At 39.2% G+C, this 144,179-nt stretch overlaps 5 protein-coding genes across 7 annotated transcripts; 3 read left to right on the top strand and 2 right to left on the bottom strand.

The window, feature by feature from the left end:
- Nucleotides 1-2,794: 2,794 nt before the first annotated feature.
- On the top strand, nucleotides 2,795-7,816 carry PROKR1 (prokineticin receptor 1; the record flags this gene model as incomplete). The annotated part of the gene is made up of 2 exons (XM_081319519.1): nucleotides 2,795-3,282; nucleotides 7,120-7,816. 2 exons carry the CDS (start codon nucleotides 2,795-2,797, stop codon nucleotides 7,814-7,816), a joined length of 1,185 nt encoding a protein of 394 aa, XP_081175645.1.
- Nucleotides 7,817-42,870: 35,054 nt separating this feature from the next.
- Nucleotides 42,871-78,325, bottom strand: APLF (aprataxin and PNKP like factor). The gene is made up of 11 exons (XM_081312613.1): nucleotides 78,187-78,325; nucleotides 74,826-74,897; nucleotides 73,780-73,946; nucleotides 70,636-70,807; nucleotides 67,723-67,834; nucleotides 65,740-65,819; nucleotides 61,064-61,458; nucleotides 57,050-57,172; nucleotides 50,658-50,704; nucleotides 48,084-48,125; nucleotides 42,871-43,557 (listed from the first exon to the last, which is right to left on the bottom strand). Exons 1-11 carry the CDS (start codon nucleotides 78,277-78,279, stop codon nucleotides 43,349-43,351), a joined length of 1,512 nt encoding a protein of 503 aa, XP_081168739.1. The 5' UTR covers nucleotides 78,280-78,325; the 3' UTR covers nucleotides 42,871-43,348.
- A 29-nt stretch (nucleotides 78,326-78,354) lies between these two features.
- FBXO48 (F-box protein 48) lies at nucleotides 78,355-85,161 on the top strand. Of its 3 annotated transcripts, none has more exons than XM_081312618.1 (3): nucleotides 78,355-78,665; nucleotides 80,809-81,165; nucleotides 84,575-85,161. In XM_081312618.1, the coding sequence occupies exons 2-3, from the start codon at nucleotides 80,839-80,841 to the stop codon at nucleotides 84,752-84,754; spliced, it is 507 nt and encodes a 168-aa protein (XP_081168744.1). In that variant the 5' UTR covers nucleotides 78,355-78,665; nucleotides 80,809-80,838; the 3' UTR covers nucleotides 84,755-85,161. The 3 variants fall into 3 exon arrangements, with proteins under 3 accessions (XP_081168744.1, XP_081168745.1, XP_081168743.1); XM_081312619.1 differs by having other exon boundaries at nucleotides 80,805-81,165; XM_081312617.1 differs by lacking the exon at nucleotides 78,355-78,665 and adding an exon at nucleotides 79,834-80,112.
- An 8,626-nt stretch (nucleotides 85,162-93,787) lies between these two features.
- PLEK (pleckstrin) lies at nucleotides 93,788-123,058 on the bottom strand. The gene is made up of 9 exons (XM_081313151.1): nucleotides 122,935-123,058; nucleotides 106,487-106,642; nucleotides 104,619-104,800; nucleotides 103,635-103,726; nucleotides 102,232-102,416; nucleotides 99,728-99,832; nucleotides 97,931-98,014; nucleotides 95,482-95,551; nucleotides 93,788-94,831 (listed from the first exon to the last, which is right to left on the bottom strand). Exons 1-9 carry the CDS (start codon nucleotides 122,992-122,994, stop codon nucleotides 94,692-94,694), a joined length of 1,074 nt encoding a protein of 357 aa, XP_081169277.1. The 5' UTR covers nucleotides 122,995-123,058; the 3' UTR covers nucleotides 93,788-94,691.
- Nucleotides 123,059-132,389: 9,331 nt separating this feature from the next.
- CNRIP1 (cannabinoid receptor interacting protein 1) lies at nucleotides 132,390-139,886 on the top strand. The gene is made up of 3 exons (XM_081319366.1): nucleotides 132,390-132,591; nucleotides 135,010-135,154; nucleotides 138,463-139,886. Exons 1-3 carry the CDS (start codon nucleotides 132,413-132,415, stop codon nucleotides 138,625-138,627), a joined length of 489 nt encoding a protein of 162 aa, XP_081175492.1. The 5' UTR covers nucleotides 132,390-132,412; the 3' UTR covers nucleotides 138,628-139,886.
- The last annotated feature ends 4,293 nt before the right edge of the window (nucleotides 139,887-144,179 follow it).

Below are 144,179 nucleotides of genomic sequence, written 5' to 3'. Positions count from 1 at the left end.
ATGTGTACTACTCATCTTTTATCCCAGTATTTATTTATTCAGTTAGAACTTGAGAAGTTGGGAAGGCAGCTTTCATGCAGGAAATTCAATCACACGAGGCTCCAGAGAATGACCAACCTCCATAAACCTTTGAAATGGCATTAGCTGCCTAAAACAATTTCAATAATTGAGACTTCTATCGAGAAAAGCACTTTGGAAAATCATAATTAGCAAAATGCACAATTCATTTTGGAGAGGAGAAGGAAAAAGAGAGGATCTCTGTGGCTTTCCAATGATTTAAGGAGATCACAAGGACAAGTGTTCTAAGATAATTTCCCTTGTCAAAGACAAAGATAAAAAAAATCCATTTTCTTGAAGACTGGGCAAAATACACACATGGATTCTTAAACATACATCACATGTGTATCAGAATATGACATACAGAGTACTGCCTCTTTAAAATTACATATGCATAAAGATGCCACCTACTGAGGATAGACTTTAGATGCAGACACAGAGAGAGTCGGACTTCTGTTCATGCTCAGCTCTAAAGAAGACCTGCATTCTGCAATTCCATCTCTAGAACCAGACAGCATTCTTCATTTCACTATCTGTGCAGCAATTTTCAAGACACTACAATTATTCTTGGGATTACAGCCTAGGAAGAAGTCAGAATTTGTCCTAAATACAAGCTCTAGAACAGGTACAGTCTGATTTATTTATTTAAAAAATAGCTTCGTTTTTATCAGCAATGTGATAACAGTACATACAATTTACTAGTTTGTTTGAATTATATCTTTCTTTATAGTCAAGGCATGCACTGATTTTAAGTTTGGATTTTTCTGCTTTTTTTTTCTGCCAGAGAGAGAATAGTTTGACATAACACCCTTCTCAGACATTGTAGCGATTAATCTTTAGAAATTTACACTTTAGTGCTAAGGCTATTTCTTCGGGATGGAATTGTAGGAAACACTGACATAGTCAGTGAAACTTATTTCTGATACACTTGGTGCTGTTAGACTTTTTTCTCTTAAATTTTACACACAAAAAAGTATGTGAATGTCAACTGAACAGTAACAAAGATTTGATCTGGCAACAGCCTAATGCTTCACAAAATTTCTAACAAGTCTGCAGTTTTTACTTTTCTTTAGATGGACTCAGATGAAAGGTTTTCCCTCTTCATTTGCATCACACATTTCTACCACAGATGAAACATGATAAGTAACTGAACTTTCCCAGATATATTTCTTATGGCAAAATCTAGCTGCTCGTTGCCCTGAGAATCCTGACGTAGTGTTAGGAAATTATGCTTAATTATTTGTTTAGTTATGTGATTGTTTATGGTGGAATTTATAGGCTGCTCCAATGTATGATGACTTGTGATTGATCACCATAAGCAGAATACTACCCAGACAAAATACCTGATGCTGTTTGACATCTCCACAATGCAAAATAGGTCCAACTGTTTTGCAGCATTTGGGATCCAATTGCTCCACTGGGTTTGGGTAGTTACATCATTACATGTAAAATATACAATCTGATCTTGCAAATTTAAATATCAGTCTTCCTTCCAGTAATGGAAGCATAAACACGAGACTACATAAGATAAGGTCACTTATGAACTGTTATATACAAGTCCTCTTGTTTTCAATCCCTCTTTCTTTTTCCTGGGGAGGTTTGCACAATTTCTAACCAAAACAAACAGATTGGATTTAGGACATTCTTTTCCATGGAGTCCAGAGGCTATTTAAGCAGCCATATAGCACTGCTGATTTTGTTGTAACCAACCAAAATTTTTGCATTTTGTATTTTTGCAAAGCATTTTTCATCCTATAAAAGGTCCAAAACTGTGGTGAAGTTTGAAATTCAGTTAGCTCTATGAATCCAGCTTATAGATTCACTCGAATGGTCCAATACAGAGGGCACAGTATACATTTGAGGGATGCAATATTGAAAATCCTCCTTACTCATGACAGGGGAAAGCCCTTCCTGACCAGAACTCCTATCAAGGAAGGCATCAGAGAACCTTACCCAAAACTTTGGGTGACCGCCCTTGATTTATATAAGCATAGTATCTCCAAGCATCTGAAGAATTTGGTTCCCTTGCCCCTACAGGATGGAATCATTGATTCCACTGCACAGTAAGATTCTCCAACTTCCCTTTACTTTTGTGCATTTGGATTTATTGAGCCTTCGAGGCTGGGGTAGTTTATTCCTGTCAGGAATCAATCAATCAATCTGTTTTGTTGACTTCAACAAAAGGTTGAGAAATTTAAACTGGTCCTGGAATTATCTGCTTGCAAAATAAAATCTTGCTGGCAGGAAACTGATCACACTCAATTTAATTACTTGGGTGGCTAAAATGCAAGGGTGGCAGTTTTGTTCCTCTAGGAGCCTTTCGCAGACTGCAAAAGGCTGAAGGAAATTTAACTTTATTTCTTCCCTCTCGTCGCTGTCCATCACCGAGCTCTGTCTTTGCATGGAAAATATTCCTACCTGAAAAAGCCCCTCGTGTGGATTTGAAAACTGACCTTGTTTTGTCTGAACGTAAAGAAGTGGGAAAGGATCTTAGAAAAAGATTTGTCCTTCCCAATCTTTGGCACGCCTCAGGATAAGCTTTTGGGGGAGAGAATGGTATGTTATCCTTTCTCTAAGTGGCTTTACTTCTTTCCAGTCTTGAAAGGTGAAGAGGGATACTGCTGCTGTTGAAGATGTTGAGAACATGACTTGCAGAACGGTGAGATTTCTCCCATGGATGGTGATGAAAAGATAGTTCAACACAGCGTCGCTGAAGAAAAGAGACAAGACCACCACCATGAAGCAGGAAGCACATCATCCCAATAACACATACCCACATACCAGCTTTGCTGCTATCTATGGCAACCACATTGGAGACTTCCCTGCTTACCAAAACTTCACTTTCAACTTCAGCTACAGTGACTATGATCTGCTCTTGGATGATGGTGACGATATGACCAAGACTCGCACTTTCTTTGCTGCCAAAATTGTCATTGGTGTGGCACTGGCTGGCATCATGTTGGTCTGTGGCATTGGCAACTTTATTTTCATTGCTGCTCTCATCCGTTATAAGAAGCTGCGGAATCTCACCAATCTTCTCATTGCAAACCTGGCTATCTCAGACTTCATTGTGGCCATTGTTTGCTGTCCATTTGAGATGGACTATTATGTGGTACGCCAGCTGTCCTGGGAACACGGCCATATCCTCTGTGCATCCATCAATTATTTGAGGACTGTCTCCCTCTATGTTTCAACTAATGCACTCTTGGCCATTGCTGTGGACAGGTAAGGGGGCTATTGGGAAGCTAGGGCTGACTGGACCCAGGAATTGCTGTATCTATTGTTTTTGCAATTAGGTTCCCTGTTCCTCTCTTCTTTTCTTTTCTTTAAAAAATTATATGATTTATTGGAAGCATTCTTCCATTTCAGAGCCCTTCGCCATCATTGCACTGAAAGATAAATCACAGTTATCGTTTGACATCCAAAGCTGAGAGTTGTAATCAAAAGCTGCTAGGGGAAACATCTGACAAAGGTTGCTAGATCTTGGCAGAGTTATGTGCAGATTGAAAGTGGGGCCATAGACCTGCAGTTTAGCAACTCCCACCAAATACCACCTCAGATCTGAGCAGAAGTCTTCCACTTATACTTCTGCTTGGGATAGTCTCTTCTGGCTTTCTGAGAGTGATATTGATGGCTTTTCTAAAGTTACTCACCTCTGGAATTCCAGTGATCCTAAGTTACTACATTATAATGAGAGGCAATGGATGTCTGCTCTTTAGAAGTGGTTATGAAGAAGGGAGGAACACTGTGGTTGCTGGAAATGGATCCAAAGTAATAAGCTTTTTATTTTCAAAAACCCAGCTCTTTGTTTGTTTCACATGCTGATGTTGTTGTCATTTGCAGAAGAAAGCAATTTGCAGAATTAAGGCAAAACATTTTTGAGAATTGTGTTTCCCCAAATGACTGCTAACCCAGTAGAAATAAGATTTGATTTTGTAGTTTTAGAACAGCATCTTGTACCCATCTCAGATATAAATCAAAATGCTTTTGCTTTGTTTGTCCTAGTGGGACTTGATCACCAAACCATTTACTGCATTTCAAACATCAGGTTTGGAAATATCTAGAAGAATTTAAACAGTGTTCAAATATGGAAGGCAGGCAAGGCTGAAAGGAATATCTTTTTGGTGTAATTATTAAGGAGGCTGCAATGAAACACTAATCATGAACAAAGATTGCCTAATTTCCCCTCCACAAGAGAAGCTATTGTTTCGGGCAACAATCCTACATTAAAGCAATTATGTAAATCTGCAGGCTTTTTAAAAAGATTTAAATAGAACCCCAAAGTAATTCACGGGATTCTTTTGCATTTGAAAATGGCAAAGTTTGGATAAAACAGGTATACATGCTCTATTAGCAGCAACTCTTAGTGTCAGTTAGATACTTGTACGAAAAATGTTCTTGGTGTTAGCTTCCCTACAAATTGCTAAACTACAGTCCCCATCTCCTTAACCAGTACAGGTAGCCCTCAATTTATGACCACAACTGAGCCCAAAATTTATGTTAAGTGTGAAATTTGCTAAGTGAGTTTTGCCCCATTTTACGACTTTCCTTGACACATTTGTTAATTGAATCCTTGCAGTTGTTAAGTTAGTAAGATGGTTGTTAAGTGAATCTGGCTCCCCCATTGACTTTGCTGGTCAGAAGGTTGCAAAAGGGGATTGTGGGACCCCAGGATGCTGCAACCATCATAAATATGAACCTGTTGTCAAACGTTCGAATGGAAATCACGTGACCATGGGGACGCTGCAATGGTCATAAGTGTGAAAAATGGTCATAAATCACTTTTTCCAGTGCTGCTCCAACTCATTTGGAGAGAATGCCAAATTGTGGAAGGCTTGCCCAGATGACCTCCTATAAAGATAGCAATCCTTTCTGTTCAAGCATTAATCTTGGAATGAGCTAAGAATGTTTATGACATCCACCTTCAGTGGCCTTTGACATATTCAACATCTGACAGCATGTTTGCAATATACATTGATACATTCCTCAGCACATGCTTTTATAGGCAATTATAGTCATGTGATAGCTTTGTAATATAGGCTAAAAATGTGGCAGAATTGGAATTTGTCATTCCCTTCTAAAATCTGGATCCACCCTAGAGATATCAATCTTATATTTGAAATTATAGGATGGTCCAACATGATTCTCTAAATATTTACATCTTTAAATGTGCCAGATTAATAGCAATGTGGAAATCTATAAATAAGTGTATACTCCATTCAGATAGTTTACTCTGTGGTGTATCAGAAATAATTTTTCTACAGTTATTTTATACTACCTGTACCACCATCTGAGATGTTGGATCTGATGTACAAATAATGGGATCCACTTGCTCAGCAAAGGTCAGATAGAAAATGTTGGAGAGCAGTGGCATGGAAAATATTATGCTACAGCAGAGAAGATTTGGCAACAAAGAAAAGACAAGATCAGATTTATTTTTTATTGTACTGCCTGACTTTGGAGAATGTCACTGTAATGTAGAGACAAATAATTCTCTAGGGCTATACAAAACTTCAGTCCAATCACCTAACTGAAGATGAACTATGACAACCTCCACCACCCTCCCATGTACACCCCCGCGCGCACACAAATATATTAAAAGTGAAGCGATCACATTATGGACTTACATCATTACTGACACCTTCCCTAACTATTCCAAATAGGAGCTGTGACTTTCCATTGTTGAAAGAATCTTGCTGCTCAGACTCAGAAGCCTCTTCAGACTATTAGAACTAAGAGGTCCTTGGTGCTCTCTGAGCTTGGTTGTTTTCTTGCAGATGTTTTATTACCCAAACTAGGTAAAATCATCAACCGAGTTCAGAGAGTACCAAGGACTCTGAACTACAAATATTTATTGTTACTATCAGAACTGCTGTCCAAGTGTTCAAGATGACACAGAGTGGCTCATCAAGCGAAACCACATTGGCTCTGAAACTCAATGAGGCAAGCTGAATCATCTCCCCAATGCAGATCCAGACCTCTTCAGGCAGGACCATAACTCTCACACTGTCAGTCATCCAAAGTGCACATCACACTAAGTCAGGGGTCTTCAAACCTGTCCTTTTATGACTTGTGGACTTCAACTCCCAGAATTCCTCAGACAGCCTGGCTGAGGGATTCTGGGAGTTGAAGTCCACAAGACATAAAAGGGCCAGGTTTGAAGACCCCTGCACTAAGCCATGGCACTATAAATAGTGGCTTGATCCACACATACATAAAACCATAAATTGTGTATTACAAACTTCAACATATGGATTTTTTATGTTGTACACAGCTGTAAAGTGTAAAGGGTTGTGGAAATAATCTTAGGAGTCAAGAGAAAGTGCCACAGCCTAAAATCCAAAGGACAAATGGGGAATAGAAAAAGTGTCTCAGAACTGACCTTCCATAATTCTCCAGAATTAAAGGCAGGGGCGGGCAGACAATGTGTATGATTGTGACCAGTGTCTGCAGGTTTATCTGAAATCTGAAGAAATTACAGAAAATTGATCTCAGATTCCATTGAACAAGTGGTATCTTGCTCACATATTTTTTTCTGGAGTTATCATGCCACTTCCTATGAATCTCTAGGGGGTGCTTTATTATTGGATGCTATGTACTGCAACATTAATGGAAGAGATCTTTTAATCAAATATTAGGGCAACATCTTCTATCTTGGTGGCCTGCAGATGTTGCTAAACTATAGTTAACCACACTGTATTGTGTCGAGGAATGGTGGGTGTAGTAGCTCAAAAGACTGGGGTATGCAAAGTAGGGAAAGCTATATTTGAACTCTACAGAGCAATGATGTTGATGGGAGCTGTGTTCCCCACTTGAAATAAAAATTATACTACAGCTTTGAATGCAGGATAATGTTTTTTTGCCAATTGCTCAGAATTAGTAGCATTATATCAATGATACAGTGTCTACAATTCCATTTCTTAAATATTGGAATAAGAGCAGCACAACAACCAATAAAACAAATTGCCATTTCTATTAATTATACTATAAGCTACTTTGAAGCAAGCAAAACAACAAGTGGCTCTTTTCTAATACAAATTTGGAAACTTCTGTGTTTTGCAGGTACCTTGCCATTGTTCACCCATTGAAACCTCGGATGAATTACCAAACAGCAACCTGTCTAATTGCTTTGGTGTGGATCGTCTCCCTAATCATTGCAATACCATCGGCCTATTTTGCAACGGAGACCGAACTATTCATGATCAAAAATCAAAAGAAATTTTTCTGTGGACAGATTTGGCCAGTCGATCAGCAGATGTATTACAAATCCTATTTTCTGTTCATCTTTGGGGTTGAATTTGTTGGACCAGTCTTCACTATGACTCTCTGCTATGCCAGGATCTCACAGGAGCTTTGGTTTAAAACTGTGCCAGGCTTCCAGACAGAGCAGATCAGAAAAAGGCTTCGTTGCAGAAGGAAAACTGTGCTGGTGCTCATGTGCATCCTAACTGCCTATGTTCTCTGCTGGGCACCCTACTATGGCTTCACAATTGTCCGTGACTTCTTCCCCACTGTCTTTGTGAAGGAAAAGCATTACTTGACAGCCTTCTACATAGTGGAGTGCATCGCCATGAGCAATAGCATGATAAATACTATGTGTTTTGTGACAGTCAAGAACAACACCATGAAATACTTCAAGAAGATTATGTTGCTTAGGTGGAGGTCCACCTACTATGGATCCAAGGCTAGTGTAGATATGGACATCAGAACCAGTGCAATGCCCATCACTGAGGTGGTGGACTGCATTAGACTAAAATGAAGTCTGGAGAAATATTGTCTAACAGCCAAGGTTCCCTAGCTTCATTCACTCACTACTTTGCTTTCTTTTCTTCTTTTTTAATATGTCAAAATTTACCAAGGAAGTTGCTGTCCAGCAGAGCACAGACTAAACAAGATCTTTGAAATGCTCCAGAAAGCAGAACACTAGGCACAACCAGCTTTATCACTTTGTTGTAACTCATTTTCTCTGGTGTGAAATTATATTTACTCTATATCTAGACTGGAAATCAGCTTTTGATAAAAAAAATGGGATTATTCCAAAATCTAAGATTCTTTCTTGACTCTCATCAAAATCCCCATTACTTCATCTTGGGACAGAAGCAAGCAATATGCCAACTCACTCCATATGTAAGACAGAAAGGCAAGGACCCTTTTATGATCAACCAGTGATTATGGATCAATGAGCTTCAAAATGTTTTATATTATCAGAACCTACACATGCAATTCCAGTAGTGTGGTAAGGTCCCTTACGATAGACACTAGAATGGCTGGAATTAGTTGCAGTGTCTGTAAAACGTCTGCTCTTTTCTTTGTAATAGTATCCGTTTATAGTATCAGTAATATCCCTTTCTTGCAGAAATCTTGTAGGCTATTGATGTTTATAGATGTATGGGTGAGATGTTTTTATTCCTACCGCAGGCTTGATAGAGCTGCTATATTTTCTTTCAGTCTCAAATCTATTTAACTTAAATGTACACTAGGGAAAAAGAAAACAGACCCCTATATTTGTAAAACACAATGTTTTTTCATTGTTATACTCATCTTTTTATTTTTATTTATTTATTTATTTAAATTTATAGGCTGCCCAACATTATTCTAATTTTGAAGCGATTGCCTGTTGTTTACAGCTGTCTAATAACAAGCTGCATAGGTGAATAAGGATCCATTTGTTTTTAAAGTTCTTCAGAATATAATGAATTTGCCCTCTGAACCATAGTTTTTTAAAATGCCCTATCTTTTCCCAGAACTTTCTAAAATCTGAAGCTGACTTGGTTCAAAACAGCTAAAAAGGGAAGGCCTTTCTGCCTCCCTGTAATTCAAGTGCTGAGTAGAAGGTGTCAAGTATGCTTGTGGTACCCAGATAGAACAAAAAGCTATAGAGATCAGTTAGCCCACATACGCATAATTAGGAGAACTGAAAATATATTCCTGGATAGATATAATCCACAGAACAAACTGGGAAAGCTGAGAGGTAGAAGAAGCCCAAAGTTTGTGTATTTTATGTAAGGTGCATGTACTCATCTGTACTTTCTTACAAATACTGTATTGACCATGACTTGAAAAATGCAAAGTACACATTGCAGATCTGAAAGACAGAACAAATGTTGTCCGATAAAAAAAAAACATCTCTACTATTCTCCTGAAACCAAAATGGCTTTCCTCTCCCCCAAAATAATGCAGTCAAGAAAATCAGGGAACTTACCAAATAGTATGAACCGGCTTTGCTGAATATGACTAACCTCCTGATGGGTAGACTTTGAGTTGCAGAATTCCCCAGATAGCCGTAAGTATCCATGGGTTCAAGGTGACAAGTGGCAAATACATCCTGCCCACTGAGTATGATGTTACAATGCATGTATGATGAATCAGTGCTTGCATCATAATGCTTGAAATGATACTTCTGCCTTTAGCATGGCCATTGCTGAGCATTTGGGGAGTTGAAATCCCATCCATTTGGAGGGAGCCCCAGATTGGGTAAAAGGGTTTGGGCCTCATCCCCACTGTCTGCAATACAAAAAAGGGTTACCCCACTTGGTAAGAGGAATCATGACAGACTACACACTCTTGAGATTTCTCCAGGACATTTTATAAGGCATGAACAACTTCTTCAACTAAGAAGCTTATTTGAAAGAGCCAGTAACTTCAGATGCCCTGAAAAGAATCAGGTTTGTAATTGAATAGTTGGGGAGTTCTAATTATTGTAACATTTCTACTCTTCCCTCCAAATAACATCATCCTAGGCTAACACCTGGAGTGTGAGAAGAGATGGTCAGTTCTAGATTATGATCTTTGTTAGTGTGGTCATCTTTTTCTTTACAGCCAAATATATGGAGGTTTACTCAAAATTATCCCATCAAACCTACTGGGACCTGCTCCAGAATAAAGTAGGAATAACCAACTAGGAGCTAATTGTAGACTCAATTGGCTCTAATTATTACATGCTTTGACCACACTGTTGTGCAACCCACACTGACAAATTCTCCATAAACTTCCATAAAACCGATGCCATTGGTTCATCATACTCCTTTGTGAGGAATCCACATTTTTGAAACAACAGCAATCAATGAGGCCCTCATTGCCAATCAGGATAGTTGGCTTCATTTGTTATGATCTGAGAATTTCATATTGTACTGCTACAGACATTGGTCATTTTGTAAAACTAGTTTTGATGTCAAGTGGAGCTTTTGTACCTTGGTCTTGTGCATTAATGAATCAATGTGGGAGAGGAGGTTCACAATAAAATGTTATGATGTGACAACCTGCAAGAGGTCTATCAATAGGTTTTAAGGGCAGCAGGGCTCATTTGAAAGGGATTTATCTCAAATACATGCATTTTCCACATTTTATTTATTCTTGCACCCTGAACTAGTGGTAATAGCAATCTCTTGATGAAATTGGTCCCCCTCAGTTCTAATATTATCTCAAGTGGGGAAAGGGGAACAAGTCATCTCCACTTGGTTCTATGAGTACACCAACAGAGATGTAGTATATCACATCTTCATATAGTCATCTTCATCTAGTAATGTGCAAGAGCTTGGTCATCTCAACCACACTGCAAAAGGAATAATGCAATATCTTTCTGCTCTCTCTCCCCATCCCCACCCTGGAGAATATCAGAAAAACTATCTTCCTTCTTCAACTATCTTTCTTTTTCAAATTCCACTTGCAGTCCTACTTTGAAGAAGAGTAGCTATGCTATTTGGCAATAGAAAAGGCACAAGGCACAAGAAAAGAGTTTTGTGTTACCTTAAGAGAAAGGAGCCTTGAGCTAGGTTTCAGATTTATTGAGCTTTATTATGAGAATTATTCAAGGCACAAAGTACTTGCCTCAAGATGGTGTGCATGTGTTTGTGTAAAGAGAGAGAGAGAGAGAGAGAGAGAGAGAGAGAGAGAGAGAGAGAGAGAGAGAGAGAGAGAGAGAGAGAGAGAGAGAGAGAAGATTCAAAAACATATTCTATGACAATAAATATGTAGAAGTTAAACACAATAATTATAGGCATCTAAAGGAGAGGGCAAGGAAAACTGGTAACAAAACTTTCACCACAGCAACATAACACAAATACTATAACTTATATATATACATTAGATGTCAGGATTCAAGGATAAGGTATATGCCATCCTTTTTCTACCATCATGACTTATTGCAGAGGCATATAGCTGTGGCTATCCTTAAAAATACTTATGCCAGTGATGACACTAACTTTCTAGCTTTACTGGATTCATTTAGCAGTGGCAGAGATAACAGAAACAATGGTTCAATTAAAATCTATTTAATTAATGATTCAGCCATGGAACTAATTACACAGAGAATTAGATGCATTCAAGTAGAAACTGCATAGCATCTATCATGGTGTAGGGGTTAATTTAAACACTTATTCTTCCTTATTACTCATCATCTGTAGTCTTGCCCCAAATCCCCAACTCAGGAATTAACTGTGAGTGCTGTGTGCGTATTTTGAATGTTGATGTATCAAACATAACACACAAACACAGCTAAACAATACAAATAACTCTATGAAAGCTGACAAACAATATGATAAAATTATTCTTAAGCCAAAGTCTTATGCTTCATGCATGATGATACAGTTTCTTGTTAGAAACAAATTAAAAAAATAAAGGTATTAAAAAGTTTCTTCCAGTCACAGCTTTAGACCATAGTGATAAGCCCTGGAGATCTATTAATACTTCACCCAAAAATCCATCTCCCAACAGTGCATACAACATGTACTGATAAGATCTCTGAAATGCAGCCTTTTCCCTTTGCTCATGCATAGCAAACACAGATGGCATACCATGGTGTATCCATAACCACCATCACTACTGCATTCTGGATTAATTGAAGCATCTGGATGGTTCAAGAGCAGTCCCATGTAAAAAGTATTATAATAGCCCAAACAGGAGGTTACCAAGGCATGAGTAACCATAGGCAAGACCTCCTGACCTTTGAACTGGTACAATGAGTTCATGGCCATGGCTTCCACTTGCTCTTTCAACAAGAGTGAGAGTCTAAAAAACCTCTAAACTGTGCATCTTTTTTATCCAGGGGAATTCAACCCCATCCAAATTTAAAGATTGAGAGTCTCCAAACTGGGAGGATTCCAAAACCCATAGTTACTCTGTTTTGCTTGGGTTAAGTCCAATTTAAGCATAGAACTAGTTAGTATAGAAAGTTGAAGAAATCCCACTCTCAAGGTCAAGAGTGACAAACCAACCCTGCTCCTATGTTGTGATCTACAGTACAATCTCCATCCTCCCTGAGTGTGACTGACAGGAGCAGATGTTCAGCAACCTGCGGATGCTACAAGCTCTCTACCCTTCGTCTTGATGAAATACACTGTAGGGTGTAACACTCTTGTTTTATCCCTTTAATCTAGTGGGTATTTCTTTAATTGAAACATAACCATTCAAAGTAGGTATGTTTCATTCTTTAAGGTAAAGGTAAAGGTTCCCCCACACATGTGTGCTAGTCGTTTTTGACTCTAGGGGCTGGTGCTCATCTCTGTTTCAAAGCCCAAGAGCCAGTGCTTGTCCGAGGATGACTGCGTGGTCATGTGGCCGGCATGACTAGATGCCAAAGGCGCACGGAATACTATTACAACCTTCCCACCGTAGTGGTCCCTATTTTTCTACTTGCATTTTTACGTGCTTTCGAACTGCTAGGTTGGCAGAAGCTGGGATGAGTAACAGGCGCTCACTCTGTTACACAGCACTTGGGATTCGACCCGCCAAACTGCCGACCTTGTGATCAACAAGCTCAGCGTCCTAACCCACTGAGCCACCACGTCCCTTTCCATTCTTTACTCAACCACTTCCCTGTCTAAATCATATTCTTCAAGATATTTACTTCATAGAAAACAGTTTTCTATGTACTTCCGAAGAGAAAGATGTCTCTAGTGGGGAAACAATGGATTGGGACATTAATCTGATGTGCTTCCTCCTGCTTGGTTCTATTATCATCACCACTGGAAAAGCTGGTCCTGATCTCCAGGTTTGAAGAGAAAATCAGGGCTGGTTGGTGCATTCTTTTTGTAGCCAAAAATGGCCTTTTAGCATAGTCGTCCTTTAAAAAAAATATGCATGCCTAACTAATGCCTTATTGATACCCAGATTATCTGGATAAACCATGATAACATTTTTCTTGTATTTTGCTTGTATTTTGAAGAATGTGCCTATAGACAAAACCAGGATTGACATTCCAATGCAGTTGCCTGTTATGAGCATTTATCAGGGCATTTGTCTATTTGGGGATCTATATAGACATCATATGAAGACCATTATGCATTGACCAGACCTTTAAAAAAAGCAATTTATTCCCTTTGAATATTAGTCCTGCACCATCTTCCAGTTTTGTTTACTAACACAATCTGGGATGATTCATAAAAAACCAAAAACTCTCTTCAAGGGGAATATTCATTTCCTCATAATTAGCCAACCTGTCAGCACCAGGTTATTTACCATGGACAGAAATTTTGTCTGCTGTTGTAGCACTTGAATGCTCCAACATCAGCCCAAAGGAGCATTTAGTAGCTTTTATTAGGAAGAAGTGCTTATTAAAAAAAATTGCTGAATGAATGTCTGCGAGAAAAAGAGCGAGAACATGAATATGCATTTGAGCTTGTGTTGTATAATTACCACCAGTTGCTTATAAGCTGCCTCGAAAAACATTTGATTGCAAAAAGAGCAAAATACTTCAACACGTCAATATTTTGACATTCAAAGCACTCCTTCTACCAGAAACGTTACCAGACATATCATTGGATCCCAAAAATATATATATACTCCAATGAGTATAAAGATATAGAGAAATTGAAACTAAGCTGGTTTAGAAACATTTTTCCTGGGGAAAAAAATGGCAATAAATCTTCCAAAAGTAAGACAGGTTCTTCAGTTGCCATTTTTCTTGATTATTTTCACCACAATAATTCAGAACTCAATACTGGGCATGTTGACATTACTGCACTGTGTACCTGATAGCCCAGGCTGGTTTTGTTCGGTTTTGTCTTGTTTTTGTTTTGCAAGAATTGCAGAAACAATCAGCAGATTCTAGGAAAGAGTACAAAAATGTTTTAAATTTTCTTTCCCTTCATCTACTATAATTACCGGTTATTAAAAAAAATGAAGTTTCATATTATGCTCAATTCTTGGTGACTTCATAGACATATCCATGTGTTTCTCTCCCCACCCCGAGCTGCATCAAAATGTTTTTATTGCTTTTTCCAGGGTCATATTTCAACTTTCCAGTCTACTTGGGACTTTTAGGTGGTCTCCCATCTGAGTAGTATCATTTCTGATCCTGCTTAGTTTTTCAAAATCAGCCAAGGTCAACTAGCTGCTGGCATCTTCTGAACATAAGTGGTTGTTTGCCAAATCAACTCTTTTGATTCCCATTTTGTTGGGAAAAAAGAGAATCTATAAAAGGGCGGGTGCTGATTTTTTGCTTGCGGCTAACTTCACAAAGAAACAGTAGTCAAGTTTAAGTTTATTGAAGTTTGAAGGACAAAAAGAGAATTGAGAAAATTGTTTCTCATCCCTCCCCACCCCACAAATCTAAATAATCATTGCTTTCCACAATTTCTGGGCAATCTCCTTTTCAATCATACATGAATGAGACCCACTCCAAAGAAGCACATACATTCAGACTTAACTTCTAGCCTTTGGTATTTAAAGGATAAATTACTATCCATTCACAATGCATTTGGGTTAAACATGCTCATTGATGCAATAAATACCACCCCCCAAAGAAACTTCTAATATTTTTAAAGCTGGGCCCTAAGAAATTAAAATATGTTTAGGATTTTTGCTATAGTCCTGAGCTCATTCATATTGCCCTTCGACAGCCCAGCTGTATGCAGTGGCAAAAATCAAGAGGGAAAATCATATACCTGCTGGAAATAAATAATGCATTTATAATGTAAAATAATAATATGGCCAAAATAGTTTATAGTTTATAGTTTATAGTTTATTTGATTTATATACCGCCCTTCTCCTTGGTAGGGACTCAGGGCGGTTCACAGGGCATATATAAAAAAGACAATACAAAAATTAAAAAAGGATTAAACCCATGCCCAATTAAAACAGTAATACAAATTTAAAAAACAATTAAAAACCCATAATCCCCCATCAGGCCAGACCAGCTATTTCAAACAGGTGGGTCTTCAGGCTGGGAAATCATTATGTTTAGGCCCATCATCATTTATTAATGGTGTCAAGAAAAAGACACAAATCATTCTGAAATATATTGTTGTAGATTATCATAAATTATGCCGGTATACTGTATATCATATGGTTAGCCTGCTTAAGAAATGTCCTACCATCTTTTGTGCCAGGGTGATGTTTATTATATCTACCATTCTTTTATTTATATCTTTTATTTAAAACATTTTAAATAGCCACTCATTTTTTAATTGAACTCTGGGTATCTTCCAATCAATAATGAAAACGTCAGCAATGAAACAAAATAATGCACATATCTATTTATACCATAAATATTTAAAAAAAAACTTGTCAGCAAAGTTAAGCTTCCACATGCAGTCCATTGTTAAATTCTCCTCCTCACCTCACCCTATCCCATTCTTGATGCTTCTTCCTGTTTTCACAGAACCTGGCTGGGTATAACACGAATTGGTTAACATTGTTATATATCCACAATGTCAGATCTTCAGAGCAGAAACAGTATAATACTTTATTATACAGGGATGAGTAAGGAAATGTTACAGTGTATGAATGTCATTTTATGCCAGCAAATGTTTGACTACACCTCTGGGGTTGGAGGTTAAATTACAGAGCTGGAAAAAATCTTTGAAGATTGCCAAACAGACTAGTTGCTCAGTGCAAGATCCACAAGGCAAGATGCATCTATACCATTCTGGAGATACCTCAGCCTTTATTTCCTTCCACTGAAGAGCTTATCACACAATAAGGGAGGAATTTTCTATACTTTATCTATTATATTAAATATACTTTATATATTTATATTAATTTTGCTTTCAGCCTCTTGCCTGCACTTTGTCATTTTGCCCTATCGCTACATCGTCGGACTGATCATAAATGACACTTTTATTGCAGCAAGATTATTATATGCACAAAGATGGAGGAAATATTAAAATATCCAGAATGGAGGAATGGATTGTGAAGATGACAGAATTAGCAGAAATGGCGAAACCTATATAGTCAGGGATAAAAGAGTACGAGAGCAAGGTTGATGTAGTGATTAAGGTACTAGGCTAGAAACTTAAGAAAGTGTGAGTTCTGGTCCCACCCCAGATGAGTGCGGAGGTCTAGAATTTTGATTTATGCATCATTTATACATTAATAAATAGGTTTCCACAAACAGAAGGCATCCCTTTTGTGCCTTACAATTCTTCTAAACATAGGAGGGAAAAGAAAAACAAGTGGCTGAAAATGGTAGCTGTGCCTGTTACTGCTAAGCTTGTAAGCCGCCCTGAGTCTTCGGAGAAGGGCGGGATATAAATGGAATTAAAATAAAAAAATAAAAATAAAAAAATAAAGGTGGTGGGAGAAGACATTCCAGATAGTCCAAGCCAAGGGATCTTGTAGTTTGTGTGTAGCCCAAGTTGCCCAGCTCTGCCCTAAGACATTTCTTCCCACGTTGAATGTCTCCTATCACTGAAAATCTTGTTCTAAAATCTAGCCCATTTCCCTGCCATTTCCACTGATTAATGCTAGCCCCCAAAACCAACCTGCTTCATCTTCTACATTACAGCAGTATAGCTCTATTAAAAAAAAACACTATAGGAATCCACTTCTCTTCTCCATCTACTGTTGACAAACAACTAAGCCTGTTTGTAAATTTGTAGCTAATATATCTACCTCCTGAATGGCAAAGTCAACAAAGGGAAGCAGAAGAACACACTGTCCTGATTTCTGTTTACAGCTTGAAACAAATTGTAATGCAAAGCCCCATCCTATGCAGAAGTGAGTTCAATCATTGATATAAGGCAGCCATGCTTTCTGTAAAGCATCATACAACTGATAAACAAGAGGACCTCCCATGAATAAATTCCTGTTCTAATATATAGTAGATACTATAAAAATAAACATCAAGTACGCTATTTTTCAAATATCTGTGCTTTTGCAGATGTTTGGCAATACAGTCTTTCTCCTGCTAATATCGATATATGTTTGGGAAAAGCTCAGTTATGCCTACTGTCTGTACATGGAGTGTCTTCCATGGAACTATGTATAGAAGCAAGTGCCTGCTAGACTCACCCACATTTCTATTAATCAAATCAAAGCTTGGAAAGGAAAGCAGGTCATTAACATTCAGAGAGAAACAAGTAACAGCTATGGATCTCTTGGGATGCCCGCTATTCAATGACCATCCAGCTAACTCTTCCATTCAAAGTATGTAGCCATTATATTGGCTACATAGTTGGTTTGGTTAAACCACAGGTGTCAAACTCGCCACATCATGTGACACGTCATGACGTATCATGACTCTTTTTGCATTGCCGGCAATGGGCTGGGCACAGCTTCGGTATGATGAAACCAGCCTGCAGTCCGGCAGTTTGAAACGCCTGGTTTAAACCCAGTCATCTAGCCAGAGGCTTTTTAAAAGTCTTCCTTCCCCAGAGTCCAGTCTCAAAACTCCTGCTTGTATTTTCTATTTTATTTTTACGTCTACAACTGTTGGTGATTTTGAATTCATCCAGTGGATTTTCTTTGGGAGCAAATTTTCTACTCATGTGCATTGCCCCCCTCCCATCTCCCACCCCCTTTTGTTTGCTTTAAGGATTGCTTGATAGGTCAGTGAAAATGTTATAATACATTTTCTTCACATTTTCTCCTGTATCTTCTGGCATCTAGCCCAATGATTCAAAGCTGTGGTCCACAGAGAACTATCATAGCTGAGCCATCATAGCTTCCTTCCCCAAATTCATAATTCTTCACAAAGAATTATCAGGGGCCAAGAAGAGGTTCATTGAAACATACCACCCAGTAGCCCTATAGGTAGAGCAGTATTGTATGCTTCATTACATTTCTTCAAGAAAGGAATGATGAATTCAACTGTCAGTACAAAGGGGGGAGGGAGCTAGCTAAAGGCTACAATATCATATTAGATGGAACAAATGAGATATAGACAATTTTCATTGTAGCCTTTTCATGATTGCCTGGAGGTTTGTAGCTCAGAATTACTAGTCCTAGATAGCAGTGATGTTCAGAAAGTTCAACTTGTTCTGAGGCTAATCTTTGCCTAGTGCTCAACATGCCCAATGTCAATCTTTCAGTGTTGATGTAGAAAATGCATATCACTGGGCTGATTGTGTAGGATCAAAATCTAAGCATTCGAACTTGATCTACCATGTGAATTGACAACTTACACTGTGATATTGTAGAACAATGTTCCTTTGTGGATCGTAGCCAAGCCATTTTCAAGTTCCACCTAACACAGCAAAGCTGAATTCAGGAAACTTCCCAGTACTGAGAGAAGTCTTCTATCTCTAATCTCTTAAGAGCTGTGTCATCACTGCTGCAGCTTGGAAAAGCACCATCGAAATATAACTATCTCTAGAGGTTAAAAATGTGAGTCCTAAATCTGTGTACATGTCTGGGCTAATTCTGTCACCTCCACTTTTCTGCCTGATGGTGAGATCTTCATGCTTTGAATCTAATGACTTTGAATATGAGATGCAGCCAGACTTAGAGCCCAGAATCTTCTATTATCTTTGGGCCTGCAAAATCTAGAAATTCAGCAAAAATTCTCACTTTCCTAAACCATTTCTGCCATGTTTACAAATATGTGTAGCACTAAGCACTCCAGAGTCAGAACTGCTCATATTGATGGTAGTATTGCCATGGACTATGTCGGCACAAACCTTTCCTTTCTAACACTGGCATAATCCTTTTCACAAATATCAGGGTACTGTACATAAACACATTAACTTGGTAAATTAATGAAATAATCCTTTACAATCCATGCTTACTTTTATCTGTTATATATCATACATACGCAGAAAGGCACACTTGTGTTTCTGTTAATCTGTTTAATCATTTAGAATTATAGGAATAATGACAAGGATCAGGATTTGGAATCTATTTATCTATTCTATTTTAATATGTTCAAGTTGGTATTCCAGTCTTTGTCTTTTCACTTAAGTTACAACATGTTCATGCAAAGTCACATACTGAGACAGCTTTACAAGGCTACACTGTAATCACATATGTTTCCTGCATAATAACTTTCTATTACACTCCAAGTAACCAATTAGTACTCAACTCTCGTTTGTGGAGTTCCTCAGGGGTCGGTCCTCTCACCTCTCCTGTTCAACATCTATATGAAGCCGCTGGGTGAGATCATTCATGGTTTTGGAGTTGGGTATCATCAGTATGCTGATGATACCCAGCTTTTCATTTCGACCCCAAACCACCCCAGTGATGCCCTCGACATGATGTCCCGTTGCCTGGAGGCGGTTCGGGTCTGGATGGGGAGGAACAGGCTTTGACTCAACCCTGACAAGACTGAGTGGCTGTGCGTACCGGCATCTCGGGATATTCAGAATATTCCATCTCTTCCTATGGGGGGTGAGTTATTACCCCCCGTAGATAGGGCTCGCAACTTGGGAGTCCTCCTAGATTCACAGCTTTCTTTAGAAGACAATATAGCAAATGTGACTAGGGGGGCCTTTGCCCAGGTTCGCCTGGTGCGCCAGTTGTGGCCCTATCTAGACCGGGAGGCCTTGCGCACGGTCACTCATGCACTCGTGACCTCTCGTTTGGACTACTGCAATGCTCTCTACATGGGGCTGCCCTTGAGGACCACTCGGAGGCTCCAACTGGTGCAGAATGCAGCCGCGCGAGTTGTGTTGGGAGCCTCCCGATACTCCCATGTTACACCTTTGCTCCACGAGCTGCATTGGCTGCCGGTTGCCCTCCGGGTGAGATTCAAGGTGCTGGTAATGACCTACAAAGCCCTACATGGCTTGGGTCCGGATTACCTACGGCAGCACCTGCGGCCGGCGTCAACTTCCCTCCGTCCAGTGCGCTCCCACAGAGAGGGCCTCCTCAGGGTGCCTCCAATCAGAGAATGTCAACTGGTGGCCCCCAGGGGGAGGGTGTTCTCTGTGGGCGTGCCAGACCTGTGGAACCGCTTGCCGGTTGAGCTCCGGATGGCCCCCGACCTTCGCTCCTTCCAGCGGGATCTAAAAACTTATTTATTTGAGCAATCCGGCCTGGTCTGATGGGTTTGGGGTTGGGTTTTTAATATGGTTTTAACTACTGTATAGATCGGGCATAAATTATTTAATTGTTTTTTAACTTTTGTACTTTGCTTTTTAATATTTATTGCCCTGTACACCGCCCTGAGTCCTTCGGGAGAAGGGCGGTATAAAAATTTAATAAATAATAATAACAATGTTGTATCTGAAGACAATTATTTATATCTATATCTATATCTATATCTATATCTATATCTATATCTATATCTATATCTATATCTATATCTATATCTATATCTATATCTATATCTATATCTATCTATCTATCTATTTATCTATCTATATATACAAGTTTTATTGATTTTTTAATATTTACATATACATGTATTTCTGAAACAATATGGTGGTTTGGTAGTTAAAATAAGAAATAACCAGTTGTAAACGGTTCAGGTTACATCAACAGAGATGCCCTCTCTAATTCCCTTAGTTATTACATAGTCAAAATAAGCAAGTTAGTACACTTCTAGTTGTAACCTAGTCAATTAATAAAATTCAAAATGTATTTTCACTAATACATATCAATATCCTGTTTTTAAATTTTATCTAATTGCAATAGGATATTCTAGAATAGCCTATAGTATATAGGAAAAAGCTTAATTTTGGGGTAACCCACAATTCCCTATTTCAATAAAGAATAATTCTTTTGTCTACAAAACGTATATTGTTCACTACAAAATATTCTTATGTTTTACCATTAAAGTCTAGTTTTCATCTTAGCAAATCCCCAGTTATTAGAAATATACTTTTTGTCTTAACCGTTCAACAATTATTAAAATACTATCTTTTATATATAAAATTCTAGATTCTGTAAAGGTAAAGGTAAAGGTTCCCCCGCACATGCGTGCTAGTCGTTTCCAACTCTAGGGGCCGGTGCTCATCTCTGTTTCAAAGCCGAAGAGCCAGCGCTTGTCCGAGGACATCTCCGTAGTCATGTGGCCGGCATGACTAGACGCCAAAGGCGCACGGAACGCTGTTACCTTCCCACCGTAGTGGTCCCTATTTTTCTACTTGCATTTTTACGTGCTTTCGAACTGCTAGGTGGGCAGAAGCTGGGACGAGCAACAGGCGCTCACTCTGTTACGCTATAGTTCAAAAGTAACCACTGAATATTCTATAAGTCATCTTGACCATACATCAATTATTAAAATACTATCTTTTGGTATGTCATTCCAAGTTCTATAATATAGTTCGGAGTTAAATTCTAAAAGCTTACTTTTGTTTTCCTTTACAGATCTAAAAGCTAAATGTAAAATCAGTTATATTTTTTAGAGATTCCCCTTAATCCATAGAAAGATACTTTTATAGTCTATCTTAAGGAATCCCAAAAGAGAAACAAGTTCAGTTTTTAAAATCTAATTCTTGCCTTCCTTTTGTGCCAATCATGCTTCCCTCTTGGCATCTTTAAATTCTCAAACGTATCTTCCTTTCTTCCTATAACCCTTATTTGAATCCAGGGAGCGTATCCAAATGTCAGTTTTTCAAGGAAGATGTCCCCTTTGTAACCATTGTATTTTTAGTGTGATAATTCAGTTTTTGATGGTTGATATAATATAGTTGTCATTCGATCAGTCAAATCTTTTTGTTCTTCCAATTCTATCTGGGTTAGGTAGAAAGTAGTAGCTGGAATTATGGTTGTCATTTGATTAATTGAATTCTCAATATAGTGTATTTGAAGGCCTTTAGTGTCTTCACTCTTGGTGTTGCTTTCTTCAGGTGCTGCTGCTTTTTGGATTGTAAGTTTTGTAGTTGCCATTAAAGCTTGGACTTTAAGGTTTTCTGCAGGTTGCTTTTGTTTTTCTTTGAAATCTATTTTAGTGTTAGTTTCCACTTCTTCTATTTGGTTTTGGATTATTTTTTCCTCATTTAAAGTGAAAATTTGATTTGGTGGCTTTATGTTGTCAGATTTTTCTTGCAGTTTGGCTTTAATTTGCTCTGTCATTGCCAAAATCGTGTCCAGTATCAGTTTATAATCAAGTGGTGGGATGTATTCATCCATTTCATTGTTGTTTGCAGTTAAATCTTCCATGGAGGCTTTTTTAATAATAGTCAAAGATTTTTCACCTCCTGAAGAGTTGTATTCAGTGCCAGGTGTTCCCACACTTATCTTTAAGCATAGTGTCAAGGACAGCTCTGTTATTCAGTCAGCTGTCACAACAGAAAAAGGAAATTTACTTGCTGTACCAGGTTTTGCCACAAGATGTCATCAATAACATATAACATGCAATGTAAAAATTTTCTTTTCTTTTTTCCCCCAAATCAATATAGAACTTTTGTAGGATTAGTCCATTTTTTCCCCTTAATTCACAACTTAGAGAAAAGATAGGATAGTGGATCCCCAGCAACAAATAGAAGCTTTTTAGTAAATGCAGATGAAATTGCTTAATTTCTTTGCTGAATTAATTGAGTTTCTTTTGTAGCTTTGAGGCTTTAAGATTTGTTCCCAAAGTAGATATTCACCGTTTTCTCAAAAAATGAGGAAGGAGATTTTCAGGAAGGTCCCACAGGAAAATGGTTAAGGGAATAGGAAAGGTAAAAGCTCACCCAGATCCTCCAGATTGCTTCTTAGTGCTAGGTAGTTCTTTTGGCTTTCGGCAGGGTGGCTTAGTGATCGGCCATCTTTATGGCCAGTCTCTTCTTCTTCAGGCCAAAGGAGATGATCCTGGATTCCAGCGGAGGGCTGCCACCCTTCTGCAATCTCAGGGAAGTCCTCCTCTTGGTAATTGCCCCTCCAGGCCGATTTTTGATCCGTTTTAGGGTCCTTCAAAAAAGAAAGAAATGGACAGCAGGAAGCAGACTGTTCCTGCACGTCCGTAAGCGCTGCACACGCGAACCGGAAGCCGACAATTATATACATCAATTGTATGCATCTGTACAGTATTTTTCAGGCTTAGGGTCTGTATAAAAATATCTTTGCTGCAATATAGTAGTCTTTAGTTAGAGGTCAGTCTTAATAGTAGAGGGATACAAAGAAAATAAAGTGGGGAAAATAAATCCTGTTTTTTTATAACATTTTTGCTGAGAATAATCTTAAGAGGACCTCTAGTTAAGCAGATGCAACTAACTGTATATCTGGAAAAACTGAGAAAAAATTATTGGGAAAAGCAAGAATTTTGCTTTTTCCAAAGTTTTTCCCCATATGAACTAAAAGGAAAAGAGTGTTTTACAAACATAACTCCATTGATATAGAGTAGAATCCATAAAATGTATTTGCATAGAACTTGCATGAGTGGAATCCAATTAGAACTTGTATAAGTGGAATCCAAATGACAAGGAACTGAAATTTCTACTAGTGCTGACATCAAAGTATGAAAGGAATTATACAGAAGTGTTAAGATTGCAACCTAGTAAATTAATTGCATTCTCAGCCATTGAGGATATTTTTTTTGTTTTTGTTTTTTATTACTAAGACTATCAACTAATGTTCAATAATGATTGAGAAAGAACTTCTAGAGGAACAAAAGGGATGGTCACAAAACAAGGTTAAGTATGGGGCTCCTTCACACAGCCCACACCATATGACAGTGCTTCAGACCCAATAAAACTTGCCCTGTACTTACTAGAACCGATCAAACCAGAGGTTATCTGGACGGTCTTCTCCAAAACTGCTTTCAGATAGATAATATTTTTACTATGACCCAATCCAATATGCACAAAATTATGCAATACTTTCAGGATCATCACATTATTTAAGTGGACAGGAAGCTACAAAAAGCAAAATGGGAGAACCAAGAGACAGAAAGAAGCCTGAATTGGAGAGACTTTATTCACAAATTGCACTAAGCTATTGCTTTAACCATTAGTATTGAAAAATCAGTGTATGCAAAGCAAAGCTGTGTTCATAAATTATCACCAGAACTGGCTGTTGTCTAATTTGCATAGCATCCTTGACCTTCTCCTTTCATCCCAGAGTGTAAGGCTATAAAATTGTGGTCTTAAATGACAGGGAAGGCATACTCCAGTTTAATATTAGGAGGAAAATGTTTCTAATTCTAAGAGCAGTTAGACAGTGAAACCAACTATCAAGAGAGGTATGACCTCCCTCTTTCTGAAGCTTAATCTCAGGCTGGGTAGTTTTAAGAGAGGCTTTAATGGGTTGAACAAGATTAAAGTTTGTGAATTGACTATTCCTTCCATCTCTCTGATTCTCTCTTTGCTTGGTATATTTCTGATTAGTACAATAATTTACCCACCTGCTCCCTTGAGTCAACCAAATACCCAATGCACATCTTTAAGCTTGGAGGCAATAAATACATTTATAAAGATTTTGGAAGACCAAAGCAAGCAAGATTTGCTACCACAATAATGGTAGTTGCCATATGTTGCAAAGAATCAATATTTCTGGCTGCAGCAGTCTTTACAGTATCATCAAATTATAAAAAACAGCCTTATCCAATTGCTCCCAATTGCACCACTAAGGAGAAAGAGCTAACTAAATCCTATTAATAGATGTAAACTCTATTGGTGGGACTTCATTAGCCACAGTTCAGCTGTTTCTCATACGGTAAAATTATACAGTCTACTGGAGCTAGAAATAGAAAATCCCTGCTAGGATTTATGAAATGATACTCTTTCTATCCCTTGCCTTTCAGATGTGTGATACTGTAACTCCCATAACCCCCAGTTGGATGCATAATCTACACTTTCTGATGGGTACCACATTAAGGAAGGTTATCGAGCATGCCAAATTTAAGCTGGGTTTTGAAGCATTTGCATCCAGAGAATCATTTGAAGCACAACACAGCGTTGAAAATGAGTAGTCCACTAAATAGTGCCTTGAAAGACCACAGGTGAAATAGTTCCTTTCTTGGGAACTGAATAAAGACATTAAGCTGCATTTGTATCCTAAAGCTTCACGCTTTTCTGAGACGTGTTTTTTTTCCAATCTTGTTTATCCAACAACTCTTCCTGCCCCACCACTGAGTCACCCATCATCTTTTTTACCCAATCCCTATATTTCTTCCTCTTTCCAACCATTAGATTGTTACTTGCCTTCCCCATTTGTCTTATTGTTCTATTTAAATATTCTCTGGCAAATAATTGATGATGTTGTCATTGGCAAAGAGGGTATCAAGTCTTTGAGTCTTTATACCTCCAAGATGAACTATGGCAAGTGGCTGGAGGACAGAGCTTCAATGTGAAGCACCCCAAGATGTCCACAAATGCAGTGAAATAATCCCAGATATCAAACAGCATTTTGCATGCACCTAGGGAAGTACTGTATCTCTGGATTGCTATCGCCAACTAAAATATTATAATTTTTCAGTAACTTAGGTAAGATATGGTTAGCTTGTTTGTTAAACAAAAGGAGGAAAATATCATAGAAAAAGCCTAGTATGAACCATGATAACCATGATAACCATGATAACCAAGAATGTGGAAAGTGTAATTTCACAATCAACATATTTCTTCATGAGTCATGGTATTGCATAGATGGGTTGGGAATCACAATATGCCTATAAGAAAATTTCTCTATTCCAGGACTTCCTCTTCCGGTGCTCAGCGAGTTAGATAGAGGCTTTGATCCTCCGGGTGAAATATATTTTTGTTGGGGACCCTAAGGGACCAGAATCCACCCTGGAGGGGTGGGCTGAAGGAAGGAAATTCCAGGGATCTAGGAGAAATGGCAATCTCTCCGAACAACCCAGGAGAACCCTCCCAAAAACCAACAGAAGAAAAGGCTGGCTAACGTCGTGTCCAGTCATAGCTGAAATACCAACAGGGGTCAAAGCAATTGAATAAGTGAATAACAAACAGCATGCTTGAATCTGGGTAATAATATCGATTTTCTTTATTCTACTTATGTTTCCTGAAGAAGAAATCCCCAAAGTTAAAATCTCCATAGAGATTTTGTTCTGGCGGCGCCTTTCTTATTCTTCCGGAGAAGGAACAAACAAAGGAACAAACAGAAAGACATGATAAATGAGTAAATGCTGACACCTGCTGGTGGATGAGGATCTCTTTTTTTTCCTTCTTTTCTTTTGTCTTTGAATTTTCAAGCTTTTAAACTGCACCTGTGTAAACAATAACATGGCTGAAGCAATGAGTACGTTACAAAAAGAAATATACGATGAGCAACAACATCAAAGGACAATGACTTTAAACTATATAGAGATGCAGAATAATTTTGAGAAGATGAATCAACTTATTCTCAACTTAATTTCACTTCAAGAAATTTCTGAAAACATAGAAGAAACGATCAAAATGCTTACTTTGCAAAAGATATATAACATGCAGCAAAGCTTCCAAAGAACAATGACTTTAAACTACAAGACAACACAGAAGAACCTTGAGAGTATGAACCAAGTTACTTTCAACTTAACTTCATCTCAAGAATTTCTTCAGGAGAAGACAGCAGAGATGATTAAATGCAACCCTGAGGAAAGAAACTGGAGGATGGAACTATATAAAATAAAAAACCATGATTTAATTCAAAAGGGAAATATTTTAATATGTTTAAACAAACTGGAATATAGGGGAAAGAAGGCACATATGTTTGAATTTGGCTGAATAATGGGAAAATCTTGAAATATGTTACTTTTAGAGGGACTTTTTCTTTTCTTTCTTTCCCTTTTGCTTTTTTGTTTTATTCTTTCATATTGGAATGATTTGAACAGGAATAAAATATAAAAGATATGTTTTAAATGAGTTTTAGCGGATTAGATGACTAGAAATATTAAAGGGAATGTTTAAAGTTTAAATAGATTAAATATATATTTTAGTATAGGTTGAAAGGAGTGGAAATTGAGGAAATGGACATATTTTGAACTGGAAGAAATGTATGTCTCTTCCTCTTTTTTCTCTTTTCTTTTCTTTTCTTTTCTTTTCTTTTCTTTCTTTTTTTTCTTTTTCTTTTTCCTTCTCTTTAATTTTGTATTTGCCTCTTTTGTCTCTTTATTAAGAAATATAAAAGTATATGCAGAATTAAATTCATAAAGGTAAATATAGCTGAATGTTGAAATGATTGTTATTTGTAAGAACATTTAGAATGTAAAGGGAGAAATAAGTTGTTCTTGTTCTTTGTTTTCTTTTTTTATTCCTTTTATTTTTATAGTGATTGGGAAATACAAAAGTATGAGAAGGTTTGTGTGAAGGGAGAAAAAAGAAAAAGATGAAACATAAATATAGTTGAGTGTTAGAAAAAGACTGTTATCTGTAAATGTTTTTTCTTTTATTGGGGGGAAAGTAAACTGAAATAGATATAGTGACAGGATTTAAGATAAGGCAACTAAAATGATATATAGGACTATTGAGACATATTTAACTGTTGTTAAACAAACAAAACTGCTTTAATCTAATGTTTTGCAAGGAAAGATACGCAAGGGATAGGGGAAATCAAATGAAATTAACAGATGTAATATAGATTATAGAAATTAATTGTTAAGGATTGTCCTATAAATGTCACTCAGACAACATGCTGTTTTATAATGATTTATGTCATGTTATATATATGTGTGTGTGTGTGTGTGTGTGTGTGTGTGTGTGTGTGTGTGTTTTCTGAGGTTTTCGCGGGTGTTTGTATGTGGATCTTTGGTCATTCGGGTTTTTCCCCACGTAGAATTGAAGGTGTAAAAGCAACGTTTTGACGTTTCGACTTTTACACCTTCAATTCTACGATATATATATATATATATATATATATATATATATATATATATATATATATATATATATATATATATATATATATACATATAAGGTAAAGGTAAAGGTTCCCCCGCACATGCGTGCTAGTCGTTTCCGACTCTAGGGGCCGGTGCTCATCTCCGTTTCATAGCCGAAGAGCCAGCGCTTGTCCGAGGACGTCTCCGTGGTCATGTGGCCGGCATGACTAGACGCCAAAGGCGCACGGAACGCTGTTACCTTCCCACCGGAGTGGTCCCTATTTTTCTACTTGCATTTTTTTTTTATGTGCTTTCGAACTGCTAGGTGGGCAGAAGCTGGGACGAGTAACAGGCGCTCACTCTGCTACACGGCACTCGGGATTCGACCCGCCAAACTGCCGACCTTCTGATCGACAAGCTCAGCGTTCTAACCCACTGAGCCACCGTGTCCCTGAATATATACATATATATATATATATATATATATATATATATATATATATATATATATATATATATATATATATATATATATATATATATATATATATATATATATATATATATATATATATATATATATATATATATATATATTCCAATTTTGTTTTGCATTCTCCTTTCCAAATTATGTTTGGATTTATGGAATAGGGGTGTTTGTAAATTGTGGTCAGGTGGTCACAAAACACTTGTTCTTCCAAACACAAAAACAGAATCTGACTTGAGACTTTAACTTCTGAAAATGTTTTAATAAAGTAGGAATATCCATTTATTTTGAAGAAAAAACAACAAGTCTATGGTTTTGAAAATACCAACTGTACATGTGCTTTAATTTATAGAACACAAAAAACAATACATTATCTAACAGTAGTACTCAGCAATTGTCAATATCTGTTGGACAATTGAACTACGGAATAAAGAGGGCAGAGGGAATGGCCTTGAGGGATAGGAGAAACAGCTGCTACCAAGGCAACAGTAAATTAAAAATGTGGCTGAGTTTGAATCATGAAAGTAACTTGAGAAAACATCTCAGGCAAATCCCTGCCTAAATCACATGAAGAAACAGGGAGGGGTGTGGGAAGCACACTTAGACCTGCAAGATTCTGTTACTGTGGTTGTTACAAGTAGTACTGACTAAAATGACATTGATTTCTTAATCTAGTTCACTTAATAGGGCTATTAAGCTGCATGCATCTAATACTGTAAATTGTAAATTACTGTAAACTAGTGTAAATGTTTAAATCTGCAAGATTGGCTTCCCATTTCTATTTAAATTAATAAAAATTGGTTAGTTAGAGCTGTCTAATACAGCAGAGATCACTGCTATACTTCTTTTATGAAAGAAGATAAGAACTTTGTAGTTCAAATGACAGGGAATCTTTAAATGTAATGGCTTTCCACCTGCCATAATATCTACTTATTGTATTCCATAAGGTTTTTAATAGCAAAGTTTTTCTGAATAACAGAAAAAAATCTTTTTTTATCTTCAAGATAAAGCTGACCAACATATTAACGAAACATAGTGCCCAAAATATGAGAATCATCTGCTCAGATCTTTTAAAAGAATTTTTGAGAATTTTACAGCCAATCGTGCATTGGAAATAATAAATTTGTGATAATATGATACTATGATCATTAATAAATAATGATACCTTTTTCCAGGCATGTGAAAGACTGTCACATATAAGACAGGACAGATGTGTTCAGAGTTATTCCATAGGATATAGCAAGAAACAATGGCTCTACGTTGTAATAAGTAAATTTTAGTTTGACATCAGAGAACATTTTCTAATATGTTTTTGACTAGGCATCACAACTTGGTCCATTCTCTTTCCTGGAAGTATTTAAACAAAGGGCTGGAAGCCATTTCTAAAGGATGCTGTAGAATAGGGGTCTCCAACCTCTGTGTTACAGACTGCACCAGGTTAGGAACAGGGCTGCACAGCTGGAGGTGACCAACGGGCAAGTGTGCAAAACCCAAACCATCCCGCTCCCCTGCCCCCGATCCATGGAAAAATTGTCTTCCACGAAACAAGTCCCTGGTGCCAAAAAGGTTGTGTCTGACGAGGAAGAAGCGATAGGTCTGGCCAATATTATATGGGAGGAGTTTGACCCTGTGACTCCGGATGAAGTGGACAGGATCATGGGTAGATTAAGTGCCGCCACATGTTTACTGGACCCGTGTCCCTCCTGGCTGGTTTATGCGACTCGGGAGGTTACACAAGGCTGGCTCCAGGCAGTGATCAATGCTTCTTTGAGTGAGGGGTGCTTCCCTGCCGCCTTGAAGGAGGCGGTGGTGAGGCCCCTCCTCAGGAAACCTGCTCTGGACCCAGCTATTTTAAATAATTTTCGTCCTGTCTCCAACCTTCACTTTCTTGTGAAGGTTGTTGAGAGCGTGGTGGCACGGCAGCTCCCATTGGTCCTGGAGGAAACTGAGTATCTGGATCCGTACCAATCGGGTTTCAGGCCCGGGTACAGCACGGAGACAGCATTGGTCGCGCTGGTGGATGATCTCTGGTGGGCTCGGGATAGGGGTTATTCCTCTATCCTGGTCCTATTAGATCTCTCAGTGGCTTTTGATACCATCGACCATGGTATCTTGCTGCGACGTCTCCAGGGGTTGGGATGGGAGGCACTGTCTTACGGTGGTTCTCCTCCTACCTCTCGGGCCATTCGCAGATGGTGTTGGCAGAATGACAAAGGTCAACCCCGAGGCCCCTTGATTGTGAGGTGCCTCAGGGGTTGGTCCTCTCTCCCCTCCTGTTCAACATCTACATGAAGCCACTGGGTGAGATCATACATGGTTTCAGAGTGAGGTATCATCAATATGCTGATGATACCCAGCTTTTCATCTCCACTCCGAACCAACCCAGTGATGCCCTTGATGTGATGTCCCGTTGCCTGGAAGCGGTGCGGATCTGGATGGGGAAGAAGAGGCTCCAACTCAACCCGGCCAAGACCGAGTGGCTCTACGTATCGGCATCTCGTGTTGTCCAAGATTCACCATCTTTGGTTATGGGGGGAGAGGTGTTGCCTCCCGTTTATAGGGTGCGCAACTTGGGCGTCCTCCTGGATGCACGACTCAATTTAGAAGACCATATAGGGGTCGTGGCTAGGGGGGCATTTGCCCAGGTTTGCCTGGTGCACCAGTTGCACCCCTATCTGGACTGTGATGCCTTATGTATGGTCACTCATGCACTCGTTACCTCCCATGTAGATTACTGCAACGCTCTCTACATGGGGCTGCCCTTGAAGACCACCCGGAGGCTTCAGCTGGTGCAGAATGTGGCCGAGCGGGTTGTGATGGGAGCATCCCGATCCTCCCATATTACACCCCTCCTGCATGAGCTGCATTGGTTGCCGGTTGCCCTCCGGGTGAGGTTCAAGGTGCTGGTTCTTACTTATAAAGCCCTACATGGCTTAGGTCCGGGATATTTGCAGGACCGTCTGCTGCCAGGAACGACTTCCCATCACCCTGTGCGCTCACACAGAGAGGGTCTTTTCAGGGTGCCGTCGGCCAGACAATGTTGGCTGGTGACCACCAGGGGGAGGGCCTTCTCTGTTGGGGCACCTGCCCTTTGGAATCAGCTCCCTCGACAACTTCGGATGGCCCCAGATCTCCGGTCCTTTCGTCGCAACCTAAAGACATACCTTTTCCAACTGGCCGACCTGGACTGATGTTGGGGGTTTTAATCATGTTTTTAATTTTTACAGGTTTTAGTGGGGCTTTGTAAAATTTAATCTCTTTTAATATTTGTATTCATTGCTTTTATTGTTGTTTTTATTGTTGTTAGCCGCCCTGAGTCCTTCGGGAGATAAGGCGGCATATAAGCCCCATAATTAAATTAAATTAAATTAAAGGTTGGGGACTGCTTCTTTAGAAGTTGATCCAAGCATTGGGAAGAAGCAAACAAGAAGACCAAACAAGAAGCAACAGATGGAAACTAATCAAGGAGAGAAGCAACCTAGAACTAAGGAGAAACTTCCTGACAGTTAGAACAATTAACCAGTGGAACAACCTGCCTCCAAAAGCAGTGAATGCTCCAACACTGGAAGTTTTTAAGAAGAGACTGGACAGCCATTTGTCCAAAATGGTTATAGGGTTTCCTTCCTGAGCAGGGGGTTGGACTAGATGACCTCGAAGGTCCCTTCCAACTTTATTATTATTATTATTATTATTATTATTATTATTATTATTATTATTATTATTATTATTATTATTATTATTATTATTATTATTATTATTATTATTATTATTATTGACTATTCCCTTCCAATGTCTACACTGTATGATTCCTATGACTCGGTATGCCAAATAGGTCTTTTTGCGTAACTCTGTAAAGGGCTTTTTGGATGTTTTTACAATTCATTAGCTAACCTTCCCCTCAACACAACACAATTAGGATATATAGAGTATATTATGAATAGACTCAAGATTTTGGTGAGCTGGAGTTGGAACACATTTGTACCTGATAGTTCACAATACTATTATATTAACAGAAATCTTCAGTGACTTTATTAATAGGAATGTTATTGACAAATGCTTTGTGAGTTTTTTTATTTTAAACAGTGTTCCCCATGGCATTTGTATAATTTCTGAATAGAGCCGATTCAAATGTAGCTATATATGAAATTAGAGTAGTGACTAATTAAGCAAAGGTTGCTTGATTCAAACCATTCATGATTTTATTGAAAGTCAAATAGCCTGCTTGTTCACTGGTCAGTCCTAAGATTTGATTACGGCAGTAATGAACAAAAGATTCTGTAATAGTTGGGACAGCTAAGATGAAAAAGGTGTCTGATGGTTTTCTATCCTATCTTCTATTTGGCGTTTTGAAAAGTTTCCCACTGACTTTGAAGTACTGGGCCTGGCATACATATGCCATGTTTGATCTCAAATTCAAAACTAATTGCCTGTCTTTTGTTCAAGTTGCAAAAAACAGCCTCTTTCTCTCCTTCATCTTTGAGATCTGCAGGTTCCAGAAAGCTAATTTCCAAGTCAACAAGCTGTATAAGCTTTTCTAGCCCCTCCATCCCCCCTTCAATTAAGATGTGTTGATAAATGCAGGATTACTTTTTAATGTGTCGATAACAAAAATGCATTAATAGATGCGTTGTAGTTGATTCAGTGGCAGTCATAGAACAATGAAGTTTCTTTTTAAAAATATCTGTAATTGAGAGAGAATCCTTTCAATCCCATTCAAGGGGAGCCTTGATAATTAATCATTTTAAGTGCCGGCACTAATCGTAGGAAGAGATCTAAAATAAGGAACTCATTGTGAGACTTTACTAAAATGACATTACTAAATATGTCAAAATATGACCACTACTTTAGCAGAATATACTGTAATGTGTTAACTTTATTATATAGATAGATATATCTGTCATAGTTTAGAACAGACTCAAACTCATCTCCTTACCTGGACTTTTCAGATTTTTTTTTACTGATTTTATACTGCTATATAAAGCTATAGGTGCTATACATGTCTGTGTCCATTTGTATAAGATACACATTTGTAAATTAAAAAAATGACACCTAATATTCACACTTTGTTTCCAGATGAAATTAGAGGAACTTGAATCTGCCATAAGTTTGTTCCTGGCTCCGCTTGGTGGAACATATAATAAATCCTACAAGATTTTTTTTAAAAAAAAAATTACAAAAATAAGGTAAAAATAAGATCCAATTATGTAACCATATATCTGTGGATATAAGTTTTAAAACAGGAATAGCCTATAACAGCTAGCTAATTGTTCTAATCATCAGAAGGTATGTGAAAACATTCACTTGATGATTAAAAATGAGAATGTTATTGGTTTACATATTTCCATAATTTTTTAACCGTGTGAGGTACAGCAACATAACATTGTATTCGTCGTATGGCAAGAGCTCATCTTTTAAGTGTTCAATCTGTTGAAACAATCCCCAGGATTGTCGACTATTATGCTTTCTCTTCTGGTTTTGAAAACGTGTTCTACTTCAGTGAACTGCTGAAGGTCATTGCTCTGTAGTTATAATTCTGCTGACCTCACCCCAAAGTTAACTGCAGTTCTAATCTTGTTTTGTCTGGTCAACAATTTATTTTACACAATGTAATTTGTGCACTCGGTAAGGTGAATGCAAGTGGACCAGCTGTTGCTGGAAAAGTAATAGTGCATTTAATTCTTTTGAAAAATTTTGCTTCCCAGAACTTCAAATGAAATACTTTCTGGAGCAGTCAATCAATTTTTCAAATGGATGCATATTTATCCAGTGGTGGGATTCAGCCAGTTTGTACCACTTTGGTAGAACTGGTAGCTAATTTTTTGTTGTCCAGGCCCAGAATGGACTTCCGGAAGCGGCATCCACGCAGAGAACCGGTTGTTCACATATTTGAATCCCACCACTGTATTTATCCCTCTAAAATATGGCAATGAATACCCCTGAAGGTTACAATCTGCACAGTGATGAACTGGATCCAGGTTGTTTATTTCGTGAATAGAAACGCCATTCCGCTCACCAAAAGCATATGGGGTCAATGGCAACGTCTTAATGGAAGGAGGAAGTACAAAGAAGTCATAGTGATGGTACATGGTTTCACATGCTGTATGTTTTCCAAAGGCACAGGGAATTGCAGGTGAAAGGAGACTTCATAACTTTTACCTCCCTCCTCCTTCTTTTGGGGCATTCCACAAACTCCAGTGCATATTTTACCAACCATTTTATTCTTTGTGGACATCAGGTAGTGTCAGACTATCCCTACCATTATCCTTTATCATTGGCCTTATTAAATAGGGAGGGATGATGGGAGCTGTAAACCAGTAACATCTAAAGAGTCACTTATTGCCTATCACTAGCATTACTCAGAAAATTCTGTTCCATTTTGCTCAGGTCATGTGTTTATTTTTCATCCCCTTCACTGCTTTTTCCTTGCATGTCGTTGCATTTCTTTTGTTCTTTAATTTATGAATGAGTAGACATTATATGGATTCCCTGTGGTCTCAGGAACTTTTGTTTGTTTATATTCTGTCTTTGTTATTTTTATAAATAACTCAAGTACACGAACATGTTCTGTCACTGCGTTTTTTAGTTTTTGTCAGTAAGCTCCTTGCAGTCTGTTTCTTTGCAAGTAGAATTGTTATCTTATCATTGTAATCATGGTGAGTGTCACATGTTCAGCCATGTATTTTGTTTGGTTTTATATTTATTACTGTGTACGCATGTCCAAAACACAAGTTACTTTCTCTTTCCTTCCTTTGTGCTCTCTGGGAGATAGACATGCAGTTGTGAGTCTTTCTGTGTTTTTACAAGTTTCTTTGTAATTAAAGGTTAATAGTAGAATATATGCTTCGGGGGTTTTTTTCTTTCACCTGCTGTTTATCATGCATCAAATGAACCATGGTTCATCGCCCTCTGATAGGGTTTGTTTACTCTTCTGACATATTCAACACACCTTCCTCCTCCTATTTTGCCCACCACAACCTCGTAAGGTGGGTTGGGCTGAGAGAGAGTGACTGGCCCAGTCACCCAGCTGACTTTCATGGCTAAGGTGGGACTTGAACACAGTCTCTTACTTTCTAGCCTGGTGCCTTAACTGCTAGACCAAACTGGCTCTCTTTTTCTTGAAAGGTAGACAATAATAGAAATAGACAGAATCATCAACAAGTAAAAAAAAGGATATAAGTATCACTGTCATCTAAGTTATTGATTTACTATATTAATACACATTCTGAAACATTCTCACACTGCTACTAGGGAATAATAGTGTTGCTTTCAAGATATTATTAAAAAATCCATTGCTAGTTTTTCATGGAAAAAAATTCCCTGTATATCACTCTTTATAAAAATGTGGAATGGGCCTCAGAGCATCTACAGGTAATCCATGACTAACAACTTTAATGGAGCTTGCCTATCAGAGAGAACACCTATCCAACCTTGATGAATATATATCACTGGGACCCGACAGACTACAACCCAGAGTTCTGAAGGAGCTGGCACATGTTTTCTCAGAACCATTGCAGCATATCTTTCAAAAAATCCTGGCGCACCGGGGAAGTACCTAAGGATTGGAAAAGGGCTGATGTGATTCCCATCTTCAAGAAAGGGGGGGAAAAACAGACCCAGGATTCTACAGACCAATCTGTTTAACATCAATACCTGGGAAGATCCTGGAAAAGATAATAAAAAAACAGATCTGGAAACAACTAGAAGCAAACAAAGTTATAACTAGCAGCCAGCACGGGTTTGTTAAAAACAGATCATGCCAAACCAATCTTTATTTCATTCTTTGATAAAGTGACTAAATTAGTAGATCAGCAAAATGCTGTGGATATATATGTTTAGATTTCAGCAAGGCATTTGACAAAGTAGACTACAACCTGCTGCTTAGTTAGCTAGAAAAAGGTGGGATAGACAACATCATCACCAGATGGATTTGTAACTGTTTGACAAACCGTATTCAACGAGTAGTCCTCAATGGCACTACATCCACATGGAGAGAAGCAGTGGGCTACCACAAAGCTCTGTCTTAGTTTAGTTTAGTTTAGTTTAGTTTATTATATTTGTATACCGCCCTTCTCCCGAAGGACTCAGGGCGGTGAACAGGGCACATATAAAATACAAAGTACAAAAGTTAAAAAGAGAATTAAATACAAAGCCCGAGCTAAAACAATAAATAATAATGTAAAAAACCACAATAAAAAACCCCAACACATTCCCCATCAGGCCAGGCCGGCTTGTTCAAATAAATAGGTCTTCAGATCGCGTCGGAAGGAGCAAAGGTCAGGAATAAAATAAACAAATGTAATATGTCTACAGGTAATCCTCGACGCCCAGTACTCTTCAATATCTTCATCAATGACTTAGATGAGAGATGGGGAACTCATCAAATCTGCAGATGACACTAAACTGGCAAAAGTATCCAACACCCCAGAAGACAAGCTCAGGATCCAAAAAGATCTTGACAAACTTGAACAATGGGCCCTATCCTACAAAATGAATTTAATATGGAGAAAAGCAAAGTTTTACCTGTAGGCAGGAAAAAATCAAAGTACAGATTAGGTGAGACCTGGCTCAAAAACAATAACTGTGAGAGGGTCCTTGGAGTCCTAGCGGATGACCACTTGAATATGAGCCAGCAGTGTGCAGTAGCAGCCAAAAAAGCCAATACAATCCTGGTTTGTATAAACAGAGGCATAGAATCAAGACCATATGAAGTATTAGTACCGCTTTATAAAACCCTAGTAAGACCACACCTGGAATACTGCAAAACCAATTTTGGTCACCATACTACACAAAAAAAAATGTTGAGATTTTGGGAAAAATTCAAAGAGCAACTAAAATGATCAAAGGCCTTGAGACTAAAATATAGGAAGAACGGCTGCAGGACCTGAGTTTGGCTAGTCTAAACAAAAGAAGAAACAGGGGCGACATGATAGCAGTATTCCAGTATTTGAGGGGCTGCCAAAAAGAAGAGGGGGTCAAATTATTCTCCAAAGCACCAGAGAGCAAGACAAGAAACGATGGGTGGAAACTGACCAAAGAGAGAAGCAACCACTGGAGGGTTTTAAGAAGAGACTGGACAGTCACTTCTGAAATGGTATAAGTTCTCCTGCTTCAGCAGGGGATTGGACTAGAAGACCTCCAAAGTCCCTTCCAACTCTATTCTATTCTATTCTATTCTATTCTATTCTATTCTATTCTATTCTATTCTACTCTACTCTACTCTACTCTACTCTACTCTACTCTACTCTACTCTACTCTACTCTACTCCACTCCACTCCACTCCACTCCACTCCATTCCATTATCGTTGTAAGACATGACAGTTGAAAATAAGATCACTCTCAGTTCACTATGGATTTCTTTTGCTGAAAACTGGAAGTAATTGCCACTTTTTGGCAAAACTGTTGTAAAACCAACCAGCTATAAATATGGGCTGCTTGCTGAGCACTGGACATGCAGTTATGTGATTTCAGGGGGGGGGGCAGTCATCAGAACTTTGGAACTGAATTGTAAATACCAACACAGAGGTCCGTTGTAACGAGGAATTGCTAAGCAACCAGCCATAAGTCAAGGGCTACCTGTAGTTAAGAGATGTAATGAAAAATTCAAAGCCAATGTATTTTCAAGTTCAAAGGCCAAGTTCTTGTTATGCATCACTTGATGCATTGAGAAAAAACATCAGATGCTCACAACAAACAGCATGATAAACCTGCTTTCATTCAAATCCCAATATCTGATATGTGTATTCAAAAGGAAGAAAGGATTGTAATTCTAAACAGAATCTTGAAAGTAGACAAAAACTTTTATCTTTGACAACAACTTCAAGTGAACTATGGCAAACCTTAAGAGCTCAATAGCATTGCACTCTATCTTTGATTCTGGTTATCCTGTTGAACAAAGACTGGCCAAGCCAGGGGAGGAGTCAAACAGGGAAATAATCTGGAATCCCTATGTGGGCACAAAAGTGTGAAGTCCAACCACCTCCCCTTTCAATGCCTTTAAACCTTATCTAGTCTTATCCAGGTGCAAACCATCAATCTGAGAAGATTCCTGTGTATAGGCTTGTGCAATGAACTGAACTTTTCATATATGGATCTGGTTGATCATACCTGACACATTCAAAAACTGCTGTTTCACTGTTCAGTTCCCCTTTCCTGTTAAGAATGGCTTTTTAAAAAATATTTGTAAACCACTTGGAAGGAAGGAATAAACATTTCCCTCTTTTTATTTGGAGAAGAAAGTGGGGAAGAACCACAGCTCTAAAACCTCATTTCTTGTGGCTGTACCTTTCAATTTTAACTTTTATAAAAGTCTCAACTTACTTCGTCTAATGGCTGTGTTCCTCAGTTGTTGCAAGGGTTGATTGAAAACTAATGCTTCCAACATTATAAGCCACCAACAGTGGGTGGGATGTTCTTGTAAAAAAAAGGCTGTGCTGCTATTATAATGAAACGGAAACTGGCAGTAAGCCCTCTAAGCAATATACTATGACTGACTAAGTCCCTACAATTGAAACTCTTTGGTAAATGCAGCTTGCTTATAGGGATGATGTGTTGACCTATGTACAGTGTGTTGCTGGACTAAAAAAACGCTAAAATATTAAATTGGGAAGAGCTGACTTAAATGATTAAAAGCCAAATAGATGGTCTTTGACAGCAATCAATGAGTTTCATATGAGAAATATTAACTGATTAAGGACAATGAGTACATTGCTCCGAGAAATTGTTGTCAAGCTTGGCAGCTTACAGAAATGTGTGGGTCACATTATTGAACGTCTCAATATCAGAAACTTTGTGCAAGATGGGTTCTTTGTATGTTGACAGTAGAAATAAAATCTTCAAAAGCTGATAATTTGCCAGCAATTGTTGTCATGCTACAAGAATGAAGATGGTGAATTGTGACAGTAGGGGAAACTTCAGCTCATCACTGTGAGCCAGAAAGAAAATGTTAGTTTACAGAATATAAGACCATCCAAGAGTTAATTACAAAGTTGGATCTCACTGTCTTACCCCATTGCTATAGAGTTTGGATTTGGCACCATGCAATTTCCACTTTTACCCCAAACTGAAGAAACATCTTTACGGAGCATCTATTTCACTTGAATGAAGTGGCAAAAAGTATTGTCAAGACCGGGTTGAAGAGACAAAATATGGGGCTCTTTATGACAGCTTTAAGAAATTCATCATCATCAAAAGTATGGAGAATTGTGATTAGGTAGAGAAATAAATACAGGTATCAGAAAAATTCATTCCATGGATTATTCCTGCTAAAATTTCTCTCTCTCTCTCTCTCTCTCTCTCTCTCTCTCTCTCTCACACACACACACACACACACACACTCAGGACAGCAAACATAAAGCTACATTTTTCTACTATTTTGTACAGCACAGGCAAAATGAGGCAAAACCAAGAAATCCAGCTCAAATGTAGAAAAAGGAAAAATATGTACAGGTTATGTAGTTTTAAGACACTAATATGGTTGCTTCAGCTCCCTTATTTCCCCCAAACTCTGCACATCTACCAGTGAGTAATTTCTTTTTTAAAAAAGTATGGAAGTTAGTTGAAGGCATCTTGACAGCTCACCCTATCCAATAACAAATTGGTAGTTGTGATTTGCTTCAGTAAAACTGATTATCACCAAATATGAAAATTGAGCACAGCAATTCTGTTGGTCACTTCTTTCCATGCTATAGAAATTCATGGAAAAGCACAGGAGGAAAGAGAGCACAGGGGGACATGGTTGCAAGCATCAGGAAATTCAGCTGCTATCAGCATTAATAAAAGTCAAGAGTGAGACCAGAGAAATCAATATTGCAAAACCAGACTTGCTCTTATCTGGGAAAAGAGAAAATGTGCTCTGTTGAAAAGTAATTGCCCCTTCTTCTCTTAATAAAAGAAATCACACCTTCTTGCAAAAGGACCCAAACAAAAAGTGCAACTGATAGCCAACACTCCTTAATACATGATGAATGTCGTGGGGCAGATGGGAGGGAAAATTAAAATTTATATACTATATTAGGTATAAAGTCAAGCTCCAGGCTTCACTGCAAAAGCATTGTAGCTCCCACAATATAATAAAGACTAACACTGCAATTAACAGCTGACAGGTAGCAATGTTATCTGTAGGAATATTAAGAGTCAAGTATATATTCCTTTCTCTTGGAATACTTTTGCTTAATTATATAAAACCAGGCAAGCAAGGAAGAGTTGATAGACATAATCTATAACCCATTCATCTGTGTGATATTGCCCTTTTTCTTTCAGATAAAACTCTTTCCCAAGACTGACACTCTCAGTATGAAGATGTTGAATTGGATATTAAGATATTAAAACTGCCAGATTAATTAAAATGGTGGAACACTTCTGACCATAAAGTTAATTCTCACCGTACTTCTTAAGTTCAGGGCACCTTTCCAAAAGTATAATAGCTGCATGTTTCCAGGGCATATGACATGTTCTTCTAATATAGAAGATAATACAGTCTGATATACACAGGCACTTATGTTTTATAACTGGAAAATTCCATCCTACCGGTAATTTATTTCATTATACAAATGACATCATTTTATCTTTTTTGGTAAATGGCAGTTAATCAGAGTTAATGTCAATAGTCTCAATAATAATATGAAATATTTTAGAGGTTTTAGGCTGAATTTTTATTCCTTTACCTTAGTATAAAAATTTCTAGGAAATATTCTCCAGTAAGAAAAATTGAACATAATCCCATTTGGCACCAATTAAACACAACCTAGATTTCCATTCTTAATTAATATAAGATGTGATGAGATTCACTTCAATTCACACTATTTTAATTCTTTTTTTATTCCTTCATATTACAAGTATGGTTCCTGCCAGATAACTTTATTTGGCAGAAGCAGCCTTTGATATTTCACTGTGTAAAATAAAACTGCTTATTGGAAAAGGCAGACTTTACTTTTCACATGTTTGGCCTACTTATTTACATATAAACACACACACAAAATTATTTTTCTTTCTGCTGAACCATCTGGTGCAGCCATACTGAACATTCCAAAATAACTTCTAGAAATTGCATATACCCTATACTCTGACCTTTATTCCAGTCACATGACATTGATAGTTTTTCTATTAGGTTTAAGAGCTGCATTTTTTCTTATAAATTCTGATTTTGCTATTAATTTCCTAGCTAAAAATCATTTTTTAAACATGTACTGCATTAAATTTACATATTTTCCACCTATCAATGCATTACTGTTCTATGTACGGTACCAAATTATATATTATTCAGAAATATTTCATGAGAAATTGAATGATTCTTCAAATGCCTATGGAACCACAGAAGAAATTTGCAATGAAGAGATCACAATGTACCTGGAACTTGTTATAAAAAGGGAATCCTCTAACAATAGATGATTAGATTAAAAATCTTGCTGAAATTCAAATTTACCTTAGTCCTAAATAATATTCAATAAGCTGATACAAACTAGGCAATTAATGCTGATTTGTCTCAGCCAGTTAAAATGGGTGACATACTCTAATACGTTGGAGCAATTTTAATTTTCTAATTGTGCTTCTTTGCATCTTATATTTCTGATTCCAATTTCATTTTAGGCTGTATTTTATCCCAATTTCATTTTATTTCAATTCCATTCTAAATTGTATTCTATCTTATTGCATTTTAAATTGCTTTTATCAAATTTTAGTAATAACTTGTTTCTGAAACTTTGCACTTTGATATGGCCCAACGGCTAATCAATAAATAAATAAGATTCAAATCTTATATTTCTGAACACCTTCCTTCCTATGCAAGACCACTGCATGTTTTATTTGTTCCTCTCCCATATTACTATAAACTTTTGGTTGTTTTTATTCTTTCAAGAGGCAGAAATGGAACTGTCCCCACCCTAATAATGCTTTAGAATTGGGAATGGGAGTAGGAAAATAGCCTATATTTTCTTTTATTACATGAGTTAAATAGAATAAATAATAAACTGTCCATACCTCTTAAAACCACTATTAAAAGCTCTGAAAATAAAGCTCAAATGGACTTGCAGTATTTTTTTTTTGCGACTTGGAAACAGTCCATGAAACACTGGCTAGATTCCCACATTACTCTAAGACACAAAGTCCATAAATGCTGGATTTGCACAACGTTGGGTGCCAAAAGTATACAAATTATACTATGGTTTAACACAAGATATGAAGAACTACTGACTCCCAGCTCTTAAGAGCTAAGATTCATAGCTGAGAATGTCTTGCAATACAGTTCTGGCATCTTGGAGTTTGGACGTTAGTGTCTGCCGGAGTTGACTGCTTTTGTCCAGGAGAATCACAGATGGAATCTTTTTTTTAAACATCAGATATTCATACTGGTTATCTGCATACAACAGATTCAAAGTGCAATTCAGACATTTTACGAGGTTCGAGCAACTAGGACTTGTTTCAGCTTCAGCCAACTGAATGTAATACTTCAAACATAGCTTAGAGAAATTAAAATATTGAAGAGAGACTGGGAACATTGTCTTTCAGAATAAATTGATATATTTTCTTCTCAAATAGAAATAATACTTGTAATGTTAAACAGCATATTTCAAGAAAATGCAGTTACTATTTACAGTTTTATTATCAGTCTGACAAAAAAAAATGAAATGAAATCCAAATTAGTGCCATTACCAATATGGATTTTTTTATCCATATGTGCAATTAAATGCATTAATACAAAGTTTAGGAAAGCATTATTTTAAATCACAAAGCCGTCACTACAAAGATGATATTAATCCAGCAATCTTAAGTGTACTCCCTAACACATAAGATCTTTTCACAAGCATTATCAGCTATGGAGTCATGAAATTTTGAAAATATAAATACATAATCCAATTTTATGAAGTAAAATTAACATTAAGTCACTATTTAAAAAGCGACATTACTACCTAATGAGATACATGTTTCATGTAGGTGAATGATACTTTATAAACTCTATCAAAATATTTGAATAGTTAGTTCTTGGTTTTAACAAAATTCTGTGCTTCTTTGAGAAGCATGTCCATATCTTCACCATCATTGTCTTGACAATCTGGTTCCCAGTCAGAATCTTCATCAGTAGGATCATACTCTTCTTCCTCTTCATCATCTATAAAACTGTCATTCAAGTTGTATTCATTTGGTTCACCATCATCATCACTCTCATCCGCAAGAACACTTCTTACTATATAAATTTCAACAATAAAAAATTAAAACCTTGGGTTTTAATGTCCAATGCAAAATGAGAGTAATATACCCTCTCTTATGAACTAAATTTTATAATTTCATACTTCATTTTCAAATAAATTTGTTTTTTCTACAAATAAACAAAATTTGAACAGGTGAGACAAAGTATTAGTCATTTATTAGAAACTGCATGAAAATATGCACATTAAGCTGATGGAGCCTTGCCTCTTCAATCTAATCAGTGAAATGAGAACGTCCACTGGTATCTCATCTTATTTGATAATGAGGTCACTCCAGCTTTAATGCTCTTCCATGCAAATCACTCAAATTTTGATTTGGAAAGTCTATTTGATCTTATCCCAATTTCTAAATAAATTTGAAAATCCATTTTTATGCACAAAAGATAATTGACTGTCACTATTCCAGACTGATGGTCACCAAATTCCTCTCTGATTTCTTGTGGCCAAGGATTACGAAAGGCAATAAATATTTAACTAATATCATTACATCAACTAAAACCTGTTTAAACTTTTTTTTTCTGAATCAAATATTCAAAGTCTTACCAGCCAGTATTTCTTGCTAGCATTCCCAATAAGATATAAACAAATTTTACTCTTCTGGAGAAGAAGTAACCTGCTAGTAGTGAGGACTTTTAGTACTGTTTTAGAGACTTAGCTTGCAATGATAATAATTACTGCTAGAAAATCTAGAGATTAATATTTTTAGCAATTATTGGCTTAAATAAATATTTTAATCTCAATGTCTTTGATTTCAAACTCCATTTTACAAATCAGAAATTTGCAAATGACTGAAACAAAATAACTTAGCACAGTACTGCTGATATTGAGACCTTACACATTCAACGTAATAGATGGGAGATTATCATCATATTTAGAAAACTCTCATTTGGATGAGAGGTTCCAAGATATGTATATACTATACTATCCTGGGTTAGTCAAAGCGGCTTTTAATTTTTTTGTCAGTTTAGTTTAATTTTCTTTCCTAAGGCTCCCCTGGGAAAAAAAAGAATTATTATACAGGTAGTCCTCAACTTACAGCAGTTCTTTAGAGATTGATCAATGTTGTAACGGCACTGAAAAAAAAGTGACTTATGACAGTTTTTCACACTTACAACCATTGCAGCATCCCCTTGGTCATGTGATCAAAATTCAGATCCTTGGCAACTGGTTTATATTTACGACGGATGCAGTGTCCCAGGGTCATACGATCAGCTTTTGCAACCTTCTGACAAGCAAAGTCAATGGGCAAGCCAGTTTCACTTAACAACGGTGTCGCTTAAACTGAACAACTACAATAATGCACTTAACAACTGTAGCAGGAAAGGTCATAAAATGGGGCAAAACTCAACTTGACAAAAGTCTCACTTAGCAATATAAATTTTGGGCTCAGTTGTAGTCGTTAAATCAAGGACTACCTGTATACAAAAATGATTCCATTTCCCGGGTGTATCAATATGAATTTGGGGTTGTTTGTTTTTTTTTCTCCTAAAGATGCCTTCAAGCCAGATATCCTGTTTGCAGCATTCCCAATTTCCTGTATCACGATATATAATGCAAAATTCCTGAGGCAGGACTGCAGAGAGACTTTAGCCAGGTCACACAGTTCTTCCAAGGATATTTGAAAATGACGGTGTGAAAGGCAAAACATCAGTTCTAGCTTTTGATAAGCTTTAACCTTCAGAAGAAAGGCTAGGAAACAACAGACAAGTAAGTGAGTGAGTTGATCACAATTCTGCCCCAGTAATCTGATTTTATTTTTCATTCATCATTTTGCCTGAAACGATATAGTTGGCAAGAACAGGCAAGCGGGGACAGAATGTGATTACATCTTCTACTATCTTAGAAAAGAGAACATCTTGTATGCTGGATGACGAAACTCCAAGCCCTCTTTGTTGCATTCTAATGTAATCAACACCTCTTTCACTCCCGTTATGTTTTCCGCCCTCTCTATCCTTTCATAAATCTGGCTGCCTCTCTCCTCACTACTGGATCATGGCTTCCTCTACAGTACCAGTATTAAACTGAACATAAAGAAGGATAATCTCCTTTCCTCTTCTTGCCTGCTTTTCAATTTCAAGAGCAACCGTCTCTGTCCTTCCCTCTGCAAAGTGAAACTATATATCTCATAAAGTCCATTTTGCCTCTTTGTACTTTTGAAAAACAAAATTAAGAAAACTCCATTTCCGTAAATCCTTTCATTTCATTTCCGTTGACCCAACATCTTCTAGGAACGCTCCTTCTTTGAGCAAAATGATCCAAAGTTACTTGCCTTGGGTATTTTTTCTACAGGGAACATGTTACTTAATGATGTCAACTTTGCAGCCTGGCATAACCTGAATTAAAGTTGCAGAATTCAAGTTGCTATTGGCTAATTATTTCTCTACTACAGCAGTAGTTGTCTTTCTAGAAATCACATCACTAAAAGCAAATTGTGCGATTATGTCATGGGTGCAGCTTTATAAAATTAACAGCAGCAAAAGTGCATTTATCTGATTATGTCACCACAACTTTTTCAACTGTCAGAGTATGCAAATTTCAAAACGTTTGTCCCACTTCTAGAAAACATTTGTTCATCATTACCCACCTAGAACTTTTAATTAATTCTTATCCTTTTCAGCCTCAGTCAAGTAAATAAATTTTACAAATTAATATTGTGTGTGGTGTCAATGCTAAAGATGTTGGGGGGGGGGAATACAAATTCTCATTCCTTTCCCAATAAATTTATGCAATGAAAATGCTACTAGTAATTTGGCTTCCAAATATATGAATGCATTATGAGGCCATTTCTATAGCCGATAAGATGTTCCACAGTTTAATCTACAAATCCACAAGAAACATATTTAAAAAGGTCACTATTTCACATTATTATTGTTCAAACTGCTTGCAAAATTAGCCAAATGTCAAATCCAGGCATTGTTGTTGTTGTTGTTGTTAGTTGCGAAGTCGTGTCCGACCCATCACAACCCTATGGACAATGTTCCTCCAGGCCTTCCTGTCCTCTACCATCTTCTGGAGTCCATTTAAGCTCACGCCTACTGCTTCAGTGACTCCATCCAGCCACCTCATTCTCTGTCGTCCCTTTCTTCTATTGCCCTCAATCTTTCCCAGCATTAGGCTCTTCTCCAGTGAGTCCTTCCTTCTCATTAGGTGGCCAAAGTATTTGAGTTTTAGCTTCAGGATCTGGCCTTCTAAAGAGCAGTCAGGGTTGATCTCCTCTAGGACTGACCGGTTTGATCGCCTTGCAGTCCAAGGGACTCGCAGGAGTCTTCTCCAGCACCATAGTTCAAAGGCCTCAATTCTTTGGCGCTCAGCCTTTCTTATGGTCCAGCTTTCACTGCCATACATTGCAACTGGGAAGACCATAGCCTTGACTATACGCACTTTTGTTGACAGGGTGATGTCTCTGCTTTTTAGTGTGCTGTCTAGAGTTGCCATGGCTTTCCTCCCCAGGAGCAAGTGTCTTTTAATTTCTTGGCTACAGTCCCCATCTGCAGTGATCTTAGAGCCCAGGAAAATAAAATCTGTCACTACCTCCATTTCTTCCCCATCTATTGGCCAGGAATTGAGAGGGCCAGATGCCATGATCTTGGTTTTCTTAATGTTTAGTTTCAACCCAAGTTTTGCACTCTCCTTCTTCACTCGCAACAAGAGGCTCTTTAGTTCCTCTTCACTTTCTGCCATTAGAGTGGTATCATCTGCGTATCTTAGGTTGTTGATGTCCAAGCATTACATTAAAATAAATTAATCCCTTTTTACCTAGGAGAGCTGGTATACTTACAGAAATGTTGATCTCCATGAACAGATTAAAATATGTCATTATTCCCATAAGGGGAACAGATACATTTATGAAGGAATTTCTTTAAGTGTATACAGGTTGGTTCTCAACGTATGACCACAATCAACCTCAAAATTTCCATTGCTAAGCAAGGCAGTTATTAAGTGAGTTTTGCCACGTTTTACAGTCTTTTTTGCCACAGTTAAGTGGATCACTACAGTTGTTAAGTGAATCATGTGGCTGTTAAATGAATGCCCCATTGACTTTGCTTTTCAGAAGCCAGCTGGGAAGGTTACAAATGGTAATTACATGTAAGTGTCATAAATACAGCCAGTTGCTAAGTGCCTGAAATTTGATCATGAGATCATGCAACAATGTTATGTGTGAAAAACGGTAATAAGTCACTTTTTTCAATGCCATTGTAACTTCAGTCACTAAACAAATAATTGTAAATTGAGGACTACCTGTACAAAGCAGATGTGCATAGCACATTCATATAAAGGATATTGAGAAAAATGAACTTACTTTGTAATTTTATAGGGCCTCTGAACAGTGTCACTACATAAACAAAGTAGGACTTCCCCTAGAAGCCATTTTTATTTTTGTTTTACAATGATGGATTTAGTAATTTTTTATACTACTTTAACTGGATAGGATGGTGACCAAACTAATTATTGAATCTGCCTATGGTTACAGGCCAGTACTATTTGAAAATGTACAACACCTCACCTTTTCTTGTAACTTTTGATCTTGTCTGCCTTCTTTCAGATTCTAGAGAAAGAAAAAGAAATGGCTACCAATAAAAGAACCAAAAGCACTATGAATTTTATTAAAACTGAAAACTGCAAGGGAACACCTGTTCAAATTCTCCTACTTATCTGCATCCCTTTGGAGGAATTCTAACCATTCTCATATCACCATCAAATCCCAGGAAGAGGCACTGTAACTTCTTTATGTATTTATTTTGGTTCACTGAACAGCCAAACATGTTCTGTATCAGGGCTCTTCCAGTTTTACTTCTTTTACCCAATAAACCAATCGCCTTAGGCCTCCAGAGTGATATTTAATCTTTATGAAAGATGCATCAGTAATTCTTGAAAATTTTATTCCTGACTCATACAATAGCCACCAGTTTGACACTCATTTTAAAAGCAATTAACTGTAAAGGAAAACACCTGTTTATGACAGATAGGTCCAAGCGTGCACTCCAAACTCTTTACAAAGAAGCAAACTGGGCGAAGGGCAAATTTCAGTCATGCAATATATGGAACACATGGGACTATAAAGTAAGAAGATGGAAATGGGATATAAAGATTGCTTTGTAATTGGCATACTGAAAGATAGCATTCAAACCATGGGGGGTGATGACAGCTCTTGGCCTGGATGAACTCTTGACTGTTCATACTTGAAAAGAAATATGTAAATACTTAAGTACTTAAAATTGAGACCAACACCACTGATTTTTACAGGAAACAGCAGATGATAGGACTTTGGGAGAAAACAATTGTTTTGTTTTTATCACAGTTGACAACCAGTTGTTTCTCTGTACTTTAGAGCAGAGGTCCCCAACCTTTTGGGCACCAGGGACCGGTTGCTGGCATGCCGCAGCCCAGTACCGGTCCACAGACTGGGGGTTGGGGACCCCTGCTTTAGAGAGTAAGAGCTTGAAGACTTTGTCTCATGCTAACTTAGGTTGTAAAGCAGATTGAAGTATTTTTAGAATGAAACAACCAAGGTACATCTTTTTGCCCCTTACTACTAGGGGACTGTATTACTCAAATTTTGTCAAGATTTGTGGCAAAAAGGAAAAGGGCTCAGTTTCATACTGTTTTTAATTGGGATTAAAGGTGTGACGTTCTCTACTGTGCCATGACAAATTTATACTTGATTACTTTCAAGCTATTTCCATGGACATCTATGGAGATTCTCAGTCATCCAGGTAGGGATGTCCCAAAGGTGCTTTTTTCAGGAGGCAACTGGACTTTCTTGTGTTTCTTTTGAATACATTTCACTTCTCATTTCTATGGACATGACTGAAATACAGCTTGCTAGAGACACCCACACAGGTGGGGAATAATAATAATAAAAAAGCATCTTGGCAATGAAAACTATGTAATCAAAGCCCCTCCCCCACCTACTTTTTCATGTATCTCATCCCATATTTTAAAAAAGGCAGTCATGCCCACCATCTTGATTTTTACCTTTCCCCCGCCTGCCAAAGTTGCCCCTGTATCTTTCTTACTATATACAGCAAGCTCCTTTTTAATATATTGATAATGCAATAGATTTACTCCATTCCGAAGTAGAATATAATCTGTATGTGTAATTATAGTTAATATATCAGTGATATTTTATATGGTGCAAATGTATTACCATCATAATTCAATTCTATTAAAGCTATCCAATTTATTTTTTTAAATCCCTGCTGCAAATTCCCTGATGAGTATCTAATTCTACATTAAGATTAGAATCTGTTCTAATTTCTGTAGGGTTTCACATACCACTTTGCTGCTTGAAACTTTGGCTCATATTAGTTTTCATTCACAATTGCCTGGGTTAACCTTGTGAATTTATGTCATTATGGAAGGCAGTTACTAATCTATAGCAGTTTTAAAATCTTACAGCTTAACAGCTGCCTCATTTGGTTCTAAGAAATTTTGATTAAACCTGAAGCAACAGGTCCTTGACAACAGTATTCAATATATTTTACATATATAATTCTCCACTTTTATCAAAACTGGCCAGCTTAGCCTTCTCCCTTACCAATTACTTAGTTAATATCTTCTGCCGACATACGGACAAATCCTTACATCTGCTTGATTTAATATTCTGCTGGATGGAAGAATTAACAATATTGCCATGAATTCTTTTTGTCTGGCTTAACCTTGGATTTAAAAATGCTTCTAGTAACTCAAATATATGGTAGCTCAGAAGAGAACTCTTTTCTTAGCTGGTAGGTAATCTGGGATTTCCAGAATGCTAATCAAACGTGGTTCAAATGGCATTTCTGTTCTATCTTTAATATCTGTTAATTTTACTAAGACATATTTTAATGTATTATGTTAGTGTACAGTCTTTAATAAGCAACATTGCTTTTATTGTTTAATTTATAGTAAAAAACCAAATCAAACTACCTGAACTATAATAAAAAAACTTCCAAAATCACATCAATTCCCATTATAGCACCATAAGCAACAACACTTCCACAGTACTACCTGGGCACAGTCTTTGGTATTTTACCTCCATATTAGTTACATTAAGAAAGATCTGTCCTTCATATACATTAGAATAAAAACACTTTACCTGGAGGAGCTGTGTGTTTATACTCCAACTTGTGCTGTGGATTTTTTCTGCAAAGAGACAGAATTGGACAAGATGAACCTGAGTGCTTTACTGCGTGTTTGGAAAAAGTATTATTATAAGTTGAATTATAAAATACCAATCTGGGGGATTCCTGGACACGCAATAGAGCAGGGGTGTCAAACTCAATTTCATTGAGGGCTATATCAGCATTGCGGTTGCCCTCAAGGGGCCGGGTGGGTGTGGCCAGGGTGGGCGTGGCCTACTGGGTGGGTGTGGCTAGAGTGCGTATGGCCTGCTGGGTGGGCATGGCCAGCTCTACATCGTTCGCATCAAGGGTGCCTATGGGGGCCTGGGCAGGAATGGGACAGGTCTGAGGGTCTCTGGCAGAAGGAGGGTCTCTGGGCCAGGGCCAAGGCAGCGGGGGCCATTCCCTCACTGTTTCCAGGATGGCTTCACGGGCCATATGAAACCACTTCATGGGCCGGATCCGGCCCCCGGGCCTTGTGTTTGACATGTCTGCAATAGAGGGTGTATCTATGGGTGTGAACTTGGATATGATTCCTTATAAGCAATTACTTAGATTGGTAGGGAATGATTGGCAATTAAGGTCGTTAGCTGAGTTAAAACAAGAAAATATTGTACAGTCTTGGTTCCAGTATACTCAACTGCAAGCTAGGTGGAAGTTAGATCAGAAGGTTGGTTTGACACTGATGGATGAAAATTTGGTAAAACAGATTAAAGATCAAACTCGAGCGCATATAAAGAGAATTTATAATGCTTTAATAGAATTGGATTCGGAAATGGAATTAGTGAAAGACTGCATGGTAAAGTGGGCTCAAAATATTCAAGAATATTGTAACTTTTATAAAACTTTTCAATAAAAAAAAAAAAGATGAACCTGAGTTTTCCATCTAATCATCTGAAATTTCGAACAAAAAGAAAAATAAAAGACAAAGCAAGTGATTCTTTATCTTTGTTTCAAGGGAAGCAAATAAATTATAATCATACTGGAAATATGATTTTCTCATTTTGAAAAAAATAACTTTTGATCTATTCATTTGTTAGGGGAGTGGCAGCTTTAGCCAGTTCCATTTTTACTGGTAAAGGCTGCAAATATTTCTCCATCTATCATAGGCTCCTATGCTTAAGATTCCTCCTTGAAGAGGTTTTTTTTTTTGGGGTGGGAGGATTGCAATATGTTAGTCTTCTTTGGGGTCTGCAACCAAAATAGTATGCCCAGAATGAAAGGTGAGTTACTGCTGTGCCTTGATTTTTGGCATTATTGGAGGCTCCACAAATAAAGCAATGGAGAAAAATAAGATTGCAGGGGGTGGGAGGGAAAGGTATGTGAGTTTGACTTGCTGTTCTGCAGCTTTGAGGGAACAATAGGTTTGCCCAGTGTGGATGATTGAATGCCATCTACTGAGGCTTGAACCATTAAACCCAACTCTGCTGAGGGTCACGAAAGAAGGTCAGCTATATGGCTTTTCTACTGAAATTACCATTTTGTGGAATCCAAAGCTGTTGAAGTCATGATAAGACTTATTTGCTATGTTGGGAATTAGGAGGAACAATCCATTCTGACCTTTATAGTGAGCTACTGGTAATGAGCAAAAGCCTTGGCTGTGTCTTTCTGCTAAATCAATGAAGCAAAATGAAGGTTCATTAGCGGTGGAAAATTTTCAGAAACCTCTTTCTAAAAGGCATTCTTGTTGCCATAGGCACCTCACTGTAACAAAATTTCCTCTGCAGGAAAGTCAATAAAAAGTTAATCTTCTAGAGATAAAAAAAATCAACACATTCTGCATAACAGCAAAAACAAAAATGGCAAGCAAAAAGAAGAACCCAGATAGTATAGTTGATATGGAAATCAAAAGAAAACTGAGGGGATAGACAAGAACTCTATTCAAGAAACACACGCTCTAAAGAGTGGGCTTTCAGCTAAAATATTCCAAAGCTTTAGAAATTTCCATCATTGTCTTGTAAAAGAGCATCATCCCAGACATGTCATACAGAAAAGCCACAATGTAAAATCAAGTTTTAAAAAGCTTTGAATGGGAGCTAATCAGCTGCTTATTAAAAAAAACCAAATAATGGAAAATTATTATTTGTAATAAGGTAAAGGTAAAGGTAAAGGTTCCCCCGCACATGCGTGCTAGTCGTTTCCGACTCTAGGGGCCGGTGCTCATCTCCGTTTCAAAGCCTAAGAGCCAGCGCTTGTCCGAGGACGTCTCCGTGGTCATGTGGCCGGCATGACTAGACGCCAAAGGCGCACGGAGCGCTGTCATTTGTAATACAAATTGCTAAAAATGTACCCTACGGAACTTATGCTTAAAATATGGCCCGCCAAGACCCTTTGTAAAATTTCTCGCTGAAAAATGTAATTAAAAGTAGGACTTAGAATCTTGAAGTATATAGCAAAGCTCTTCTTTGACAAGTCAGTAAAATTATTTTATCCAACAGGTGTGAAGAACAGTCCACACAGGGACCTTGCAGATGCTCCACCAATCCATCCTAACCCAGAAGGACTGGGTTGCTGTGAACAGGGCCACTGGCCAACACTTGGAAAACGCAATAAGGATGGAGAAATAAGCCTAATTGCCACAAAGTTAGGCTCCAACAAAGGCTCTCACTTGTGTCTAGTTGGATTCACTCACGCAGAATTTGACTGCAATTGTTATAATCTCTTCCACGAACAGGTTGGGTCAATGGTCTTCACTGCTTTTTGCTTTCGTACATAGTTTCTGTGTGATTTAAAATCTCGTATTTTGGATTTTATTTTTGGGGTTGGAGTGAACCTTTAATAACAGATGTGTAATGTTTATCCCCACTTCATGGATTACTGCCTTGTCGTGGCGAAGGGGCTTGCGTAATTCAATGAAGCTATGAGCTATGCCGTGCAGGGCCACCCAAGACGGACAGGTCATAGCAGAGAGTTCTGACAAAACGTGATCCACTAGAGAAGGAAATGGCAACCCACTCCAGTATCTTTGCCATGAAAACCCCATGGACAGTACCAAAAGGCAAAACGATATGACGCTGGAAGATGAGCCCCTCAGGTCGGAAGGCGTCCAATATGCTACTGGGGAAGAGCAGAGGGCTAGTACTAGTAGCGCCAGAAAGAATGAAGCGACTGGGCCAAAGCCAAAAGGACGCTCAGCTGTGGATGTCTGGTGGTGAAAGGAAAGTCCGATGCTGTAAAGATTTTTTCTCCATAGGAACCTGGAATGTAAGATCCATGAATCAAGGAAAGCTGGACGTGGTCAAACAAGAGATGACAAGACTGAACATTGACATCTTAGGAATCAGCGAACTAAAAATGGACAGGAATGGGTGAATTTAATTCAGATGACCATCAGGTATACTACTGCGGGCAAGAATCCCTCAGAAGAAATGGAGTAGCCTTCATAGTCAATAAAAGAGTAGGAAGAGCAATACTGGGATACAATCCCCAAAATGACAGAATGATCTCAGTTCGAATCCAAGGCAAACCATTCAATATCACAGTACTCCAACTCTATGCCCCAACCACCGGTGCTGAAGAGAATGAAATTGACCGGTTCTATGAAGCCCTACAGCACCTTATAGAACTAACACCAAAAAAATGATGTCCTTATCATCATGGGGGATTGGAATGCTAAAGTAGGAAGCCAAAAGATAACCAGAATAACAGACAAGTTTGGCCTTGGAGTACAAAATGAAGCAGGGCACAGGCTGATAGAATTTTGTCAAGAGAATACGACGGTCATCGCAAACACTCTTTTCCAACAACCCAAGAGACGGCTCTACACATGGACATCACCAGACGGTCAACACAGAAATCAGATTGACTATATGCTCTGCAGCCAAAGATGGAGAAGCTCTATACAGTCAGTAAAAACAAGACCAGGAGCTGACTGTGGCTCAGACCATGAGCTTCTTGTTGCAAAGTTTAGGCTTAAATTAAAGAAAGTAGGGAAAAGCGCTAGGCCACTCAGGTATGAACTAAATCATATCCCTGATGAATATACAGTAGAGGTGACAAATAGATTTAAGGAATTAGATCTCATAGACAGAGTGCCTGAAGAACTATGGATGGAGGTCCACAACATTGTACAAGAGGTAGCAACTAAAACCATCCCAAAGAAAAAGAAATAGAAGAAAGCAAAATGGCTGTCTGAGGAAGCTTTGCAAATAGCTGAGGAAAGGAGGGAAGCGAAAGGCAAGGGAGAAAGAGAAAAAGAAAGATACACCCAACTGAATGCAGAATTCCAGAGAACAGCTAGAAGAGATAAGAATGCCTTCTTAAATGAACAGTGCAAAGAAATAGAAGAAAACAATAGAATAGGGAGGACTAGAGATCTCTTCAAGAAAGTTGGAAAGATAAAGGGAACGTTTCATGCAAAAATGGGCATGATAAAGGACCAAAATGGCAGGGACCTAACAGAGGCAGAAGACATTAAGAAGAGGTGGAAAAATTACACAGAACTATACAAGAACGAGCTTAACATCCCTGATAACCACGATGAGGTGGTCACTGACCTCGAGCCAGACATCCTAGAATGTGAAGTGAAATGGGCCTTAGAAAAGCTGAGCAACAACAAAGCTAGTGGAGGTGACAGTATTCCAGCTGAGCTATTCAAAATCTTAGAAGACGATGTAGTAAAAGTGCTACACTCAATTTGCCAACAAATTTGGAAAACTAAACAGTGGCCACAGGATGGGAAAAGATCAGTTTACATTCCAATTCCAAAGAAAAGCAGTGCCAAAGAATGTTCAAACTATCGCACCATTGCACTCATTTCACATGCTAGTAAAGTTATGCTTAAAATCCTACAAGAGATGGGAGTACCAGACCATCTTATTTGTCTCTTGAGAAACCTATATGCGCGTCAAGAAACAACAGCGAGAACTGGACACGGAACCACTGATTGGCTCAAAATTGGGAACGGAGTCTGGCAAGGCTGTATACTGTTGCCCTGCCTGTTTAACTTATATGCAGAGCACATCATGAGAAAGGCAGGGGTAGATGAATCAAAAATTGGAATTAAGATTGCCAGGAGAAATATCAACAATCTAAGAAATGCAGACGATACCACTCTAATGGTAGAAAGTGAAGAGGAACTAAAGAGCCTCTTGTTGTGAGTGAAGGAGGAGAATGCAAAAGTTGGGTTGAAACTAAACATTAAGAAAACCAAGATCATGGCATCCAGCCCTCTCAATTCCTGGCAAATAGATGGGGAAGAAATGGAGGTAGTGACAGATTTTATTTTCCTGGGCTCCAAGATCACCGCAGATGGGGACAGCAGCCAAGAAATTAAAAGACGCTTGCTCCTGGGGAGGAAAGCCATGGCAAATCTAGACAGCACACTAAAAACGAGAGACATCACCCTGCCAACAAAAGTGCATATAGTCAAGGCTATGGTCTTCCCAGTGGCAATGTATAGCTGTGAAAGTTGGACCATAAGAAAGGCTGAGCACCAAAGAACTGAGGCCTTTGAACTATGGTGCTGGAGAAGACTCCTGCGAGTCCTTTGAACTGCAAGGGGATCAAACTGGTCAGTCCTAGAGGAGATCAAACCTGACTGCTCTTTAGAAGGCCAGATACTGAAGTTGAAACTCAAATATTTTGGCCACCTAATGAGAAAGGACTCACTGGAGAAGAGCCTAATGCTGGGAAAGGTTGAAGGCAAGAGAAGTGGACGACAGAGAATGAGGAGTGGAGTGGATGGAGTCACTGAAACAGTAGGCATGAGCCTAAATGGACTTCAGAAGATGGTAGAGGACAGGACGGCCTGGAGGAACGTTGTCCATGGGGTCGCGATGGGTTGGACACGACTTTGCAACTTAACAACATTTATCCAGGTAAAAAGTTGGGTCTACACAATTTCCATAAACACAGATAATTCTCATGACCACAACTGAGCCCAAAATTTCTGTTGTTAAGTGAGACATTTATTAAATGAATTTTGCCTCATTTTACTACCTTTCTTGCCACAGTTAATGGAATCACTGCAGTTGATAAGTTAGTAACCCGGTTGTTATGTGAACCTGGCTTCCCCACTGACTTTGCTTGTGAGGTGGTCACAAAAGGTGATCACATGACCTTGAAACACAGCAATGGTCGTAAATATGAACCAGTTGCCAAGCAGCTGAATTCTGATCACATGGCCATGGGGATGCTGCAAAGGGGTTAACTGTGAAAAGCGGTTATAAGTCACATTTTTCAGTGTTGCTGTAACTTTGAATGGTCTAAACTCTAAACTAACTGTTGTTACTCAAGGACTACCTTCTATATGTGCTATGTTTGAGTCAATCAGTAGAAAGAACATTTGGTAACACCCAATGACATACCATGCAAGTGAAATATTTATCATCCGAACTTTGAAATTATTCTAAATGATCATTCTTACCTGTAACAAGCTGTTCCATAAGGACATTCAGGCCTATCATCGTCAGCATGAGTTACAGCTTCTGAGTCATGATAATCACTGTCACCAGGGTGACTAAACTGCTGGAAATGTATAGGATTCTTTCTGTGAAATTTAGAAATACTACATCAACTATCAAAGACATATTTCAAATGTATACAACTGGGAGAAATACACCACCGTTAATTCGGTTAAACTAATGTGAATGAAATACAGTAATTAAAACCATTTTTAAAAAAAAAAACAGAATCAGTAAATATTACAAAAATAATTCAATTAAAATCAAAGAAAGCAAGTAGTTCTTTTTGAAACCTACCCTAATTTGGTTGGCCAAATAGGGCTGTATTCCAGTACGGGGAAATTTTATAGAACAAAGTTAACTGCCTGGAGTTGTTGTGTAAGTGAGCTAGATAGTCTTATATTTGATATATAAATAAATAAAATAAATTAAGAACTCCTTGTTTGTTTTCTGGAGGGGGAGAATCTATTGTCCCTCATAAAGCTTATGTTAGATAAGTATGAGGCAGTGAAAACTGAAAAGGCAGAAACGTTTTACAGAGTTATAAAGCTCTATATTGTATTATCTCTCTATCTGTAGCACACATCTGGCAATGCTAATCCTGGTGAACACATGAAGAACAGCAATATTGTGCATTTTAAAACTCAAGACAAATGTCTTTCTCCTTCCAGCTCTCCAAGCTCTGAAAGTACCTGATCACAGTGGATTTGCTATATTTACCTAGTGTACTGGAGATCAAACTTGATCAAAACACAGACGTATCAGTCAAGACATATACTTTTACCACAAGATGTAATATTAGCTACCATCTTGGCTGGCTTCAAAAAATAAAATAAAAAAGACTGGACTAATTCAAGGAACAAGGCTGTATACTGTCGCCTTGCCTATTTAACTTATATGCAGAGCACATCATGAGAAAGGCAGGGCTAGATGAATCAAAAGTTGGAATTAAGATTGCCGGAAGAAACATCAACAACCTAAGGTATGCAGATGATACCACTCTAATGGCAGAAACTGAAGAGGAACTAAAGAGCCTCTTGTTGCGAGTGAAGAAGGAGAGTGCAAAACTTGGGTTGAAACTAAACATTAAGAAAACCAAGATCATGGCATCTGGCCCTCTCAATTCCTGGCAAATAGATGGGGAAGAAATGGAGGTAGTGACAGATTTTATTTTCCTGGGCTCCAAGATCACTGCAGATGGGGACTGTAGCCAAGAAATTAAAAGATGCTTGCTCCTTGGGAGGAAAGCCATGACAAATCTAGACAGCACACTATAAAGCAGAGACATCACCCTGTCAACAAAAGTGCGTATAGTCAAGGCTGTGGTCTTCCCAGTTGCAATGTATGGCAGTGAAAGCTGGACCATAAGAAAGGCTGAGTGCCAAAGAATTGAGGCCTTTGAACTATGGTGCTGGAGAAGACTCCTGCGAGTCCCTTGGACTGCAAGGCGATCAAACCGGTCAGTCCTAGAGATCAACCCTGACTGCTCTTTAGAAGGCCAGATCCTGAAACTAAAACTCAAATACTTTGGCCACCTAATGAGAAGGAAGGACTCACTGGAGAAGAGCCTAATGCTGGGAAAGATTGAGGGCAATAGAAGAAGGGGACGACAGAGAATGAGGTGGCTGGGTGGAGTCACTGAAGCAGTAGGCATGAGCTTAAATGGACTCCAGAAGATGGTAGAGGACAGGAAAGCCTGGAGGAACGTTGTCCATAGGGTCGCGATGGGTGGGACACGACTTCGCAACTAACAACAACAATTCAAGGAAGTCATGGGGATCAATGGCTATTAGCCTTGATTGCAATATGTCTGCCTTTGAGGGCCATCTGCTGGGAGACTAGTAGGCTTCCTTGGCAGTTGGCTGGCCACTGAGAGAACCAACCGCTAGACAAGATACAACAGGTCTCTAATTTAACAGGATACTATTTATGTTCATCTATTCTTACATGGTATTAAAAGCATGCATAATAGATACATATGGGAACAATCCCAAAGGTACTTTTTCAAGAGGCATCTGGACTTTGTTTTTCTTTGAAGATGTTTTCCCTTCTCATCCAAGCAAAAAGAAAAAGAGAAAAAGAAAAAGCACTTTTGGGACAATCATGACCTGGATGACTGAGAATCTCCATAAACATTTAGATATGGGAACAAGGTGCTTCCTAGGTAATGGGGAAAAACTTAAAACAATGAAAACACAATCTGGTATTATGCACTTCTCCTAGCACGTGGTTTTGCTCAAGAGTAAACAGTTAATTGTCAAATGATTATTTTCTAATTGCTTCAGTCTACTTTTGGTGTGCAAAGCTATTCTCTTCAGAGGCATTCTGCCTTTTTCTCCCTCGCTATCGTTTATTCTAAAAGAATGAGAATCAACTTTGCCTTGAGAGAAGTGTTTTTACAGAACTATAGCATACACAAAAGGAAGCCTCTTAAGATGCAACCATGTATGACTAAACACTCTTCTTTTTAATTGTGCTATTGTTACAAAAAGACAAACTGTTTGGACAGAAAACTCAAAACAAACCTAGCACCCATAAACAAATACTAGGAACAGCCATACACATTTACCTGACAGTTATTGAAGAATTCAGAGACCTCTTTCTCAGCAATAGACTAATAGAAGACAGATCCAATAGTATAAAATATTTTGACAGGTGTACTAAATCAAATAAAATGGTTACAATACTAATTTGATGCATTCCATTTCCCTTTTAATATAGTAGTTCTTGACTTAACACCACACTTGGGACTGGAACTTTCATCGCTAATACAATTCCTGATGCAGCTGTTGAGTGAGTCATCACATGATCTTGGCCAACTTTACCACCTTTTTTGCCATTGTCATTAAGTGAATCCGGCTTCCCCCATTCACTTTGCCTGTTGGTAAGCCAGCTGAGAAGGCTGCAAAGAGCAATCACATGATACCAGGATGCTATGAGACTGTCATAAATACATGCCAGTTCCCAAACTGCAATCAGATGATTGCAGGGACACTGCAATAATCGTAAAAAAAAGGACTGGTCTTAAAGTGATGAAAAACATGACTTACGACTGCTAAATGAATGTTCTTAAATCAAGGATTACCTGTATAGATAGTTCTTTCCCATAAAGAAACTCAATCCATTTAGAAGAAAATAAGCAGAGAACCATTATATTTAAATATTTTGTTTCATATAACATTTCTTCCAGTCTAAACTTCTGCAGCAGAAGTAAGTTTAAACTCTGTGCGTACTATATGAACAGACTGTATTTTCCTATCATTTATAGAATATACAGATTCTTAAAAATTCCTGAACATTATTTTGTCTGAACACTGATGTTCTGTTCCAGTATTACTACTACAGTTTGGATAAATTATAACAGCTAAAAATCACCTAGCACCTATCATGTAACTGCAATATTCATAATACCGAAGAAGCTTTGCTTCGCAGTACTTCAATTCTAGATACACGGTATTCTGAGGAAAAGATCTTGGAATTACATATTAAAAGAACTTAAATTTCTGTTTTAAAAAATGTGAGAAGATGAACAGCATTGCTCAAAGGAAACAAATGGACGTATGCCAAACAAACTCTCAAGCTGTATGATTCTTAGTGCCTTATAAGAGCTCTGGTGGTGCAGTAGCTAGAATGCAGTATTGCAGGCAAACTCTGCCCACAGCCAGGAGTTCAACCCTCACCGGTTCAAGTTTGACTCAGCCTTCTATCCTTTCAAAGTCGCAAAACGAGGAACCCAGATTGTTGAAGGCAATATGCTGAGGTTTGTAAACCAATCAGAAGAGTGCTGTAAAGCACTTTGGATCAATATTTAAGTGCTATAAAATTATTTTTGTATTAACTTAGAAAAATATTTAACATAAGCAAAATACAATGTGTCAACTGCTTAGTTTTAAACATAAATACACTAAAAAGAACTCCCCTGTCCATAGACTATATGGTTATAGACCAGTAAATTGCCATTTAGAACTTGTTTTTACCTGTAGCAGCTTCTCCCATACTGGCAAGCAGTCCTCTGGGGTTTGTTTATGTGAGAACTCTGTTGCATCTCTTGACTTTCTGTTATATTTGAAGTATCTATTCCACTAGCCAGATTCAGAGAAGTCTCTTGAATATCACCCTGATGGAGCAATGATTGTGATGGCTTCTCCTTATAAACCTGCATGGTTTCAGAATTAATGCTCTCCAATTTGTTTTCTTTTGTATTTGTTGTATGCACTTGAGTAGGCTGAGATGCTTGTCCATCTGACTTGAGGTCCACCTCTTCATTATCCAGCTGACTGTTAAATTGCTCAACTGAACTTTCAGCTTTTTGAGATATTCTTTTACTTCCAATCTTTGGCATTTTCTTTGCAACATCTTCAGTAAATACCTCCTATAACAGGCAAAAGTTTGCATGAAATTGTTCAGAGGTGGGGGGGGGGAATAGAATACTAAAAAGAATGAGGAGCAGGGAAATTACCAGAGCCATTTTAGAAATCAAGACATCTCTGAGCAGCTGATAATAATTAAGCCCCTAAAAAAAGGAAAGTACAACTAGGAATATAATAAGCAAACACTCCCCCAAGAAAGCCAGAAAGATGGTAAAAATCATAAACCTGAGCAAAATAAATAGTGTGAATTATGAGAAAGGAGACTAATTTTGACAGTAAGATCTTGAAACTGAGGCAAAAAAAATAAATTTTGATAGAAGAGAAGAGTCACAAACAGATTTCAGCTCAAGGAACAGAAATGGGAAGTCAGTAGAATGCCTAATTAGCAATATGCAAATAATTTCAAGAATAATTCCCACTAGCTAAGAAAAGTGGGGACATTTAAAGTTCCAATATTGGCTATACATGACTCTAATATATGCTGAAAAAACACACAGCCCAAAGTGCTCCCTCATGACTATACAGTAGTAAAAATTGAAAATGTGGCAATCCTTAAATAAGGACTCTAGAAAGAGTACAGAGAAGAGCAACAAAGACCATTAGGGGGCTGGAGGCTAAAACATACAAGGAACAGTTGCTGGAATTGGGTATGTGTAGTCTAATGAAGAGAAGGACGAGGGGGGACATGATAGCAGTGTTCCAATATCTCAGGGGCTGGCACAAAGAAGAGGGAGTCAAGATATTCTCCAAAGCGCCCAAAGGCAGGACAAGAAGCAACGGATGGAAACTAACCAAAGAGAGAAGCAACCTAGAACTAAGGAGAAACTTCCTGACAGTTAGAACAAGTATTCAGTGGAACAACCTGCCTCCAGAAGCTGTGAATGCTCCAACACTGGAAGTTTTTAAGAAGAGACTGGACAGCCATTTGTCTGAAATGACCTCCAAGGTCCCTTTCATCATCATCATCTCTCTGACCTACACTGTAGCACTATTAAAATTAATGTGGACTTGCCACTTTGAGGGAACTGTGTTTCCCAAATTTCCCTTCTCAACTGAGATGCTTTTCTCAGGTCCAGTTACTAAAAATATTTTGTCCCCATAATGGCACCATTTGGATATAAATCTTATTTAAGCGTAGTATATTTTACAAAGGTAGATTCCATGACATATTTTAACCTTAAAATATCAAAGCGACAATAACAAAAATTATCTAACCAGTCATATATATGTCTGCATCATAGTCATGTGAGCTATGTAATTTGGACAGAATTAATAAGTAGACTTCCTGAAACCAGAAGCATTCTTCTAAGTCACAGCTTCACTAAGGACTAGTATTTGCAAGAATATAATGGCCAATTATATAAAATAAAATGGGGTGCTATTCTCAGTAATACTAGGGCAGGGGTAGGCAACCTTGGCTCTTTTATGACTCGTGGACTTCAACTCCCAGAATTCCTGAGCCAGCTATGCTGGCTGAGGAATTCTGGGAGTTGAAGTCCACGAGTCATAAAAGAGCCAAGGTTGCCTACCCCTGTACTAGGGCAATGGTCCATCAGTCCTTTTCACCAAGCTTTTCCTTTGAGGTCACTAGCATTAAGATAAGAGTGGATTCTGCCTGTATCTGAATGTATACCCCAATTTTGACTTTTCTAATAACGTGAAAAGCAATCAGTGTCCTTCATGAGAAATAAAAAAGCCCTAGCACAAAACATCAGATGGGGGAAAAAATAGGACCATGTTTGAAATAAATGAATTGGATCTGTTTCAGAAGTAGAAAACAAAATGAACTACCTGGACTGCATCAAATCACCCTCTTGGCCCTGGCATTTGATAGCTGCTTCTCTACCGATAAGGTTCTTCCTTATAAGACTTCCGGTGGCTCCGCGGCGACGGAGACAGCCTTCCCGGGCTGCCCGCGGCTCAGCTGATTTTTTTTTCGCCCGAAACAGCGCCGATCAGCTGTTCGGGCGAATTTGAAGCCCCCTCCTCGGGAGAAGAGGAGGGGGTGAGGCCCCAGGTAGGGGTTGAGTTCTCCGGGGCCGCCTGAGCTTGCAGCTTGGGCGGCCGAAGGATCGAACTCCCCCGTAGCCTGGGTCGCTCCCAGCTGGCCAGCGCCTCTGCTCCTGACTTTATGGAGCAGAGCCAGGCGTCTGCGACCACCCCTGCCTGAAGGAAGGACTATGGAATAAAAAGAGCAGGCAGAGCGGTACAAGAGGAAAAGGTGAAGAGGATTATTTTATTCTACTCTCGAGCTTGATGGACTTTTTAAACTCTAAGTGAAAGTGCGTCACAATTGAAGGTAAAAGATGGCGGCTAAACCTCCCCCTAAAACTCTTCAGAGTGCTGGAACTTCCCCGGTGCAACAATCATCATTGCAGGCATTACATCCTCCTGATGTAGTGACATCGAAGGATTTACGAGATGCTCTGGATAAACTTTTGGAATCAATTAATCAATCAATGGGTGACAAATTTGCAAGGATGGAGGAGAAATTGGAGAAATTGGAGGAGAGAATAGAAGAGAGGATGGAACAGAAGTTCAGCGTGATGAAGGTAGAAATTTTGTCTTCAGTGTATAAAGTGGCTGAATGTGTGGAAGATTTGGATGAAAAAGTCAAAGATTTGACTCAAAAGAATGCTATATTAGAAGCAAAAGTATTGGAGAATGAAGATTTAAGAGACAAAATGGATAGAGAATTGAGTCTTGCTCAATATTTCCAGATGCAGTTTGCCATTAGAATCAGAGGTTTAAAGGAGAATATTAAGGAAGATTTAAAGCAGCTGGTTTCTGAGGCTCTCGAAGTGGTATTGAATCAGCCAGCATCTGAAATAAAAGGAGGCATGGATAAAGTGTATCGTGTGAACTCATGGATTGCTAGACAGAGAAAGCTGCCTAGAGATGTGGTGGTTTATTTTGCAAAAAGGGAAATTAGAGATGAAGTTATACAAGCTGCCTATGATACTAAAGTCGTGATTGCTGATCAAGAAGTTCTAGTTCTAAAAGAAATTCCTCCAAAGATTTTAAGGAGAAGGAAGGATTTTACATTTCTGGTGCAAGAGCTCAAGCAACGAGATATAAGGTTCAGATGGGAGATTCCAGCTGGGTTGATGGTGATGTATGAAGGTAAAAGGTACCGTTTGGTTACTGTGATGCAAGCGCGTGATTTTTACAATAATGTTTTAAAAGCAACCCCATTAACACTTCTGGAAGCTGCAAAGGGATCTGGAGAAGGAGAATATCAAGAGGCTGAAGATGGACAGATAGAGGAGAATGGTGCTGCAGGAGATCAAGTTATAACACTTTTGGATGATCCCAGAGAACAGAGGGTGACGCGTGCTGCTTTAAAACGATCAAAAAAGATAAAAGAACAAGATCAGCAGAAGTCTATGGAACTTTCACAACGTACTTACAGCCAAGTAGTGGGAGGTGGGAAAAGATTTGGATGAGGAATGTAAAATTTATATAAGTTTGAAATCTAAGAGAGAATTTTTACAAAATGTTTTATAGATGGTATTTAGATTTTAAAAAGCTAAGCATGTATCTGAATTATTAGCCTAAATGTTGGAGCTGCGGTGATAAAGACGTAATATAATTTCATATTTTCATATATGGTAGACTTGCAAAAAGGTTAAGGCTTTTTGGATAAAAATCTGATGGAATATACTAAGTTGATGTTGAATTTAATTACGGCAGCAAGACTTTTGATAGGATAGTACTGGAAAGAGGAACTGCCGACCATAGAAGAGTGGATTTTAAAGGTTTCCGACTTGGTCGAAATGGTGAAGATTTCGGCCTATTTGAAAGATTACTCGCAGGAACGCTATATTATGGAAGGGAGAAAATGGCTTGAGTTTACTCAGAATAAGTATAGGGTTAAGAAGTTTTATATTTGAATAAGTCTTCTTTCTTTATTTTTTTTTCTATATTAGTTTTTTTTTAATATATATTTATATATATTTAATATTACTAAGGTTTGTTTTATCCTATATAAGCTAGAGAGTGATAGATTTTAGAGTTTATGGTTGTTAGTATATGGTTGTTTATGATTGTTTTTTTTATATACCTTGTACTTAGCTCTGGGAAGTCGGGGGGGGAGGGGGGGAGGGGGGAGAGGAAGGGGGGAGGGAGAAGGGGGGGGGAGGGGGGATTTTTTAAGGGAAAAATTGTATGTTAAAACTTTTTAATAAAAAAAAAAGGTTCTTCCTTATAAGTATTGTGCATTTCTATGAACGGAACAGCAAAAGCCAGTAGAAGTATTAATTGAAAAAAATAGAAAAGAATACCTCTTTTAGAAGGATAGAATCTTCACTTTCAAGAATTTTCTGCTTTTTTCTTAGATCTGGCTTTATTTCTTCATTATTACCTATTTTGATTAAAAATAAACAATCCTACTGAGTTGAACAATTTTATCATCTAAGCTATGAATAACTGCACATATTAGAAAGATTTTATACTGTCTTATTTTAAAAGGAGAAAATTGCAATGTATTAACATTCTGCTTATTTAAGACCAATTCTATTGATTGGTAAAACACTGTGCAAAACTGAGTAACATTCCTAAGATGAGATGAAAATTTGTAGCAATTCCCAGTCTGCACAAAACAATGTTTTAACCAAAGAACTCAAAAATCAGTGTGTGGTATAGGTGATACAACTATATGTGCCTTGAGTGTTTTCGAGCACCTCGTCGACCCAAATATGGGCGAAATCTAGAGGTTAAAACAACTGCCTAACATGCAAAGCAGCCCAGGTTCGAATCTCAGAAGGACGTGGCTGACTGATGAGAGCAAAGAAGCTTGAAATAGCTATATCAGTCTCCCTTTAATTCTTTGTCAGCAATCCAAATTTATTTAATACAACTATATGTATACATAACAAAATATAGACACGTAACATATAGTTATATGTCTATATGTATGTTCTGTTAAGTTTCATGTAAAACAATACATGAGGGGTTCTTAGTGCTCTCTGAGCTTGTTTTCTTGCAGACATTTCATTACACAAAGTAGGTAACATCATCAGTGCTCAGTCAACGCTGAGCTATAAAGGAATTCTGAGAGTTAAAATCCACATACCGGTATTTTAAAGTTACTGAGGTAGAGAAATACTTATAGTTTATGCTACTCCACCAAAAAAGCATTCATCATTGAAATATATATAATTTTCAGCAGTACGTCTATAGTTGCTCAAAGAGCATGTTAGAATGAATAAATTAGACGTTATTATATCACAGTGACAAAATTCTCCCCACCTTCTTCAGAATGTCAGAGATTTATTTCTAAAAAAAATTGATTACCAAATAGTGCATAATAATTTTAACTGTCCTTTTTATTACCAATGTTTCAGAATTATTATTATTTTACAATAAAAGCTACAAAATAGGGAACGTATATAGGCTCCATTCAAAGTAAGGTTAAAAAAAAAGACTATTTTTAGTTTTAGATTAGCATATTAATAAGAAAATAAAAGATTCTAAGACTGCTCAATGTAATTTATAGAATTACTAAAAAAACTCCTTACCTAGGCAGACAAACAATACTGAAAACCTAGTTTATGTAAGGTTTACTGTGGGTAAACACTCTAATGAGCCTGCCCATTCCATTCACAACGCGAGAATTCATGGGAGTGAATCTCATACCTTGAACCAGATCACTCCCTGTTCGTTAACAAGTGTGTAGTTCGTTAAATGAACATGAGGTATCTCAGGATGGAGAAGGTCATGGAGGGGCCTAGTGATGGAACAGGCCAAGGCCTCCCTGACCCACTAAGATACCTCATGCTTCCCCCACCCTTCCTGCTACTTACCTTGAAAAGATCCATCTCTTCTTTGCCATGTTTTCTGCCTTCGAGGGAGAGGAGAGTTGACGGAAACTCCTGGGTGCCCGTAATATCATGCAAGTTCAGGCACCCATCCTCTTTTGCAGAGAATTAGAGCCTGAACTCTTGTGGTGTTTGTGGTGCGCCCCCAACTCCTTTCCACCACTGCCGGAACAATTTTCATCAGGACAGAGATCTTGCATGCAAATGAGCGCTTAGAAACGGAGCGAAATGCTCCATTTCTCAAATGTGCCACTATCAGCTGATTATGTTGAAGTTATTAGATCCCAGTGGAGTAGCTTCACTATGTATCTCAATTTTGTTGTTGACACAATGTGGAATTGCAAGCAAAAGTACAGCAAATGAAATTCTATTATTACACACTCCAAAAGGAGAATTTAGGAAAGACAATTGCCATGACTTCCATAGCAAATCTATCTTCACACTTACCAGTTTTAGAGGTTGACTGAGTTGAAACCATTCGATCTGTTGGCAGCATCCATTCTGGAAGCTGTCTTTTTCGCTGAGCAGGCCTCGATTCTTCTTTTTTAGGAAGAGTAAACTAAAAACAAAAAAGGAAATTAATATATTATTACATATTTTTCACAGGGGTTAAAAGAAAGAATAATACACACATGAGATCAATGAACATTCTTCTCCATAATTGTCATAATATCTTATATTCCTATATTTATGCAGCTGTATCATGCCCTAGTCAACTCATGCTTGGATGTTTTGAAAGTGTCTGAAAACCTAGCTATTCTCCCTGGCCTCCATTAAGGCTAAAGGTAGTCCTTGACTCATGACCAGTTGCTTAACAACCATTCATAGTATTTCCGATGCTTTGCGGTTGTCTCACATTTATGACTAGTTGCAGCACCCTATAATCGTGTGATCATGTTTTGTGCAAGTTTTGCCATGGGCATTAAGTAAATCATTTACTTAATGACCATATAGTAACTCAATGACCAACGTAAAAAAATAGTTGTAAAAATTGAGCCTGGCTACGTGATGACTCTATTTATGAGCATAACAGCTTACAATCAGAATTCCAGATTCAAATGTGATCATAATTTGAGGGCTACTGTTGTTGTTCGATTTGGTTTCTGTTCTCTTCTAGATGACTATGATCTTTTTTCAGTTTTTACTGAGTCTTGTTCTTGAATCAGAGTAGGCAAGCTGCCCAGTCATGTTTTGTATTCTGCCTTTATTATTTTTACAAGTAACCTAAGGTGGTGAACATATCCCTTACACCTTCCTCCTCTGGTTTCCCCCACAACAACAACCCTGTGAGGTGAGCTAGACTGAGAGAAAGCGACTGGCCCAAAGTCATCCAGCTGGCTTTCATGGCTGTGGTGGGACTTTTGAAGTCACAGTCTCCCACTTTCTAGCCTGGTAACCTTAGACTAGACCAAACTGGATGTCTTCTGGAGAGAGGAAAGGAAAGGGGGGCAAGGGAGAGGGGATGATAAAATAGCCCTTATTAGACATGATTTCATAAGTGCAAGTCATGGCTCCGTTAAGAACAAAGTTCTCCTCTCGTACTACCATACTGTTCCCTATCCATGTTGTTTTCATTCTCCAGCCCCAACGAAGACGTCTAAAGTTAATCCCAGTGAGTTCAACAAAGACTATTCCACTCACAGTAAAGAGATATACTTTCAACCTAACTCTTTCACGAGGTAATGACTCTTTATAAGACAACCTCTCTTGAGATGCCACCCATGATCACAGGATTGAAACTAATAATCCATACAGAATTCACATTCACTTGTGTGGATTTGAATCTATATTGTGTAGAGGCACAGAAAGACAGGCCAAGGTAAGTAATACCTGGGGACATTTTGGATAATAGAAACCGGAAAAGATCAGTTTACATTCAAATTCCAAAGAAAGGCACTGCCAAAGAATGTTCACACTATCACACCATTGCACTCATTTCACATGCTAGTAAAGTTATGCTTAAAATCCTACAAGCTAGACTCCAGCAGTATGTGGATCGAGAACTACCAGAAGTACAGGCAGGATTTCGAAGAGGCAGAGGAACTAGAGATCAAATTGCCAACATACGCTGGATCATGGAGAAAGCTAGAGAATTCCAGAAAAACATCTACTTCTGCTTCATTCACTATGCTAAAGCCTTTGATTGTGTGGATCATAACAAACTGTGGCAAGTTCTTAAAGAGATGGGCGTACCAGACCATCTTATTTGTCTCCTGAGAAACCTATATGTGGGCCAAGAAGCAACAGTGAGAACTGGACACGGAACCACTGATTGGTTCAAAATTGGGAAAGGAGTCCGGCAAGGCTGTATACTGTCGCCCTGCCTATTTAACGTATATGCAGAGCACATCATGAGAAAGGCAGGGCTAGATGAATCAAAAGTTGGAATTAAGATTGCCGGAAGAAATATCAACAACCTAAGATACGCAGATGATACCACTCTAATGGCAGAAAGTGAAGAAGAACTAAAGAGCCTCTTGTTGCGGGTGAAGAAGGAGAGTGCAAAACGTGGGTTGAAACTTAACATTAAGAAAACCAAGATCATGGCATCCGGCCCTCTCAATTCCTGGCAAATAGATGGGGAAGAAATGGAGGTAGTGACAGATTTTATTTTCCTGGGCTCCAAGATCACCGCAGATGGGGACTGTAGCCAAGAAATTAAAAGACCCTTGCTCCTCAGGAGGAAAGCCATGGCAAATCTAGACAGCACACTAAAAATGAGAGACATCACCCCGCCAACAAAAGTGCATATAGTCAAGGCTATATGGTCTTCCCAGTTGCAATGTATGGCAGTGAAAGCTGGACCATAAAAAAGGCTGAGCATCAAAGAATTGAGGCCTTTGAACTATGGTGCTGGAGAAGACTCCTGCAAGTCCTTTGGACTGCAAGGTGATCAAACCGGTCAGTCCTAGAGGAGATCAACCCTGACTGCTCTTTAGAAGGCCAGATCCTGAAGCTAAAACTCAAATACTTTGGCCACCTAATGAGAAGGAAGGACTCACTGGAGAAAAGCCTAATGCTGGGAAAGATTTGAGGGCAAGAGAAAAAGGGGATGACAGAGAATGAGGTGGCTGGATGGAGTCACTGAAGCAGTAGGCGTGAGCTTAAATGGACTTCAGAAGATGGTAGAGGACAGGAAGGCCTGGAGGAATGTTTTCCATGGGGTCGTGATGGGTCAGACATGACTTCGCAGCTAACAACAACTTTTAGCTTACTGGCTCAGCCCTGTCACCACAACCTCTCTGAAAATAGATTTTCTATTACCTCATATTTCTTCTTATATGTGAAAAACATCTCCATCATAAAATTCATTTAATTTTTCCATTAATAAAATTGCAGTACACCAAAATTGAAAATTACCTCCTCTGGGATTTCGGTTGCGTTTTCCATAAGTGAATGTACTTCTGGAAGCTGTTTTTTGTTAGAAGGGATTGTTGATTGTTCTGAAGGCTGACTGTGAGACATCATGGTTGACTGCAGAGTTGTAGGGATTTGATCTGGTAGGTCTTCTACACAGAGATTACCATTGTCCCTATTGCATATAATAAACCTCTTAATGGCAATGGATTGGCAGAGATTATTACTCATTACTTAGTAGAAAAAAAATAAAATTTCTACCCAAAGTTATGATTTGGGACTCAAATTATTTCAATGGGATTATTTTTATTATTTCTTATCGTTGTTGCTGCAGTTGTTATATTTTTTTAACCCTTTTTATTTTGTGCCTTCAGGTCAATTTTTGACTCCTGGCTTCTAGTCCCTACAGTATTCTTTGCAAAATTTCAGAAGGGGTTTGCCATTGCCCCCTTCAAAGGCTGGGGGGAAAGGGACCAGGCCAAACTCGCCACCAAAGACTGAAGAAATAAGCAAATTCAATCATTTCACCACACATCAGGACAGTCCTGGATGCATCCTGAAACATTTAAATGTTTGACACAGCCTAATTTTAGTACCTACAGCCTATTCCACATTCTATTTTAAAACTATGCAAACTCATGTCTTAAACATTAAACACTATAAAGGTAAAGGTAAAGTTTCCCCCGCACATGCGTGCTAGTCGTTTCCAACTCTAGGGGCTGGTGCTCATCTCCGTTTCAAAGCCAAAGAGCCAGCGCTTGTCCGAGGACGTCTCCGTGGTCATGTGGCCGGCATGACTAGACGCCAAAGGCGCACAGAACGCTGTTACCTTCCCACCGTAGTGGTCCCTATTTTTCTACTTGCATTTTTGCGTGCTTTCGAACTGCTAGGTTGGCAGAAGCTGGGACGAGTAACAGGCGCTCACTCTGTTACGCGGCACTCGGGATTTGACCCGCCAAACTGCCGACCTTCTGATCGACAAGCTCAGCGTCCTAACCCACTGAGCCACCGCGTCCCTTTAAACACTATAGCGCTCCCTATTTTTTGTTATTTTTTTGTTGTGCCTAAAGTTTTTTTTTCTTTTAAAGTTGCCCAAAACTGATGATGTCTTAATATGAATTATGGAAAAATGGACATTAAACAAATGTGCAAATCTTTCAAAATAAGTGTCTTGGAATCAAAAGCAGCATCTATAAGAAGTTTTTTTTTCTTTAATCTTAAAGGAGCCAGGCTTGTTTGTTGCTTGGAAAGCTGATCCCATTGTTGCTGCTAAACAAAGTAGTTCTGCATGTGTACAGAGGGACAGCTGGAAGCTGCTTCAAAACAGCTGTGCGAGCCAGGCAAATATAACAATGGAAGATTGCTTCATATGTGCTCCTGCCTGTTCCAAAGAACGCCTTTTAAAGAATTTGTACAATCCAATGTAATGAATCAATAAGCTATATATAAGCTTCTTTAGTTTTTCCATGATAATAGACAATAAGTTCTGGATCTTATTTAGCATGTATGTAAGTGCTACAATATATTTTTTTAAGTACAAAACAACTACCGTTCATAGAAGGAAAAAAAATAAGTATTTTATGTTAAATACTATGAATTTAATGCCCTATAAATTTAAGGTATTTATTCCCTGCTATTTTAGTAAGGCTAATGTTTCTACTTCATTCCACATCAGGAATGAACATTTGACCCCCCAAAAAAATCTGTTTTACTCTGAAATATTACACAGAAGTTTGCTGCAGTGCTGCCCTTGAACTGTCATTACAACTTTCATTACTTTTTGTGATTTTGAAAAAAAATGTTTCAATTATCTAACAATACAGGAACATCCAATATTTAAAATATTAGTATATTTGTGTGTGTGTGTGTGTATATATGCATATATATGTATCAAAATCTCTAATTACATTTTTGCATATGTACAATTGTTATAGTATTCACCTTATTTTTTGTGGTGAAGGAGTAATACCTGCAATTACAGCTGAGATAAATAGAACAAATAATTTATTCAGCTACCACTTACCATAATACCCAACTTTTTCTTTCCACCCCGAACCAACCCAGCGATGCCCTCACTGTGATGTCCCGTTGCCTGGAGGCGGTCCAGGTCTGGATGGGGAGAAACAGGCTTTGTCTCAATCCTGCCAAGACTGAGTGGCTGTGCATATCGGCATCTCGGACTAACCAGTCCATTCCACCTTTAACGATGGGGGGTGAGGTGTTACCCCCCGTTGATAGGGCTCGCAACTTGGGCGTCCTCCTGGACTCACGGCTTAATTTTGAAGACCATATAGGTGCCGTGACCAGGGGGGCTTTTGCCCAGGTTCGCCTGGTGCGCCAGTTGCGACCCTATTTGGACCGAGATGCCCTACGCACAGTCACCCATGTGCTCGTGACCTCCCGTGTACTGCAACACCCTCTACATGGGGCTGCCCTTGAGGACCACTCGGAGGCTTCAACTGGTGCAGAATGCGGCCGCGTGAGTTGTGATGGGGGCTTCCCGATACTTCCGTGTAACACCTCTACTCCGCGAGCTGCATTGGCTTCCGGTTGCCCTCCGGGTGAGATTCAAGGTGCTGGTGATGACCTATAAAGCCCTAAATGGCTTGGGTCTGGGATATTTGAGGAAAAACCTGCTACCAGCATCAAGTTCCCTTCGTCCAGTGCGCTCACACAGGGAGGGTCTCCTCAGGGTCCCGCCGGTAAAAGACTGCCGGCGGATAACACCCAGGGGGAGGGCCTTCTCTGTGGGTGCGCCTGCCCTCTGGAACCAGCTGCCCGTGGAGCTGAGGACTGCCCCTGACCTTCGTTCATTCCGCTGGGACCTGAAGACCTGGCTCTTTGAGCTCTCCGGCCCAGGCTGAGAATTTTTTAACCGGGGTTTTTATTTTAAGGGATAATTTAATCTTTTTTAAATGTTTTTTAACTTTTGTATTTTGTATTACTGATTTTAAATACCCTGTAAACCGCCCTGAGTCCTTTGGGAAAGGGCGGTATATAAATCTAATAAAATTAAATTAAAATTAAAATTAAATAATGACTCAAACATAATTTGACTCATTTAGCATACTGCATATCAGATTATATTTTAAGAGGCAACTTGACACTGAAACTCAGTGACACTTTTTCAACATCAAATCTCATTACCTTAGCAGGCTTTCCTTTTCCAGTGGAGTATGCAGAACCTTGAAGATATATTTGTCTACCAACAGAGAAAAACTGTCACCTGGACACAACTGATGCCACTTATCTCTATCCAGTGGAAATAGTTGGTCATCTTCATCGGGCCAGTAAAAACAAGGGTTCACATGGACCTGCCAATTAAGAAGACTTTTAGTACAGATATCAGTGAAGACCTTGTAGGACTTAATAGGCTTAATGTGCACTGATTCCATTACAATGCAGCTTATTCTGGGAGAGGTAATTACTTTAAACACAGCGAGAAAAATGATTGTTATATATTAATTGAACTCACAGACCACAAATAAGTTTTACTAGTATGGGATCAAGAAAATTCCTTGCATGAGGTACTTCCATCGACTTACACTCCTGCCAAATGCCACTACAGAGAATTTCAGGCTCCCTTGTAGAGAGCTTAACAATAATGATCACAAGATGTGATGATGTCAAATGATTGTTTTGCACAAATGGCACAATTGTATAACAACATCTGAGATGCAAGTCAGAACATTTCCTTGCTGTTTTTCACCTACCAGGAATGCCCAGGTTATAGTGGAAAGAAGGACGACTATTGGATTATTGAAGATAAATAGCTGTTCTTACATACACACACACACACACACACACACACACACACACACACACATATATATATATATATATTTGTTTTCGTAGATTCTCGCGGGTGTCTGTATGTGTAGATCTAGAGTCTCGGGTTTCTTCCCGCGTTCCTTTCATCTTCAGAAAGTTGTGGCGACGTTTCGACGAAATCCCATCCGTCATCATCAGGCCGGAGTGTTCCTCCTGCTGCTTCCAGGAGCAATGCGTGGTCTGGCTGTTCCTTTCCTTCCAACTGCCGGTGGGGCTGTGTTCTGACTGGGTGGAGGCGTGGCTGCTTTCTGATTGTATATATACACATATATATCAAAAACACTATTAATTTTGAATTCTACCATTTTAGCCTCTATTTCCACTTAGGGCTAAAAATGAAAAGGATATTCAGCACTACCCACCGGTTTGATGCTAAGCTGGTCACCAACTACTTTCAGAATAGCATGCTTTCTGGAAACTTTTTTATCTGCAACCTGGAAATAGACAATTCAATTATTTTTCAGCAGTTAATATGATGGGAAAAAATATTGTATAAATAAGCTATCTCCTCCAAAGAGAAACTGTTTTATTTTACCTATTATTAAAATGAAAATACTGATCATCCTGTTTACACACAATAAAACATGCATGGCAACTCATGTCAAATACAGATTAAGCTATCCAATTAAGAACTAAAGAGCTAATTTAAATACATAATCACATTAAGGCACAGGAAAAGGAGAAAAACAAAAGAGCATCTCCATTTACTTTCTAAATCTATATTCACTATCTGGAAAACAGACAGCAAAAAGCAACTAACTAAAAACAGAGCTCTTCCACCTTAACAGCAATACAGAATGGGAGCTTCAGAAGGTATGTATAATCATGCAAACAATATCTAAGTAAATTTATATTAGAGATACAGAAACCTTGTCCTTTTTTGATATGTATCCATCATGTCTAATAGGTCAAAATACAACCATGAAAGGCCATTATTCCTTAAATGATTTCAACTGCGATCCATAAAAACTGAATACAAAAGTAATACCATATAACCAATTGTCTTGTAGTTTTTTATTATGGTCATCAACTTAGAAGATTCACACAGCTCTAAATAACTGGAAAAGCCCTTATTAAACTAAAAAGAGAATAGAGAACATAATTATAATTTCAAGTATGTAATAATACATAACTATAATATACAATATGCCTTCAAGAAGTACAATTAATTGTGGGGGTTCCTTCACAGAACTTGCATATTGTGACCTCTAGTGGACAATACAATATCTATACTCAATCAAATATATAGCGTATTACGGTATTAGTGTTATAGTCTTCTTTCAACTATTGAAACTAAACAATAATCTGCAAATTAGAAAGCAATCACAATGAGGTTGAAATAAAAAATTGACCAAAGTAACATTCTTTTTAAAGAAAATGTTATAACTTTCAGAAACAACTTGAAAATTGGAATTTTATTCGTGATTAAAAAAAATGCTGGTTATTTGAGATTTTGTGGTTACCCATCTGTCTTTATTGCTTATATTGGCTTTTCTTTTTGCATTTTACATATTTATATCCCTTTAAATGTACTTGTATGAGAAATACTGTTTTTCTTGAAATTATAATGAATATATGTATGCTTCTGGACTCAGAATGTTCCAACTTTGAATTAGTATGCTAAAGCAGGGGTCCCCAACCCCCAGTCCATGGACCAGTGCCGGGCCATGGCATGCCAGCAACCAGTCCGCACAAAGCCCCATCCATGAGATGCAGGCAGCACACAACACCACGCACTCCGGTCCGCGGAAAAACATCTCTCCATGGAACGGGTCCCCGGTGCCCAAAAGGTTGGGGACCTCTGTGCTAAAGGATGCCATAAGAACTACCGGTAATTCGAAGAGAATGAAACAAAAGGCTTCTGGTGGAAGACTGTGTGAAAAGCAGAGCTGACCAAGGCAGAATGAAGAGACAGCAAGTCTCTTTGATAATTCCTCTCCAAATAAACAGAGGGCCCTAGTAAGTTCTTCAGACAGCTGTTCTTCACAAGGAGACAACAAGATAGGGTCTCCTGCTGGTTCAGAGCTCTAGGAGATGAGGTAATAGCCATCTTGCTCAAACCCAGTCTACAGTTTTGAAAGGACACTATTTTACAATTTTTACTTTTTCTTTGCTACATACTTTTCTATTTTTATTTTTTTCTTTTCTGCACTTTCTATTATTTCTTTTTCTTTTTCAGTTTGTATTAGTTTTTACTATTGTAAATATTACACTTTAATAAAATTACTATAAAAACAAAGAAGAGTTACTATTTGCATTTGCACAGCACCAGGGGTAGCTGGTAGGAGTTCCACACAGTGAGTTCAAGACGACTGAGATTTCATCCAATGGAGCAAGGTAGGCACCTAGGAGCTGAGTAATTGGTTGCATTTGCATAGCACCAAAGGTTGCTAAGAGTAGTATTTGTATTATTGTAGAATCTTTACTTTTTGCTCCTTCTTTGAGAGACCTGAGAGGTAGCTACAAGCTGGTGAACCTCCAGCAAACTTTATGGCTGAACTGAGATTACATCTGAGGCTTTGCATTTTGCAACCTAGCGCTATGTCACACTGGATCCTCATATGGCCTTTATTTCGCACTTAGAATGAGATATCCTTTTCCAGTCTGGAAGGGGAAAATTTACACTGAAACTTTTAGATGGGTTTTTCCCAGTGTCCAATCTGTATGAGAAGGTTGCACTAGTCACAGGATTGAAAGGGTCTGGGATCCAAAGAACACTTACCCAAGTTAAACTCTGTATTCTACATATATTCCTATCATTACTCCCTATATAGGAAAGGCTACAAGAAGGAGTGGCAAAAAAGTAGATCTCAAGATCAAAGCCCAGGGCAGAAGCACCTCAATCTGCACATCTAATCAGAAAGGACAATTACCTTTTGACAGAACGTACACAACCATGGCCCCCAAGCCCACAGCAAGGATCAATCCCCCTGTAAAAAAAGTCTCTGCACCCAATTTTCTCTGTAAACTAACCCCAAGAGCAAACCTCTTTCGGGAATAAATAAATCTCCTTTCCTCAGTGTTTGGATTTCATTTTGATTTGTTCATCAACAACTCCGGCTGGAGTTGAAACCTCAAATTATTCTTCTAATATCACCAAGCCACAATACAAGTTATACTAAAGTTATCAGATGGTCTAAGAGGTCCTACCAATGTGGATAAAATATGCATATTTAATATCAACATATGAATTACATGCATGTAAAGGTCTGGCGCAATGATCTGGACTCCTTTAATTGTACTGTTAAGCGGCTCAACCAAGCAACATTGCTTCTTTTAGCCTTTCCACTTTTATATGTTATTTTCTTTTGTTTAGCTTGCAAACAAAGTCCATTAAATCTTATTGATTGATTTCACCAAGCTTTTCCAAAAGACAAGCCCCCTTAATTGACTGGCGGGACGGGTCTCCTTGGTCCATCAGGTTGCTTTGAATGCATGCTTAATAGACTTTGTAATAGACTTTGTCAAAGCATGCTTAAATCTTGGAAAGCCTCCATCAAGGTAAAAGGTACTGCCTTCCCAAATTTGTTTGGGTACAGTGCCGTCTGGAAGGAAACGTAAAGTTGACGATCTGATTCAATGTAAAGGAAGTGTGTATCTCCTTCACTTGCCCACAAAGCGGTCGCTCACGAACTCGCTGCTAGTGCCGTTCGTCCTCTCAGTCAACTACACAAACATACTAGACAAACTGGCACTCCTTTGCCGATTCGCTGGGGCACTTACTCCCAAAAAAGAGCCTCTTCCTATCACTGTCTCCCCGAGCGGCAGCGGCAAAGGGCAACCCCCGTCCACCGGCATTAAATGAAACCCAGACATGGCAACAGGACTCCCGCATTTCCCCTTGGAAGTAAAATTCCACAAGGGGGGAAGAAAAAACAGCAACGTACCGTCCGTCCCTTCTTGTATATACCCCTCCTGGCTGCTGAACTGAAACATGCCGTTCCGCTGTAACCAATAACTCGCCGCCTTTGGAAAGAAACACACCCATTTTAACTGCGCCACAAATCCACTACGCCTACGGAATTTCCTGCCTCGCCACTAAACTACAACTCCCAAAATGCTTATCGGCGAAGGCCGGTGTTTCGGGAGCCTCTGATTACGTAATTTGCCATGGGGAAGCAAAAAAAAAAAGAGAGAAGTAAACAAATTCGAATGGGAGAAGCCGTTAAAACCGTTAGCGGAAACGGAGGGCCGGGAGCCAGGTGAGGGGCCTCGAGCCTCCTGCGTTCCTCGGCGACGTCGCGATTGCATCCAATCACCGAATAGGGCGGAGCTAGGGAGCGGGGCAGCTAAATAGCCTGTCAGGTGATGCGGGGTGGGGTTCTTAGCCTTCGTTGGGAATAAAGGTGTCTCGAGGAGGTTGTGGAAATCGCTTGACGTACATTCTCAGTCGAATTCCTTTCAGTTTCGTAGAATTATACGGAGCTGGTGTGGAAAGTCCACAGTGTCCCGTCACGATATCCAAAGTTCGCTATGAGGTGGTCCTTGGTGCTCACCGAGCTTCGTTGTTTTCATTACTCAACTAACTAGCTTCGATGATGTTGCCTGGTTTGAGTAATGAAACGTCTGCAAGAAAACAACCAAGCTCGGAGAGCACCAAGAACCCCTCGTTTCAACCCTGAACTCCAAATAGTCTCCTTTAAAGTTCGCCATTCCTAACAGTTGTATATGCACCCACAAACACAACCTCATCCTGTGAACAACCGGAGTGCTAAGGACTCCACAGTTCATCCCTGAGCTGCATTTATTCACTTTTTTATTACAGCCCATCCTATTTTAGCTGCAACTGCAAATAAAAAAAAACTACGTACACATATCAGGAGAGAGCTAATTAGTGTGTTTAATTTGTGCTTTTTATTCTAATACAATGCAGAGACTTGTTATTTGAGGTGTATGTAAATTTGATGACTATTAATATGGTTCAGTACTTCGAAAAATTATTCTAGAAAGAATCCTCAAGATTCTGTTCAAAGTCACAAACTCCCAAAGAGAGAAACATAGCTTTGATCCATTTAAAATTATGAAGTTTACATTGCTAATTGCTTTACATTGAACCCGCCCCCCACAAAAAAAAATGTTTTAAGCAACCCAAATTTAAATCCTAGGGAAACAGTAGTCAAGTACTCCAGTACTTACATATTTCCCTTCACGCTGCATTTAATATTAAAAGATGGCTTATTTGGGTGGCTGTGCAAAACAACTGCCGATTTTTTTTGTTAACAGGTGAAACTTATTTACATTTATACAAGACCTTCAGCTTCTTAGTTTATTACTAAATCAGCCCTCTTGCCAAGCTCCTGTACTCATGCCTTTCCCCCCCCCTGATGTTGAAATACCAGGTTACAACACAATATCAGCCCCACCAAACATTCCAGGCTTCTGTGGGTTTCCCCCCCCCCTTTCACCATCCTGCTGCAAAAGCCTTGAGAGGTGTTTTTGTGGGAAAATAAAAAGGTATTTTAGTTGATTGGCAACCTTCAGGTAAACCAATCATCCTAAGTCGCCCTTTTTGTCTGCCAGTGAGACTGTGCTCTGCTCTACACAGAGGAATAGCTTCCATCCAAGCAGACAGCTCCTCAGGCCCAGCTGCCAAAACAATTTTGTTGCAGTCATAGAAACTTTTGTCCAGCTTTCAAGCAACAAACGAGTGTGAGTTGAAAATGAATAAAGTAATAATGATATGTATTAGATTTATATCCCGTCTTTTTTCCCAGGGGTTCATAATCACACTGAAGCAAAACAGTCAATTATTTCATATGGTCAGGGCTTTTTTTCTCATAGAACGCTCAGAACGGAGTTCCGGCACCTTTTTTGGATGGAACCTTGTAGGGTAGGCAAGGCGGGTTGTATGACATGTGTGAGTTCCGGCACCTTTTTCTTTTACAAAAAAAGCACTGCATATGGTGGATACATGTATAGTATGTGCAAAAATCTGAGAGCAATTATTTCCTTTGGCTCAGATTGGAAAACTTGTCTCTGGATAATTGCTACTTTTCAGTTAGTGTATCACTTCAAGATGCTCCACTTAACTGAATAGAAAAAAATATGCCTGCCTGTGTGGACACATGTATATACACACACACACACATGCACTCACATATCTATACAGTATGTTTCTTAAGAAAGGCAAAGTATAATTCAGAGAAAACAGCAGTAGTATTAAAACCCAAATTCCCAAAATGATTGTGCTCATAGTCACTGTATACAGAGAGAGATTTTGTGTACATTTACATAGCGCTGATACTTAGCCAGAAATAGTGCTTTAATGACATTAAGTAGCAGCAAATGTTTCTAAACAGAGTTTATTATGGTTTCATTTCTAATAATTTTATTTTTTTCAGACAGGCTGACTGGTATTTAAACAAAGTCTAAACTATGAAAAAAGGGTCTAAACAGAAATCATCCAAACAAAACCAGCAGACTGTTGCAACGACCACTTGTAAGAAATTGTTCTTTAAATCTTCCAAACAGAAGAAAGGCAACAGTGAAGGGGATTTTGTGAAAGTATTTCCACTAGAAGTCAGTTTAAAGATCTTTAGCAAACTTGACATTCAGAGCTTGTGCAATGCAGCAATAACTTGCAAGAGCTGGAACCAAACCATTGAGCACTGTGATGATTTATGGAAATGCCACTGTTTAAATATAAGAGCTGTCTGTCAGCGAGAGGTTGATGGTGACAGAGGAAAAGGATACTCATGGAAAGTAAGTTTAATTGATGCCTGATTATAGTATGATCTCTTATATCCACATCTAATATTCCATGCACAGTATCACTAGTCTTTTGGCACAGTTGAAATTTGTCAAGCTTTTAGGGTATTTACTTGAAGGTTAATCTGTAGTATAAGATTAAGCTACTTGTCTTATTTTTTGACAAAACTAGAAAGAAAGATGACAGAAGATAGTATATTTCTGTAAGTAATTGCTTTCAAGGTTTTGCTAGTAATTTTGGAGTGCAGCTTGTGAAAGCCTCACTATTTAGAATATAAGATAGAAATTGTATAGAATATCTGAATTATTGGTTTGCCTTCACTCCAATTCTAGGAAATTAGGCTGAAGGAATGAGTAACTTTTTGCTGGTTGGGCGTCAGGGAGATCAAGATGCACAGAAGATGAGGGAGGATTCCAAATGGACAGAACTGCATCACACAGATGGGATTTTCCGGCTTTGGAACAGCAATTATTTTAGGGGTGTTTTTTTTAGTAACAAGCCTATTTTAGGACTCACACCAGTTTTCATGTCTCCATTCTTGAAATTGAAGAAATTTTATTAGCCTGGGGTCACAACGAATTCAGAATAAGAGTTGCCAGTATTTAAAGCTGCAGGCTATGCAGTGGTGGGATTCAGATATGTGAACAATCAGTTCTCTGTGTGGATGCTGCTTCCGGAAGTCCATTCTGGGCCTGGGCAAGAAAAAATTACCTACCGGTTCTGCCAAACTGGTGCAAACTGGCTGAATCCCACCACTGAGGCTATGTATCCCTGTCCTAAACAAAACCCAGAAACAATTCCAAGAGGAACTTGTTTTCTTGAATTATGTCCAGGGAGAGACCATCCTCTAGGATAGATGGCAACATTACATCAAACTTCTGCACCTTCCTAAGATTCATGAAGCAGGCCATAGCTTGCTGTCCCTTTTAGCACAATTATCTAGTTCAGGGGTGTCAAACTCATGGCATCACGTGATGTGTCACGATGTATCGTGACTTTTTTCCCCTTGCTGGAGCTGGGGTGGGCGTGGCTTCTGCATGATGCATCCAGCCTGTGGTGTCCAACAGTTTGACACCCCTGATCTAGTTGTACTCTCCTGCTTTCTATAAGAAGCCTAGGTAGTTTCTCAGAAAGGAACATAGTTTCCATTATAGTTTCTACTTAATAAAAAAGTCTACTTTATTGAGATAACAGGCAATTGTAGGAGGGCTTATTTTAAAATAAACCTATCAAGCAACAATCGCATAATTGAGGAAGTATCATGATAACTACTATGTTTTCTCATATAACACACAAATGAGTTGCAAAACAAAAACTGCACATCCTTTCAGTCTTTTGCTCCTGTATTTCTAGAGCAAAACCTAGCCAGACATATTATATGCATTTTCTGTTTATCATTTGAAACACCTTTAAGCATTTTTATCCCACTGAAGGCCAACTCAATATATTAACTTGCCAAAACCAAACAGCCATATTTCACTATTTCTGAAGCTTGATTTATTTATTTGCCATATTGATAAGGGGCCATATTTATAAGAACCAATTAAGACTTTATTATGGTTCATGACACAGTCAGCCAGATACTCAAACTGGATTTGGCATTTTTATCCACCTATTGAACCCTTCCCAAGGACCTGAGATAGGAAGATTTGATGTTTGATGGTGTTAGAGGGGGTAAGCTGTCCTGAGTAAAGCTGGCTTTTGCAATTGACTAATGGTGTTTCTGTCAATGTCAATGGTGATCAAAAGGTGCTCCAGTTGTTTTGGGATTGCACGCAAGGCACCTGTTACCGTTGCTTTGCTTTCTTTTGCCACAGTTGTTTTATTTCTGTTTGCAGGACTTTGTATTTTGTTATTGCCTAAGGAGACAGATATAGGTCTTTTTATTGTCTTGCCAGATTGAATATTCTAGCAGTAAAGCTGGCTATTCATAAAAGACATACAGTAGAAAGAAAAGATGACAAAAGAAAAAAAAATCTAATAGCAACACATAATGTATTTTTACCCTCAGGTATAGTTACTTTTTAACTTTACTCTCACTACATATGCAACTATCATATGATTAGTGTGGATACCTTTTGCAACCAAGGGTCACTTTATTCTCCCTTTCTGCATTATCTCTAGCTTCCTAAGCTATAAGGGGGCACAATAGAAAGATCATCACAGCTTGCTTGCTTTATTTATTTATTTATTTGTTTGCTTGCTTGTTTTTCTTTTTCCTTTCTGCTTTTTCTATTTTTAATACAATAAAAAAAGGAAAAAAACAGTCTAAAAATTAAAAGCAGGTATTAGAATTAACAATAAAATAAACAATAAAGCAAAACAATAAAAGCCTAACACAAGACAGGAATCTCTATGAATTTTCTAACCATAGAGACAATGGGGACTAAACACAACTCCCAAAGGAAAACCTATTCTAGCCTAGAAGGAATGAAAGGCTCTCTTTCCAGCACCAGAAAGATATTTCCATTATGGGGAATCTTCAAAAAGATTTTCTGTGCCATTATGTGATAATGGTGCCATTATCACATGCATGTCATTTTGGCATCATCGTGCTTTGTTGCAGAAGTTGCTGAATACCATCACCTTAAACTATGACTAGTAAGCTATTACCAACCACTATAGATCAAAGATTCAAATAGCTCTATTTAATATATTTTACAGTTTATCTTAAATTGACAGTAACAATTTGCAATGTCTAAAATTGTCATTTTACTATCAAAATGTAACAACATGTTCCTAAGGGTCTCAAGGTATGTAATGAAAGGCCTAACAGAATCCACTAAAAAACTGGCACAGGTGTAATTCAATTTTGCAACAAATATGTACTGTGATATTAAAAAGGAAGGAAAGACTTTTTGGCTGGTGATGTTATTTTGTCCAGAAGAGAAAGAATGAAGCTCTTCATCCAACTCACCATTTCTTTAATGTAATCCACTTCTGCTTAAAGTACTTTTTCTTTTTATATAAAAAAAGTTTCAGTAAAAATATTGGTTGTAACATTAATGATTCTGAATCTTCTAGCATGAGAGTGTAATAATTTCCATGAATCACTAGTGGGCAGAAATATATTAGAAGTCCGTTCTTTTTTTTTTCCCTGGAATAAGACATCCTTAGAATACTGGCTTCAAATGACTTGCAATATAAGAAATGAAAATTATATGGTATAGAATAGATATGTCCTCTCAAATGAAAGGAGTTTACAGAGTTTTCACATATGAAATTATTCTTCATCTGTGAAAAATAAGAATAATCTGGTTTAAAGCCAGCTTTTAAGAAGATGAGAAATGATTTTTTTCCCCATTATGGAACTGCTTGCAAGATAAGAGTTTCTATACATAAGAAACCTATGTTTTGTATCTTTATTTATATCTCCTATTCTTCTCTAATTGCTTTTATCAGGTCACGCTGCATAGAAACTACTGGAAAAGCAAAGTAAAGTATGACTGGCTGAGTGGAAAATATAGCAATATTCAGTCACGAAGTAATTTACCAGAAAAATGTATGTATCCTATGGATGTAGACACCTGGGGAGAAATCTTGGAAGCTGAACTGGAAAGAGTTTTATACAGAGGAAATTAGAGAGGAGTTTGTGTGTGTGCTTGTGTGTGTGTATGCATGCACTCATGTAATGTGTACCTTTTCTGTAGTTTGGTTTGTGACTGCTTTATATATGTTTATTTAATTTTACACTTTCAGAACTGTAAATATTTTAATTCCTTATTACATAATTTGAAATGCTATATGTAAAAATGGTTTTTTGATGCTCGTAAAGCACTTTATAAATAATGTCCAATCTTTTATAAGCTGGTGGCTTAGACTGCTAGTGGTCCTCCCAAATGATTAGAACTGCTATTCCTTTCAATGCAAGCTTGCAAGTCCATTAATGGAAATGATGGAAATTGTAATGTAAAACTTATAGAGGATATAGGTTACCTATCCTTAAAGTATATTGATTTCGAAGATTTTTGCTGAATAGTCTGATTTATCTTTACACTGGTCTTTGATCAAAATAAAGAATGGTTGACTAATCTGATTTATCTGTTTAAAAACATTTTGTTTCAAGATTGCAATTCAAGGTATTGAATTGAAATTAAATTTCACTGCAGTTTTAAAATTTTAAAATAGGCCTATGTAAGTGTGTGTACAGATTTATAGATTAGGATTAAAATCCAAAATCATTACTCAAAATTGTGATAGTGTTTTTATCCATAAAGCCTGATTCTCATAGAATAGTGTAGATCTTTAGACTAAACAGTATCATATTAGACAATGGAATTCTTGTTTTTTTCCCCAAAAAAATATATCATCTAAAAAGTATATTAGAAGAATTCTAACACTTTCTGCAGAGGAAATACTTATTATTTTATCACAAACCAAACTTATGAAAATTAAACCTACAAATGATTCATATCGAAACCTTAGTGAGAACTAGGCCCACAGCCTACTAATTACACTTCCTTCTAAGTTCAATAGACCAATGTCAACTTTAAGCCAAAAAAATTATATCCCTTCAAAAAAAAAAGCAGCTGATATTTTCACAGCAGTTTCAAATCTGAAAGGGTTAATAGAAGCAAGAACGATATTTTGTGATAGCCAACTATTTCTTCACCTGCACATGTTTGAATCTACTTTCCTCTCACCCCAAACTAAGTTTTTGGTAGGTATCCAGGGAGTGAGGATCTGATAAACTTTGTGGGCAATGTGATACTGGGCTTTAGCAAAAAAGAAAATAATTGACAGTATTGTAAATTCCTTTCTTCATTTGTTGTAGTTGTTGGCCCTTGCCTGCTATGGCTGTGTAAGATTTCCTATTGGCTTAACTTCCTCTTGTTACAAGAGGCAGTTTAGGGGACAAGAGGGAGGCAGGAAAAATGTATTCTTGAAGTTTTCCTATTGTGTCACTTCAATGACCTGTTTCTTTCCATTCTTTCTTCACTTTCACTTTTTTTAATCTTGAGGAATTTGAATTCTTTAAAATACACAAAAATATGTAACACAATTACCGGCAATTATTACCAGAGAATATTAAATTAATAATTAGCACTGTGGCTGGGTTAGCATTCTTACAAATGTATTAAACATCTGACAGTGTACTAACATCCGAAGTTTGAGACTGTGTTTAATGAAAGCATGAGTACATTTGTAACAAGCTGCCCTTAACTTTATACCGCATACATTCATTGAAGGTAAACTAGAACATAAGAAATTATTTTTAGTTTGTATAAGCGAGAGAGCTAAATAAGAAGATTATACTACAGAGTATGATCACAATCATTTGATCAATTTGGAGTATGAAATTTATTTTGTCTGAACTTCTGGACTGTGGAAGTCTGGATTTCTCTCAGTAGAAGGACAGCAATAGCACTTAACAATAGCACCTAGACTTATATACCGTTTGTCAGGTCCCCAATTCCTTATTGTTTTCCTTGCACATATACTCTTGTGCTCATGTTTTAGGACCTGCAGTTTTGCTGGGGGGAGGGAGGATATTTGCTTTCGCTTGGGATAACTTTTGCTTTCTACTTTTCCTCTCCTGCCTCTATCCACTTGAGAAAGGAATGTGTCTCCCTTATCGGGGAGACGTTTACAGAGAAATGAAACTGGAGAAGATCTTGAGATGCGCACCAACTGTGCCACCTGTGGATTGGCTGGATTTCAAATGGACATTATGAATCTGGTGGGAGGAGGAATATTGCTGGTTTAACTGTACCGTTTAAACGGTAGTTTCCTCAGATCTCACCTTGACTTCCCTACTGTCACTAACCCCTAATAAAAGTTTCCTTTTGAGACAATGCCTGTTTCAAGAGTTCTGCTTTCTTGGGTGGTTAGCTCAGGTGCGTCCTTACATAAAAGCGAGATCTGCATAGTACTCAACCCAGAGAAGCTGCTGCCCTATCCAGGGAGTCACAACTAAATTTCACATGGACGAGTTCCAGGCAGAGAAATGGGCCGAAGATCTCCTATGCTTGAAACCAGATGAAAGCCTCTCCCACGACCTGGAAGAAGCCAGGTCTTCTGGTGAAGAAGACCAAGCCAGATGGTCACTTGGGGTCAGAAAAAAAGGAAGGGTGGGAAGAAAAAGCCCCGAAAGTCACCTGAGGTGGAGGGAAGAAAAAGGTAAAGAAAAAAAAATCCAGAGCCTGCCCCTTCCTGATAAAGATGGAGAAAAGGAAGAATTGAAATTGGGGACAACGGAAGCTGTGATGGTCCTTACACCATTTTATAGTGCTTTACAGCCCTTTACAGAGTCAGCATATTGCCCCCCTAATAACCTGGGTCTATACAGTGCAAAATATTTCAGTGGAGCAATTTCTTTACTTTCTCACTAAGTACTGTATTTCTGGAAGAACACAATGTGTCATTGACGAACAGACAAGTGAAGAAGCTGGAGATGAAGATAACTACAATATCTTTCAGAAGCAAGTAAATTCAAAGCCAGAAATAAAGCAGAGGACAACACGAAAACACCTACAGTATATGAATGCACATTTTGGTGACTCAGCCTCAAGCAGGAACCTTTTCAAAAGGAGTCAAAGAAAGGAAAATAATGCTAAGATTCTTAGTACAAACAGGTTGGGAGAATAATAAAACAGTTCTTTGAAAATATCTTAATAACCAATAACAGAAAGGCATAGCATACAGAAAGAAAAATGAACAATGTTTAACTTCGAGATTAGCTTAAAACCAAGCTGCAAAATAAAAAAAACAGGATGGAAACAAGTTTTTTTTAAAATAGCAAGATGTTGATATTCTATATATTCTAATAGCGCTCTCACTTGCCCAAGATGTTGTTTAAAGCAAACACTCTTCAAACGTCAGGTGTGATCCTTGGCTTGAAAAAGAAAAAGAAAAAGAAAAAAGCCAACTGTTGATTTATGGAAATGATTGGGAAAAACACCCAACTTTAAAACATGTTTATTTTAATTTTAGTGGAGTTTTTTTTTTAAGACACAAGAAGGAAAAATAGTAACTACATACGATAATAACATAAAAATAACATTAAAGACTAAGGGACGCGGTGGCTCAGTGGGTTAGGACGCTGAGCTTGTCGATCAGAAGGTCGGCAGTTTGGCGGGTCAAATCCCGAGTGCCACATAACAGAGTGAGTGCCTGTTACTCGTCCCAGCTTCTGCCAACCTAGCAGTTCGAAAGCACATAAAAATGCAAGTAGAAAAATAGGGACCACTATGGTGGGCAGGTAACAGCGTTCCGTGCGCCTTTGGCGTCTAGTCATGCCGGCCACATGACCACGGAGACGTCCTCGGACAAGCGCTGGCTCTTCGGCTTTGAAACGGAGATGAGCACTGGCCCCTAGAGTTGGAAACGACTAGCACGCATGTGCGGGGGAACCTTTACCTTTACTAACATTAAAGAAAAAAAATGATGGCTGCTGTCATGCAAGAACATTTTAATTCTAAGTGCATTTCAGTGGCTATAATTTAACAGTTTCAATTACATGAAACTTTAGGGTTTCAATGACCTCAGATCTGTGCTAAGTTGTAGGTTTTATTATATTATGACCTTTGAACTTCCCTACAGTTGCAACTTAACATCTTTTTTTTTAAAAAAAAAGAGTGCTATCATATAGACACCAAAATACCAAGACATTACAAAAATTTAAATCTGCCATGTCTTTTTCTTGGTATGTTTTTGATATGAAAGCATACCTATTTTAAAATAAAATTTTAAACCTACTTATTTTAAAATGGATATGCTCTCATTTGTGGTTGCAAGCTGTTTATAAACTTTCACATACAACCGAAACCTTTAATATATAAAGTATGATTCACAGCTGTGGTTTGAGAATTACTGTTTGACTAGAAGAGTTATTCAAATTTGAAAGTAGGTGACAAATTAGATACATATACATACCTGGGTGCATGTGCGCACACACACAATATGTGAAGGTATAGCTAAATATTGTGAATTGGCCAAATCTTGTTCAGAACATTACAGATAAAGATACTAAAATCTTGCAAGACTTGGGTGTCACGTAAGATTTTTTTAAAAAGAAAAATTAGCATGATGGCTGACTTGAACCTTCTTGTGAAAAGAAACTGCACTTTAAAAAGAGAGATCCAGCACTAAAGGTGTTAACCAGGGTGTCAAACTGGCAATGTCACGTGACATGTCATGACGTACCATGACTTTTTTGCCATTGCCAGCAATGGGGTGGATGCAGTTTCGCTAAGATGCATCCAGCCCGCATGCCGGCAGTTTGACACCCTTAGTGTAGATGGTGAAGAAGATTGGTGACCTGAAGCATTTTTAAAGTCTAGAACAGTCACATAATATTCAGAAGCGGCTCAGTCAGAAACCTCCCTTATATACTGAACTATAAGAAGGAGGGAGAGATGGAGCACAATCAGACTTTCAAGATGCCATTATTATACCAATTTCAATAAAAATAGCTTTAGCCTTCCTTGTGGAATTAATTTCTAGTCTGGTCTAATTGTACAGCTAATGAAGAACTACCGTATATACTCGAGTATAAGCCGACTCGAGTATAAGCCGAGACCCCCAATTTCACCCCCAAAAACTGGAAAAAGTTGACTCGAGTATAAGCCGATCCGCCGTTCTGCAAGCCTCTGCCGCCAGCAGAGGCTCGATCCGCCATTTTGCAAGCCTGAATACACAGGAATACCCTGTGTGGCCGCGGCTCTCGGGGAAGCCCTGGCTGTCCACTTCCTCGCTCCACGCTGCCATTCGGGGCCCGCGCGTTCCCCGGGCAAATCGCGGCGCCCAGCAGGCGAGGAAACACGCCCGCTCCAGTCGCCCCCCCTTCCCTCAGGAGACGCGAAGCAAGTGACCGCCAGGAGCTTACCGAGGACTTGCTTCGGTGCTTCCAGGATCGCGCGCACCTCTCCCAAGCCGCCGCCGTCCGGAGACCTGCCGAAGTTTGGGGAGGTTTGGGGAGGTGCGCGCGCACCTCCCCAAACCTCCCCAAACGTCGGCAGGTCTCCGGACCTCTGCGCCCTGCCTGCCTGCTTCTTTCCGCAGCGGAAAGAAGCAGGCAGGCAGGGCGCGGAGGAACGGAGACCCGGCGACGTTTGGGGAGGTTTGGGGAGGCGCCCAAACCTCCCCAAACGTCGGCAGGTCTCCGTTCCTCCGCGCCCTGCCTGCCTGCTTCTTTCCGCAGAGGAAAGAAGCAGGCAGGCAGGGCGCGGAGGAACGGAGACCCGGCGACGTTTGGGGAGGCGCCCAAACCTCCCCAAACGTCGGCAGGTCTCCGTTCCTCCGCGCCCTGCCTGCCTGCTTCTTTCCGCAGAGGAAAGAAGCAGGCAGGCAGGGCGCGGAGGTCCGGAGACCTGCCGACGTTTGGGGAGGTTTGGGGAGGTGCGCGTGCACCTCCCCAAACCTCCCCAAACTTCGGCAGGTCTCCGGACGGCGGTGGCTTGGGAGAGGTGCGCGCGATCCCGGAAGCACCAAAGCCTCGGCCGCGCACAAGTCCTCGGTAAGTTTTTTTGTTGACTGGAGTATAAGCCGAAGTGGAATTTTTCAGCCCAAAAAGTGGGCTGAAAAATTCGGCTTATACTCAAGTATATACGGTAATCATGATTTCTAGCAGCATCTTGGAGTACAAGTATCTCTTGCAGACCCTAGCAGAACCTAGTTCCAGCTAGGTGTGTCTCTTGCCTTTGTCTGTCCTCTACTTAAGCATTTCTAAATAAGCTAACTATGACAAAAATAAAGTTCTTCCAAAGGAAGGAAATGGGCTACAACAGAGTTTTAAGCTGTTCAGAAAACAGGAGGCGAGGAAGATGATCAGCAATTTATATGAGCTAGGAGTACAAAAAAAACATGGCCCATAGGACACATGCAACCCCCAGCATCACTTTTCTGGCTCCCAGAACAACCTTCCCCACAATGGCTTTGGTCATCATATCAATATAATTTTTTATACTAGGGAGAAACGTGGAGGAATTTTAAGGGTCAAAATAAGAGCCTTATGTTTTGTGGAGATAATATGCCCATTTAAAGTCTTTCTTCCAGGTTTGAATTCCCTTCTCTCCCTTTTTGGAATACAGCTCTCAAGAAACTATATGGCCCTTGAGAAAATAGAAGTTGTGTCACTTGATTGAAACTAAGCACAAGATAGGTAGTCCTCAACTTACGGCCACAATTGAGCCCGAAATTGCCTTTAGTTGAAGACTTTTTCTTTTGTCAGTTTTCCCTAACATGGCACTTTCCTGATGTAAAGTATCACAACTTCCATAGTCCCAAACCAGAGAAACTATAAGGATAACAATTCGACATATCTGGCTAATCCAATAATGCTCAACTAGGTTCTAGTCACCTGGTTGCTCCATTTGCTGAAAGGTATTGTATTTGTGTTGTTACTAGATTTGTACCTTTCTATCGTCTCTCTCACACACATTTAATGTAGATAGTTATGTTTTGAGTCCATGATGGTGAGATAAATTCTCTTTCTGCATTGGTGGTCATTGTAATCTCTGTAGACCTTAGCCCCAGTGACCTCTTTTAACTGTTTAAAACAGACACTGTACAATAATAAATTAGATATCCTGTTTCCTTGCTTTGCAAGATATGATAGCATATTTTTAGCACTTGAATGGTAACAACCACAGTGCAAATTATCAAGGAGGCAGTAGCTCTCAGAGTAAGCTTTATCTTTTTCCTGTGGCTTCCTTTAAAGTTTTGAGTCACTGAAATATCCAGGGTCCTGTCAACATGGATGATTTACCATAATGGCTTGTTCTGAGTAGGTTTCCATGGAAGGCATGTTCTTACAACTCATTACAAAAAAACAGTGCATTTGCATGAGTGTCCAGATGATCACTTTTCCTATGATCACTTTTTCTGAGCTGTTTTTTCCCCCCATTTAAAAAGAGATTTCCAAATTAGAACTTCAGAACACAAAGTAAAATCTGCTGCAGTAGAGAGCTAAACCAATACGGAGAACCGTAAGCTGAGAATTACCAGCTTTGTATTTTATAGTAGTCAAGCACTCTTTCCAGATAAAGAAACTAGAGAACGTGGATTTCCATTGTTCCCTTTGTATTAAACTGTGCTTTAGCCACCTGAGTCTTGCAACCCAAATAATTAACCAGGCAGCTGATTTCAGCAGCAAAGGTCACCGTTTTATGGGCTCTTGTAATTCTGACCTATGTTTTAGCATTTGGTTATGAAAATTATTGAAATTACTAATATTAAATTAAAATTAATGTGTCCAGGCTGACTCGTAACACACCGCTACTCGCAACCTGACAACAGGGGCTAGGGGAGGGGGAAGGGGGGGAATCCTTGGAATGTATGGGGAGCTGGGAGGGAGCTAAGGAATTTATGTGAGACCTTTGCAGCCTGAGAAAGTCCCAACACTTCAAGGTGGTGTTGGGAACCTGACAGGAACCTTCCGAGTGGCACAGACTGTTTCCCAAAACGATATGATTGAATTGTGTTGGTGGATAATGGACACGAGGTGGCTCAGGGAGGAAAAGGGAGAGTTTAACTATGCTACCTTTCGTGCCAAAACCTCAAAACCCTCTTTGCTTCTTCTGTACCTATATGGATCTATCCGTAAAGTTAGACTCTTGATAAAATAATGTCCCGGGAGTTATTTTGCTGCATATGCCAATGGGATGGTTAACAAATGGATTAGATTAGACAAAATTAGCTTAGGTTAAAATTAATAAAAAATAAATATGAAATTAAATCCTTAATCCAGGAGGTGAAGATTTAAGATACCAAAAAACGTTTCTGTGATGCTGCTCTGGAATTAGCTTCACTTTAGTTTAATCCAGGATCCAGATGGACTGTAATTCAATCATTTTTTGGAAAGCTATCAAAACGTGACTGTTCCAAAAGAAGCATTTGAAGAATAGAAACTATGTTTTGTGCGCCATCTGTTTATCCCAGTTTGAGCTCCTTTTAATGTGTAGTACAATGTGGCTTGCATTCTAATTTAGATGTCTGAATTTCACCCAGAGATGTGAAATTCTAGTTGTATTGAAATCATGAAAAATAAATAAAACTGTTTGCACCTGAAAATCCCCCCCCCCAGTGAAATGGATTATTTACTTAGGCATGGCTGACAATAAATCTGCATTATGTCCCTACATTTTATTTTTTTATTTTTTTAGTTAATAAATTAATACAAATTTGGAAAATTTTAAAATGGAGTATTTTGACATATACTATCAATATCCTATCTATATACATCATAGGATTGGGGAGGATTCTCCCACTTTTAGCTAGGGAGAAGAGGTCTATATCCTACCTTGAATTGATTCAGGGTGCATATAATATACACACATATATATATATATATATCAAATGTGCTTATAATAGTAACAATTGATTGAATTATGGAAAACTAGATTTATATTTATATTTATATAACCTATAGTAAGATATTTACTATTATTATCAAACAGAAAAATATCTTTGACTTACAGTTTTGTGTTTAAGTTACCTCAGGTATTTATGACATAGAACAATGTTTCTCAACCTTGGCAACTTTAAGGTCCACAGAATTCAACACCAAGAATTTCCCAGCCAAAATGTTGGAAGTCCACCCATCTTAAAATTGCCAAGGTTGAATAAAAGAATGGAAAGTTTATGTTTTTAGCAAAGACAATAATGCTGGTTTTATTTTGTGAAACTTTATTAAAATATATTTTATTTTTCAACAGTATTGAAAATACTGTTTACAATGGAACCACAATATGCAGCAATCACAGATATCATATTTATATTTATTCATTCATCTGCTTCAGAGTTGCCCCATACAAGAAAACAAGTATAACAGAAGATTCTAATTATATGTATGATTGCATTTTAAACAAAAAACCATGTGGGATTTTGGATCCTTCAGATGCTAGTAAATTGGTTCCCTCACCATCCCTTATCATTGGCCATATTGGTTGGATGCTGGGTGTTCGTCAGCAGCATCTGAAGTTCTATAGCAGTGATGGTGAACCTTTTAGACACCGAATGCCCAAAAACTGCCCCTCCCCACCTGCCCACAGGGCTACCTACTGCCTCCATGGCCAGCCGCAGCAAATCGCCCAGGCAGCCCTGCAGCACCATGGTGGCCATGCTCTCCACCCGCACCCCACAACATCAACTGTGCACGATAGGGTTCAAGGCCAGAGTCTTGTCTCTGCTGCCCAGCTGCCATGTCCTTGGCTGTGCACCCGGGGGCAACTGTCGTCTGGAGGGGCTACTAGTGAGGAGGGGGGCCATAGGAGGAGGGGGGCTGGGGCAATGGCACACTTGCCCAAAGAGAGGGGTCTGCGTGCCACCTCTGGCACACGTGCCATAGGTTCGCCACCACTGTTCTACAGATTACCATTCCTCTTTGGGACAGTAGCAAATACTGTAGAAAAATCTGATCTGCACACCATCAAATATTCTGCCAATTCTAAAACAAACTATTGTTAAATAACAGTTTAAATTGAAAACCAGCTGATATTCCTTTTCAGAGAGCTACTGAGCTGGTAAATCTTTTTTTTTTGAGGTTTTTTTTCTTTTTTTTGCTAAAATCATCAGTCTTTCATTTTCCAGTTCTAGAGACAAGCTGAATGGCCTTGATCCATTCTGTACGTTCTGCAGAGGTGGCTGCTTGAAGGACATAGTGAACCTCACTTGCGGTAATAATCTCAAAAAGGTTTCCCTCCACTTCATTTTTTTTGCCTGATTTAGAGAAGACAGAGAAGAAAAAGTGAGCAAAGGACCAGGGAGAGGGCTTGTTTCAGCACTTCTGCCTCGGAAGAAATCACTCGCTTCCATCCTTACTGGATAACAAGCATAAATGAAACTCTTTGCATTTCCATTTAATCGACATAGAAAATTTCTACATTTATAAGACTCTCCTTTGCTTAGATACATAGAACCAACTGGTCCATTTTTTATTATTATTATCATTTAAAGTTAAGCTGCCACTTCCCAGAATTGGGTTCCACCCCAAAGAGAAGAGGGAAGCAAGAAGGGAAGGGAGCTGGCTTCCTGGCACTTCACCTCCTTCCTGAGAGTAGAAATACAACAGCAACCTATAAAATATATTATTTAAGTATATAACCTACCAATGCAAAAATTAACATTAAGATATTTATATTTATTCATAGTTAATGTGTAAATGAACTGCAGCAGGAGGCTTGCCTTGGAAGCAACATTTTCCCAGTTATTGGGAGTGAAAAAGACCATATTAATTAGGTATGCTATAATTTTCAGAATGCTAGTCTGAAAATCAGGCAACACAGGCTCATGGGAACCCCTCACTTTTGGAAAATCTCTCCAAAATTGCTCTACCGCTTTTAACTTAAGTACTCCTGCTTAGTGATTACCATCTGATGTATCTTCAATTGCCGTCACTACACAGCCCCTCAAGTGAATGGCTCCAAGTGGCTCTTCTCCCTGAAAGAAATTTCATTCAATATTCATGCAGACTCAGACTCCAGGAAAGAAATGGTAATCTCAAGACAACACTGCTGTTAGTGGCAGAATACAGAGGCGGCATGTAGTCTAGCTCTTAGTAATTTCTCTCTGGATAAGGAGAAAACCTGAGATTGACCATAAATGCTCCATACAATTGCTCCTCATGAGGAGACTCAAGACAGCAGTTTTACAGTGGATTTAGCAGTTTTACAGTGGGAGATGAAGGAATAGCCATCTTGCTTAAACACTTTCAAAAGGACACTGGATCCCATACTCTCTTTTCTAATTATTTGGGAAGTTGCTTGTTAACTGCTTTTCAGCTACTAGGAATGTTTGGATCAATAGGTTTTACAGCACCAGGTGACTTTCCTTCAATCCTTAGTGAGAGAAGTTTTAAACACAACTTTAAGCACTTAATCCTTCCCACAGGAAAATACTTTTGTTTTAAATTCTCTTTAAAAAAATAAAAAAGGTAAGATGAGACTTTGAAGGTTGAACATTAGAGAAAACCAGGAGGAACTGAAGATCGCAATGAAAGGAGTAGTACACTTAAATTTGACATATTAGTGCAAAATAAAGAAAAATATTTTAACATTAGGTGTACTGAAGGATATGCTAGTGCTAGATCTAGAAGTGAATGTTAAGAGTGTCTACCTCTACAGACTAGATTTTAAAGATGTTATGAAAGAAGAACAAGTCTTATCTGACAAGAGAGACTCATTTGAAATTGGATTTAAAAATGACAGGCTATAAGAATGACATGGAAAAAGATATCACACATACAAGAGAAACCAGCTGATGTCTTCATAAATAATTAATAATTAAAAAGGATGTATAAATAACAAACCAAGAGATAATTTTCCTCTATTGGATTTACAAAAGAGGTTTGCATTTTGGGAGAATAGATAAAGAAAAAATTGAAAAGAAATCAAGTTCTAGGACATTATTTAGAATAAAGACTGATATTAAAGGTATGCATGTATGTATAAGTAGTTTTGCTGACATCTCCAGAGTCTTTATAAAAATTCTTAAAGGAAACATAGGAAGAATAAACTGTACAGAATGAGACTATGCACACTGTGCACACAAGCCCTAAGATTACTTCCTTATATATTGTCTACTCCTTCCCCAACCTCATCAAGATATCAGAAGGGATCCTTTTAAGACGGAAGGAAGGAAGGACTCACATGTCTTAGTCAGATCTGTGGTTTGGAAGAAACAGCATCATATTAGTTTAAAGGTCTTCTTCATGAACTGTCTGACTTGGGGAACTCCCTTGTGCCGAGATTCCTAAAAGGACACGGTATCTAGGGCACAGTTTCACTATTACGACAAATAATTTTGTGGCTTATTGGCTTTGCAACAGCTAATACTTAAAAGAGAATCTGTTTTCTTTCAGCAAATGACAAGAAAGGGAAAAAGCCAAAGAGGAGTAGATAAGACAAGAGCTGTTCAAGCTACCTTTCAGACTTATTTTTTTATTTATTTATTTTCATTCCATTTATATCCCGCCCTTCTCCGAAGACTCAGGGCGGCTTACAAGCTTAGCAGTAGCCTTCATTCTATGTATATGCCTGCTTGTTAGGGCTTTCACACACACCCCAAGCGGCATTATTACAAAGTCAGCTTAATTGCCCCCAACAATCTGGGTCCTCATTTTACCTACCTCGGAAGGATGGAAGGCTGAGTCAACCTTGAGCCTGGTGGGATGCGAACCTGCACTAATTGCAGGCAGCTGGTGTTACTTAAGGAGGCATTAGCCCACTGCTCCACCAAGACTCTTTTGCTTAACATAAGGAAGACTTATGTTAAGCAAACTTATGTTATGCTTAAGACTTCTTTGCTTAACATAAGGAAGTCATGGAGGATTAGAGATGGTGCCCAAAGATATAAGAGGCATGGTCCCATTATCTCTGCAGTTTTGTTTTCACATGTGCATAAAGAATGCCTGTGATTGTCCAAGTGTTTGAAGGATAACAAAACTTATTCATGTACAGAGATAATGGCGCAGCAGCCTTTTCCACATAGGTGATATCCAGATGTGTTGGAGTCCAAAAACTAGAACCCTCAACTACCATAGGTTCTGGGTGCTGACATTCAATACTGCCAGAGACAACTGTGCAAGACTATACAAATCCACTAGAGGTGTCTAATCAGGAAGTGGCTTCATCATAAAGTACACTGCATCACTTAATGCTGACAAAACATATTTGAGCTTTATTATGAAGGATAGGTGCTAATAGTGAATTATGGGTGCTAATAGTAAATTAGTACTAAACATACTATTCCTACCGTGTGCAGTAGGCAATTTCATCACCAAGTGGCATTTCAACAAAACTGAGTGATAAACACACTTACTGCCGCAGGATCGTAGTAATGCATGTAGGCAGGGTCCTCTCTCAAAACAAATTTCCGCACTTTCCAGTTTTTCCTTCTATGACCCTAAATAAATATTAAGAAAGCATAATTTTTATTCTTCTGCTATGTAGGCATAAATGTCAAACTATAACCAAGCCTTGTTCTCACAATCGAACAAGACAGTTTAAGTTATCCTCATGCTAATAAAATCAATAGCAAAGATTCCAATGATTTTATTGGACTTTTCCCTGATGATAAAATTGGTTATTTTATATGACATAAACCAGTGTCAATAACTTCTGTCCTTAGGACTGAGTTCCCTTTTTGCAGATCTTAGAGCCTCTTGCTTTGGATTACCACCATTTGGCTGAATTTGATGATTTTCTCATAATTTTGAGTATGTGATAGGTAAACACAACCAGTATGAAGTGCAAGCTATGAAATGAATTTACTATTTTAAAACAATATATTCTACCTGCCCTTCCTCCTAATAGAGGATGGGAGGGTGTGTGGGCAGTGGAAAACATTTAATCTTTCTCACAGATATTGCCTGGTTGCCTCCTTATCTATAGATCCTGGCCACCAAAAGATTTTCCATGTTTGATTTAAACTCAGCCACCTGTATGTATTTATCATATAATTACATGTAATATGAATATTACATAAATTATATTATGTGTATACAACCTTTCAGGGCATGACTTTTCTTCCTGACTTATAGTCAAGCTTGCTTTTTATCAATTAAAAAACATGAATAAAAATCTCAGTTCTGGTTTTGTCTCTTTTTTTCCTTTTTTTGTGTATCTTCCCCCCCCCCTTTTCTTAAAAAAGCTTAGTAAAAAGCTTGTTGAAGAGGTAAAGAAAATGTGTCATAAAGCAAAATGGACAGCATAAAAGGCAATTCAGTGGACTTTTACATCTGGTGATTTGAGATTTTAATGAAATAGATACAAAATGTTTCGAGTTTAATTTGTTAAAGGTTACGTTTTAATAGATCTAGTAGTCTATTAAATATGGGGAGCAAAAAATAAGAGTTAAACTTTATGTCTTTGAAACTCATTTAAAACTGATCATCAGTTCTACCATAGGTCTTGATCATTTCCACAAAATGTTGCGATTTTTTTATTTTCTGCCAGAACAGCATGAATCAAGTTGGAAACTCAATGAGTCATATGCTTTTAAGTCTTTGAGTGTTCTATATGTCAAATCCTACTGTAATTCTGTTAAAGCCAGATCTGTTGTATGGAACCAATGGGACATCAGATGAGTATTACATTTAATCTGTACTACCAAGGAAAATTACTCTTTTGGCTATCTGTTATATTTTAGCCCTCTTTCCAAAACTGTTGCAAGGGCAGATGACATCTTTCTTTCTTTTTTAACATTTACTCATATACCAGTAACAATCAGCTCACAGAATTGGTATGGGTCTACAGTAAATCTAGACTTCTCAATGTCAGTCCTGCCTTCTGATATATATTTCTTGCCTCAAAAGCAGGTGAGCTTTGTAATTCCCTTTTCAAAAAAGCCCTCCACCTCTTATTCTGTTCTGTGGGTTGAAACAAGTTAGAGGCTGGTGAGTGGGATTGGCAAGTCAGCTCAGAAATTTGCAGAGTGGCTGTATCCCCACTAGCAACTGATTGCTGCTTAGCCATGCTAAAGTGCATGAATGTAGCCAGGAAAATTCAGAGAATGTTGAGTACCTTGGAGATATTTTTAGACCGGCTGATATCATTAAATATGTAATACATAAGTTTATATTTTATGTACCAAAAAACCCAAGATATATATATAAACCTGTTTCAGCAGACAACCCTGTTTGACCACCAGGCCTCTGAATTCGTCCTTGAAGACTGTGTCATCATCACTGGAGTTGCCCTCACAGAAGAAGCCACTGTCTGCCTATTTTAAGATATTGAAGAAGACAAGTTGATAAATGTCTCCTAGGATAGTTTGGGCTGTTAAATAACGCTAGCGTTAGTTGGACATTAAAAAAACACACACCCTGTTATAGAGAATGGAGAAACCATTGGCTTATCTACCCATCATTCCAATAGGGCCATTCTTTTTTTTTTGTATGCATCTACTAACTTTCTCTTTAGAACAGAGGACAAACAGACAAAGACTTTTTTTGTCGTTTGCCATAGCTGCTTTTCCTTCTTGGCAAATATATTACTAACTTTTATCTTTTATGCTGTAAACAGACTTTGGCAGATTTTGCCTTGTCCTATGCAACTGACCCTGTAACTCCCATATGAAATAAATAAGGAAATAAAATGAGCAGCTGAGGCTCATAATACAAGAAGGGCTCAGTTAGAAGACACAGTAAAGTTTGTTGCCTGTGTCTTAATTCACAGTATTATACAGCTAGATGGAAAAGTGAAGGTGCATGATAAAAAAGAAGCTATTCAGCTTGGTGAGGATAAGCAAAGGGCTGACATCAGTATTGTTCAATCAATCAAATATGGTCTCTTGAAACACTATTAACATATCTTGCCAGATTAGGTTGATTATGGCCAAGTAGAAAAGGCAGCAGCCAAAATAAAAGAATTAAATCCATCTCTTAAAAGTCCTTTAAGTAAAAGATTATCTTTTCCCAAATAATACATGGGCACTCTATCTTAGCAAACTTATATGTTGCATAGAGATTTGCCAATCAGGGTCCTAAGTAATTTTAACACAGTATTTACACAAACATATAGAGTGAAACTTGAAGCTAGGTAATGTCACACCTTCTGATTTTTTTAATCAACTTCCATCAATTTAGCCACTATAGTTTATAGCATTATGGAGATTATGGTCACCATGGATGATGTGATATCTGATTGCTGACTATTTTCTAGCAAATAGAGGACAAGTTGTGTGAGCCTACTTTTAGGCCAAACTTGATGTGCACACCCTAAAGAGGTTTATTGATCTGACTATAAAACAGAAAGGACAGAGGTCAACTTTTATCATTATTCGGAATTTAAAAAGTAAAACATCTATGCTGCTTTCATCTTTCTTTCCCATCTAGAATAATCTTTCATGTCATAAAATATAAAATGGGAAAAGTTTTTAAATTGCAGGATATGGAGTGGAAAGTTGGGAAGGGTATGGTTCAGCTGATAGATCATGCTCCAAGTACTGATAAAAATAGATCTCCCCCTCGGTGGTTATCATCAGATGGATCATCAGATGTTTTGCAAGCAGACCCATGGTTAATTTATCCCCAAAGCTCTCTTGTGGGACAAGTTCAGCAATTCTCATAGAGAAGAAGTAACAATATCTGAAGTCTGGTTGGACTTTCGATTTCCCAAAAGCATATATGTTGAACTCGTATCTATGGTTAACAAGCACATGATAAGAAAAAAAAAACCCTGAAAAGTCTATACATTTGTAATCAAACATTACACATTACACATTCCTATGAAATGACAGCTATTACAAAGGAAGTCTATACTGTACTGACTCAGCTCAGAGGCTCCATATGGTTGATTCTCTATATATGCTATGATTTTCTACATAAAATGCTGAATCACATTTTTTCTATCAAATTATTTTTAATTAATAAATGCCAGAAAGCATTATAACTGACAGATTAATAAGACAAGCCTGTGCACATCTATTCAAAATTAAGTAAATCCCCCTCTGTTTGATATAGATGTAGTTAGAATTTCATTCTAAGGCACAAATTAATTATTAAATCATTCTATAATTACTATACTTTTGTAATGCAACCTGCTGTTACTGTAATCAAGTATAAAAATTAGCTTGGTGGGTTTTTTAATACAAGCTCAGCCTTAAGGTAAAAAAAAGTCTTCTAATAGATACCTAAAGTACCTGAAGCATACTGTTTTGCGTTCACCAATATATGAAAATAAAGACAATTAATTCAAGGGAGTGGCTTTGGACTGCAAATGTGGTGCGGCTTTTTATGGGTGAGGGGTAAAAATTACCACTTGTCATTAATTTACCAAAGCTTTATGCCTGAACCACTCTGGGTGTAAAGTTAGTGCAGATTTTATATGCTTTGCATGTGGTAGTATAAAAAGTAGAATTTTCAATTCATACAGAGTGTGTATGATGTTCAGACTGGCATCTGGTCTGGTCTAATGCAATGTTTTCTTTAAAAAAAATGTAGGTAGACACACACAAACATCTGTGAGTACCACTTTTGTTTTTTTGTTTAAAGAAGAGTGAGATAGGGAGACCAAGTAATGCATTACATCAGTCAAGATGCTTTTCTTGTTGCTTGTTGGATAGGTATACTCCCAAATTTTTCTGTGATTAGATAAAGAAGACAACGTCTGGACACTTACAAAATAGTAATAGGCATCCTCAATATCCAAGAAGGGGGTTTCTGATAGGCCTTGAAGCGCATTCTTCGATGTATCACCAGCAGCCTGAAAGTAGCCTTCATTCAATAGGGCAGATGCCAGCACTATGCCCTCTTGGCGATTTCGTAATGAATTGTTTGACAGTAACCAATCAATCACAGAACTACCTGATGACAAGGAGAAGAAGAAAGGATGGTCACAAAAGGTACATTAAAAAAAACAGTAGATATGATAAGAATTAAGAAAGCAGAAAAGCAAATCCCAATGATGACTATCTCTGAATCTTATTTGAAATAGATTATAATGTTCTAGTTTAATGAAAAGAAGGACTAGAGGTGACATGATAGCAGTGTTCCAATATCTCAGGGGTTGCCACAAAGAAGAGGGAGTCACTCTATTTTCTAAAGCACTAGAAGGTAGGACAAGAAGCAATGGATGGAAACTAATCAAGGACAGAAGCAACCTAGAATTAAGGAGAAATTTCCTGACAGAACAATTAATCAGTGGAATGACTTGCCTCCAGACATTTTTAAGGTTTTTAAGAGAAGATTGGACAACTACTTGTCTGAAATGGTATAGGGTAGGGGTCTTCAAACTCGACCCTTTTATGACTCATGGACTTCAACTCCCAGAATTCCTCAGCCAGCGTGAGTCATAAAAGGGCCGAGTTTGAAGACCCCTGGTATAGGCTATCTTGCTTGAGCAGGGGGTTGGGCTAGATGACCTCCAACTCTATTCTATTCTAATACTTAGACTGTAGCTAATGTTTTCCTAATGTCTTCACAGTAAATTTTTGTAAGCATTAGCAGTTAGTAGTACTTCCCAAATCATTATAAAGGATATTCCAATTTTCTTTAGTCAACCGAAATCATTTCTCTATTCTATTCACATACGTTTCGGTACATGCATCAATTTCTGGGAAGCATGCTGTCTTAATTATTTTTTATAACTCATATTTTGTGACAATAAGTTGGACAGTATGAGATATGCTAGGAATTAAAAACAATAGTTAATGACTACCAAGCTTTTGGAAAAGTGGACTGTAATATATATTCTCTGTTTTGAGAAATATTGGAATGCAATTTGATGATAGGATAGGATAGGATAGGATAGGATAGGATAGGATAGGATAGGATAGGATAGGATAGGATAGGATAGGATAGGATATCCTTGTCACCAGAATTGAATCCCTCAGATTATTTTATTTCTTTATGCAATTTATTTGCTGCCTTTTATTCCTTATTTTATGTCATTGCTATAATTCTATTTTCTTGGAATACAACACATTACAGTTCCATTTTTAGTATATATTTTACACTTCCATTTTTAGTATATATTTTAATTGATCTATTTTGTTCTTGTTTAAGCAATTCTTAACTTCCTACCTGTAAAACAGTGATTGAAAATTTTCTTGTCTTTTTCCAGCTTCATTTCCCGAATCCCCTTGTTAGGGTCTCTCATAGAGAGATACAAAGCACTGTGCAGAAAACAAAAAGGGTAAATATAACTACACTGAGATTTGTTTTAAACAGCAAAAAATAAATGTTTTAAAACAAAGCAGCAACATTGTTGATAAAAAAAATTGGCTTAAATAAAATCACAAATTTTTAAGATTCACACTAAAGGCATCTAACAGACTTTGCTAGTTATTGTGATAATGGGCTACTGATTTGCCCCAGGTTTCTGAATCCTGTGGATAGCTTAAATTCTTATACCTGAAAGAACATGTAGGAATAGATCAACACTTCCAAAAAATGGCTTTTTCTAGATCCATGCTCCCCAGCTAGCATGGCAGTTGACGTCCACCATCTTAAAGTTGTTGAGGTTGACAAACATTGCTCTAGATAAAATACATCTATTATCTGGTATTGGAACATGGTTTGAATGTAATAGAAAATTAATATTCTTCCAGTTAATAATATTGGGTACTATCTCAAGCAAACCTTCTTGTGCCAAGTTTTTCAAACATCTTTTTAAACCTGGGAGAGAAATATGAACTAATTCTACTTTCAGGAAGCAACAGACAGCTGGAGATGCTGATCTGTGATGAGAGAGAAAGAAAAATAAGAAAAAAAGTGGCATTCGTAGCTACTTCACCTGACTGAAGTTGTCTCAGAAATGCTGCCAAAAGTAAGCTTCCTGAGAACAAAAATGGGGGGACACCTTTTTTTCTGAGACCAGAAAATATATAAGATATGCTTTCATTCCAGCTTGTTGATATAGAAGAATTAGGAATTTGGATGGCAAGTTTCAGAACAAAATAATTTAAGCAGCTGCTTCTGTAGCTGCCTCATAAAAATAAAGCTTTTGAAATAAAAGTATTTTCCTACATCCTACTTATATAAGCAATGTTTAGTTTTGGAACACACCTCAGATTGATGGTTTCAGGAAGCCTGATAGATTTCTTGGTTGATTTCCTGGAAAACCTTTGTCCTCCCAAAATACATTTGATGGCCTTCTTGATATCTTTCACCCAAGCATCTCTCTCCTCAAGATGAGAAGCTTGGAAGATGTGATCCTGTTGTTTGGCCGTTGAGAGTTTAAAGACAAACTGGAATAAGAACAGATCTTATTGTTAGCCTGTATAAATAGTTTTTTGTAGGCAGCATGTTAGCAAGCAGTGTAGAGTAGATAGTTCATTCCCCAGCTAAAGTGTCTAAACAGGCAATATTAAAACAACTGAGAAAAACAATCCTATTTATTGTTAATATAAGAACTCGGTATTGAGAGATGAATGCCTGGTTTCCTTAGCTCAGAGTTAGAAAGAGAAATGGCGATAGAAAAAAGGAAGCATGCTCAATTCTGGGTCTTTTGACATCCTTCAGTTAAGAAATGGGACAATTTCACAGCACTGTAGATATGCTCCAACCTCTGCTGAAATAAGGAAAAACCACATTGTATATACCACAGACTGAGACGTGGATACTACCATGCTTCAGAACAGCAACTCTCTTCAGATGATCCTTAGATTTGACTAAGAAACAGTAGGAACTATAAACCTTATTCAGTTTATTTACTTCTATACTGTATGGAGTGCACCAAAATACTTTCCCCTTTCTATTTTACTATCTTTTAAATAAATATCTCCCTATTATTTGGACAGGAGCTTTCAGGGTGTTCTGATTGTCTCAAGAGAGATTTGGTTTATTGTGTATCAGTCCAGACAGAAGTATCTACTTGCAATGCCTACAGGGAGAGGGATAGAAAATAAATAATCTATTTACAGTTTAAAATATTTCACAAAGCATTCTATGCCAGAGCAAGACTGTAGTTTGAAATGTGTTAGTAACAAAACCACAGTACTGTAAAAACTATTTTCACAGATGACTTGAAGAGAGAGGGGAAAAAAGGAAATGTGTACAAGGGCTGCACATGAATCCATTTTTACTAATGATTTTATTATTATTATTTTTCTTAAAAGTACAGCAGAGAACATTGTGTTAACACAGTAGTTAGCAGCATATCAGAAATATTGTGGTGACTACCGAGCCAAAGGAACTTGCCTCTAAGATCAGTCGCTTTTCCATTAACTTTGCTTTTTTTATATATTCTTTTCTTTACATTCATAGGAACAAAAGAAACAGCTGTGCTGGATCCAACCAAAAGACCATTTTGTTCAAAACTCACTGTGGCCAACCCAGTATCTATTTGTGATTAGTTTTTTGGCTCTTTTGGCACTAAATAAAAATTATTATTTGTGATTACTGATGATGATGTTACCTATGTTTTATTCCTATCAACATTTCCTGCAAATATGAAGTGATGGGGACACGTATGGTGGATGTCAAAGCCAAGAGTATGACATGGCTTATAGGACATGTGCAGCCTTCCATCATTTCTCTTATAGCCACTAGAATCTCAGTTTACATCCTAAGGGCAAAGGTTTGGGACTTTTGGGTTGGATGAGGTGGTTCCCCTGTGAGTAATTAGGAGCAAAATAATGATCATAAGATTCCACAAGGCTTAAAAGACCAATTCTGTCTTTTAGACTACTCCAACTTCCAAACGCACTGTGACTTGGAATGATGCCTTCAAAATAATTTCATTCCATCCTACTACGGTGATATCATAATATCATTTGGCCCATGAAGGATACATATTTATATACATAAATACACAGGCAATACACATATAGTCCTTAAATACACATCCACCCACTTCCTTTGAATGCAAAGGGTGTTGCCTACTCTTGGGATAGGCCTTACTTCAGCATACTTCAGAAAACATAAATACTCACTGTTCTTTTAGCAAAATCCTGGCAGGGACTGGTCAGTGTGCTGTTTTTGAGGGGAATCATTCCTTTAGGATTGTTATCAGTCTTCTTCTTAAAGAATTCAATTCCATCTTCTGACAGCACTACCCACATGGGCTTCCAGGTATTAAACATACTCCCCTGTATTAATCAATTAAGAGAGTATTATCTACACAGCCTAGGATGGCACAAAAAGAAGTTTTTATTGCTATTTAAAGAAAGATTATCAGAATGAACATTCACATTCCAGTAATGGTTTGATATACTCTACACAGTTTGCTTTGCAGCCATTTCCCCACTGAATGTCAGCAGGTGATTTCAGCATGCTGGATAGCTACAAATGGGATTGGCTTGTTGTCACACTGGGGAGGCTTGAGAAAATGTCCTTCAGTGGGCCCCATGCCCTCTCTTAGGCATTCCACCAGTTTAGACTCTTCTTTCTGTCACCTTTTTCTTTCTGTACTCTTGGAACGCATTCCAGTGTTTCCTCTCTCATAATCAGACAACAGTACTTCTGAATGCTTCTGGAGTTTCCATGTTTTGCATTGAAAGTAAGTGTAAGACAACATGAGATGCGTTGGGAGCTATTGACAGCAAGACCCATAGCTATAGCCATAGGACACCACTAAACAAGATCTATGAACCTGCCAATAGTTGGCCCTACCTTGACTTCCCCAACCTTGATCCTTTGAAATGTATTAAAGCTATGACTCTTAGGATTCCACAGCCAATACATTCAGAGGACACTGGCTTGAGCTTCAAAATCTGTGGGTGGTGGTGGTGGGGAGTGCCTCTACTTTTCCAAAAATAAGGATGTCTTCAAATAAAGCTTGGTCCTTGGAGTTGGTTAAGTTGACATGTCAACTGTTTTAAACAAAGATTTTATTTGGTCTTGCTTCTATTGGGGTATTGCTTCTGGTTCTTATGCTTGCAATAGAAAAAAATGGAAATTTAGAACCTAGTTTGAAGATTTAATAATTGTGTAGTTGTAGAGCTGGCTTGTAATAATTACAGGCAAGGTAAAAAGTTGAGGTTGTAACTATATTGGTCTTTTACTGTGTTAGAATGGGAAGTCAACACTTTTCTCTTTTCTCTTTTTTTAAAAAAAATCCTGCATTTCCCCCCCCCTTTTTATTTATTCCTTATTTTTATTATATTTTATAATAGACTTCAATAAAACACATGATTTTTTTTTAAAAGATAAAGCTTGGCCCTGGGTAACTACATGGACACAACCACGATTTTCTTGGCAATGGAACAGGAAGGGTTTGCCATTTTCTTCTCCCAATCTTTTTTTTTTAAGAGTTTTGATAGGCCTTGATCATCTTTGTGAGGGAGTGAAATCGGGATTGCTGCCTGTGTTTCAGAAAATCAGCTGCAGCAAGGCAGAAACACTTCCCCCACACTTCCCTCAGGCATTGAGACAGGCGCTCATAAATTTACTCACAGGCATCCCAGCCGATGTTGCAGCCGCCTGTGCTAATTGAGCCACACCCTAGGGCAGGGGTAGGCAACCTTGGCTCTTTTATGACTCATGGACTTCAACTCCCAGAATTCCTGAGCTGGCTCAGGAATTCTGGGAGTTGAAGTCCATGAGTCATAAAAGAGCCGAGGTTGCCTACCCCTGCCCTAGGGTTTTGACAGGTCTGACAGCCAGAGGCAACTTCACCCCATCCAGCTTTGAACTTACAAAAACAATTGCTAAGACAGAGTCAGAAAAGAGTGCGCCTAACAGGAAAGGTAAACGCAAATGGCCTACAGATGAAGAAGCAGAGATGACATCTGCAGATTGGCAGCTATCACAAGCAGGCAAGAGGACTTTCATTCAAGTGCTACAAGTACAAGCTATGATGAGCACCATATCCTGGTGGGAATCCTGCCTGGAGCTCGAAGCTTTGCCTGGAGCTCAGCAGCAGCTAGGAGACGAACAACTACACCAAAAAGCACCTCGTCCCAACTAGTGCAAGAATATTTGGAAAAAGCAAAGATTTTAAGTTACTTTTAAAAATAACAACACCATGAGACTTATTTTGAACAGAAAATTAACAGATTGATGAGGGTGCGACAAAAGACGCTAAGCTTGTCAGCTGGAAAACTGACAGCCCAGGTTTGAGAGCCGAGCTCTATCCAGTGGGTGAGTCTCTTGTTACTTGCCTCACTTTCTGCACACCTAGCAGTTTTAAAGCAAGCAAATGCGAGTAGATAAATAGGTACTACTTCAGTGGAAAGGTAACAGCATTCTGTATGCCTTAGCATATAGTCATGCCAGCCACATGACCACAGCAGTGTCTTCAGATAACGCTGGCTCCCTTGGCTAAGAAACGGAGATGAGCACCACCCCCTAGGGTGGGACATGACAGAGGAAACCTTTACCTTTTTATTAACAGACTGGGTATAAAGGAATGAGTATACACATGTATACTCCACCTGATACCAACCAGGTTTGAGCCTGCATAGCTTCTGAGAACAAGCGCTGCCATTTGCTGTTCCTCAAATTTAGACCCTAGAATAGCTGTCAGCCCTCCTGGATAAACCAGATAGGCAGTGCTTTTTTTGTAAAAGAAAAAGGTGCCGGAACTCACACATGTCATACAACCTGCCTTGCCTACCCTACAAGGTTCCATCCAAAAAAGGTACCGGAACTCCGTTTTGGGCATTCTATGAGAAAAAAAGCCCTGCAGATAGGAAACATGAGTAAATGAGCTGACTCCACATTTTTATAAAGCTGCATTGATAGAATCTCGCAAGTCTGATGGTATAAACTTCCTGTTGCCACTTTTAACTGTCTGCTCCACTAGGACAGGTCCTTCTTAAGTTTCTTCCTCTTACAGTTAAGCACTTGGGGGTTTCCCTTTCTCTCATCTGATTGTTTTCCAGGCAGTATCTCTTTTCCTCACCCTTCAAAGTCATTCACACATTCCGTTACAGGAACTTAAAAAAAAAACCTCAGCTTTTTCTTTCTTTAATGTTTTGTTTTGCTTTCATATACAGCAGACATGTCAAACATAAGGTCCAGGGGCCAGATCCGGCCCACGAAGTGGTTTCATGTGGCCCGCGAAGCCATCCTGGAAACAGTGAGGGAACGGCCCCCACTGCCTTGGCCCTGGCCCAGAGACCCTCCTCCTGCCAGAGACCCTCAGATCTGTCCCACTCCTGCCCAGGCCCCCATAGGCACCCTTGATGCGAACGATGTAGAGCTGGCCACGCCCACCCAGTAGGCCATACACACTCTAGCCACGCCCACCCAGTAGGCCACGCCCACACAGGCCACACCCACCCGGCCCCTTGAGGGCAACCACAATGCTGATGCGGCCCTCAATGAAATTGAGTTTGACACCCCTGATATACAGCAATGCCATTTTTAATTCTGATTCTCCCAGACAGCCAAGGGATTGGGCTGAGAGCTCACTCCCACCCCTCTTTAATTCAGAGGCATTTTAAAAACCAAACAGAAGATTCAGGGAGGATTGGGAAAAATGTAATGTAAACGTTGGGAGAGACATTAGCTGAAAATGATCTTTCTGGTGGTATTCAAAGTGGACCAATTAATATGGTTATTTAAGCTGTCACAGAAGAAATGGTATGGGACAGGAAATTTAATGTAACTGTATTAAGACAATAATTAAGGTGCAGAGCTGATTATAAAATCAGCCAGTTTGGAGAGGGTGAAAGATTACAGTTGGTGTCTTAAGCTTTTGCAAAATTTTAAAGTACCTGTTATGTTCTTTGAAAAGCATACTCTTCTCAATGTAAAATACAAAAAATAAAAATGGAAATCTGAAAAACTTAGTTCCACTTATTCTGGAATGCTCTTGGAGCTGCAAAAGGGGAATTTGTGAAATAGCGTAAACCCAACTGAATATGTTACATGGTAACAAGAGTAGTGCCCTTCTAGAAAATTCTGCCATTGCTTGGTATGATCAGAAGAAGAAGACTTACTGATCAGAATAACTGATTTCTTTTGAAAATGTGTGGTGTGTGTGTGTGTGTGTGTGTGTGTGTGTGTGTGTAGTAGCTGAGGAATAATATTTCAAAATGTGAAAAAGACTTAGTTTGTGCCCAAATTCACTATAATCGGGATCTGAATCTGTTTTTAAGTATTAAAGTCATGAAATATGTGAATAATTCAGAAAAATAGCCCTGTGCATATATCTAATGCCTTTAGCTCCTCCTACACTAAACCATCAACAGATGCATAGAAGCAGAATTTATAGGAAAATGACTTAATTTCTCCATAGATCTAAACTTTGATAACTGGCACTTGATAAGAGGTTATGAGCTGCAGCAGCAGCAGCAGCAGCATTGAATCAAATCAAATACATTTATTACAGTCTTTAAACAATCTTCATGATAAAAGAGTAGAGTAAAAGGAAAATAGTTTAATATAGCAATTAATTATTAGGGAAGGGAAAAAGAAGAAGAATAAAGCAGCATATCTAATCAAAAGTTTTGCACAGTTTTGTAACTGGGCAAAAACATTATGAGGAATAGGGTTAGCATCCCTTAAAATAATAATAATAATAATAATAATAATAATAATAATAATAATAATAATAATAATAATAATAATAATAATAATAATAATAATAATAATAATAATAATAATAAAGTTGGAAGGGACCTTGGAGGTCATCTAGTCCAACCCCATGCTCAGGCAGGAAACCTTATACTATTTCAGGCAAATGGCTGTCCAGTCTCTTCTTAAAAACCTCCAGTGTTGGAGCATTCACCACCTCTGGAGGCAGGTTGTTCCACTGGTTAATTGTTCTAACTGTCAGGAAGTTTCTCCTTAGTTCTAGGTTGCTTCTCTCCTTGACTAGTTTCCATCCGTTGCTTCTTGTACTGCTTTCAGGTGCTTTGGAGAATAGCTTGACTCCCTCTTCTTTGTGGTAGCCCCTGAGATATTGGAACACTGCTATCATGTCACCCCTCACCCTTCTCTTCGTTAAACTATACATACCCAATTCCAGCAACCGTTCCCTATATGTTTTAGCCTCCAGCCCCCTAATCATCTTTGTTGCTCTTCTCTGTACCCTTTCTAGAGTCTCGACATCTTTTTTACATCGTGGTGACCAAAACTGGATGCAGTATTCCAGGTGTGGTCTTACCAAAGCATTGTAAATTGGTATTAGTACTTCACTTGATCTTGATTCTATCCCTCTGTTAATGCAGCCTAGCACTATGTTGGCTTTTTTGGCAGCTGCAGCACACTGCTGGCTCATATAGAAGTGATTGTCTACTAAGAGTCCGAGATCCCTCTCACAGTTACTACTATTGAGCAAGGTACCACCTATACTATACCAATGCATTTGATTTTTTCCTGCCTAAATGTAGAACCTTACTTTTTTCACCATTGAATTTCATTTTGTTAGATAGTGCCCAGTGTTCGAGTCTGTCCAGATCCTTCTGTATCTTAAGCATATCTTCTGGAGTATTGGCTATTCCTGCCAGCTTGGTGTCGTCTGCAAATTTGATGAGTTCCCCATCTATCCCCTCATCCAAATCGTTAATGAAGATATTGAAGAGCACTGGGCCCAGAACAGAGCCCTGGGGCACCCCACTACACACTTCCTTCCATGTAGATGCGGTTCCATTGAGGACCACACGCTGAGTACGGCCTGTCAGCCAGCTACGAATCCATCTGGTGGTAATGCTATCTAACCCACATTTTTCTATCTTATCAAGTAGTAGGTTGTGATCTACTTTATCAAATACTGAAGTCCAAGTAAATTATATCTACAGCATTCCTCTGGTCCACTAGTTTTGTCACTTGGTCAAAGAATGTAATAAGATTTGTCTGGCATGATCTGTTTTTGACAAACCCATGTTGACTTTTAGTGATGACTTTGTTTGCATCAAGGTGTTCGCTGATTTGTTGTTTGATTATCTTTTCCAGAATCTTCCCAGGTATTGAGGTCAGGCTGATAGGTCTGTAGTTTCCTGGATCTATTTTTTCCCTTTTTTGAAGATGGGAACTACATCAGCTCTCTTCCAGTCCTCTGGTAGTTCCCCAGTGCTCCAGGATCTTTGAAAAATATAGTTCAGTGGTTCTGAGATCACGTCTGCCAGTTCCTTGAGAACCTTGGGGTGTAATCCATCTGGTCCTGGTGATTTGAACTCGTCTAGGCTGGACAGGTGTTCACTTACCATTTTCTTGCCTATCTTAACTTGCGTTTCTATTCTGTTTTTTATGGCACTGGTTTGGGTAGGTTGGACTGTTTTTTCCCTTTGTGTAAAGACAGATGCAAAAAACGAATTAAATAGTTCTGCTTTCTCCCTATTGCTTGTCACCTTCTTGCCACTTTCCCCCACTAATGGACCAATCATTTCCTTAACTTTTTTCTTGTTTTTTATATGTTGAAAGAAACATTTTTTGTTATTTTTGACTTTGGTCGCAAGCCTTAGTTCATTTTGAGCCTTAGCTTTCCTCACTTCATCTTTGCAGGCACGGGCTATTTGCTGATATTCTGACTTAGTTATGTGCCCCTCTTTCCAATTCTTATACTTGTCCTTTTTATCTTTCAATTTATCAGAGAGTTCTTTATGCAGCCATGCTGGTTTCTTTTGAGAGCTGTTATTTTTCTTCTTTGTTGGTATTGTACTAGGCTGGCCCTTTATTATCTCACTTTTCAAAATTTCCCAAGCTTCTTGAGTTGTTTTCCCCTTTAGGATTCTCATCCATGGAATTCTTCCCATGGTCTCTCTAAGTTTATTGAAATTAGCTCTTTTAAAGTCCAAGACTCTAGTTTGGCTGTGTTCTATTGCTTGTGCCTCCAGAATGTTGAATTCCAATATTGCATGATCACTTCCCCCCAAGGTTCCTGTGGCTTTGACACCTTCTATCATTTCATCTCTGTTTGTGAGAATTAAATCCAATATGGCTAATCCCCTAGTTCCCTTCTCTACTTTTTGGGAGAGAAAGTTGTCTGCTAGGTTTGACAGGAATCTGTTTGATCTTCCACTTTGTGCAGAGTTTGTCTCCCAGTTGATATCAGGGTAATTAAAGTCCCCCATTACTATTGTGATGTGCTTCTTACATACCTTAGTTAGCTGACTAGCAAAAAGTTCATCTATTTCCTCTGCTTGGTTGGGCGGCCTATAGTATACACCTATGGCAATGTCATTTTTCCCCCTTTTATATTGACCCAAATGCTTTCAAGTTTACAGTTTTCATCATTGTTGTGCTCTATTTCTGTAGAGATAAAGTTATTTCTTATATATAGAGCAACTCCTCCTCCTCTTTTGTTTAGTCTGTTTCTTTTAAATAGTTTAAATCCCTCTAGCTGTGTGTTCCATTTGTAGGTTTCGTCCCACCATGTTTCCGTAATGGCAACAATATCATATCTGCCCTCATTTACCTGAATTTCTAGTTCATCCTGCTTACTGTTCATACTCTGTGCATTGGTGTATAGACATTTGAGTCCTTTATGACTGATCCTGTGTTTACTTGCTGCATAACTTGTGTGGTGCCTGGCTTCCCCTATTTTCTTAGATTGCCGGGGACAGTGATGTTCTGTATCAATTAACTCACTATCCCCATTATTTAGTTTAAATGTTCCTCCAAAAAAGCTGTGATTTTATTGCCAAGTAACTCAGTCCCTTTCTTGGATGGATGCAGACCATCTCTTTTATACATTTTTTCATTGGACCAGCTACAGACATCATGACTAATATAACCAAAGCCTTCTCCTTTACACCACTCCTTTAGCCACATATTAAATTCTGCTATACGCTGGCCTTTTCCATTTTGCTCCTTATACACTGGTAAAACCTCTGAAAAAGTAAGCCTACAGCCTATTCTGCTAAGTTCCTGCCCCAAGCTCTGGAAATCATTCTGCACAGAGAGTACATCTTTTTGGGACAGATCATTTGTGCCAAGATGTACAATAGCCTCCACATCACAGTCCTTGCTGGCATTCTTGATTATTTTAGAAATACGCTTCTTGTCCCTACTGGCAGTAGCACCTGGAAGACACCTGACCTCTTTCAAAACCTCTGTGTCCTTTCCTAAATTTACATCCCTTTATAATTGAATCACCAACCAGAAGGTGGCTTCTCTTTTTGGATGCCTTTCTGTTCTTGCATGACTGGTGTGTAATACCAGATTCACACTTCTCCCTGTCGAAAACAAGTTTTTCATCTTGGACCACAATCCCCTGCTTATTTGAGTTATTATCACAGATACCTTTACCTGTCTCCTTAATGTCCTTATTAAGGTCAGAAAGGGCACTGTATCTGTTGTGTAGGGACACAGCGAAAGCTTTGGGTTTATGGTTCACAGATCTCACCCTGCCAGATCCCACGGTTGTCCACACTGCCCTTCTCCTGCAGGATCTTTGTGGTAGAGGGGGCTGATAGCACGGAGGCTCAATAGGGTAGAAGGGCTGAACTGGACACCTAATTTCTGCCTGAAGAGCACAGATTACAGACCCTAGATAAATAATCTGTCCTTGTAGACTAGTGATTTGTTTACAGATAGGACAGTTTCCAAATTTGAAAAGGGTACTGCAAAAGACAGCTGCAAAACAGGTGTTGCACTGAACTAAGCCAGACATGCTGAGTTACAACGAATCTCAGATGCACTTGCCCTGAATGTACCACTGCTGTTTTTGATATTTAGTTATATAATTCGCACACCGTTAGGCGCGCGGGCCGCTCCTTTTTTGGTGCAGCCCTTGCAAAACTTACAGCATGGAGCACTTCCCAGCAGCTCTGAAAGTTGAAATTCTGCTGAAAAGCGATGGAGATCCAATGAGGACCCCAAATACAGTTCAAATACAATGCAAACCAATCAGGGCTCTAGCTCCTTTTTTGGTGCAGCCCTTGCAAAACTTACAGCATGGAGCACTTCCCAGCAGCTCTGAAAGTTGAAATTCTGCTGAAAAAAGATAATAAAGGTAAAATTTAGCTGCATGGGCCTCTTATTTGGAAATTGATTGGGGCAATCAGAATGTGTTGGGGTATCATAGAAAGGGCACCATATGAGGACATGGGCGAAAATTTCTACTTCCCTGGGACCACAGAGGCAAAGGCACTGAATAAAAGGTCCCATGAAATCTTCCATTCATTAGAGCTGATGGAAGGCCATCAAATTGGGCTCTAGAAAAGGCCTATCTATATTTGCTTAGTGTTAAATTGGATAGGTACCCTGCAATAGAGGGCTTGTGACTGTTTAAGAATGGGTAATAGGATTCAGGGGCACTGGTGATATCATTTTGGCACTCAGTGTCCACAATTGTCTCTTTTACTGCATCATCTGGAGATGAATGCTAGAGCAGAGGTCCCCAAACTTTTGGGCACTAGGGACCGGTGCCAGGGAGAAAGGTTTTTCCACGGACCAAAGGGTGGGTGGTTTTGAATACTGCCTCCATCCCGAGGATGGAGCTTTGCTTGTTTGTGCGGCCCATTTGCTGGCATGCTGCGGACTGGGGCCGGTCCATGGACCAGGGATTGGGGACCCCTGTGCTAGAGAACGATGATTTCAATTTCCTATAACCCTTCGGAGAGGTGCCTTGTTGGTGACCTTATGGAAAATTTAAATGCAGCTGCCGATTAGTAGTCCAACAAACATCAGCTGGAGCTTTAGCAGGTGCTTGTGGTTTCTGTTCACTGGTCTTAGGCCGAAGGGTTCTTTGAAGGGCACTTAATAATTGCTACAAAATCGGCATTCCTCATACAGCACACTTAGCTCACCTTTCTGTCCCTGGGATGCCCAAGGTTGGCTTCTTCTGCCAGCATTTACAATGTGATACCTGAATTAAATCACCATGTGAGAAATTGCATAGCTGACCATGCAGTTTCTTATTAAAAGTTACTGCATAGATTTCTTAATCCTTCCCTTCCTTGAACTATAATCGGAAAGAGGGCTGAGTGCGCTAAACTGGAAATGATTATTAGAAGATTTATTGTCCAGAAAAACCTTTGCATGAATTTCCACAGGGACTTAAAGATCCCTTACCAACGTAAACATTTATAGAACACAGATATTATAATCCTTGTTTTAGAAGCAAGTTGATCTAATTAGATAAACTAAAGTCCACTGGAGTTGGACAGCCAATAAATTTCAAATAGTAATAAATGCATAATTACAGCAGACTGGCACTAGGTGTTGTGATTCAGGGTCAGCCTGTGGGTTCGGCAGTTGGGTCGGACGACTCAGAGGAGGAGGAGGGGGGTGTTGAAGAGCTTGCTGATGATGGCCTTGAGGCTCCACAGAGCCCTCAGCCGGGCCCCTCCCACCTGGTCACGACGGAGACCCAGCTGTGTGAGCCTGACAGCGTGGATGAAGATGACCCACAGCTGGCCCTGTTCAAGGACGCCCGACGCAGGAGGCAGTCAATCAGGAGTAAACAGAGGAAGGCAATGGGGCACCTCGGAAGGAGGCAGAGAGAGGCCACGCCCTGAACTGTATTTAAGGGGAATGCGTGGGAGGGCTGGTTTGCTGAAGGCAACCGCTTGGATAGTTCCTGCTTCATAGCTCCTGTTTCATGGTTGGTGTCTTGTCTTGCTCTGTTTTATGTTAATAAATTTGGCAGGCTTTATTCCAGCCTCTTGCCGTTTGTAAAGGGGTTGTCCCTGCTTTTGCTGCAGGGTCGGTAGCAGGCTGGTACAGAACACTAGGAGTTCTGAAAATAAAGGAGGCTTGCCGCCTTGGTGAGCCCCAAAACAGTGAGGAAATTGTTTTAATTTTGTGAAGGACAGAACGCATATGCAGGAAGCAGGAAAAGCACTTGGATACTGGTGAACAGGTAAGGAGTAACTGGCTGACAGTCAACTTAACCAGAAAGAATGAGTGATGCCCAGTCTCAATTCATAGCATCCTCATTGTGAAAGACATCTGAAAACAGTCAAAAATGCCTGCTCCAATTTACATAGCTTCTTTGCAAGATCAAGCAGGATCTGTGTTTCTCAAAATACAACAGATTTCAAACGAAATCTCTCACCACATTATGTATAAGGTTTCTCTTGGTGAGTAACTTGAACCCATGCAACTGTATTGCATTTTCCTTGACAGGCTGAAAAAATATTAGCCCGAATCCTATAGATTTCACTAACTCATCTGAAACTGGAATCAATTCTTTCCCTGAAAGAAAGATCAAAGCCAAGGGAGAAATTCTTGCCACAGGAATGGCATTATTTTTATGGGTGCTGGGCAAGGGACACTCAAAAATGAAGAAGTAGCATCCATGTCACTTCCCTAAAGTTTTACTTCTCCTTTTCTCATTTCTGTTACAAAGATGTAATTTCCCCAGCTTAAACCACCTCTCAGAACCCAAAATCTTACCACATACTGTATACTGTGCTGGGGAGTTAAGCACATTACAGCCTGCATGCACAACTAAATAAAGCTTTTCCATAACGCAGTCCTAAACTCACTTATCTAAATTCCGTTAACATCTGGTTTCAGCATCCATATGCCTGGAATTACACTACTGCTCCTTTTCTGGCTGAATTACCATGGCAATGTACTGCGCTCTTTATAGCTGCCCTTGAAGGCACTCCATTTCAGCTGAGCCAAATGCAGCAGTTTGAATGAGGGATTGGCAGAATTGTGCCAATTTCAATGAGAACCAATTTTTTTCATGCTCGGCTCAATTCATTTTTAAGTTCTTCCTTGCTTCTAAATGAAAACTACAAAATGGGATTCTTGCAGACCCCCCCCCTTTTTTTTAAAAAAAGTCAAGCCTTTGTATAAATTTTTGTTTTAATATGCTACTACTGTTGACACAGTTTCTATGACTATGTTTTATGAAGCACTTTTTTTTAAGTTGCTTACTGTTTTATATCCGTGTCTGTTTATATCCTCAACACTACGTCAGTATGGGAAAACAGCCCCTCAAATGGTCTATGTTTAACAATCATCTGAGGATTTTCTCCCATACTGACACAGCATTAAGGAAGTGAAAGTTTGGGAAGGAGGATAAGAAGAAAACTGAAATGTGCAGGAAAAAACATCCATTGATCACATGGTTTTTTCCCCCCTAAAACTTCACATTTCTAGGAAATGGAGAAAAGGAATTGAAAACAAACCACCAAAGAACAATATTAGGCCAGTGCTTCGGATTCTATTTTTGTCACTCCTCTTATAATTCCTTTAACTGAAATATCTTATCTGTACACCGGAGGCCATATTCCATTTAGTTGGTTTTTGTGGTCTTAGCATTTCCTGACTCTGGAGCTTGGCTAATCATCTCTCAGGCAGGACTAGGTTCCTGCAAGTCCCAGTGATCCACAAACCACAATTCTATTTTAGCTGAGTGTAGATCCAGTGGGTAGTTAATGGAGCAATATCTTGTATAAATTTAGCCATTCAAGTTAATTGAATACTATGATTGAACACTATGATTAAGATGGAGATCGGTAGATTAGATGAACACAGCCCTGATTTTCTTCTTTAAATTATCCAACCCATTAGTTGAAGGCAAGTTGACTTAAGTCATGCCACTTCTTGAACGCAGCAAAAGATAAAAAAAATAATAATTCTCTAGCCACTCCCAGTCCATTGTAAACGTATAAACTCTGCCCAGGTTTCGAAGTCGTCTTCTTATCTAAGCCCACTTACCCTCTTTGTGCAGCAACGTTATCCTGGGTTGCTACATTCTTGGTTATTAGTGTGTGGTTAATCATATGATGGTCCATTAAGTCAATGAACTTTCCTCACCCGGTGTTTTCCCACTGACATTTAGAAGCTCAGCTCTCTTTTTCAAATCTTGCTGGGCTTCTTTTCAGTTTCTGCCCACGTTGGAGGTAGTTTGTTTCCCATCCTTGCCCAAGATACTGCAAAAGTTCCCTTTTCTTGTTTCCCCTAAATCTTTAACCTCCAACGTAAATGGGCTAGAAATAACTTTTAGTGAGCTCAACTTTGCTCCAGTTTTTCCACGTTACAGAGTTTCTATGGATCTACAGGGGGATCTTGGTGGAGCAGTGGGCTAATGCCTCCTTAAGCAACACCAGCTGCCTGCAATTAGTGCAGATTCAAGTCCCACCAGGCTCAAGGTTGACTCAGCCTTCCACCCTTCCGAGGTAGGTAAAATGAGGACCCAGATTGTTGGGGGCAATTAAGGTGACTTTGTAAAAATGCCGCTGGGGGGGGCAAAAGTCCTAATAAGCAGGTGCTTTAAATTGTAAGCCGCCCTGAGTCTTCGGAGAAGGGCAGGATATAAATGGGATTAAAAAAATAAAAAAAAATAAAAATGAAAGAAAAACTTGTTCCCCTTTACTTTAATTAGTATCACATTGCAGCAATGATGGAACCATGAAGGGTGGCGGGGAGAAAGGGACATCTGCATAACCTCTTTGCACTAGGGACAAAAAAACCCAAAAACATCAGAAGCTGCCATTACCCAAGGGATAACTTTACTGATAAGCCAAGCCTTTTCTTCTGATAACAGATAAATGTACTGATAACAGAACCCATTTCATATATAGTACACATACCAGGCTGGTGAAAAGAGGCAAGCAACTGTTACCAAAAATCACAGTAGGCAAAAAAGAGAAAGTTTAATGGGCCTTTTGCCCATTAATCACATTCTCTGTAGAAAGTCTACCACGCAAATCATGCAAATAACGTTAGAAGTGGGGAGTGCTGATCAGAGAGGAGGCGTGTTATTTTCCAAAATACTTAAGATAACACAGGAAGAGGCTGACTTTCAAAGTGGCAGCAACTGAGAAGGAAAGCAATCTTACTTACAGTGAAATCTATTTTCATGATATACTGAAGCTGGTACTGAATAACAGGGAGGGGTGGGCGGAACCTCAAACAGGTTGCTAATCACGTGATAGGGGAGGAGCGGAGGTCGGTTGCCCCCGGGGCTCCAGGGCAGGTCGTGGGACTACCCATTCCCACGACGTTAGGGAATCGCAGCAGGTGTAGGAACAGAGGGCCGTATCGATCTCAGGGAAGGCCTCTCCGCTGCTTGCAAGCGGTGAGGCACTCCGACCCTCTGTCTCTAACCCGAGGTCCCGGGAGCGAGGATGTGCAGCCTCCTGAGCTCCGGTTGGTGTACTTGAACACCAGGTCTGTTGTTAATAAAGCTCCTCTTGTCCGGGATCTGGTCGAGAGTGAGCAGGCGGACCTGGCTTGCATCACGGAGACTTGGTTGGGCCCAGAGGGCGGTATTCCTCTGGTCGATCTTTGCCCACCAGGTTTCCGGGTGCTACACCGGCCTCGGGCTCAGGGTAGGGGTGGGGGAGTGGCGGTTGTTATGAGGGAGACCTTGTGTCCGCGGGAGGCCACCGTTCCCCAGATAGTCGAGTGTGAGTCTCTCTTCCTGAGGTGTGGCCCTGGTGCGCAGTTGGGCTTGCTGCTGGTGTACTCTGGAAGACCACATAGTGGCTGTGACTAGGGGGGCCTTCGCCCAGGTTCGCCTGGTGCGCCAGTTGCGGCCCTATCTAGACCGGGATGACTTATGCACGGTCACTCACGCGCTCGTGACCTCTCGTCTAGAGTACTGCAACGCTCTCTACATGGGGCTGCCCTTGAGGACCACTCGGAGGCTCCAACTGGTACAGAATGCAGCCGCGAGAGTTGTACTGGGAGTCTCCCGATACTCCCATGTTACACCTCTGCTCCGTGAGCTGCATTGGTTGCCAGTTGTCTTCCGGGTGAGATTCAAGGTACTGGTAATGGTGTTTAAGGCCCTACATGGCATAGGTCCGGAGTACCTTAGGGAACACCTGCTGCCGGCATCAACTTCCCTCCGCCCTGTGCGTTCCCACAGAGAGGGCCTCCTCAGGGTGCCACCGATCAGAGAATGTTGATTGGTGGCCCCCAGGGGGAGGTCCTTCTCTGTGGGCGCCCCGGAGCTATGGAATCGGTTACCGGTTGAGCTCTGGATGGCGCCCGATCTTCGCTCCTTCCGTCGCGATCTAAAAACATTCTTATTTGAACAAGCCGGCCTGGCCTGATGGGGGATGGGAGGGGGGTTATTGTTATTTTAATATTTGTATTTACTGTTTTTAATGGGCATATATTTAATACTTTTTAACTTTTGTATCTCTGTATTTTTATGCTTGCCCTGTTCACCACCCTGAGTCCTTCGGGAGAAGGGCGGTATATAAATAAAATTAAATAAATAAATAAAATAAATAATAAATTTCATGCCTAACCAGGATTTCAGTTTCTCTCTTTGAAGCCCTAGTCAAGAAGAATTCAGTGGTAGGATTTTTGCTAACCATGCTTTATTGACTGCACCATAAAGAGCTAGATTTTTGCACTACACTCAGCCATATTCTGGTTCACAAGTCAAAATGGTGAACTTTATACAACACAGCAAGCCAAACCCAAACATACCGCTTTCAATATTAAGACAGCTTTTATCCAGATTTTACATAAGTCTGAGCACTTGCAGCTTAAAGTTGTCTTAACCTAATTTAATCTAATTTAATTTTTTCCAATTAAATTTTTAATTCTAATAATTTGAATGTCATGCTTTAAAAGACAGTTTTCCAGTGTGACCTATACTGCATTAAATCCCACTATTGCTTAAATAGATAAAAAAATTATTTATTAAAATACAAGTTATCAGTTAAAATCCCACCACAGACTGGATGATTAGAAAGTTTTGTTGCAGCGTACACAGAGTATAGTTTTGGTCATTGGCTAACCTAGAGAATTGGCCATCAAGGCTAATTCTTATTAGGCAAGGAAAATTACATTCTGATGGATTAAATATTAAATGCTCCTTTAGCCTTCTGTAATTCAGTCTCCCTTCACTTTGTATCATTCAGGATCATGTGAGGATGAGCACAGTAACACACCCACAATCGTGGAGAGAGAAAAAGCCATGCTTGCAGAGGTCTTTTCAGGGAGTGTCAGTATTGAGTTGGTAGGCAACATTCAATCAGCCAGACAAAGGGATGATAACACTAAATCTTGGGAGATTTAATATTTCTGGTGGTACATTTATCAGGTTAAAAATATGGCCAAATCACAGGTATCACATTCTCAAAGAAAATAGGTACCAATTTACATTTCTGTCATTCCCCGGTCTTAGTACTGAGAGAAAATGGGTATTATATGCTAACAGATCTGAAGGACACCAGTCTCTAAAATACTGCAGAGATAAAGCAATGGCAAATCATTTCTGAAAAATCTTGCCAAGAAAACTGCAGGGATTAGTCCAGATGGTCTCCAAGAATCAGACACAATTAAAGAAAAAGAAAAAGTGTATTATACATACATATCTATATATCTATATCTATATATTATAATACATGTATGCAGGGCTTTTTTTCTCACAGAACGCTCAGAACGGAGTTCCGGCACCTTTTTTGGATGGAACCTTGTAGGATAGGCAAGCCGGGTTGTATGACATGTGTGAGTTCCGGCACCTTTTTCTTTTACAAAAAAAGCACTGCATGTATGTATATTATAAATACAGAGACACTGCTGTAACTCCATAAGAATGTAATTCCATATAATCCTCACATACCTTCTTCACAAGATAGCCCTCCCTTATCCGTCTGGGTTCTCGTTCAGGTCCTTGTTCCATCTTTGCACTGTTCTTCTTTGGTCAAGATTAGTATTGTAAGCTGCATTTATATAGTTGTCACTTTCACAAGTTCCTCTGATTGTTAATCACATGAAAGCATGCTCACTTCCCCTTCCGGAAGAAAGACGTGTAGAAGCCAATGTAAAGCTTAAGAACGTTTTTCTTTTTTAAGAAGACATAAGTAACATGAACCTGGAGACATCTTTGCATTAAACGAGAGGACAGCTCAACAGTTACCAACCTGAGATATTCATTTAGCTTTTCTCAGTGATCAAAAAACCCGCTATCATGATAAATAAAGCAAAATAAATGTGGCACTTTGCTCTTGTTGAATCAGATCCAGATGAAGATTAAATCAGATCCAGATGAAGATTATTTAATCCATTATTTAGGGCTCTTATTAATGGGAATGATTTTTATTTCTTCATCTCAGTATCATTTCCCACATTTTCTTTTCTGGAGAAAATTGGTGCTGCCTTCTTGGAATAATTTATTATTATTATTATTATTATTATTATTATTATTATTATTATTATTATTATTATTACAGATGCTTCTGTCTTAAGTTTTCAAAAGATTGAACATCTTTCTTGTTAGCCGTTTTGATGTCTGTTTTTTTAAAAAAATTGGGCTATTGATGTTGCTCTGATTCTGATTTTATTATTTAAATAACTTTTTGATCATTTGATGTAATCCATTTTGAATGATAGGGATAGACAACAAATTTATCTTTCATTAAAATTCAAAGCACTCAGATCAAAGAGAAACAGAGTGGAAATTTTGTTAATTAATTAAGGATCGTGATTAAGGATCTTGACACTATAACGTAGGAGAGAAGCTTGAAACCCCATAAATGCCCGGTATAAATGTTGCCTCCCTTCTCTAACAATCCTCAGGAGAGGATAAATCAGCAATGCCTAGAGGGGTGTTCCCTTCATTAAGATATGATGTTTTCAGATCATGACTACACATTATGAGCAAGAAGCTTTCCCACTGCTGAACTCAAGTGCTATCTGATCATCTCAGAATTATGCAAGAATGAAATTTGCTGTACCCATTGTTCATCTGTCTCAACTTATTCTCTTTCATGAACTTATTAGCCCTCTGCTTTCCTTCCATGGTAATGAGTGACAAAGCCTTACAGATCTTACTCATATTGAATTCCCTTCTGGGGGGATGTTGGAATAGGCAGAGGAAAGATTCCTGTAGTTGGTAGCATTACAGCTAAGGATACCTTAAAGCTTTGCCAGAAACACAGCCAAACAAAAAAAGGACAGCTCAATTTTGTGGTGCTTTGGTTGCAAATGGAGAAAGGCCCCTAGATTCGAACCTCTTCATGAACTGCTTCTGTTGAAGGAACGGGTGAGAGATCAATTCTGTCCATTCTTCCTTTTTTTTTTCCCCGGCCCCCATAGCTCTTTTTATTCCTGAAGAGCTGTAAGGGATCAAATTATGTGTATGGGGTGATGGAGAAGGATTGCTTGTCTCCCAATCCTTTTCCAAGACCTGTTTCTATATTTCAAATCTTTCTGTGAATGGAGGGAAATATCACTTGGGGGGAAAAAACAACCCATCCTGGAATGAATCCTATGGAAAAATAATGAAACAGTTCCAGTCTGAAGAAAATTGTCAGTCCAGTGTTAAGAGAAGTGTACGTACATAATCTATATAAGATTCTCAATTGAGGGGAATGCGCTAAGTCTAAAAACTATTCCCATTCTCCCTGAAAGAAAATATGACAATAAGGGTAACATTTTCTTTTAGAAAAAAATATATTATCACAATAAAAGAAGGGTGTAGAAGAAAGAGATTGGAAAGCCCACAATAAATATGAAATAACTCTTCTGTTATTTTACAAAACAAAATAAATGGCTACAAAGCTCTGGCAAAAGCTAAAGATTTATAATTCTATGCTTACAGGTCAGTGAAGTCTTACATTAATAACAAAAGCGCCCTCTTCTGGTTCTGAAAATAAGATTTTGTTTTATATAATGTAGCCTCCTCGAAGTAATGGGAGCTAAATTCTCTGGAAGAAAAATGGTTAAAGCTACAGTTTTCGTGAGATAAACCCTAACCACAAAATAATGTGCAAATTTCATATTCTCCAGAACTGTTCTTCAGCCTAGATGACACACATGGGATTGGGTAAGGATTTGGATGGCACTGAGTCCTATGAGGTTTTCTCATTTGTCTCTTATTTTGTCTGCTATATAACCTAATCCAGGGGTAGGCAACCTCGGCTCTTTTATGACTCATGGACTTCCAGAATTCCTGAGTCAGCAATTCTGAGAGTTGAAGTCCATGAGTCATAAAAGAGCCGAGGTTGCCTACCCCTGACCTAATCTAATGCATAGCTCTGGAGAAACCAAAACTTTGCACAGCATTTTTGCAACTTGATAATATAATAGCAATGATTATATTATCTCTCTCTCTCTCTCTCTCTCTCTCTCTCTCTCTCTCTCTCCCTCTGTAACCAACACCAGTTCCTACTATTTTACTTTTAATCAAATAGGAACTTGTCTACTCCTGGATTGTGAAAGAAGACTGGGAGGGGTGACCTGTGATTGGGTCCATATTGTAGTGTCAGCTTCTTTGAAGGATGGTATGTTCTGTCTTGAAGGAAGCAGTGGTGCAGTCCCTCCTCAAGAGGCTGTCCAATACTTTTAAATAGATATTGTCATATCTCCAACCTCTTTAGGAAAGGATATTGAGAAAGTGATCAAACTGCAAGTGATGAGAACATACAAAGCATCATTCACTTCACCTGGAACAGAAATATAGCTGGGTAGAATCTGAATATTTATTTATACCAATATCTGAGGGGCTGCCACAAGGAAGACGGATCAACCTATTTTCCAAAGCACCAGAAGGCAGGAGAAGAAGGAATGGACAGAAACTAATCAAGGAGAGAAGCAACCTGGAACTAAGGAGAAATTTCCTGACAATTAGAACAATTAACCAGTGGAACAACCTGCCTCCAGAAGTTGTGAATACTCCAATGCTGGAGGTTTTTAAGAAGAGACTGGACAGCCATTTGTCTGAAATGGTATAGGGTTTTCTGCCTAAGCAGGAGGTTGGACTGGAAGACCTCCAAGGTCCCTTTCAACTCTGTTCTTCTGTCATTTTATTTTTTTATTTATTAAATTTGTTTGCCACCCATCTTGCCACAAGGTGACTCTGGGCAGCTTACAGCATTACTGATGATACTTCCCCCTTGGTGATGATTGATCAACCATTTCATGTAGATTTTAAAAACAAGTGAGAAAGCACCAAGCCTTGTGGCACCCCACAAAACAGAGACTGTCAGCTGTCAACACTGACTGGGGCTGGCTTCAAAGGAAGAAAGGATGTAAATCAGCACAGTATGATGTCACCCAACCTCAACTCCTTACGTTGGCCCCAAAAGATACCATGGTTGATGGTACCGAAAGCTACTGAGATGTCAAGAAGAGCAAAGATGGATGCACCAGCTGCATCCCACTCCAGCCAGAGGTCATTCGTGAGCACAACCAATGCTGTGTCTGCATCAATTTCTGTTTTTATGTCTAGACCGGAAACCTGACTTAAAAGGATCCAACAGAGTTGATTGCTCCAGGATGCTTCAACTGAACAATGTCTCAGTTCATATCAAGAGGCATATCATTCAAACAACAATCCCATATTTTATATTTTTACATGTGACCATTTATGGAAAAATATTTTTACATTTTTAATTTTGATCAGTGATATTTAAAAAGCATATATAAATCTGGAAGAGAGTGCAGATATTAATGTATCAGTGAATAATTTATTGCAGAATTACCAATGTGGATTCCGCATTTATAAAGGTATAAAGTGTGGATATACATACATATCATTTCATTAATTATTACAAAGTGTTTTGCTACTAAGTTGAGCAAAACATATAGCTTAATGACGTCATTGCTATTTTCTCATACATTTGTTTTCCAATTATGTTTTGCCAGGTTATACAAATTTAGTCATTTAACCTTACATACAGTTTCTCATGTTTTTTTTTTAATCCCATTTATATCTCGTCCTTCTCCGAAGACTCAGGGCAGCTTACAATCTAAGAAGCACAAATCCATGTGCTTAGCAATAGCCTTCATTCTATGTATATGCCTGCTTATTAGGGCTTTCGCCCCCCCCCCAAACAGCATTATTACAAAGTCAGCTTAATTGCCCCCAACAATCTGGGTCCTCATTTTACCTACCTCGGAAGGATGGAAGGCTGAGTCAACCTTGAGCCTGGTGGGACTCGAACCTGCACTAATTGCAGGCAGCTGGTGTTACTTAAGGAGGCATTAGCCCACTGCTCCACCAAGGCTCTTTTACCCAGACATTCAGAACTGAAGATTTCATTTCACTTATAAGTAACTGTAATGGAACCCCTTGTTGATATCAGCACACATTCATTGTATAAAGGCTTAAAGTAGCACTTTTTAAACAAGTTTTTTTTAAAAAAAATAAAAAAATGACACACACACACACACACACCCAGTTTGATTACAAAGCTGAAGCTAACAGGACTTCGAATGAATTAACATTATCTGAATGTTTTACCAAGGCATTAATCTGAGTAATCTTTTGAAAGTAGAAGGCAAATATCATTTCCCTGGTAACTATCCATACCTGTGGTGCTGAAAGTACATTTCAAAAGTACATTAGTCAAAAAGCTTACCTTGTGGTAACATGGGCAGCCAATAAATTTTATAAATAAATAAAAATGAGACCAATTATTTGATTTTCTGACAATAGTGCAGCTCATCTAGGTCATAACTTAGCTTTTTGTTAAATATTACAAGTGAATACTAGCAAAGCCAATATAGTTACCTAATTTTTACAAAGATCACCAGTCCTGCCCAGTTCACCATGCAATAAAAATCTAGTTTTCTTGCTAGCTCCTGCATTTTTCACTAAGTATTTTGTTAATTATTAATTTCACTTGTTAACCATGACTAATCTAATGATATGTATATTTACTCTGTTATTACGACACCACAAGATCTCCTAACCAGATCTTGCAATGTTGTAATAACAGAGCAAATAGAAACATTATGCCAATTTTCTTTTTGCTTGCCTAATTCCTCTACACAAATAAGTTACTTCTAAGCAGGTTTATTTGCCTATTTGCCCATAAAATCAAGTTTCCTGATACTTATATGCCTCTATATACCTTTTTTACCCACTATTTTTTAAAGTCAAAATATAAACAGAAACAATCAGTAACAGATGCTATAGTTTGACCTTTGGATATATATAATGAACTTAGTTAAAAGAGAATATTGGGAAACCCGTCAAGCGAAGCCATATTTAAAGCAGGACCTCCCCCACTCTGCAACATATATAACATTGTGTATCTATTCACCATCACTGTTCTTTTTATGATTGAAATAGTAATCAGTTGCAATCAGACCCAGGTGAAAACAGTGCTAGGAAGTTCACTTGATTTGGATCTCAACTTCAAAAAGGCATAGATGGTTGGTTTTTTTCTTACTCATATTCAAATTATATCTCAATTTTAAATATATTGTATAGTATTACTATCACTAGTAGGAAATCAAAAGGAAACAGCCTAGTTCTCTCTTGTTTTCTAAGAGGAGCTGACTAGACTAACAGAATAATCTATTAAGTGGGAAATGTACATTTATAACGGACATTTTTTGTAAGTGTGGATTGCACAATTCTATATGAATGTAACCTGACTTTAAAGAACTTGCTCCTCTTTCTCACCAAGTATACATACACTTTTCTTATACTGCAATGAAATTCACACCATACTGATTTTGTCCGGATCTTGAAACCATAAATATTGCAGCATCTTTTACATACTCTGCAGAGAAGAATCTTGAAGTTGGCAGGCCATATTTAGAACCACTAGCCGACCTTGGACTGTTTTGGTTAACATTTTCATGGATGAGGGACAACCAGAAAATCAAAGAAAGCAATTAAAAGCCATGTCTATGTGGTTACTGAGAAAACAACATGCTCTCCAGGAGATGAGTTCAATTCAAATTTAATGATATATGCAGGAATTGGGTTTCCAATCGTGCAGTTGGGGTTTTCTCGAAAACGTCCACTGATGTCATTGAAATATAACTTTTCCCAAGTTTTATTGCTTTGGGGAAAAAATATTCTCTGTCCCTCTCCCTGTGCCCCCCATAGAAAGTAATTTGGTTAAGAAAGCTATGGGAGGATTTAGTGTGTGCACCAAGAATATGAAAGGCTGTCCATTCTCATTCACTAAAAGCATGTGAACCAAGGAGCTTATTGATTAAAAAAATGTAGCCCTCCAGTTGAAAAGCTTTTCCCCATTTTGTTTGTCTGTTTGTCTATCTGTGTATCTATCTATCTCTCTCTCTCTCTCTCTGTGTATCTATCTATCTATCTATCTATCTATCTATCTATCTATCTATCTATCTATCTATCTAATGCAGACATGTCAAACACAAGGCCCGGGGGCCAGATCTGGCCCGTGAAGTGGTTTCATGCGGCCCGCAAAGCCATCCTGGAAACAGTGAGGGAACAGCCCCCACTGCCTTGGCTCTGGCCCAGAGACCCTCCTCCTGCCAGAGACCCTCAGATCTGTCCCACTCCTGCCCAGGTCCCCATAGGCACCCTTGATGCGAACCATGTAGAGCTGGCCACGCCCACCCAGTAGGCCATACGCACTCTAGCCACGCCCACTCAGTAGGCCACGCCCACCCTGGCCATACCCACCCGGCCCCCTGAGGGCAACCACAATGCTGATGCGGCCCTCAATGAAATTGAGTTTGACACCCCTGATCTAATGTATATAACATCCACCTCACTCTCAGGATGGCTCTGGCTGGTGTACAGTTAACAGCACTGAAACATAAAAATCATATAAAAATGCAATACATTGATAAAAGGAGCCAGGTAAAAAACCAAGAATAGGTTGGACTACTAGAAGACCTCAGAGGTCCCTTCCAGCCATAGGATTCTAAGTTAAAAGGGAGGAAAAGGGGCTTCAGGGAGCTAATCACTACCAGAATTGTGTGCCAGTCTGCAAGCCCCATGCGAGTTGGCAGAACCAGGTCTTCAAACTCTTTTGAAAAGCCAGGAGAACGACGGCTCCCTTAACCACTGAGGGGAGGATACTGTATTCCAGTGGGCAGGGGCAACAGCAGAGAAGGTTCTCTTCCTTGACCCTGCCAGTTGAAATTCTTTAATTGACAGAGTCTGTAACGTACCTTCCCTGCCTGACCGGGTGGGATGTGGTGATGCGATAGAGGTAAGATGGCTCCTCAGGTAACCTGACCCCATGTCGTGCAGGGCTTTAAATGTGATAATCAACACCTTGAGTTGGACTTGAAATCAAACTGACACCCAATGAAAGTCACACATCCAAGGCGTGTTACATGCGCCATCCTTGGGGCACCCAAAGTTGCTCGCACACCGGCGTTCTGCAGCAGCTGAAGCTATAAACTTTATAAAAGTTTGCTGCCCTTGTTTGAATGTTTAAAGGAGAGGGCACGATCAAGAATGAATAAATGGCCTAAACCACGCTGCGTTTATTAAAAACCACCTATATTGTATAAAGGAGTTCCAATGATATATCTATGATTTGTAATCATCTTCACTTTAGGATGATAGACTTGGAAAAGGGTTAATTGGTCAGATTTTCTTTACTTAATCCTTTCTGATAAACTGCTCCTACTTCTTCACTCTCTTGCTCACCTTCTTTGGGTAGCTGAACAGAGAGGACGGGCCCTGAGGGAGCTTCCCAGAAAAAACATATGAGCAACACTCTGTACCTGCTCAGTTGCCTTTTTTCCCCCATTTTGACTTTGTCCAGCCCAGAAGCAGTTTGAATCTCGCTCCCTTTCCATCATCCTTAGCCATCCAGCACCAGCAGCGTCCCCTATAGGTTTCCTTGGAGAAGGCCAGTTGGGAACCACAAGCACAAACAACCGTAAGGCAGGGGTCTTCAAACTTGGCCCTCTTATGACTTGTGGACTTCAACTCCCAGAATTCCTGAGTCGGCATTCCACGAGTCATAAAAGAGCCGAGGTTGCCTACTCCTGACCTAGCCGCCACATTGCTTTTTAAATACTTAAATGTAAAATTAGAAAATCAATAAAATATGACCCAAAAAAAGAATGTCAGTGGACCTCAGATTATGACTTACAAAACAAGACCCCCTAAGGCAGGGGTCTTCAAACTTGGCCCTTTTATGACTTGTGGACTTCAACTCCCAGGGGTCTTCAAACTTGGCCCTTTTATGACTTGTCGACTTCAATTCCCAGGGGTCTTCAAACTTGGCCCTTTTATGACTTGTGGACTTCAACTCCCAGAATTCCTCAGCCAGGCACGCTGGCTGAGGAATTCTGGGAGTTGAAGTCCAAAAGTCATAAAAGGGCCAAGTTTTGAAGACCCCTGCCCTAAGGCATCGGCAGGGCACCAGATTGAAGAAGGCTGGCGATGATGGAAAACACGCCATCTTATTAGAAATTGTAGAAAATATTCGTAGCTCGGGTTGTAGATTTGGGCAGATCTTTGCCGTCGGAGCTTAATGCTCGGCTCCCGGACGTTTTGTTACCAAAGTAAGGTAACATCTTCAGCAGGGTTTTTGGGGTGAAGTGAACCGACCACTCCTGGACCTACCTGTTTAAAACGAACAATACACTTCAACTCAAAAATCCGGCTGAAGATGTTACCTAGTTCGGTAACGAAACGTCCAGGACCCAACCAGCAAGCTCGGAGGACAAAACTCTCTGCCCACGGCATCTTATATTTTGCATATTCTTCCAGAGCGCCAGAAGTTCAAGGCTCAGCAAGCTCAGCCCTGCTTCCCCATCAGCTAGTAGACAGAGGGAGGAGACGGTATCGAGAAACAGAAGCAGCCTCTTCTCCTCCCCCCCCACCACTTCATTTGCAGGACCAGCCCAATGCAGTGCAAAAGGCAAAGGGTCTAAACGAGCAGAGGGCCGCCTAGGCTCGCATCTTCGAGGCAGGGGCTACCCCCCCGGTCACTTTCGCCCTCAGCGGACGCAGCGAACGGATTATAAACCACGGCGACGGGCCAGGGGGCTGAAGCTCTCGCTTCCACCGAGTCAATTCGAATCAAGGCTCCCCGCCCGCGGGCGCGCCTTTCCCCTCACCCCCCCCCCGCCCATTTCCCAGCTGATTTTTTTTCCTCCCACCTGATCCCGCGCTCCAGCTGTTCGGGTTTGAGCCCCTCCCTCAGTCGTCCCGTGGATTGGGCGAGCGGAGGAAGCAGAGGCCGAACCGGATTCGCTTTGGCGGCTAGAAACCCGGCCAGGCACCGATGGGCCCGCTTTGCTCGATTCCGGATTGGCGCGGGTGCTTAACGGGCCGCGATCGTCATCTAGCGGGGGGCTGAGCGCGGCCCCTCCTCTTCTCCGAGTTCCTCCAGCCGCGCCCGCCAAGCACCATGGCCGAAGTGCCCCCCTTGGTCCGGATCAAGGTCTCCCTCAAGATCCAACCCAACGACGGCCCCGTGTACTTCAAGGTGGATGGCCAGAGGTTCGGCCAGAATCGCACCATCAAATTGCTGACCGGGGCCAAGTACAAGGTCGAGCTGGCCCTGAAGCCGGGCACCATCCACGCCACGTAAGTTGCGCATCCCTCCTCGCCTGCCCCCGCGGGAGATGCTTCGCTGCCTGGCCATCCGCCCGCCCCTGATTCTGTTAAGAGCGCCGAGATTTATAATCCCGGCGACCGGGATGGGCGGGCGCTTCCATTTTCTCCTTGGTGGGAATTGCAGCTTCGGGTTAGCCCAGGGGTCTTCAAACTTGGCCCTTTTATGACTTGTGGACTTCAACTCCCAGAATTCCTCAGCCAGCTTTGCTGGCTGAGGAATTCTGGGAGTTGAAGTCCACAAGTCATAAAAGGGCCAAGTTTGAAGACCCCTGGCGTTAGCCGGTTTCAGAGAATGCCTCGCTCCCTCCCTCCCCTCCTCCCCGCCCGGCCCTTCACGAAACAGCCCGGCAAGCAGCCGTGGTGCGGCAGATCGAGCACGCCCATCCAGGCTTCTCGGAGAGCGGTAAGGCTCGGAGGAACGTCCTCCTTCTGCCGTACCGTACAATAGCATAGGCGAGGAGGGAAAGGCAAGGGGACCGAGGCCTAGTCTGCAGTTACCGGAGAGAGAGCTTTAGGCCGGGGACGAGAAAATAAAAGAGCCCGCGGCGAGAAACCGCCCAGCAGAAACGGTGGCAATCCGGAGCGGAAAGCGGGCAAGACGGCTAATTGGCGAAAGCTTGCCAACTCTGGTTACATAACGGCTCACCCAGCCTCTTCTCTGGTGTGTGCGACTTTACGTTGGGGACGTAACCAAGTTTCTTTCTTTCTTTCTTTTATTAAAGAGTTTTACAAAAACAAGATTTGACAATATATCCCCAAATCCCCCCCACCCCAAACCCGCCCACTTCCCCCCACCCCACTTCCCAGAGCTAAATAGAGGATTATAGTTATAATAATCATATTCTAAATAAGAATTATGCATAATATACAATTAACCAAATTCATAATGTGCTTTAACTCCCCTTTAACATAACTACAAACAAAGTACCAATAACAATATCCCTCTAAAATCTACTCATAAGCTAAATGGAACTTTTTAGTCCCATATTTATTCTGAATATAATCTATCCCATCTCCTCCAAACTGAAATATATCTTTCCCGTGAATGATCTTTCAAGTAAGCAGAAATCTTAGACATTTCTGCAAGATTCGAAACAAGGGACGTAACCAAGTTTCAATCCGTAGCCCACTTCTGTTATTTTAAAGGAAGAGGCGGTCGCCCTGTAGTATCTCTTCAGCCTCTTGAGATCAGTAAGTTTATGGCTTGTGTTAAAAAGGATGGATCATATATCAATACTAGAGTTTGGAATAGGGTAAAAGTGGCCCAGTTTCCCAAGGCTCCTGTTTAGGAGCATGGGGGAGGGCGGACGAGGGGAGGTGTCCTCCAGATGTTTTAGCTAAAAATCCCCATGTTCCTTTGCAACCTAACTGGGAAAGGCTGCTGTTTGGCGGTCACAAGGTTGCTTGCCAATCCTAGGGGAAGAGAAGTGCAACAGTAAAGGGAGGTAGCCTGGAAGTGTAGGCATGCTTTACATGCAGAATGTTTCCAGGTAAAGCTAAGAAAATTGGGACCTGGGATCTGAGCACACAGGGGCATCTTGGGCAATGCACAATAGGGCAATGCACAATCATTTGATATAAATGATTCAGTGCCAATTCAGGCAACGTCTATCAAATAACATCTTCAGATTCAGTTGCTGAATTGATTTGATGTTTTGGATCAGATTGGATGCTTTTAGCCTATAATTTAGCAATTTGATGGACAGCTGTGCACGCGCTTCCTCTTTATTGAATCTTTATTTAAATGGTTGGAGCTGGGTGATTCACATCCTCCTAATTAAGCTATCTAAGAGTTTGGGTGTATCTTGAATTTCTCTGCCTTCTGAGCAATCAACGTCCAATATTTCTAAGTCTTCACAATCTTCTTTGAGCATCCTATCCTCCTTATTTCACTTGACTTAATTTAGATTAATGTTATTTTAAATGATGGTGGAATTTTTAGTCAAGAGAAATAAAGACAATTTTTAACTTTTAAAGCATTGTTTTTCCTTCCTGGCCCTTCTTTCCATGGCAGTACATACGCATTTTCCACGTTTCCTCAATATTTCATTTTGAGTGACAGATTATTTAAGAGGTTATGCACCATCAAAGTTTAACTGATTATGTGCCATAAGTAATTTTTGATTCCTAGTGTCCATACTCACAGATTTTCTCCCTGGTGATCTATTCCTAACCTGGTATTTATGACTTCCAATGGTAGAAGATGCTGGAGGCAGATGATCACTTTAGTGACAATAGCAAAGGCATCAATCCTTATTGCGTGGGAGAAGGCAGTGGATAGACCACAAGGATAGAAAACCATTATCAGTTCAGATTTTTTTTCCTCATCTCACAACAATGGGATCATTAAGTGCTAACATGTGTTAAGATTGCCAACTTCTGTTTCAGGACAATGGGAATAGGCGGAGTAAATGTGCCCCTTGAAGAGACAGCAAGAGAACCACAACTTGTTACTTACACTGGCATCTATGACACAGAAGGAGTTCCTCACACCAAAAGTGGGGAAAGACAACCTATACAAGTAAACCTACAGGTAGTGTATATCTCTGAGAGGAGGAGGAGGAGGAGGAGGAGGAGGCTTAAAAATAAATGAAGCTAGTAAAAAGAAGGGTGAACACAGTAAACTCCATGATACGTGAAATAGTTTTGATCAGATTCATTTTTATGATAATGAGCTGTGCTTGGGCTGTATACACCGTTTCAGATTTTTGTATTTGTCTTTTTCCCTGCTTCCAAAAGAAGCAAACTAATTTTGTGGTCAGCTGTTACAGAAAGGAAACCCCTAACGACAATGCAGTTTGCTTCCTGATCCTAAGATTGTTCTGACTCTTACTTGCTAGTTGAACGAGGTTTCTCCCCAGAATGCACAACTTTTATTTATCGGAGATAATGTCCTTTCTGATTTCTTCTTACAATGAACTTTAGCTTTATAAGCATTTGTGGAGCTTGCAGCTATAACTATAACTCACCTTTACTTTGCCAAGCCCGTAACCTCAGAGTATGTCCTTTATTGGAATCTCAAAAATTGAAATGGCGAATGAGGCAAGAAGAGAGGTCATTAGCTTGGAAGAGTTATAATCAGGGCTTTTTTTCTCATAGAACGCTCAGAACGGAGTTCCGGCACCTTTTTTGGATGGAACCTTGTAGGGTAGGCAAGGCGGGTTGTATGATGTGTATGAGTTCCGGCACCCTTTTTTTTTTTTTACAAAAAAAGCACTGGTTATAATCAGCTGGATGTAGTCATGTCTGACTTGAAAAATTCCTTTTGCCTACTTGAATTGAGGAGAGGGAAGTTCGGCATCCCACATCTTGGTGCAAAGCAAAGATGCACCATCTGATGGACCCTCGCTGCATGCAATCTCAAAAAAATTAGATTTATCCCATAGGAAAGAATTTGTTTCTTGTCAGTAGCCCCATCTATAGATTTTCCTGGACCAATCTACATTTTTAGAATGTGTGACAGTATTCAGCCTGGAAAAAAAATTGTTCATCCCTGGTATGTTATATTTAGATTTGCAAAATGTTCGTACTTTAAGAGTAGAAGTCTATGTCAGGTTACTTCCCTATTTTATACATTGTTCTGCCACGGATCATTAAATCAGATAAAATTGTCGTCTTAAGAAAGTTTCTAGAATTTTCTAAATAAGTTTTGACATTACCATCATGTAAGCATTTATAAGCAGTAATATTCCTGCAACTATCTCCCAGTGTGCCTTCCACTTCATCTGAGATTTTATTCATTTATAGTCTTTTAAATTAAAAATATGCAGGGGAAATGGACTTTCATAGCAAAGCACAATCCTCTAATATCCTCTATTCTCAAGAATGCCTCTGGGCTTCACATAGGTTTGATAGGTGTTCTTAGAAGTGGGGGGGGGCCCTGCAGGACTGTGTTTGGGAGAATGCTGGCGAGCTCAGCAAAAAACAGAAGCTAGGGAGGACAGCAGAATGGATGGCCAGAAATGGCCTGGAATAACCTTTCCCAACTTACCTTCCTGGTAAATTGATGTGTTTTTTGCCTATTTTACTATTTGTCAGAGTGTCCATAAGATGCTCATCTATGCCTAACATCCCAAAATAATTAGTAATCCTTTCTTTGTTATTACATCATCTTCATCAAAGTGAAGATGACAAGAGTGGGCAGCCTGTGGTTCTAGGGTCACATGTATTTCCCTGCCCCCCCCCCCCACCTCTTGCTTTTGAAATCTCTAGCAATGATTTCTGAAAAGACGTAGTTGCTCGCCATTTTGAATTCACAAATATATGTAAACTCTAAGCCAGGGGTGTCAAACTGCCAGCCCGCGGGCCGGATGCATCATAGCAAAACTGCGCCCACCCCATTGCTGGCAATGGCAAAAAAAGTCACAATACGTTGCGACACGTCACGTGACGTGACAAGTTTGACACCCCTGCTCTAAGCAGTTAAAAAAAACAGAACCCCTTCTAAATCCCTGATTGGCTTATGTGTATGATGTGAAACTTCCCCCCCCCGCTCCAAATTTGGGTATCCTTAAAAATATTAAATGTGTCTCTTGGTCTCAAAAGGTTGTCTACTGTAACTTTAAGCAATAAACCTAAGTTTACCTAAGTAAGCCTAAGTTTACTTAAGTAAACCTTCAAAAGTTCTAACAACCATTGCTAGAGATCAGTGTGTTTCACATGGGAATCTGATGCTTAGCTCTTCATAAGATCTCCATATGGGTGTAGTGGAAGAGACAATTGTAATAACTTCGGTGGTACAAGGCTATTCTTCTCTCACTAAATACTCATATGCGATATACAAGACATAGAAGCTTCTGATTCTGAGTAGACTCAGAAGTCATTATGGAAAGGAGTTTTATAATGAATCACTCCACTGGAAAATTTGAAATACATGCAGATGAGCAAAAGTCAGTCCATGAACATTGGGCTGAAACTCTGACAAAGATTATCTGTCATCAGTAACATGACCAAACGCTTTTTGCAGTTGTGTTAGGTTCTTTTCAAAATCTTTGACTTCCAATATATTTGGACAATCATGCTTTATGGCAGGAGTAAAAATAGTGTGGCCTTCTGTCCCAGCAGTGGGATAGATGCAACCTGCTACCCATCATAGCTTGTTCTCCTTTTGGTCCATACACTATTGGATTCCCCACCATTTCTCCGTCTTTGCCCATTTCTTGCCATGCTAGCCTTTGTTGAACCTCTCTCTCTTGGTCATTCTTATATATTACATTTCCCAACTATCATCTGCTTTTGCCCCACACTTTCCTTCACTGCTTTTTTTTCTTTATGTACCACTCCTTGTGTGGTTTCTCTCTTTTTTCTACTTTCTCTGCACTCCTTGTCTCAGCTCCCTCCCCTCCCACTTCTCCTTCCCCTCCCCTCTTCATGGGGTAAAATAGAACGATCCCTCACTCCAAATGTTTGGGAAGAGGAGAGGAACGTGCTTGATATAGGACGAAATGAGTTAGCAAAGATCACCTCGTTCTTGACCTTTCAGGAGAAATGTTGCTCCGAATAAAACCTCTGCTGATGGAAAGATCTCTTGCAAATCTAGATCCAAACCATAATGTTCATTGGAGGTTATGCTACAGTTTGAAGCAGGTTTATTAGGCAGTAAAACACTTCGCCTCTTCCCAGACATGGACCAACTGCACCCATACATATCTGGCTATTTTGAGGCCGGGGGGGAGGGGGGCCTTTGTTCTTAAAAACCTTTATTCCTTGCTATGCAAAATGCTGTGGGTTTTGTGACCTCTCTTGCGTGGATTGGTTGGTTGGTTGGTTGGTCCTGTCAGTATATAAAGAGGAAACACTGCTCTAGTGAAACAATGAAATGAGTTTGTACTTTCTCTTCAGGTCACCGACATTGGCGCTTTTGAAACAGTCTGGCAAGTCAAATTCTACAACTATCACAAGCGAGACCACTGCCAGTGGGGAAACTGCTTCGGCTGCATCGAGTATGAGTGCAAACCCAATGAGACGCGCAGCCTCATGTGGATCAATAAGGAGACCTTCTTCTGAGGTGTCTGGACCGTTACTCGGTGAAATAACCGATCTTCAAGCCAGTGCAAAGCCTTACTCAGGCCCTCGGTATAGATGTTTCTTTTTTGTGTGGAATAAAGCGGATTCCTCCCTTTCCCCACCTCACAACACATTTGCTACCTACCAAGTGAGTAGGTTTGCAATGGTGGTCATAAGAAGTCAGTGTTGCTGGGGGATGATTCCTGCTCCCTCCCTAAATGTGAATTGCCCCTCACTTGCACTGGGGTGAACGGGCAAAAAGTGATATTGCAATACTCACTAGGCTCCAGAAGCTCCCTTTCCATAATCGTCCTGAGATGTACTGTGTGTGTGAGACGCCCCCCCCACCCCCCAAATCATTGTTTTAGAATGTTATCTGCTACACGGTAATGACGGTTTCTCTATTTTTGTGTTCAGTCCGGTTCTCATTCATGCTAGCAAGTGTCGTGAAATGCAGCTTCACTGCTGCCCCTGGGCTCTGAAATTCAGGATACCTTCTCCTTTCCACTGATGCTTTTCCAGAACTGAGGAAGCCCTCAGTTACTGGACTAGGAACCCCAGCGTAGTCCATGCTGGTTGGGTCTTCTGGTTGTTCTCACCCTCCAACCTCTGAAAAACCATAGATTCTCCTGGTACAGATTACAGCGCACAGTGCTAAATTCAGGCAACAGGGCATCTGATAAGGTGGCAGCAAATCAATATCTGCTCAAATTTTTTTGCTTAAGTTTTCACAGTGAAGGAGTAGGATTGCTGAGCATTACATAACCTGAGTAGGTTTTCACCTATCAAGCCATAAAGCAGCGATGGGATTCTTGAAGCGATGCAAAACATCAGTGGTTTTAAATTCTTTGTGTCATATTTCTCATAATAATTCTATCGGCTACAATTAAATATATTCTAATGTTGCATATCAAAGCCCACAAGTTTTCAGATTACCTGTCAGGCGATTTTTTTTAAGGAAAAATGAAATTAATTTGCTACAAGTAACGTTTGAGCTGTAGCCGTTCAAATATTTCAGGTCAAATATGATTCTACCAGGATGCTCTCTAAGTAAAAAAAGAAAGCTGTTTGTATATAAGCTTGTGCAGGATTCTGGAATCTGGTGCTATACCCTATATAAACCTGTTTACAAACCTGTGGCAAATGAGAAGCACATTGTTTATCTCTTATGAATTTCCAATAATCGTTGCTTCTTTTACAAAGTATAACTGGATTAATAAGAGGAAGTTGCATTGATGCTATTTTGCATATTGGTGTATTTGTGCCATTCATGAGAACAATCTGTAAAGTGATGCAGCTTTTGATCTTTGTAATAAATGAGTTGGAAACCTTTGTCTTCCTTAGCAGTTATTTAGCATTCTTGGAATAACGATTTACTTACACCAAAACAGTAAGCAACAAAAAATTGCCACGCAAAAGCAGGGAGAGAATGCTGGAATTGGTGCATTTGGAAAGTCCTACCTCAGCTTCTCAGTGTGAATCAGACTCGTAAGTAGAATCATAAGCAGGGCCTACCCATCTAAGTTGAACATAAAGGCTAGATGATACTGAGAAATTTAGTCCTTTAAATGACATCATAGCCATCACAGATTTTTGGCAACAGTATGGAAGTAGATTGCTGTTGCTTGTCTTGAGATAAATGTTGATTACTTAAATACCTAGGTCAGCTTTTCCAAGCTAATTTGCTTCAGGGGAATTGGTGATATGATCGCCATATATCCATGTTGCAAGAGTGCAGGTAGTCCTCAGCTTAACAACAGTTCACTTAGTGATTGACTTATGACCATTTTTATACTTAGAACCATTGCAGCATCCCCATGGTCACGTCATTTACATTCAGATGCTTGACAACTGACTCACATTTATGATGGTTGCAGTGTCCAGGGATCCCCTTTTGCAATCTTCTGACAAGCAAAGTCACTTAACAACCTTGTTACTAATTTACAACTGAAGTGATTCACTTAACAAATGAGCAAGAAAAGTCATAAAATGGGGCAAAACTCACTTAAATTTCTCACTTAGCAACATAAATTTTGGCCTCGATTGTGGTCGTAAGTTGAGGACCACAGGTAGAGGGAATTGTAGTCCAACATATCTGCTGGGTTCCAGGTTGTGGAAAGCAATTCTAGATAATCCGTGTAGCCATTCCAACTTTGTACTTATTCTTTTTTAAAAAAATAGAAATGGATTAACACTTGCATCCCTTTACATGAAAATAAAATTGTGAGAATAATGTATTAATGATAAATATTATGGGAATAAAGAAATAGTTGGAAATTTTGGATTGATGTGGGTATTTATTGTATTCAATGAGCTTTACCAAAAATTTGAAGTATTGCATCTATTGATAAACATATTCTGCTTGTTTCTAATTCAGGACTTTCTATATTTTTATAATTTTTTCACAATGATTTTCATTTATAATAATTCTATTATAAATAAAAAGAATAGAAGCCAGTACAAGCTACAAAAATACAAACTGAAAAATATAAAAGCAAGTAAACACAATTTTAATAGCTTATCACTGTTAACATAATCTCTTTTCACCTCATAGCTCATCTATTGATTTAAAAAAAACAACAAATCCAACTTCTTTGTCAGTTGTTCTTTGCCATCAAAAGGCCAGTCAGGGCAACCAGATGTAAATATTTTACTCTTTTAATCCTTGTCAAATAAATCAGCCTCCCTGAGTTTTAAAAAATATCTTTTAACCCCTTCAAAAAGAGTCCCAGATTTAGTTTTCTGTTCATCTGTTTCAAACCATTTTTTCAGAACCTTAGCAGATTTCTTTTGTAAATCCAATTAGATCATTTTTGTTTCTCACTTTTAATAAAATCCTTCCAAACTTTAACAGAGCTCTTTCGTATATTTTTTAAAAAGTATATCAGTTTCCTGGTTCAATATTTGTACATCTATTTTTGTGAGTAAGTCATCCATCAGTTCCATTTGTTAGGCCCATATCTTCTTCCATATCTTTCTCATTACTTGTTACATTTAAGTCCCCCTTAAAAATAATTTCAAAATCATCTGCTGAACTTGTAACTCACTCAATCTTATCAAGAAATGTATCTATTTTGCTAAAAAGCTTGGCAGACAGACCAAATTTGCATGATAGATTTTTGCTCCATATTCTTATTCCACTAGCTCCCTCTAGTGTTCAACCATCAAGATTCCCTTATCATGAAAAAAAACTCAAAACAATCGCCATTTTCCCCATTGTGATTTTTTTTTAATGAACTCAAAACTCTCTGTGGGCATTTAAAATTATAATTCCAGGTTGTTTTAACTTACTCTATTGTTAAACTTTATGAAATCCATATTCCAAGCATCCTTTCGCTGTTGAATACATAAAGTAATAATTTTCAAAAACTTTTAAAAATTGCATTTAAGTTCTTTTTCTAAGGAGAAGGTGACTATTAATAAATACAGTATAACTCACTGTTCTGAAGGGTCATAATCGTTTTAAGGCAGCAGGAAAAGAACCCAAAATGATTAAGAAGTGAGGTGTGGTCGAGCCTATGATTCTTTTAAAAGCTGCATTAATGCTTATGAGCAAAGATCATCCCTTCATCAACTCCCAGCTACTTGACCCAGCGGTAAACCACAAAATGATGATTCCTGTGATTTACTCAAGAGGAAGAATGTGCAGAGTCATGTGGGTCAAAGATAGCTCCTTAATCCAGAGAACATTTTGGCAGCCAGGATCCTACATCCCACACCGATTTCCATCGTTAACACCTTTCCATTGCAAAAAGGGATGTTTCAGCTCACCATGGCTCTCAATCGAAAGTTGTATGCTTTCATAGCATCTAGTGGATTAATGAGTTCATTGCGAAGCACATCCACTGTAGCAAATTTGGTTTCTGTGTGTGTTCATCAATGCAGTGAGGATCTGAACAGGTTTTTTGCATGCTTGTTTCCAGCGTGACATGGAACTAAACTAAACATTGTGTTCCAAGTTCGTACCATGTGTTAGAGCTGTGCATGGTTTCCAATTCAGCTTGGAAGAGGTGCTTTGGAAGGTGCCAGAGCAGTTGCCCTTTAAAGCAATTGCTATAGGTAATAGGAATTTTTTATTTTTTTTATTTATTTTTAATTCCATTTATATCCCGCCCTTCTCCGAAGACTCAGGGCGGCTTACAAACTTAGCAGTAGCCTTCATTCGGCTGGTGGCCCCCAGGGGGAGGGCCTTCTCTGTGGGCGCCCCGGCTTTATGGAACCAACTGCCGGTTGAGCTCCGGACGGCACCGGATCTTCGCTCCTTCCGGCGCAGGCTAAAGACCCATTTATTTGAACAAGCTGGTCTGGCCTGATGGGGGAACGTTAGGGTTTTAATGGGTTTTATATTGTGATTGTTTTAATTGGGCAATTATTTAATCCTTTTTTAACTTTTGTATTTCTATTTATATGCCCTGTTCACCGCCCTGAGTCCTCCGGGAGAAGGGCGGTATATAAATTTAATAAATAAATAAATTCTATGTATATGCCTGCTTATTAGGGCTTTTCATACACCCCCCAAGCGGCATTATTACAAAGTCAACTTAATTGCCCCCAACAATCTGGGTCCTCATTTTACCTACCTCGGAAGGATGGAAGGCTGAGTCAACCTTGAGCCTGGTGGGATGCGAACCTGCACTAATTGCAGGCAGCTGGTGTTACTTAAGGAGGCATTAGCCCACTGCTCCACCAAGGAATAGGAATGGGCTAGAGCAGGGGTCCCCAACCCCCAGTCCGTGGACCGGTACCGGGCCGCGGCATGCCAGCAACCAGTCTGCACAAACAAGCAAAGCCCCATCCACGGGATGCAGGCAGCACACAAAACCACGCCCCCTCCGGTCCGCGGAAAAACTTCTCTCCATGTAACCGGTCCATGGTGCCCCAAAGGTTGGGGACCTCTGGGCTAGAGGAAGAGATTGCATAGGTTATATATTGCCAGTTTGGTGTTGTGGTTAAGGCCCCATGTTTGGAACAGGAGAGTTGTGAATTCTAACCTCCCCTTAGACACAGAGGCAGCTGAATGAATGTGAGCCAATCATTCACTCTCAGCCCTAGGCAAACCACTTTGAAAGTCTTTCCAAGGAAACTACAGGGAGTGGTGAGGGCAGTTGCCGGAATTCAACACTGATGTCAAGGTGTGTGTGTGTGTAAAGTGAGTAGAGAACTGTAGATTTCTTGGCATTCCATCATAATGTAGAACCTCCCATGAAATAAGTCCAATAGTATTAGTTTGGGGGGAATCTTTCAGAAATCTAACTATAGAAATAGGCAAAGATTATCATCTTGAAGACATAGTATGCTTGCTATGATGTTGTTTTCCCATCCCTTACCCTGGTCATAGTTGCAAAAACCCGACTGGAGTCATGCTAATATAATCACAGTAGAAATCTGGTGGCCCAGCCTGATCCTAAAAAATATTACAGCTGAGACACTGGGAGATCTGTCCAATATTTTCATCAGAGCAGGCAAGTTATCATGGGCTTTCAATGGCATCCAGATTCTGAAGAAGCTCCATCAAAGAATTTCATGCTTTACCTCCACTTAAAATTATAGCC

The sequence above is a fragment of the Vipera berus genome (assembly GCF_964194415.1).
Source record: "Vipera berus genome assembly, chromosome: 1".
Lineage (NCBI taxonomy): Eukaryota > Metazoa > Chordata > Lepidosauria > Squamata > Viperidae > Vipera > Vipera berus.
The sequence above is the reverse complement of the archived record's forward strand: the minus strand, read 5'-3'. Positions and strand labels throughout refer to the sequence as shown.

Bases quoted from the DNA above. Each gene is read 5' to 3' on its own strand.
- APLF (XM_081312613.1), bottom strand. From the start codon at position 78,279: ATGTCTGGGTTTCATTTAATGCCGGTGGACGGGGGTTGCCCTTTGCCG. The intron at 61,459-65,739 runs GTATTCTTTTCT...TGCCTGTTATAG, and splicing joins ATTCTATCCTTCTAAAAGAG to GAGGTATTTACTGAAGATGT. The intron at 43,558-48,083 runs GTGAGGTGTTGT...AAATTTATATAG, and splicing joins ATCAAAAGTTACAAGAAAAG to TAAGAAGTGTTCTTGCGGAT.
- CNRIP1 (XM_081319366.1), top strand. From the start codon at position 132,413: ATGGCCGAAGTGCCCCCCTTGGTCCGGATCAAGGTCTCCCTCAAGATC. The intron at 132,592-135,009 runs GTAAGTTGCGCA...CTTCTGTTTCAG, and splicing joins CCGGGCACCATCCACGCCAC to GACAATGGGAATAGGCGGAG. The intron at 135,155-138,462 runs GTAGTGTATATC...CTTTCTCTTCAG, and splicing joins CTATACAAGTAAACCTACAG to GTCACCGACATTGGCGCTTT.
- FBXO48 (XM_081312618.1), top strand. From the start codon at position 80,839: ATGAAAAAAGGGTCTAAACAGAAATCATCCAAACAAAACCAGCAGACT. The intron at 81,166-84,574 runs GTAAGTTTAATT...TGCTTTTATCAG, and splicing joins GAAAAGGATACTCATGGAAA to GTCACGCTGCATAGAAACTA.
- PLEK (XM_081313151.1), bottom strand. From the start codon at position 122,994: ATGGAACAAGGACCTGAACGAGAACCCAGACGGATAAGGGAGGGCTAT. The intron at 104,801-106,486 runs GTGAGTATTTAT...TTCTTATTCCAG, and splicing joins AGGATTTTGCTAAAAGAACA to TTTGTCTTTAAACTCTCAAC. The intron at 103,727-104,618 runs GTGTGTTCCAAA...TTTTCTGCACAG, and splicing joins CCTGAAACCATCAATCTGAG to TGCTTTGTATCTCTCTATGA.